This window comes from Struthio camelus, chromosome Z (assembly GCF_040807025.1).
Source record: "Struthio camelus isolate bStrCam1 chromosome Z, bStrCam1.hap1, whole genome shotgun sequence".
Taxonomy (NCBI): Eukaryota; Metazoa; Chordata; class Aves; order Struthioniformes; family Struthionidae; genus Struthio; species Struthio camelus.
The window spans coordinates 30282888-30427066 of record NC_090982.1 but is presented as its reverse complement, the minus strand read 5'-3'; the positions used below and the strand labels follow the sequence as shown (position 1 = coordinate 30427066).

The window sequence follows — 144179 nt, the reverse complement described above, 5'->3', positions numbered from 1 at the left end:
GTACCCATGGTACAATGGCTCTGGAAATGGTACACTTCAAAGCCTATTAGTCATTAAAGAAATGCTTGTTGTGGGAGCTAGCGTAAGAATATGAAAGAAAACCAGAGGTCTTTGCAATTTTTACCATTTTCTGCTCGTGGTACGAAGAGCAAGTGCTTTGATTGCACTGACATAACACCTGTTTATGTAGGCACACTAAAAATAAGTAGAACCCTACCAAAACGAAAGACAGTGCTGTGAATATGGTTCTCCTCCACAGAGGAAGGGGAAGAGGAAAGCACACATGGTAAGTATTAGTCAAGGCTGCTTAATGCACAGCTGAAGGTAATTCAAATATCCAATGATGAGAAAGGTATAAGAGCTAAGTGCGGAAGTGGTAGGCCATTTATCCAGCTATGCTGACTATTCCAGAAGCTATGTTTCTTCCCTTCAGCTATGATTGCACACCAGTGCATTGCAATGGGTAGGATGAAACATAATTCATGGAAGTCTGATAAAGGAGTAGGTAATGAATGTGCTTTTGTAGTGAAACACTGATGGGGTGGGCCTGCATGGTACAAGGTGACATGGAGAGATACTATAGCTGGAACTGCATCGAAGCAGTATAGCCACTTCACTGCAGTATGGTCTGTGGCTGTACTAGTGCCTTGTGTGGCACTGCGGTGATGCAACACAGCTTTGAATGCAGTGCAGGTTCTCCTTGCCTAACTTATTAGCTGAGGCTTCTCAGACACCACAGAAGTATGACTTTTTGCCTATTTGAAAGTTATAGAAACAGTATTTCTTTTTCTGTTTTGCTCTATACTTTTTTGTCCAGACTCCAATCACTCAGTTTGGAGATTTCCTACAAACTAAACTGCCTATTGTGTCTGAACTGTATGCTTACCAAAGCTGTAATATATACATTTGGGGGCAGGGCACCTGACTTTTCTATAAGCCTCCATATGAAATTACCATGGTATAAAACCCAACAACAATCTAATGTTCTATAGTAGTCAGAATAAATTTTTTTAATTAAAGCATATGGAAAGATTTGGAAAACAGGCTATCTGCAGAATGGAATACCAGGGTTTGTTGATGGTTTTAGCTATAAAAATATAGCACCAGCAAAGTAGAAAACTTCCTCCTCCCAAGGTTACCAAGTATGCAGTTTCCAAGAGAAAACACTGTAATTATGCAATGAGTAATTGAAATCTAAACTCAAAGCAAGTGCCTCTGTTTATATCAGAAATTGTAGTGAATTGTACTTAGGACTATTAAAGCCAAAGTAACTGAGAGAACTGTGAACTGAGTCGCTGCTTATCACATATTTTTCTCCAGGTCAGCCTTGAACGTCCAGAGCACTATGCCGAGTTAGATTACGTTTTCTTCTTTATTAGCTGTACTTCTATAAATAAGGTCAGTGAGTTTTGTTACTAGATGTGAACTCTGAACTGAGGTATGTAGCTGATAAGCATGATGATCCCTGTCTTTGAGGCCTGCTAATGATACAGCGTGTAGCTAGTCGAATGCCTGGGTAGTTATCTAAGTTCTGTAGGTCAGAATTTCTTAAAGGTGTTAGGTGCCTAAAGATGTAATAGACAAATTAAAGCAAAGGGGATTGTGCGTTCCTCGACATGACGCTTGTGATGAGATTCCTTTGTACAAATCTAGATTTCTATATATGAGCTGGCTTTCTAGGCTTTCTTGATGGTCAGTGCAGAGAGGCCGTTCTAGGCTGTCATTCCTCTTGCTCTAAGACAAATTTATGTAGTAGCTCAGATGAATCATGTTCTAGAAGTGCCTATTTCTCTCTGCTGACCATGAAAGGTTCCTAGGTAGGACATAGGTGTCCACACTGCAGGCAGTCTAGGTGGACTGAATCTCACCCTTGGTGCCTGTTTGCATGTCTTGGGGTACAGAAACCTCTACAAATCTTCCCACTGGCTTTACGGCTTGTTTTCACTGAGCTGGCTCTTTGTGGAGTTAGTAAAAATTATCTACCCTCCAGCTTCCCCATTCAGATTACTTAGTGTTTATCAAACATTTCCAGGTCATGACTTTGATGATCTGTTTCAGTAGAGTGAAATTCGAGGTTTTAGAATTGTTAGACCAACCTGTAAACACATTCTTGACATGAAACAGTGCAAAAATCATTCTTTTGTAGCAGACTGCTGCCACTCAAATGTAGATAGAAACACTGTGTTAGTTTAAAAACAAACGAACAACAAAAAAAAACCACCTCCCCAAATGAAAGCCACAAATTGGAAAAGCAGTCTATAAAATAAAAATGTATCGTGTTTTATCTGTTTTTGAAATATGGCCAAACTAAACCATTAAATGGGGATCTTATTGAACAAAGTCTGCAGAATTCAACCACGAAGCCACTACACCAAGAACATTGGGCCAAGTGAAATATATCACGATTAGTTATGCTCAGCAAAATCTGTAAATCAAAGAACTGTTCTTCGTGCTTAGAACACTTCCTGATGTCAAGGAAAATACGCATTAGTTTGCTTAGTTATGGGGAAGTCTTTTGGTGTCACTATCCAAAAAAAGGTCCAAAATCAAGATAGAAAAAAAGAAAAGTCAGGGAATTCTTCATTCAGGTGAGGAATCTGTAGATTTTAGTGTGTGTATTTGCAAGAGCCAACGTACTCGTGAGATGAAGCGTTACTGCAGTGGACCCATAATTTTGTTTCTGCTGAACTAGCCTATGTTTCTATGAACTAGGCAGGGATGCAGGAATTACAAGCAGTAGGAACGACTTTTTCTTTTGTGTGTGTATGTATATATATGTGTGTGTGTGTATAATGTATATATGCATGTGTGTTTGTGTATATATACATATAGATGGATATATGTGTATTTATGTGCAAGGTTGAGGAGGCTTAAGGTTGAGAAGAGTCAAGTAATTTTCACCGTTGCATGACCTACAACAGAAGTATGCTTTTTAAAAGACATAGAGATTTTGCTTTTTCTCCAATACAAATATGTGTGACTGAGGGTATAAGACAACTATTTAAAAGTATAACATGGAAACAGTTAAATGGCAGAATATATAATGCATTCAGACAATTTCACTCCGTAATAAATATACCCAATTGCATTGCTTTTATCAGCAATCTTTGCTATGTGTCATACCATGTGCTTCACACAAAAGGACTCTGTTTTTCTTTAGTACATTCCAGTTTCTTTGCATCTTCAACCCTACAAAGGTCTTATTCAGAATACTACTTTGCAATACATTGGACTTTATCAGTCTGGTTCAAGAATTTCTGCCACTTACTTAACTGAGATGAATAAAAGAATATATTACATTAAGTGCTTTCCCTGGACTGCTTCAGAAACATATTAAGACAGTATCATCATTATCCTCATTTGGAGAGGAAACACATCTCATTATTCACCTCCTTGTAAAATTGCTATTACTGGCAGTTAGATGACTGACCTCCCTACCAAAGCGAGGTGTTAAAATGGTGAACAGATTAGCTGAAAGTGACTTGTAATAGACAGCCTGTGTTTAATATAATCCTCTTCAGAAAGCTATTTGCTGTTTTAGCAGCAGTAATCAAAGCTACAATGTCAGGTGGGGTTCTTGATCATCTGTCCATGGTTTTATGTATCATCACAGGTGCAATAACAAACTGATAATTAAATAGGATCAGTGCTATGTCAAACAAAGGGGGTTTCATTGGCCATTTAATGGGGAAAAATGCCAAAACAGCCTAACATATGCTTTCTTTTTATGTGCTTGTCTAAATATGTAGAAATCACATACTTCATGGGTGATTACATTTTCAATTTGGGAAAAAAAAATTAAAAACTGATTGCACTTTTTAAATCAAGGAGCTTGGTTCTGTAACCGGTTCTTCTGAGCTGTTTCTCACAGGAGTATTCGTACTGAACCCAAAAACAATCATAGGCAAGAATCTGGAAGATCAGTCTTTACTGGGTGCATAGTGTTAGTTAGCATGCACAGTACAAAGATCTACTGGTAATATTTAAAAGTCTTCAAAGAGATATAGTGGCCAAAAGAATCTAATTTTTGCAAGAATGTATGAAATAAGGGCAACTACCGTGTTTTATAGATGGTACGACTGACATGCAGGAGATTAAGTCAGTTTGCTCAAGCTAAATTTTGTGGCGGAGCTGTGAACCTTCTGTTATACTTAACCACAGCATTATGAAAAAAGGCTGACTTAGCATTTTTGCAAATGAGAACCTGAAGAAATATAATGGTCAATTTGAGGACTGTCTACCATGTTTTTCTCAGGAAAAGAGACTAAAGGGCTTGCGGAGAACGCTATAATTTCAACACTGGTGCTGGGAACAAAATACCAACAAGAATTTTGAAGGTTTTGGTTTTCTTTGCCTTCATCTTGTCATGAAAAGTAGATATTACGTGAACTTTTATGAACCAAAAAAAAAAAAGAAAAAAGATTATGATCTGATCAGTTAGATTTCCCTACTTATCCATCCATGTGTTTGTGTGTCATGTGTTCATGGTGATTTCTCATCAAATGGACATTTTGATCTGAAAAGCAGAATATTTTCTCAAGAACATGATGATGAAGATTCCATGAAAAACCTGCAGATTCTAAAGGAAATGATGCCCAAGTTTGTCCAGCAAAGATTTGCAAGGAGTGTTTCATCAATGGGATGATGAAGGTTGCTGCTCTTCACTTGCACCTGCTTGCAGCAAACAATGATTTTCTGTAAGGTCTCAGCAGAGTTTACAAAAGTTCTTCAGAGTTTTATTAAGTTTACGCAGCTGTAAGTATATTTCATTATATTTGTAAACCCCATAAACATAATTGCTGTCTTGCAAGCACAGCTTCTGGGATTCATGAACTTAGTTATACTTACAGTTTGGTACAAGATACACAGAACCTTCATGTAAACTAATGCAAATTTTTTTTTTTTTACAAATTTTTTTACAAATAAATACATTTAATTTGAAAATAATCTCTGTAAGTATACCAGACATAGTTAAGTAATGAAGTAAACCAGATAGCTCTTAAAGAGGGTGTATATATAAGACATAATTTACTTGAGTGTCTGTTTCTAGAATACTACAATCTGCAAACCTAACTGATTATTCTGTAATTAATTACTAATTCTATAAGCAAGAGATCATGTTAGATTGTCCATGTTGTATGCTGGATTGCTATGGCCCAGAGAAAATAGCATAGCTGAGGTTAAAAATTTATTTTCTTGTTGCTATTTTGAGGGGAAAAAATTGAAATTTATTTTATTCAGAAAGCAATTAAAATTAATGTTTTCCCTAAAATGCTGAATGTCTATTCTGGCCTCTTAAACTTATCCCTGTCTCCCCTCACATTCTACTGAAGGAAAAATTATCTGGAGAAGTGATTTCCTTTTGTTTGCTACTTCTCAAAAATCAGGAAAGGTAAAGCAATATTGGTGATAAATTAGCATTTCCTGAAGTACACATATACTTTTATTGTCTCTCTGGTAGTTCTAGGCAGCTAGAAAACTAGCAGAAACATCTGGACATGAAAGTATCCCACATTGTGGGGGCTGGGGAACAATTCCAACTAATTCAAACAAGAAGAATTGCATGCATGTTTTCCTGCAAACTTCTATTACTTTGTATTAGGTGGCATTGTGACCCAATTCATCATTTTGTCGTAACTTCACAATCACTAGGCCCCGTATTTTAAACTTTAAACAACTACCTCTTGTATTCCTGAGTGAAGGCAACCATGTGTAAATTAGGCCTCTAAGGGATCCATAGATATTGCATTGTTTAAAAATCGAGTTGTCCCATTATTCCACTGTAATAACTTTCTCTTACTTTAAACATTGTAAATCATTTCCGTTCTTTTACGGTAACTGGAAACGTATGCAATTTTGTGTCTTCATGTCGCATATGTAAACACAGACTAATTGAAATTGCCAACTAATAAGTGTTCCTAATATAATATTTATAAAAACAAGACATTTCATACAAATATTTGGTTGCATATGAGACATGTGAATTAAATATTGCGTTGAATTAAATATAAAGGTACTTTAATTTTATTGCATTAGGGTTAAAATGTCATACTAGATATTGGAGAAGTAAAATAAATTTGCACCGCGAGATTAAGGCACCTATGAATATAAGAACATGAACAATCTTATTATTCCTCCTAGGTCTTATTAACAACTTGTACTGTACAAAAAAAAACCTCTGGATAAGAAACTGCGATATTAGGTAGTTAAGAGGTGAAAAAAATTACATTTTTTCCTGTAAGCATTTCTAAAAATGTCTCTTTCAGTGTATACCTGTTGAATTTAAACTTATATCCAGAGCTTGTACATTCCCGTATATTGCTGTTTACAGTTTCCAAAAGGTGGTGGGTGTGGTTTGGGACTAGTAAATTTGCAGGTTAAAACAAGGATTATCATTTCTTTAGGATCTAAGTTTTCTGTTCTTTAAGCAGTAGGTTTTGGCCGTTCTGCTTCTGAAACAAGGAGCAATGCACTATTGCTATATATATATGTATATTTGTGTGTGTGTATATGTATATTATTGTACCATATATCAACTGAGACAAAGGCAAAGGGAAGATCAGCTCAGTGATGATATATAAGCTCATAAAAATGTAACACCACTGTACTGTTGTTGTACCATATGTTTTGCATGTCTATTAAGAAATGTTTTTGCACTGGAAAACATTGCGCAGCTCAATCACTAAATGGGATGATGCCTTTTTTTAACACTGTACCAGCTGGACTGCTGGTACGTAGCATTACCTATCACTCCATCATTACTTGGCACATCAGAGGATCCTGCTAACGTATGAAATGGTGATGACTGAGGTAGCACAGTGTTAAAGTAATTATGAAAAAAGCTGAAAATGAGCTGCTGCTGATGTTGAAAGTCATGCGTGACTGAAGGCTCTTGCTTAAACCCCCCGTGGTGTCCTGCGAATGGGTTGTGGGGCTTGTGGTGGGTTGCAGGAGGCTTGGGGGTTGCCGGGGCAGATGGCATCTGTCTGGGGGTTTGCAGGGGCCCAGTGCCATGCCAGGCTCCTCTGCACATGCTGCCCATCCCTGACTGCACCTGCCAAGGAAGTGGCAAGGTTGTGGGCAGTCCCTCGTCACGTTCTGAGATGCTATCCTTGGGCAAATTCTCTATATGAGAAGTGTTACTGGCTGCCAGACCACCGAGTAAATCAGCCTTACATCTGCATGGGCTTTAGGGTTGTGTCTGTGTACACGCCATCTTCCCTGGCTCTTCCCTTAATGTGCATCTCCCTTCAAGATGTCGCAATCCGCCAAAAAAATGTAGAGTTGACCATGGTGTCTTGGGGTAACTAATTGGTCAGCATGTGTTTCCAATATGTAGGCTATTGGCTTAGTTAGATTTAATTAACAAGTGTTTATGTCTGTTGTAGGGGACAATGGCTATCTAGTGAAGGTTTATTTATTGGCACCATATGGCAATCTGGCAAATGACTGCCAGAATAACTGGGATGAAGGATTTAAGAGAACTTGTTCAGTTCTGAGAAAGACTTTTGGAATATTAAAAATGATTTTCTGATGTCTTCCTTGTCCAGGCAGTGTCTCTTAGCTCATTTCTTTGAAAATGGATCAGGTGCTCCTTTCAGCACATTTTGATCTAAGTGGGTGAGGGGTCGGAAGAGAAGCTGTCTTAGCAGTAAAGTAAAATAAGCAAAAAAAAAAAACCCAGATGAAACAAGACAGGTGCCAGAAAGTGTAGCTGATAATATTATTAAAAAAAAAAAAATAAGGTGACTAAACCTCCCTGTCCTCATTGTGACTTGTTATGTCTGCCCTAGACTTTACAGTGATGACAAAGCAAGTAGGATCTCCATTTCAAATGACACTGAAATTTAGTATTAAGTTTAGGTAACTAATAAAGGATGTCACACACAGAAATGTATGCTGCTGATGTACTCTATATATCCACAGATGTTAATGCCAGTTTAAAATTTCTCTCTCAAAAATATTTAAAGAAAAAATAAAAATGAATCCAGATACATCCCACATAATAACAGATATTAGTCTAAGTAAATATAGGTTTTACAATATGATGATTCTTAATTGAATTGTCCAGTAAAACTACTGAATGCAAAACAATAGTTTGCCATTAAAGTTAATCTTCTGCTCGTTCTGATGCTGGCTGCATTTCTGCCTGGATTGTAGCTAAGAGCTTTTTGGCAGTTTAACCGTCTCAGAATAAAAATCTATTTTTATTTTATGGATTTATCTTGAATTTTTCTGCAAACAATGGGGGGCAGTCTCCATCAAAGCTCTCTTTTTTTATTATATCTTTGAATCCTTGCTCTCAGGCCTGTATTTGCAAGCCAGCAATAGAAAAAGAGTCATACCAATTTTGGTAGCCCTGTGGCATAAGGCAGCATGCAAACTGAATGTACTGGCTTCTTGGGAAGTTACTTAGCAGAAGGAAATTTCCAGGAACAATTCTTCACTCTAGCTTAATCTTCTCACCGTTGGCCGCATCCCTATTAGGACCGAGGTCACTCTGCACTGTTCCCTTGCTCGCCCCTTGCAGAAAGAGAGAAGCGTCTCCTGGCTGTAAGCAGCTCCCACAGCTCCTCTCCCCTGCGGTCTCCGACCGATGTGGTCTGTCCCGTGTGGCTTTCAAGCACAGGCAGATTTTGGCACTTGGTAGGGTCACCCATGCACAACCCAGCTAGATTGCCCTCCTTTTCGGGAACGTCTATGAGCTTCGGCTCTTAGTAAGTTTCCCCTTACGCATTAAAACCTTGACGTTAGATAAGTTTCCTGATCCCCTAAGGCTGGGCTGGCAGTTCTGTCTTGGCAGAGGGTATACCACTTTGTTCTCTTAGTCTTAAGAGGGAATCTGACCCCCCCTTATAAACCTAAGAAACATAAATAGATTTGTGGGTACACCCAAGTTAGAATAATTGCAATTAAAACTTTGCCCAGCGAGAATCAATCTGTGTGGCTTATCTTATGCCAGTGGCACTTGCAAGTCTATGACCAAGACTCTTCTTGGCTCTAATCTGAATATGATTTAACAAAATGGTGTTCAGTGAGACTGTATCTGCAGATTACATTTAATTATCGATTTGCTCCCCTATACTTTTAGGTTGTCCTTTTTTGTCCCCTTGAACTGTGCTTCTAGAGAGTTACTCTTTGACTTTACTTCCTCAATACAAAATTTTGTAGTTCATCTTTCCTAGCAGGAAAAATAAATCTTCAAGAAGTTCTTTAACAGAAAAGTCTTTGCCCTTTATTGGGTCAATGTCATTTTACACATGAAGAGATGTAGGTGGCATAAACACTTGTCATACTTTAAAGAAATACTTTTAATACTTAAAAAGGTAGTTTGTTTATTGTAGGAGGGAGGAGGTTCATTATTGCTGTTCTGCTGAGTTAGTAGTCAGGTTTGCTTCTCAGCTGTACTCATACAAATATTGCTGTTTCTATGTTTTCTGCTTGGCTACACTGCGTAGCTCCTATACACAAAGAACAGCCTTTACCTGTAGACTTTAACAAAGAACCCAGAGTGTAAAGCAATAACACGTACGGTGAAATATTACCAATAACCAGCAAAAATCCACAGGAGGCGATCAGCCAATACAAATTTTGTGCAAAAAAGTGCTGAATTCTTAAACTGTAAGCGCTTTCCTTTTTATAGAATATAGCGTATGACAGTCCTAGACTAGACAAGCCTCGTACTAGGGCCTACTGCAAAATGAAAACTTGTTAATTTGTTTGCCCTCTCTACATTATTTCTCTACTTTATAATAATTCCACTGAAACTAGAGCAGCTGTTTGAAAAGAGTAGCTTTGCCCAGTGTGAAGAAGGGTAATCAAATCTGACTCAGTATGTCTAATGATAATCTAGTATACTGTTCAGCTATTTCCAAGAGCTAAACATTATCAAATATTGAAAGGTATTTACAAATGATGAATGAGATATAGATGAATTTTAAGGGAATATGTGGTTCAGAGATGTGATAATAGGGCACATATGCCACCACTTTAAAGATTATAGGTTCAAGAATGGACAAAGACAGTCATAGGACAAAAAGTCCTATGTGATTACTTCTGTGAAAGTTTTTTATTCCTATATCATTTACGAAGAGATGTCACAAAACCCGTAAGTCATGGAAATTGCAAGACTGGCTAAAAACGGATGGCATTTCAGTTTCTTGTTCTAAGAAAATGCTATAAAATATTCAGAGGGGGTAACAGCTCACAAAACTAATTTTTGAAATGCTTTTAAGAGGAGAAAGGAGGAACTATTTTCCACTAATTGAAATGCTATTACTTATATGCGGTATGCAGGACACAGTAGATTTAAAAACTATCTCAGTCCTTTCGTTCCTGAGGAGCTAGTGGTTCCTGTGAAGTTTAAAAATTCAGGGCTGATTCAGCCCTAATGCAACCTCATAGAGTGAAATTATACCTCTTACTCCACATTTGATTTTAGTATATACTTGCCTGTTTTGATAAGTATCCCTGCTTCTCGATTGATACCGCAGTCCTAGAAAAAAATAGATAAGAGACACATTAAGAAAGTTAAAGGATATTTTTTGAAGGAGAGTATTTTTGTCATTATCATTGCCATTTGGTCTCCCCAGGCTCCATTATTATTCAAATACTTGAAGAGGCACCATTTTGTACCTAGAAAACGGGGACGTTAGATAAGTTTCCTTATCAAAGTTTAGTTATCTAGAGGCTTATATTAAAATGCGTTTTTAAAATATAATTATAAAAAATAACCTAATATGGCAGTCAGGAACAATTTCACACAGTTTTGTTACAATAGTTTGTTTTGTCAGATGCTATGTGAACTAGAAAAGCAATCTGAAAAGTATTCTTATTTGTATAAGGCTAAGAAACACCTTCTGAGGAATGCTGCTGTGGTTATGAAGCAGTATTTCATCAGAAGATTCAGAAATGGGAGGTGGAACTGCAACTAGGATTTTTTTAAATCTATTTCAAGGAGGGCAAGACAATAGTGAATAATATATATATAAATTCATATTTAAAAGCTATATTACAGCCAGCCATATTAAAGTGAAAATGTTGGTTGTCCAAAAAAGTCAAGAAGCTCCAAGCCAGGTTTCTCATTATAAACATACTGATGTCCTTTTCTCCTTCTGAAATTTATTGAGCATTGTCATTATTTTTAATTGCATAACAAAAACATTGAAAAAAGTCTCCAAACTTAATGGTTGACAGGGAAAAAGTGTATTCCTTCCCATTCCATAACTTGCTGAACTTGCTGAATGTGTGACACAGGTCTTTTAGGTATGCTGAAGTGGCTTCGCCCGGCAAAACTTAAGAGTACGCTCACACAAAAATTTTCTTGAATCCCTGTAGGCAGGAGCTGAAACATTTGCTGAAGGAGTTCTCCAGCTGCTGACACTTAAGTAAAGTAAGGTGCTGTGCTGAGAAAAAACGGAGTGAAATTCTCTGCTTCCTCTCTCTCCCTTTCCATTTAAGATACAGAGACACTTTGCCTTGCTCTATTTTCAAGAGAAAAGGTTTCTATGCTCACTCTGAGGAGTGGGATCAGGACTGTGAGTGGAGGTACTGCCCATGAGACGTGTCCCTCTGCAGCCTGGGGCGCAAGCAGTGGAGAGAGATCACCATGAAGACATTACTGACACGAAACACTCCTACCTCCTAGCTCAGGTTTTCAATATAGTGCTTTCAGGGAACCTAGCCCTTGACAGGTGTTACACAGGTGGTCTGAGCACATAGCACGTTCACCGTGGAGAAAGAGGGGTGGACACCTAAAAATGACACGGTGCAGTGCTCACCACAGAAACTCCCTAATCAACGCATGGGTCAAGGCTGCAGCTCCGACACTCCTCATGGTCTGACCACATCCCTACCCAAGTCAGAGAAGGATAAAACTGCATGACAGAAGGGGTTTAAATATTCCTTCAAGTGAGGCAAGTGTAACTAACAAATATGGAAACGATTTTTTCAACCCGCAAGCCTGTTCAAGTCATTTTTCTTTCTTCAGTCTTCAAAATCCCTGTGATTGTGGCCATCATCTTAAAACCAAGCACAACATTACGCAAAACCAAGATTAATCTTGTCATATTGAAAAATATCCATCTGACTGTCCTGATACAGTATAACAGTGTACTACTTTGAAAAGAAACAGCTCATTTTAATTGTCAACAATTAGTCTCATATGTAGAACTGTTCCTGGGTTTAAAAAGAACTTTAATAGTTGTCACTTTCTCTAAGAAGATCAATGACATTTTTGTATAGGAAAGTAGATGGTGACAGAATTGGAGGGATGTGTGTGTGCAATGAAATCTAAAAATTTGTCCCTCGGTTAAAAACTCTCCTTGCCTGCAGAAAATTGTAAAATACATCTCATGTCTGTCAGAAGTTAAATCCCAGGTGTCAGCTTTCTGCCTCAGAGCAATATTTCCATTTGCCACTCCTCTTCTGAACATGTCACACAGCAAGGCAGGCACTGTTGCTGACATGACCCTGATGCAGTGACATACAAACAAAAATGGAAATTGTGATGTTTAGTCTCCTGCTCGTTGTCTGAATGCCATTATAATGATACTGTTTAGAATGAGTGTTTACTGTTAAAAGTGTGTATTTGCTCTCTATCTGTTGCCTAAGACTATCACCTCATTTTCTTTAATGTGAAGTGACTTTCAAAAGTTGTTTTTAATGCTGGGGAATCAAGACTAAAATTAGGAGACTGCTTCCCTGCTAACCTTTAGTTCAAATCAAAACTAAACAAAAGAAAAATCCCCCTAATTAAATGCATTATTGTAGGCTGAATTATGGAAGAGTACACCTATGCAGACAAGAGGAGTGATAAAAAGAATAAGTTAGCATCCTATTCATCATACGTTTGAGTGCGTAGACGTTGAACTTAAGACACAACACCTGTTACGGTAAAAGCTGGTGTCGAAAGCTAATGACCTTAAGGTGGGCATAGCTTTAGGCTCCATGCAGTTGCTGACAAACTTTGTAAAATCAGCAAAACACAAAGTCGTATAAGACATAAGAATAATTCAGAAACACTTTTCTTCTTTTATTTTTTTCAGTCTAGAAATAAGTCTGCTCTACCATCAAGCTTTTTAAAGCTAATCCGCTAATTAGATGATGAGTACATATTTGCACCCTTTTGTCACTGGACTTCTTAATCCTAGGTCATATAGACCTTAATTGCGTGGCCTACCCAGTTAAAGAGCTTGCCCTGCATTTATTCATTGAATGCATTTCTGAACTGTCCATGACAGCAGATTTCATGAATCTTCTCATGCATTTATTTTGTACAGTTCCTGGGAAAACACTTAGGGAGCACCCACCTTTCCATTTTCTCTTTCTGCATTGCATCTTTTATGGTGACAGACTGCAAAGGAAGTACAGGAACATGAAGTAGAAGAACATGTTTATCTGTTGGAAAAGAAAGCACCTTCCAGGAGAGAGGAGATTTAGTGTTTAATTTCAGATTGTGAGTGTCTGAGGCGGGAAGTGTCTTGTTTTGTGTTTGCGTTGTGCATATCACAAAGTGATCCTAAACCTTGCCAGGGGTCTCTGCAGTAAGGAGTGGTTAATGAGTTTCTGTTAAAGCTGCATACGAGTACAACCATATAAGCATAGATTTTGCAGCATAAAATGGCTATTCATGCCAGCTATCATACACCTGAGAATGCATTTTTTAATACCATTAAGTAATATCCATTTTCAGAAAACAATAGGAGAAGTCAGTAGTTGTAGGAATGTATGTAATGCCGGAAGTATTTTTGCAACCTGTTTGAATTAAAATATGAATTATACCAATTTGAGGCAACTGCAAACCCATTAGAAATGTATTCCATGTAATGGAAATGGCAAATGTGCCAGCAATTATTTCCAAACAGAAGCCAAAAATGAGTTGCAATAGCGAAAATAAAAATTTTTAAAAGAATGAAATTATGAAAGAAAGATTTAAAGTAAATTCAAGGCACATAAGGACTTTTTTAATTACTACATTTGTATTTTAAATTGAATCATCTTAGACTCTCAGAGTCTCTATTTCTTTAAGTATATTGAACTTACTTTAAGGATCAATCAAAACTCAATTGTAATACAGTATAATGAAGTTCCATACTCTAAAAATGATATGCAGAACTGAAAGATGCATGTGGGCATTTTTGTTTGTTTAAGCATTAAATGTGGAATTCTCAAAGCAGACATTTTAATTTTATGATTCCTGTAAGAATATTTTTATGATGTGACACACATGGTAGCAGAGAACTGGACTCAGTGATATAGGTTGTCCCTTTCAGTTCTGTCCACCTATCAATCTTTATCGTTCCCCAAAACTCCAGCAGAAGCTCCTTCTCTTCTCTTCTCTTCTCTTCTCTTCTCTTCTCTTCTCTTCTCTTCTCTTCTCTTCTCTTCTCTTCTCTTCTCTTCTCTTCTCTTCTCTTCTCTTCTCTTCTCTTCTCTTCTCTTCTCTTTTCTCTTCTCTTCTCTTCTCTTCTCTTCTCTTCTCTTCTCTTCTCTTCTCTTCTCTTCTCTTCTCTTCTCTTCTCTTCTCTCTTCTGCTTAATTTGAGGAAAATTTCAGTAAAGCTGTTTAAGGTGGAGGAAGAATAGAGGCAGTGAATAAATGTGTCTTTATTCTTCTTTTCTGGCAGTCTAGTTTGCAGCCTGCCTGATAGTCAGACTTTAGGGAAATGCCATTAGCCATCTGCTTTTGCACAGGGCAGAATATTTTTTGCAGAAGTAAAAGGTTACATAGGTACCAAGAATATAAACAAAGAGATGTTATTACTAATAAAAGCCTTTGAGCAGTAAGGAAGTTAATTCACTTTCTACAAAGGTTTTTAAGGTTTTTTTTTTTTAACGCTGTTTACTCAGAGAAGTGTATTACTGGAAATGAGAGATAGGTAATTGTTTCTTTCAGTCATAAACATGATCTACTGCTTTGTTTCCAAGTGAGTTTCACACACCCTCTAAAAGCTGAACAGCATGTAAGGTGAAATGCAAGACTGGAAAGATAGAAGAGTCAGTTGTTGATTTTAAGCTTAGTGGAGAAGACAATGGGACAATGGAGCCATATGTTGGCATCAGCCATGTACAACACAGTAACATTCGTCATATAAACAAGGGAAACTAAGAGGATTAATAAGATAAATTACACCCTAGTTATCACTACCTGAAAGTATGAAAGAAAACATTCTATTTAAACAGCATGTTAAATGCTCCACAAACAAAGGATATAAGATGATAGTCTAGCTAATAAAAGGGATTCTTACATCTGAGGTACTGATTAAAAAAGAATGAAGTCAATGTTCCCGTTTTTGCATTGCTGTTTATGTGCCTCATTGTCTGCTGATGTAGATGGGCATTTCTCTACTACCTGAGATAGAATCACTTTCCCTGCCCTAATCAAGAATTTGGCCTGGAATTTTCAGGCACTAAACCTCCAAAGAAGCTCTTTTGCAATTTAAATTCATTATGATATCATCTATCAATAGTTGAAATCAGCCGAACTAGGCTATTGGAAAATTTTGTTTGCGTTCTTATCAGTCAAAGTAGCAGTGATACATAATATGGAATGTTAACAGTTGTCCATACTTTGTACAATTAAAGTTTAATCTTTTTTATCTAAATAACTTATCTGTCAGTGTTTGAAAATTACCTTACATGTACTGTGACTACTTTAACCTATTTAAGCCCTGATTCTGCATCACTTAGAGTTAATATAATATTTTTGCATTAACTACAACAGGCATAGGATTAATCCATAAACGAAAATGAATGAATTTTCTTTGCATGGAGGTACCTACAGTCCTGATAAGAGAAATTCCACTGGAAGCCTTCTGCAGAGATTTTGTATGTCATTGACTGCGGGTCAGTAAGATTGAACAGAACATAAATTTAGTTCTCTTTTTTGCATGTTTTGGGAAATATTTTATTGAAAAGATTGACAGATAGCATGCAACAAATTTTTTTCAAGGGAAAGAGGCTTGTGCCTTGAGCTCCGTAGATCAAGGAATCTTAGCCACAGAATGGAAATTCTGTTCTTCACTTAGCTTGAACTGCTGCATGACATTTTGCCCCACCCAGCAGTAATCCTGGACTGCCTGTCTGCCTGGTATCCTTTCAGCCTTACAACATTCAACATGTTCTCACAGAATGTTTTGATTTTGTAGAATCAGCATTTTGAGATGAAAAACTGCTCCCCTGGAAATTTTTCAGTGAGCAATAATGGCAGTAATTCTAATCTCGTAGATCTACCACAAGAAACTGAGGCTATTTTTCTGGAGGTCATATGCCTTAGCACAGGCCTTGTGGCTTTATGCTGCTCCTAAATATTCCTCAGAAGTATGAGCAGTTTCTCCTTTAATTTTTATTTTGATGTTAGACCAGAATTGTTTGTGTTGCATTTGTGCTTTTTGAAGCCTGCCAAGACATTCTTTGCGATTTGTCAGCCCTTTCTGTGCAAACCCTTTCTGAGTTTTCTTAAGGGAGTGTTTCCATCTAAACAGGTAAGGTCTACAGTAGTGGAAGCCCTGTACATCACCTTACCAGGTCAGCAACAGTGACTGATTTTAGGAGTGGAGTTTATGTTTGCATAGCTACCCTTATTAAGAGTCATTGCTTTGAAAATCTTAAAAATCTTAGCAGGGTCTCTGAGGAGACAGGAGACAGGGACGTGCTATGATGACAGCATACTTGCTTGGGATTCTGCAGTTTTGGGGCTACAGGAGTAAGATTCTTCATAGTGGCATCTAGATGTTGCTCTGAGTTCCTTTTGGTTAATAGGTTTATAATATCTGCTATGGTCTTCCAGGATCTTATACATTCCAGTTCTTTACAGGAAAAACCAACTGTTAAAGAAAGAACACAACATAATGAGAAGGTCCCTCCTCTGGTGATGAGAGTCTCAAGAACAAAAGATACATCTAGTGGCATGTGGGAACAAACTGGCATTTTTCACCTGCAAAAGTATATAACTCATCTTTCAATTGTCTTATAGAGAGTATCCATCTGCCATTTTCTGGGTCAGACTGAATGCAGCATGCTGCAAAAGCACGTAGTGTGTTATCTCATAAACACTTTATTTTTTTCTCTTTTTTGTTCCTTCTTTATGTTTCACTGTCTCCCCTCCTATCATAATAAGAAAAATAATGTTTTCAAGTTTAAAACACATGGTTCTTCTTTGCAAATGGAAACCTTGGACAGTACTAAAAAACTGTACAAGTGGTTATGGAAGTACCATTTGTTTCCAAACAAAAGTACCATTTGTTTCCTTTGAAAGGAAATAGGTCTTTCAATGGTCAATGCCACTTCATGGACTGCTGCTCAGCAAAAATTGCGACTTTTCAATGTTAAGAAGTCTTTAGTGGGTGTTTTCACGTATTGACGTTGTCCTTATCAGTGATGCTTGCATTTCACAGAATCACAGAATGGCCAAGGTTGGAAGGGACCTCTGGAGATCATCTAGTCCAACCCCCTGCTCAAGCAGGGTCATCTAGAGCATGTTGCCCAGGGTCGAGTCCAGGCAGGTTTTGAATATCTCCAGGGAAGGAGACTCCACTACCTCTCTGGGCAACCTGTCCCAGTGCTCTGTCACACTCACAAGAAAGAAGTTTTGCCTCATGTTCAGACGGACCTTCCTGAGTTTCAGTTTGTGTCCATTGCCTCTTGTGCTGTCCCTGGGCACCACGGAGAAGAGTCTGACCCCATCCTCTCGACGCCCTTCCTTCAGATGCTTGTACACATCGATGAGATCGCCTCTCAGTCTTCTCTTCTCCAGGCTCAACAGGCCCACCTCCCTCAGCCTTTCTTCATAGGAGAGGTGCTCTAGTCCCCTAATCGTCTTTGTAGCCTTGCACTGGACTGTCTGCACCAGTGCCCTGTCTCTCTTGTACTGGGGAGTCCAGAACTGGACACAGTACTCCAGATGTGGCCTCAGCAGGGCTGTGTAGAGGGGGAGGATCAACTCCCTCGATCTGCTGACAGCACTCTGCCTGATGCACCTCAGGATACCATTGGCCTTCTTGGCCACAAGGGCACATTGCTGGCTCATTCTTAGCTTGTTGTCCAAGCAAGTTAACCAACGGCAGATGGCTCTAGGGAACTTCAAAATTGCTGAAATAATATTACTATTTTTCTTTATGAAAGGTGATCATTTTAAATCAGAATTTTAAATTTTAAGAGCTCTCAACCCCATAACATTGTCAAACCTGCTAGCAGGTATAGTGGAAGATATTATTGAGAAGCAATGATATTGTATTGCAAGACATGGAAACAGAATGTCTCTTCTTTAAAGCAATTTGGATGTATCAGCATTTCTGTAACAAATTGTTGTGTTGCTTATAAAAAGGACCAAAATAGTTGGTTTCTGAAGGAAAGGAAAGTAAATTTAAGGTAATAGCAACAAAATACCAGAAAGTGCAGTCAAGGTCATTGCATACTGAAAACTGTGACTATTTGTTGATCAATCTACTAATTCCAGCTGAGAGTACTACAAAAATCTAGGTCTCAGTTCTGAGGAAATACCATCCATGATTGACAGGGAGGTATTTTTCCCTGTCAGAGAGAGTTAGACTTCCTTAGTGACAGACCAGCTCCTTGCTTTTCTTCACTACGCCTGACTTCTAATGTGAGAAGCTGAATGAAGAGGGACACCTAGTAGAGGTTCAAAATAGTGCCTTGGTAGATGCAGAATTGTAGAATTTAAACATAATCACGTTTGACTTCCACCACATAACAGCAACTCACAACCATTAAGATTCTTATTTAGGAAAGGCTCATCAATTCCTTCGTTCACAGCTTTGAGAAACTTGAGCCAATGCTTGTAAAACAGATAATGTGAAAAGAAGTTCACAATATTAAATAACAGAGGATCTGAACAACATCATAAAGAGAATCACGTTCACACTAAATGAGCTTTATCATTTTAAATGTATATATAGGAATGTCTGTAGACACGTAGACAGTTCATGAGAAACTTAAAATTTATCTGATTTAAAACTTAGATCTATTGTTTTTTCGTACTTCCCATAGCTTTTGTCATATTAACATATTGAAAGATAACTTATAAGGATATATAAACCAGATCATGCACTCACTATAGAAATGTCTGCTTATACTCTGAAAATTGCTGACTTCCCACAAAAGATTGTTTCTCAAGTTCCTTTGGCAAGAGATTGGGAGAAGCTCCACCGGAAGGAAAATATGGCTTAAGCCCACACATTATTAGTGTAGTACGGGGCGGTCAGTGCGACAGACCCGTGTGTCTGCTGATGTGGTTCTTTCCGCTTTCACTTATTGCAGCTCTATTGGATTTAGAGGTGTAAGAGCACAAAGCTGTCAACCTGCTGAGTCCTTCTGAAATCACCAGGCAATTATTGAGGCTGAAAGTTTGATTTGTAGGATTGGAGCCTTGCGAAGTGACCTTTACAGTGTGGACTTGTTTTCAAGAAACGTCAAAGGTCAACATATCTGATCCAAATAGAGGGTCTGAAGATTTTGTGCAGCCACAACTGTACCATGTGACAGAGATGCCTGTACCTCTCTAAGCTGCACTATGAGGTCCTATTGGGAAGGAATTACCCATTAGCCTCCCCCCACCCTATCCTCCCAAATCTAAGCTTTCTCATACTCCACTTTACAGTCCTTTAGGGTCCCAGTGTTGATCTCCTGAGACAAGAAGTTTCTAACAATACTCTTATTTTACAGCCCCTCATTCTACAGCCTGGTTGGCCTCAAATTTCCAAGCTTAACCTTCAAACCTGTCTCCTCCTGTTTATTCTATTTCATGGGAACTGTCTTCCACAGCTCTGATGTCTTTGTTCTTTTGGGTGACATCCTGTTGGTCCTCTGTTTTGCTGATGTTCCTAATTTCTTATAACTCCTCTATAGCAAACCGTGACGCCTTGGACTCTTTCTTCTCTTTATTTGCTTTGTTCCTGTACCTCTGGGTACATCAGCTGTCTTTTACTCTTTCTTCACTTTCATCCTTCCTGATGGCTTGAATTTGTGTCTAAAACCTCAAAACGAGATATTTAAAGGAAACATACAACAACAAAAAAGAGAGGAAAAAAGTGAGGTATCTTTGTGATCGTACCCAGTTATGGACTTGCAACTTTTTAAGATGTAGAAGGAAATTGTGGTAGTGCTGAAGGACCTGCACAGGATCTTTCCACCATAGAAAACAATGTTGTGAAGCTATCAAGTCAAGTTATCTGATAACAGCACCCTGTGTGACATGGAGAGAAGAGAGCCACTGGCAGGGTTCTTGGAAATGGAATGTAAATGTCATTATATTTTGAATAAAAAAGCTTTTCCTCTTGCCATTGGATCTGTTGGCTGTCCTTATATTTTGTGGGAAGATAATGCAGGGCCCATGATGACTGCTGTTGCTCCTCTCTCATGTTGGCATATTACAGTGTTGTGCTGGTATCATTCCAGTAGTTTGCATTTGTTAGTAAGGTGGAATTGCTCTTGTTGTATGCTAGCAACTTTTGTTTGCAGGTAGCAAACAAAAATTTCACGACTTTCACTTTTTTTTCAGTGGAGGCCTGAGGGTGTTCATTGGAAGTGATTTTATTATATATCATTACTACCTAGTCACATTGTTTTCAGTTCTTCAGGCTGGTCATGGTTATTGCAGCTAGTTCCACCTTCAAATGGGGTAAAGCACCTCACACTGACTCCGCAAGGGGGCTTAGTGTACTGCAAACCTCCATCCTAGCTTATATCATAAAAGCTTTTTTCTTGCAAATAAACTCTAAGAATACATGAACCAGCACTGAACTATCCAGTGCGTAACTGGCTCTAAATGAGGTGATGTGGGTGTTCAAAGTGATCTATCTGCAGCTGTGTGGAGCTCTCTGACCACTAATTGCAAGGGAGGTTTAGAATTGCACCTTTTTACTGTATTTTAGCATGCCTACCATTCTGCTTTAAATCTTCTTTTCCGTAACTGCAAGCATAGATCTAGGTATTTTAAAGCTGAATCTTCAACAGGGTTTGTGGAGAGCAGGCTAGTCACAATAGTCTTTGTTTCTTCTCCTGAAAATGGTACCTCTGCATTCATAGAAAAAAAAGATGAAATATACATTACTTATTTTTAGTGTTACTTTCTTAACACTCTTGTCAGTTCTTATAAAGACGAAAGAATAATCAGCTAGGCGAAGCTCAAACTAGGCTCTTTGCAAAATACTCTGAAGAAGTTATTAAAAAAAACTTTTAAAGAAGTACTCATTAATTTAGCCAACATTTTGAATGTATTCTAGTTGCCAAAGATGTAGCCTTAACATTAAATTATATGTGATTTCTTTTTTTAAAAAGGAAAATCAAAAGGGATAAAAACTCACCTTGGTTATATGATTGCTTCCCTTTATTAAACTTCAACACCTACAGATGTTGTACCCAGAATGCTGCTATTTCATTTCCAAATAATAGACTTGAGTTTAGTTGAACTAAAAATAGAGTTCTCTCAGCAGTTAGCAGTAGCTGGACCTGCAGTGCTTATTCAACTCAGAAAAATCCCTAGACACATAGCCAGTGGTATCCTCAGTGAGAGAAACCCCTTCAAACCTTCCAATTCCCATAGATAAAAGGCTGGGCTTACAGCAAGCAGGAAAAGCACTGGGCCCAATCTACTTGCAACTTAAGGATTAATAACTTTTCCTGACTAAATTGTGTTTCTTAAATACCTCTGGCACATGAATATTCAGCAGATTTAAGTAAAAGATAAGTTTTAAGTACTAACACATCAACAAACTCTTTGATCTAGAGAAGCAAAAGCAAAATTTTGAATTAGAATATTTTTCATATAATGAAAAAATGATTTGACTAATTTTTTTCTTGCTTCACAGAAGCATTCTCATTTCCCTTTAAAGTAAACGTATAAGACTTCAAGCGAAACATTTTTTCCAATCCAGAGTTAAAAGAGCAGACAAGAACAAGGTTTCATAATTGAGGCTGTTTTTATCCCTAAACCTGAGGGAATTACCTGGCACGTTTAAAAAAGCCATCTGGTGGTGCTTTTGTGGGACCAGGCCTATATGGCTTTATACATGAAATACCACAGGAATCTCTGTATTGACTGGCTCTAGTGTTCCTCATTTATAAAAGCAGATGCACACACCCCAGTGGAAGTTGCTGGGTTCCCCTGACAGACCGTGGGCTCATACATTTTGTTGCACAGCAGCTGGAGAGCAAAGTGTAACCTCACCAGGCCCAGTGCGTGGTGGCCTTCCAAGAGGCCTCCTCCTCCTCTCAGCAGCAAGAGCATCCGCACATAGGAAATAAGGGAACGGTGCTTGCAACAGAGTAAGTGCTGTCTTATAAAAAGCATCGTGTGTTTTGAAGACAGTATATGAGAGCTTCAAATTAACAGCGGAAGTTTAGACATGCCACCCTTCCCAGGGTGTGCAAACGCGGTGTCGTTCCTCGCTATACTAAAATCTCGGTCTGGTACTGAGTACAGCCACATTGATGCACTTGCCTAGCAGAGCCAGTAGCAACTACACCTAAGCTAGCTGCATAGTCCCATGTGTTACTCTTCCTATTCAGATTAAAGGTGCATCTTTTCCCATGCTCCCCTTTACCTGTACGCAGGAGATGAAGACAAGTACACAGCTTGTTTGTTTTCTATCTGTAAATGCGAAACATCACATCAGCCTTCACAGTATACACTAAAGGACCAGACATATAAACCAGCTAGAATATCCCTTTCATTCGTATACAATCAAATAAGTTTTATAATTTCTTCTATTCTGCAGACATTGATCACATCCAATGGCTTTCCTTCTCCATATTCACAAAACCTCTTTTGATCAGTGTTTCATTTCCTTGTGTGAATATATGCGTATGTATGTGTCTGCCTGTGTGCATGTGCACAGAGAAAGTTGCACAACTCATTTTCTTTTCCTATTAAAAAATTTAAATGTTAAACCCTATAAACATATGGAGTGTGTTGCCTCAAAGAAAGACAAACTGACTTGAAAGGACAGTGCAACAATAAAACTGCGTAAAACATGACTTTGGATCAGTTAATGTGGCGGTACTTTTACAGCTGGGTTTGCATTTAGTGAGTTTAGGTGCTTTAGTGAAAAAAGGGGAAATATACTTTGTTATAATTGAATATAGAAAATACTAGAAAAAAAGAAACCAGTGCTTATACTCTAAGAAGAATGTTTCATAATTTGTTATCATATGAGAAAAAGTTAAGGTTGTATGTGCTACCTAAAATTTCTATATATTGAAAATTCTGTTTAAAGCTAAACCTTAATTTTGTTTTTTAAGCTTTTGGACTTTTAATCAGAGAATTATCTTAAGGGGCTTTCTTCTTCTAAGGTTATAAATAGGCATTTCCATCATTTCATTTAAACTAATATTCTAAGAACTGACTTAGGTATAAAAGCTACCTTAACATGTCTGTTTTCAGCTAGATATACACATTTGAAAACAGATGATCTAAATGAAGGTGGTATTCCTTCAGGCAGGCTGTTTGCATTTATCAACAGTACTCCAATACTTCCAGTGTGTTTTAACACTTTCCCAGGTGTCAGTTGCAGTTTGCCATTTACACTGAGGAACAGAAGGTGTAAAATAGTAAAAGCAGAAGACAACTGCATTCCCTGGAGTTTCTTTCTGACATTCTAATGAAGATATTTTTAAGTATTCTTTATGCATTTTGAATAGTCATTTGGAATACTGCAAGTGACAGCAAAAGAGGTCACTGTAGCTTAACTTTCAACTAATCACTGCGTGAACTGAAAGTTTTACACCTCTGGATCAGGTTCTCTCTTCCCAGCCCTTTGGGCTCATTGAATGCCCTGTCTGTAAACTGAATGTATCAGTTACTACTCCATGCTGTTCCCCAAAGAGATGTGTGTACACACACACACACACACACACACACACACACACTTCTATGTATATACTTACATAAATATGTATATGTACAAGCACTTCCTGATTTCCTTATAAGCATATATCTCTCCGTTTTTGAAAATAGTGAAGAAACACAAAATTATATTCTGTATTGCTCAGGCTCCTTTATCCTATCCATGATTTAGTATGTAGCACACACAGTGCCCTAAAAGTTTGCATCTGTGATCTTGCTTTCTCCATAGCTGGTGTAGACGAAAAAGGGGCATAGTACTTATATTTTTTACCATTAGTTTATGTGTATAGGTTATAAAATTGTCCTTTCCCAGAGAGTTTGGGGGAGTATAACATTCTCACTCTTTCATTCAAGTAACACTTTAAAAGTGATACATTAAAGGTTTATTCATAAGTGAACAACTAATAGCCATATATTAGGTAGAAAATAAGTTGAATCAGAAGCTCAAAGCAATAGAGTCTATCTTCTATAAAAGATTCATCTTTCTAGCTTAGGCTAGTTTTTTGTGTTGTTCTTCCAGTCATTAAGAAAATACCTAAAGAGGCCCAGGACTTCATGTACTGGTTTTGCAAATATTTTCAGTGAAAAAATAATAATACAGCAAAGCAAATATCTAAAGTACCAGTTAGTTAAAAATAAATTAAACTTTATTTTCCACTATCTCATGCTTTTCAAATACTTATTATTCAGATAAATTTGTTCTTTGCTTTTACTGGAGATGTACCGCAGAGTTTCAACTTCTTGCAACCATACAACAATGTACCAGGGGACTGTCAACATAATAAGTTGATTGATTTGAAGATCTCTATTTTTAAAGTTCCACTACGTTCCCATTATAAGTTAAAAATTCTTTGGAATTAAATAAAAAGCTACAAAAAATAAATGATAGAAGGCTATACAGAGAAAGATGTGTTTTTTGAGCTCAACACGTGATGGTAAAATATTTTCTAGTACTGTATGCCAGCTAAACTATATTCTAGGACTTTTCTATGTAAGTAAGTAACAAGTCCCAGATGGTCTTTGCAGACTGAAGAAGAAGGCATTCATGCTGGGCAGCAAAATTATGAAAGACCTTAAAATGAGAAAGCGTGGACAAAGAGGGACAAATATTCCCCACAGTAAAATTCTGCCAATTACACCCAGCAACAGCTTTGCAGTTGCTCAGGTTTTTCTGATGAGTAAGCTCTGCGTGACAGTCCGACTCAGACTGGTGGCACTGGAGGGTTGCCTTTAACTCTCCTTACACATCCCAAGCAGGAAAATTCTCAGTGCAACTTGTGGCGTTCACTTTATTTTGCTAGACTGGGCAGGTACCTGGGGTGAAATCCTCCCCCAGCTGAAGTGAGTAAGCTGTAGCATGAAGAGCAAGAGACCCACGCAGCTGGTGCTCCTGTGCTTAGCCCTGCATCCCAAGCATTGGTGGACTCTCCCTTGCTTTTGGGATTTTGGGCCTTATTTGGGATATTAAACTAGGTAACGCGGTATGTGGGGCAGAGGAAAGGAGAGAAGATTTCTGGCTGCGCTGCAGCGGGGAGCTCACGCTCAAGGGAACCCAGGAGGTGACAGTCACCTCAGTCCTGCCCCCCCCACCTCCCCCTCAGACCTGTTCCCACCAGACGACCTTCTGTGAGGTGTCTCACGGCTTGGGATACAAGTTAGTTGAGAAATGTGGCTCCCACTCCTTTTTGTTTTCAAACACAGTATCAAAATGTGCCAGGCTTTGTTGAGCAATTTGCTTGTGGGAGTTTTGCTCAATTGAGGCTTCAGAATTTGTCTTGTGGTTTGGCTGCCTAGGAGGGTGAGGACCGACCAAGGTTCAGAAATTATTTAAAAACATGTTTGACCTTGTCTGCACCATCTGGCCAGTTCAGCAGGAGCCCTCTGTGAACCACTTAAAGAAAGTTGTTTCAGAGCATGGCTTTTTCTCCTTCCCTGGGTTTAATATTGTCCTGTGACAGACCTAAAGATGAACAATGACCTGTGATTTGTTTTTTCTCCTCAGGTTTATTTATTTTTTCAGTGCAATCCATAGTATAGAAAAGAAAGTGTCCAACCCACTAACTCAGATTGAAGTGTATGATTCCAAAATAAAACTATCTATTTGCTTGCATGGTGAACTGAGACAGATATTCAGGCTGATTGACGAGAAACACAGACAAAAATTAAGCTTATAAGAAAAGGATCTTATGAAAAACAATATGATTTAAAATATTAATTAACTGAATGAAATAGCTCAGCATTTTTAAAGAAGTTGCATAGAAGGAACTGCCCTTCAGTACAGGTAGTACATTTAGCTTGAAAATTAATGGCATTTCCAAATCGTTCTGCAAGACTGCAAAATTTGCCATATAAAATGCATGTAGAATGTATCCCTAAATGCTTAACTACTTCATCCTTTTGTTAGATAGATATTCCCGAGCTTTGTTAAGCCAAAAGTAGAGTTTGGGAAAAAAAAAAAAAAGGTGTACTGTCTGTAATATTATGAAGCAATAGATTGTTTTTAAAAATAGGTGCCCAACTTCACAGAACCTCATTAATAATGGTCTATGCAACTGATAGCTTTCTATAAATCCCCAAATACTATTCCTGTCTTTTAAGGACATTTCACTTGTAGATGTGAAGAGCACTGATAAAAGTATATTTGGATTGCACCAGCTTCAGAAGACTAATCATGTATCTGTTTCATTTGAGTGAGAGACATTAATTTAAAGGCAAAATACTGGCATTACTGTTATCTGTCCATACAGACAACACTTAATTCAATATATAATTATGCCTAAAGGTGTATATGCACATCTGTGTGCATCGTACTGCTTACTCTGCTTTTTATGGTTTGTGCTGGTGACATTTGCAGTCTATTTTATCTCAAAATGAATGAATAGTTGTATAGAAAGATTTCACTTATATAAGCCAGTCTACCTCCAAAGTACCATCTAATGCCAATTTTAGGGCATAGATTTTCTCTTGAGCTATGTTCCAGCACCGGATAGAACCAAGCATTTCTCCTGCATGGATGCAACTTGACTCAGACAACTAAGTACTGGGACATGCATAAGGACATTAAAAGACAGTAAAGCCACAGCAGAAAATGTGAGTGTCTGGATATAAATTATCTCAGTACCAACTGGACAACGCTATATATATCCTATATATATTGAATTTATAATGAAAATTATGAATATGTGTACATTTCTGTTGATTTTGAGATCTGGTGGGTGGATGATAAATCATGTTTTCAAACCACACACATACACACACACAAAACCCTCACAAAACCCCTCAAAGGAATGCAGTATACAACATCCCATCTATATGGTACTGATTAGGTCTGTATTATGATGCAAAAATGTCTCCCTTTCAATCTCCTGGGCTGCTCTTTCCTCAGCCACCAATATTAATCTTAACTCTTCACCATGCTCTGCAATTGATAAATATTCAGATATTTGGAGTAATGATACATGGTTACCCCAGTGTCTGTGTAAGCACATCAGATGCAGTTTTCTGAGGTAGGAGGTTTATTGGTGGCTGAGAGCCAGTAAAATATAAGTGTAATTGCAAGGGGTGGACCTATTTTTCCACTTCTTTATATGAATTTTATACTAGGTAATACCACTGATTACCAGAGCAGCAGTATGTCAGAAGAGACAACAGGGATCGGTAGTTGCAAGACATGTATTTTTGTAGAATGCTTCATCTGAGCATCCATTTGAGCACTGAGTGGAGGATTCATATTAGTGATAGTTCTAAGCGTATGCCAAGCTATGAGATTTACGATTTCATATTTTGGGGAAAGGTCAGAGCTGTTGTCAGGTATTAGCTGTTCAAGATACAAGCGGAGACACCTGGACTGGAAGTAGCAGAAGAGTAGTAAGTTCAGAGTTCTGTTTTTTATACTGTGAGAAAAGTAATTCTGTCTTAACAATCTTGTGTCAAGTTCAATACTGTTTTTCTGAGGAAATTTCTAGATTTGTTAAGAAACGCATCAGGTTGATTGGTACTGAAATATTCCCTTCCCATATAGTTTCTTTGCCCAGCCCCAGTTCCCCTCCCCATCACTATCCCCATCCAGTGACTTCTTTCTTATAATCTCTCCACTTCACACTGGATCCTAAAAGACATATTGGTAAATTCATTGCCTGAAATACACGAGAGCCCAGAGCTTTTATGGCATGGGGAAAGCTGGAAACAGAGCTCATGCCTCTGTGCCACCAGCACTGGAAGAGCATCTCGGCAGATGTTGCAGTGGTAGCATGCCAGCGCATTACAGCATCAGCATCATGAAGAGACAGCAGGACAGCACAATCTGCTCTCATCTTGCCTCCACCAGACTGAAATCTGAGGTCTGGAGCAGAAGGTTGGTGTGAGAGCAGCTCAGATGGGGTTTATAACCTCAGTGTAGACAAGAACTGAAATTCTGAAGAGTGAGGACAGAAGTTTTAGAGAAACCGCTGCCAAACTTGAGCCAACTTCCAATTGAATCTAATTCCTGTTGTCTGACAGGGAGGCATGATTTCGCACACAATATTTCTGCATCGCATCTGTACTTAAATGATTCCTCAAGGCTGTTGCTTTTGTGCACGGGAGAACAGATATGAGGGTAAGGGAGAGGGCTCCATGTACCTCTGCAGCTGGAAACAGTTGGTGTTTTCCTCTCTGAAATGCCAGCACACCTGGAGCCATCTCTGCTTGTCTCAGATAATCCTTTTCTTTGTAAGGTGAAACTTCCTTTCTCAAAACTATCAGTATATTATCTCTTCCTTGCAAGATCTCCCATGAGCTTTTGTTGTCTCATCAATCCGCCCAGTTTGCTAAGAGCATGTTAAGGGCAGTCGCTGTGAATTTTGACACGAAAGGAAATACTGTTTTTTTAATTTTTGAAAATAAAAAAGAAAAAAAAAGCAGACTACTAGTGACAGCAGAAGTAAGTCACTTATTCACTGATCTTTATGAATAGTTCTGTCAGTTAGTCTTAGTAAGAGTTGGTTCTGTTACAGTAAATAAGCAAATAATTTCATCTGTGTTCAACAGGTTTGGAAACAATCTGCATCCGACATTGCTCCAGAGCGCGTGCGGTTGGAAAGTTTGCAATTCTAAGGGCTGGTGAGCTAATGGAGGCCACAGAAAAATGACCGAAACAAAGGAAAATATCAGAAAAGAGCCATTTAGGAATGTAATTTTATGTATGAAGAGAATGGAGAATTAAGCTGTCCTATGAGGAGCTGTCGTGTCGAACTGCATAATGAATGTGATTGTTCATTTTCCAATGAGTCACAGACTTTGGTTTTCCCTGTTGACAGATAAGCTTGGGCTAATATAGCTGGGGTGACTTAAGGGGTGACCCGTTCTGCTCCCTTCTCCCCGCAGCTAACCCGCCCAGCCCTCTGCTAGGAATGGACAGCTTGCTTGCCAGAGTTTGCAGATGGGGACAGACGTATTCCCGAGCTTCAACCCGTTTGTGGCAAAGTCTGACTTCTTAACATACAAATACTTTCACTAGCAGTGGAGCTGAGGGCAGGCACAATTCCTTTCTGCTTTCTTTTCTTCAGGGTGGTTGGCTGGATTTGGATAGATCCCAGGGTATGGTCGCAACCCAGTAGGTCCTGTGAGACTCACTTGTGCCTGTCAGTACTTAAATAAGAGTCTACACAAAATCCTAATTACGGATTTGGTGCCGTTATATCAAATTCCCACAATAACCACAAAATATTTTTATCTCTACTATGAAGTGAAGATAAAAGGTAGAAGAATAACATGCGTCTCAGTGATATTTCCCCAGTGGATTTTAGTCTGCGGATCTCCGTTGATCTGTAGGCTATTTCTAAGATGTTAATGACAGGTTACAGTGAAAAAATGAAATTAACCTTCTATCAGTATCACAAGTCAACATATATGGAACTAAAATAGGCTGGAAAAATTTTAGGAATTGGCAAGTCAAAGAAAAGGTGTTGTCCCGCCATTAGTCCACTAGAGTGGTTAACTGTGTTTCTGTGACATCCACGCCTTTTAGATACTTCCCAAAATAGAGGGTACAACCCAGTCCTCTGCACATTTTTAGAGCTTCATTTGTAAAAACACATGTGTTTTACATATGTATGTCACACACAACCTATGCATGCAAAGTATGGCCCTGATCCGGTGAAGAAGGCTTAGACACAGAGATGCCCTTTCTCATGCAAGTATTCTCGTTGACTTCAAAGGGACTCTTTCCGTAAGTGGACTTAGTCGTGTGTGTGATGACAGGATCAGGGAGCTGGTATGAGCATGTGTTCCTGCTTACTGTACAACACTGGCACACACTGCTCCTTTTGCTGTGGTCTCCTTTGGTAGAGACCTCACTCTGCAGCAGGTTAAAGCATGGTATACTGACAGGTGGTCTTTATTAAAAAGGTCATTGACATTGTCAAGCATCTTTTGAGAGGTGACATTGCACCTAGAGGGTTATCAGGCTGGAGCCACGAAGTCTAAAACAATTTCTCCGACAATATAGTAAACAGGTAATATCTCTGACCCCTTTTCAGACTTAAGTTAAGCATAAAAGACTGAAGTTCTCCTGTGCCTCTTCCCTGCCCCCTGCCATTCACGTATTCACTTCCCCCAAGCTTTGTCTCTAAGCACTCTGCAAAGCAGTGAAGTTATGAAAGAGCTCCTTTAATTATAAGTACTAGAGTAATGAATTCAAGTACACTCATTTATCATAGAGGGCTTCCCCATCTGTCTCTAAAGTATGCTCAAAAATGCTGTGTATTTAATAACATTAAGGTTGAGAATTTTCCACATTTTAGTTTCAAACACTCCATTTCGGTTAGCTTTTTGTAAGATTGTACTACTGTATTTTGACTGAAAGATCAGATAGCTGTGCGTGCGTGCGCGCGCGCGTGTGTGTGTGTGTGTGTGTGTGTGTGTGTGTGTGTGTGTGTGTGTGTGTGTGTGTGTGTGTGTGTGGTCTCTTCCTAATTTATTTGCACTTCAGCCCATTGGGATCAAGCTGCAATCCCTGTAGGCAAAGGAAGATTAGGGAAAGCCACTGACTGTTTTTTCCCAGACACAGAAGGGAAAGCAACTTCTCAAGTACTGCAAGTTTTTCTGGCCACTGTACAAATTGTTCCCGAGTATGGAGAGTTTCCAAAAGACCTAATTAGCAACTCGCTGCAAACATTTCTTTGCATTAGCTAATGATCCGGCTACACTTGTAAGCAAACAGTACCAACATATCTAATCAATGCAGAAAAACCAACAGAATGCCTATTAAACATCTGGATGTAATTTTCTAGTTAGACTTAGAACAAAATGAAAACATATGCAGATTTCTTTGATCTATGCCTCAGCAAAGCAATTGTCGATAAAAAAAACATACTGGCGAGTCAATGTGTCATTTTCATAAAGCCTGGTCATTTCTCTTCAGATGTTCCCAGTTTAATTTTGTTGGTTTCATACAATCTCTAATTTTACCATATTGTGCGAAACCACAAGAGATTCTTTGGATCTGATCTTATTTTGAGGTTTTACTGCTGCACGATCTGCTACTGATTTTTTTTCCAAGTTCAACTCAGGGAATTTTTAAGGGTGAAAGAATGGGGGAAGTGAATACAGACATGACGGTAAAGCGACTTACTGCAACTTTTTGAACATTCTTGCCTACAAGGAAAGCTACTAATTAAAAATAAATCAAATTACAAAGAGGATATGCAATGGCTATTAGCCAAAAGATAGTGAATAATTAGAAATGTAATTGCTTTACCCTGCTCAGATCATTTGCACTTCATAAATAAATAAATATTTTTAAAAGTGATATTGTTTTGCATGCACTTATAATAATTTTCATTCTCACAGCTTTACAGGTAGTTCACTACTGTACCACATGCACTGTATGTCTGAGATACTTTTTTTCTCTATTCCACTTGTGCTGCCCTACCATTAAAAAAAACAAAAATAAAGCAACTGCCCAACCCCACACATGCACATACATATACAGCATTTTTAAACAGTTTCTGAGCTGAAAATCCAATGATCCCTTTAAAAGCATAAAATCTATTGAATCTTGTAATTGCTTCCTCCACCAATTTTCTCTCACTACATAGGTAGTAGAACAGTGAGCTAAAATATAAACTTCCTATGTTCTTTCTCCCCTGCATCGGCAAAGTCTTAGTGATTAACATCATCAGCGTTTTTATTATATGTGCTAGTCTGTGGGAAGTTTAAAAATATTACTTGTAAGTAGTAATGTTAACAGTAGAGGAAAAAATATAAACGTTATGGTAAACTAAACATCATACAATACTTCAGTTCCCTAAAGAATGGATGCTACATATGAAACCCTTTCAGTATACTCAGACTAGACTTTGGACCCAGTCCTGCTTTTCCCCCCCTCAAAGCTCTAACTGCTTACAGTGTGAATTTTGAGTTTGCAGTCAACCCAGGATTAGGCCCTCTGCTTTTTGAGGTAAGGACTTTACCTTAAAATGCTTATAGCGAAAAAATAGATTTAAAATAGCAGAGTAGAACTGATGATTAATCAGAATGGTTTTGGGGGGCGGGGGTTAATACTGAAAGCAATCTGTTTTTATTGTATTTTAAAAACAGAAGAATGGTTTAAACACAATTATTTGTAATTCAGTTTGAGAATTGTGTAGTGTAATTACAGTATTATGGCATAACAATCTGGTGTAAAATATTACCTTGAGTTGAATGCAGCTCTTTACAACATGCTTAGCCAAATTTTGGCCCATGTTTCGCTGGTATAAATATTGAGTAATGCAATGGAATGAGGAGGTTGTTTTCTGGCATTAATCCAGATGCACACCTATCTAACAAAAAGGAATTTTTTGTCCTCCAGTTGTCCAGTGATGGTGAACTATAAATTAGCTAGATATCAGGAAGTATTGGTTATTATTGGTATCACGTAATATTGTATGCTAGTTGCTGTCATTTGGAAACAAAATCAGTGTACTTGATTCTACTACTGCTTTTACAGGTTTTATGTCTTGATTATGATAGAGAAGATTCAAAAATGCCCTTAAGTGTCTGATTCCACAATCTAGGTAGGTTGAAAGCACTTGTTAGAAGAAATTAGGAAAGCAGAGCTTTTCTGTTTCTGTTAAAACATGCCTTGGACATTCTAATGATGACAAATAGAGATTACAAGACATTTCAACTTTCATGTAGGTGAGCAATTTAAAAAACAGCTTTTGTTTGTGTTCCAAAACATAGTGTTGTTTTAATGTCATATCTGTTAATATCTCATTAACAACTTGCACCAGCAGGTTAAGCATAGTACAGCCAAAGTTAGGTAAGTGTTACGTTATTACAGACTCCATAGCTACTAGGTACACACACAAAGTACATAATAATAGCTTGCATTTTTATGGCATCTTTCATCTGAAGATCTAAGTGCTTTATAAGCATTAATTAATTAAGCTTTCTAATGCCATGCACAGAGCAGTGAGTTGACTTGCCCGAGATAACACGGGAGGAGCTGGGAACAGAATGCAAGATTTTTAGCTCTACTTTGTACCTGGAACACCAGACAAGTTTACCTTCGTGTCCCAGAGCCACAAGCTAACAACACAGGTATTTAGACTACCACCTTAACAATGAGCGAAAAAGAGAAGTCCTCATTTATTCATGTTTACATATTCACAAATATGTATGCACATATATGTACATACAGAAGCACACACATACATATGTATAGGTACACACACACATATACACATATGTGTAACATGCGTGCTCACACACACGCTCACATATGCAGGCATGCATTTATCTGCATTCAGTTTCAAAACTCTGTAGTGTGGGAATGAAGTCCAGACTTCTTTGCAGAAGAATGAGGAAGTTTCTTCTTCTATTTCCTTTGGTCATTTAAATGTAAAACTAGAAATCATGTAGTATGGAAATTAGCGATCTGAATGAGTAAAGCTGTATCTTGCTATTGCAATATATCAAATTTCCTATCAAATTTTAAACATAATCTGCTCTTTCTTTAAAAAGCACGATGAAGCTTAATACAATTCTAAATAAGTATGTCTAATAAACATTAATAGGGAATGATAAGAAAACGTGTATTATAAAATTACCGTTTTTATGTTTAAAAGATGTGCTATGACATTGTAAGACCTCTGTCGAGGTAGAACACAGCTGTACTAACAGCATAAATATGCCTTCCGGCATTAATTGCGAAGGTAGCGGTATCTGATACTTTATCATTTAATTCTGACTATGAATGAATATGATGGCTGTTAATCGGGGCTACGTTTTGAAGTTTATTTCCCACTGCAAGCTGTGTCGCCATTTGTCATCTCAGTAGTCACACGCGGAGCCCATGGAATTTGTTTGACCCTCATCTGCTTCAAGTGGGGCTATAAACCATCTCTGACAGCAAAGCTCCAGACAGCTTTGCTCTAGTGGGCCCCTCTTATTAAAAAAAGCCAGTTTTCCCCAAAGGACGGCTTCAGTCCGAGCACAGGGTCAGGGCAACCGGCGCTGCACTGCGGCTTTCTGCAGCGCTGTCGGCCAGCCGGACGTGGCGCGCCCAGGGGCCGCGCAGCGCCCCACGCGCGGGGCGAAGCCGGCCGACAGCGCGACGCGCCCCAACCCACGCGCGGCACCGAGGGGCCTCCCCAGCAGCTGCGGCACCTGCCGAGACGCGCCGCGGCGCGCGGTCCGGCACCGCTCCCCACGCAGCCTTCCCCACGGTCCGACAAAAAAAGCGGCCTTCTGGCCCGGAATCGCCACGGCGGGGCGGTTAACATCACGGGCGCCGCGCTTCGGGGGAAGTTAAATAAATAGATAAGTAAATAAAGCGCGTGTAAGCCGCGGCCTTCACCGGCAAAGCACCGCGCCGCGCCGGGAAAGCCAGGGGGCGGCCAGGGTGCCGCCGCGCCGCGCCGCTCCGCGGGCGCGGGACGGGGGCAGCGCGGGAGCAGCGCGCAGGCCCCGCGCAGCCCGGCGGGCGGGCGGGCTCGCGCCCCGCGCCCGCCCCGCGCCCCGCCCCGCGCCCCGCCCCGGCAGCCCGCCCTCCCGCGGCCCCACGTTACTTTGATTGACAGCTCAGCCTCTCCACTCTCCTTCCCACCGACCTTCCCCTCCTCCCCGCCGCTCGCAGCGCTCCGCGCCTTCCCATTGGCCCGCTCGGAGGGGGTCCTGCCGCTCCGCCACCAACGCTTTCCAGCGAAAGGCGAGGAGGCGGTGGGACTGGAGACTCACTGCTATTGGTCGACGCGGCCGGGCGCATCACCGCACCACGTTGGTACCGGGGCAGGCGATTGGGCGGCGGTCCCCACAGCTCGGCGGCGGGGGCGGGGCCGGGCGGCTGGTTAGCTCGAGGAGTGTGAAACCGCGTGTTAATGTAAGCGGCGCGGGCGAGCACGGCGCGTCCCGCCCGGCCAGGGCCGCGCAGCCCGTCCCGCGGAGCCCGCCGCCCCCGCGCCTCGGCGCGGCTCGCCTCGCCCGGCCCGGCCCGGCGGGGAGGGCGCAAGGACGCCGGTTGCCTTCCCGCCCGCCCGCCCGCCCGCCCGCTTTGGTCTGGATTTCTCGGCCGAGGACGCCGGAGAGAACTTTATTCCGGGGCGGCCGAGGGAGCGCGGAGGAGGAGGAGGAGGAGGAGGAGGAGGAGGAGGAGGAGGAGGAGGAGGATGCCGCCGTCGCGATGCTTCTTGCTTGGGGGGCTCTGGTGAGACTCTCGCTTCCCCGATGTGCGCCCGGCCGGAGGAGGCTGCAGCTGCGCCGTTGCACAGAGGAGCTTCCCGACTGATTTAGCCCCTATACGGACGCTTTTATCTTTTTCTCTTCCCCCCCCCGCTCCTTCTTCCCAACGGGGCGGCTTGGCCGATCGGGCCCGTAGGCGTTTTGGGGGGGGGTTTGTTTTTCTTTTGTCCTAGGGATCTCTTGGCAACTAACGGAGGAGCGCGCTGCGTGTGTGGTTCCCCCTCCTCTGCGCTCCTGCCTGTCGTGCATGTGCTACTGGAGCTGCTCCGAGCCGGGCAGGCTGTGTAGAGCTCTCCGCCTCCCTCCTTCCTCCCGTGTTCGTCGCTCGCTCGCTGTCGTGCCGATGACCTGGCCCCTCCGCCGGCACCTGGGAGCAGCGCAGCCCCGCCTGGAGACTTCTCGCCGCCCCGCCGCCGGCGTGCCGCGGTCCCGCCGCTGACACCGCGTCCCGCTTCCTGCGCCTGGATTTTCCCCTCTTGGCACGGGGAGAGGAGTCGCCTCCGCCCGGGGTTTCCGCTGTTACCATCGCATCGGCAACTCGCGAGCCTCCGACGGGGATTATTTACACCGGCGGCGGCGCCCACCCACCGCGGCCCGGCCCGGCCCGGCCCGGGCGCCGCCTGAGGGCTGGAGCGGCGCGGAAGGAGCGCGGAGCTGCCCGTGACTGTCCCGAGCGCGGCTCGGCTGCCGGCCGCCGGCCCCCCCCGAGACAACAGCGACAAAGGAGGCTGCGGCCGCGGGATGTCCCTGCGGCGGGGGCTCTGAGCGGCGCCGCCCGCCCGCTCCCTCCGTCCTCCTGCCGCCCCCCGCGGAGGGGGGGGGGCGAACCTACCCCCCGCCCCCCCACCCGCGCCGTTTCCCTGTGGGCTCTGAAGTTGGGGCAGGGTGGGGGGGGCCCGCCGCCAGAATTGAGCTGCGGAGGAGCCCGGCGGCGGCCAGAGCCATGTTCCCCCAGAGCCGGCATCCCGTAAGTACGGCACCGGGCGGGCCCGGGCCCCGGCGGCGGCGGTGGGCGGTGGGCGCCCGCCCGACTTGCTCCGCGGCTCGGGGAGAGCGGCTCCGCCCGCGCGGCGGCGGCCGCCGGGGCAGGGGAGGGGCCAGCGCCCCCTCTCCCCTTCCCCCCCCCCTTTTTTTTTTTTTGTTGTTTCATACGCAACTTATTTGCTGGGGAAACGGCGGCGGTGTCAACCTTGCCGTCGGGCCGCTCCCCGCCGCAGTCGGCGCCCGGGCCGGGCCGTGCCCCCTGGGCGGGGAGGAGCCGCCCCGCCCCGCCGCCGGGAGATGGCGGCGAGTGCGGGTGGGCCGGGGCCGCCCGGGGCGGCGGGCGGCGCTGCTGGCCCTCGGCCCCGCAGGCGAGGGGCGGGCAGGTGGGCGACAAGTGCGCGGCGCTGGGGCGGCGGCGGCGGCTCCGTCGCGGGGTGCCGGCCGCCTCGCTTTTGTCTCACCACCGTGCCCCTCTCTCTCGCCCGCGCCCGCCGCAGACGCCGCACCAGGCTGCGGGTCAGCCCTTCAAATTCACCATCCCGGAGTCGCTGGACCGCATCAAGGAGGAGTTCCAGTTCCTCCAGGCGCAGTACCACAGGTGAGCGCCGCGGGCGGCCCGGGAGGGGGGTCCCGCTGCCCGGCCGGCTGCCGGCGGCGCGGGGCTGTACTGAACCGCCGCGTCCAGGCGGTGGCGCGCGGCGCAGCGCGGCCGTTGGCCGGCCGTTAGCCGACCGTTGGCCGGTCGGTGCGGGCCGGCGGCCGGGCCTGGCCGCCGCTGCCGGTAGTCGCCGGCCGGTGCTGTATGAGGCGGCGCTGGGAGAGCCGGGGCTGTGGCTAGGGTTTCGGCGGAGAGCCGGAAGTTCAGTAGGAGGCAGTGTAATCTTGAGGATAGAGCCGAGGGGGACCGTGCTGACTTGCTGCTTGGGCACCTGTGAAATGGTGGTAATGCCGGAGCTGAAGTCGCTCAGAACTTGTATACGATTAAAAAAAAAAAAAGAGATTAGGACACCCTACGTCGAGGGTTTTCTAAACTGCTTTTGGGAGGAGACCAGCTCTAATTCTGTGGCACAGGCCATTCAGGGGACTAATTCTCATGTTTGCTCTTCTTTGTGTGTGGTGTTAATGCGAAGAATAATAAAATCCCAGCATGCGGTGCTTAACCGAGAAACGTTGTAATAGCAGCAAGTATCGGAGTGCTTCCGCCGAGTTAACATGAGTCGACTGAAGTCATGACATTCACTTTAGATTGCTGCGCTGTCCTTCGGACACTCGTGTTGCGAGTGTTTGTGCTTGTTGCCGAAGTCCCTACCTCAGCGTGTTTAGGATATGGGTGCTGCTTGTTGCATACATAGGGCATTTGGCGTTTTGGGGAGAATCTCTTCCTCACAAAATTTGTATTTATGTGCCTCTGCAAGTTGTAGACGAGAGTGAAGTCTCTGCAAGTTTCCGTGTTGGAATTCCCTTGGCTCTGATTAGATTCCGTGTTTCCCCCTACGACACCATAGTCTGAGTCTTATCTATAACTGTTGGCTTGACTAAGCCATTTATTACTTTAAAAATGTAGTGTAAACTGTGAACATTTGTTATTGTAAGTGAAAGATCCTGGCTTACACATTAGCTGCTCCACAGGTTACTTACTAGTGTCATAAAAAAAAATCAGCAGTTTGTTTGAAGAACAAAGGGAACATTGAAGCTTTTCCCCTCAATGACAGTAGTTAGAATTACAAGGCTGTGAGTGATGCGAAATACAAATTCCAAATACAGCTTTTCATTTACGAAAACAAAAATAGAAGACTTACTGGCAAGGATGGCCGAAGCTATTGATTTTCAAGTTGTGGACAAGCTAGCATAAAGTGAAGATTACTTGAGGGTGAAAATTGTAGATATGCCCAAATTGCAATATGAGTTAGCTATAACTTATTAAATGTCAAACAGATATTTTTATTTTACTACTGACAAGAACTTTAGAGAAATTTAGATAATATCATAGCTTGAGTTTGTTGTGCTTCATCCAACTCTTTGTCAGAGCATGAAGATTGCCTGCGTTGTTTTAAGGAAAGTTTGGTCTTGTCTCCTGAATGCTGTTATATGCCTTTTAAGCTGCCTGTTCAGCTTTTGTATTTAAAGGATAAACCAAGTTTCTCTCTGTTTGCATGTTAGTTTATGAGTTTTTCTTAATGAGCTTTTTCTGTCAAAATATGAATAAGGCGGGTAGATGTCAAAACAAATGACATAACACTTACATGTAAGTGTGATCTATTTTGTAGCCTTAAATTGGAATGTGAGAAACTGGCAAGTGAAAAGACAGAAATGCAGAGGCACTATGTGATGGTAAGTAAGTTTGTTTTTTTTATTTCTGTAAATATTTTCTAATACAATTGTTAGCCAGCATGAGGAAGTAACATATGTTTCTTAATTTGCAGTATTATGAAATGTCATATGGATTAAACATTGAAATGCACAAACAGGTAAGGCATTTCATTTTCTAAACCATAAATCTGTAGTCCAGTGTATTTAACTGTAGCTTTTTTATTTATATTTGAATGACAGTATTATATGTCTGAAAGAATGGACTGATTGATAGCTGTGCTTAGTACACCTTTGCTTGCCTACTGTTAAATCAGATATGCTTTAGATTGAGCAACAGTGCTTTCTTGATGTTAGTTCTGCTTTATATGGGTTTATTGTGTCGTTGGCCGAGCCTTTAATATGTAGAACCAGGCTTATGTGTGTATAGCGTATGTTGTGATAGTTGCTCGAATTCTTACCATTTAAAGGTATGAAAAGATTAGTGACTTGTAAAGCTCTGGTTATGACTGAGTTTGCAAGTTCCCATAAAATTCACACTTATGGCCGCTATAATGGTGAATAAAAAGATTATTGAACTGGAACAAGACACTAAGGACCTCGTAAGAGAAGAAAAGCTAAATGATTGCTCAGCCCAGAGGACCCTCAATTGAGTAGTCATTGTCTGCCAAAGAAAGCATTAATGGCAGGGTGTAAGTATTCTGTAGATATGCTGACATTCACTTTTTTCATCAAGATGCTGGTACAATAAGTCTTTCAGAAATCGATGGCCTCTTAAAAAAATTATCATTAGATGAAGTTGCACAGTTGGACACATTTCAAAGTGCAACAATACAATTCTTTCTTGATGTATATGTGCTATTTCATCTAAAACTCTTGTTTCATTAAATTAAAGAGCATGGCTGACCGGCTAGGGCACAGCGAAGAAATTGATTAGTTCAGGCTTCAGATCTTCAGTATATTCAAAGACTTTCATTAAGCAAGCGACTTGCAGACGTGAATTTTGCTGTTGTAACTCTGAACTCTTTGTTGTTGTTTTTTTTTTCCCCCCCTCCCCTAAAAATCTGTATTTGCTAAGGTGATGTTATAATTCCGTGATAGTTTTGTCTGGCCTTTTGTTTTTAGAGATGCAGTTGTTTAAATGCATAATAGTGAAAAAAGCAGAAATATTATGATGATTATATTGCTTTAAAGTAACGCACCGGGAAGGTAGATAGAACAACCGGAGTAGTGCTTGACTCAGTTCTGTACTGTAGCTGCTGTAGTTTCTTTTATCTTCTGTTTCAGAAGAATGCGGATTTTCTGTGAGCTAACTTTTTCAGGCTGAGATCTTGGGGGGCGAGATGCTTGTATGTGGTGTTTTTTGCTTTGTTTTTTTTCTCCTTCCCTCCTCCTAAACAACTTTAAAGCAGACTGCAGCTTACGAGGAAGGCAACATCTCTGTGGGAGCCTTTTTTGGTGCAAAGTGAATGTGTTGTTATTTTCATAAGCTCTTTGAAGAGAACATGTGACCTCCCTAAAGTTAATTCTTGGTACATTTATGGTAAAATCAATTAAGCCCATGAGATGAAGGAGTGTCAGAACTGAAGTTTCCACTTTGACCTTAACATCTGTGTATTGCAAGTGTTTAATGTTCTGTATGCTTGGCAACTATAATTATATATCCAGTATGCAGTGATAACGTAGAGGCTTTTGTGATAAGATTTCTGACAGAGCGTCATACCTGTCTTGGCACTGGTTGGGGAGAATAGAGAACGCTAACTCTGTGTATGCTGTTAAGAAGCACTTAAGAAAAAACATTAAATGGATAAACTTCCCTGGATATGAGTCCTAGGTACTATGCTTTTACATGTTAAGTAAGTCTAGTTTCTGATGAAAGTGCCACCTTCATATTAAAGAATCTTGATTTAAATGCCTGCTATGGCAAATAGTTGCATTACAATTGCATTACAATAGGAGGGCTTAGATTAAAGGAAACAAAAAAACCCAGTGACGTTCTTTCGAATTTCCAGTGCAAACGATAAGTTCTGAGGAGGCATTTGGCAGATAGTAATCATAATTCTTATTAAAACTGGTGACGTCTAGCCCCAAGGGAGTAACCAGGCTCAAATTGATGCTTTTTACTGGCTGATCACCAGCATGGCCTAAGTGCTCATTATGTTGTAGAGAGGGCCTTTGGAGCTCTCATTACGTTTGACAGGAATTCTCTCTGGGGGGAAACTGGGCATTAGCTAGACTCCTGACAGGCTGAAATTATTCCTGCTTTATGGCTTATAACCAAATGCTAGCAAGGCACCGTCAGGGGACACGAAAAATTGTCATTTCTGACAACATCTTTGTTACTGAAAAATGCAGTGATGGGGAAACTTTCCACTGAACAACTTTAATGTTCTTAAGACTTGCCTCCTGTGTGGATGCAACACTTGCTCAGTGTGAAACCTTTTGAGTGGCTGGCCTGCTGTTTTTAAAAACAAAAAATTACACTGCAGCTATGTTACTTTATGCAGTGTGCTGTATGGATCACTGTTAAAGTAGAGTCACTTGGATAAAATGATGTAATTGTAGTTTGCCTGCTCATGAAAGGGTTCATTTCTTGTGCTGATACAGTTCCCTTTGCATTTAATTTGGCAATCTATTATAATTTGGCTGAAATAAAGTTAGTTAAGGCTTGAATGCTGCTATAAACAGACTTAATTGAAGTGAATTTTCCCTACACAAAGAGCTATGTTACAGAGCTTTCCACTTGAATATGTTGCATTTAAGTCAAGAAATGGCTGTGCTAAGGCTTCCTTCACAACTTTAAATTTGCCACTTTGGAATGTTCAGTTGCATAAATCCAGATACTCTTGCTGCATTCACCCTACTGGCTGAACAGTGGTCAGGGAATAAATAATCTTTTTGGCATATTTATGGCATATTTAAGAATTTCAAAGGTTAGTTCTACAGAGAATATTACATGTGCATTGTTTGTTTTCAGATGTTTGCTTTTATAAACCTGAATAGTTGATGAGTAATGTTTGCATATCTGAAATGGAAATGAGCACCTGAGAATGTTTAGGATAGGTACATGTGATTCAGATACCATTTTCCTATGCATCAAGAAATCATAATGAGTAGGGGCATTTTGTGTGGTTTTAAGTTCCCCTTTTGTGTTATTCTGTCCCAGTCCGATTTTCCCATTGTGAAGCTGTGGCTAGCAAAGCAGTTGCAACAACTGCTCCTGCAAAGATGTGGAGTCTGTTGGATGTTAAAAATCCTACTGTACTAAAGGATTGCTGCCCTTGGCTATTAGGGCAGTTCCTCTTTATTTTCGCCAACAATGTTTGTCGTCTTCTGTCATGAGTCAGAAGATAAGACTTCCTGTATGTTTAATGCCCAGATTGTTTAGGTGCAAGATTAGCATTTGTTCAGTGGCAGGCAGCCAAAGAAAGAAAAATTTATCATTGCTGAACCAACTGACAGACTATATGAGCTACTACGGTATTTGTTTCTGCTATCCTAAAAGTGGCAGGTGGGTCTCCTTCTCTTTGGGCAGATTATTATGATCTTTGTGACCTGCCTCGAGGCAAACCTGTCGTTCAGTACCCTGCCTCCTGTAGAAAGTGCTAAAATACAAGCTCCTGAACTGTATTATGATAACGAATTGTACAAGAGTTGGAACGTTTTTGTTTGGACCATTTTATCAAATGGTGTCTAGCGCTCTATGGGCAAGGCCTAAATTTTCTACTGGTATCTCATTGGAACATCAGTGTCCAGGAGAGTGGGTTAAATAGAAAGGAATTAAGAAGCTTAGTTAGCTCTCTACAGCTCCCTAATAGGATAGCAGTATTGTTGAAAGGGATTTAAAGATTTTTTTTTTGGTCTTTTTTCTACTTGCTTTTTAATTATTGCAATGAAAACCTTCATGAATTCTAAAGGTTTTGATGCTGCCAAATGAGTGTTTCAAGAGGCTAATGTTAGAGTTGGCTCTTGCTGTAAGGCATGCAGAACCAGTTTTTTTTATTTAAAAGGGCAAATGCCAAGATTAGTTGGGATGTAATGTCTTCTCTCAAAAATTGTATTTACTGTACAAATACTGGATTTCTAAGTGAGTACAGTTAGATCAATAATACTGCTGTTTCGGCCACAAATACAGTTACCAGTTTGAGCAAGGAGGGAAGACCAGAGTAATGAGTTCAACTTTCTCAGTTTTTGAGTTACATTTAAGTCTGAGATTAACGTCGTTAGGGAGTTATCTTACAGATTTTCAGGCACTACGGGAAATACCTCTCCATGTAGCTTTTAGATAATCACATTACCAGATAGTATCTATTATATCAGGTTTTGGATTTACTTTATATACAACGTAATCGAAAAAAGTGCATCACAGTATATTGTGTGTACATTAAATACCACACGATCATCTTGCATCATAGATGTGATTTGCCACATTTCAGGTAACCGTGGTGGTGGGAGTGCATTCCTACTACCTATGCTGTCAGACTTCACTTGCATAGATGGAACTTAACATTGGCAATAGTCTGTATGGATGTACTTCCTTTACGGACTAGTTTGAGAGGCAAAAAGGTTTGCTTATGTCTTTTAGGACTGGGAGAGACATAAGTGAGAAGGAGGACATTTCATGAACACGGAGTGTTTCTTTGACAACAGGTCTCAGGAAAAACTTAGTGTTCTCTTTTGCTAGTTGTAACAGCAAATCAAAGCTGAAAGGCTGAGCATCTGAATCACCTTTTCCCCCCTGCCCTGCTCCAGCAGTGAAGTAGGTGTAGTAAGGGGATAAAAATGCTTTATACCTCTTGTGCAAAAATAGAAAATAGGATCTTCCAGGTTTGTTGGTAGGTGGCCACTGACATGTAGTGAAAGCCTTCAAAAAATCTTAGGTTAAGTGGCGCTTATGGAGCGACTGTACGGTATGAAACTGTTATTTTAGAAGTAATAGCTTTAAGTAGAGCTGCTAACGTCATCTTTCTACTGAATGTAAGATTTGGAAATATCTAATGACAATTATGTCAATAAATGTTACTGTTTGCATCTTTTGTGTCACGCTTCTTAGTTGGTCTTTGGATGTAGCTGTTTGAGCTGTAGTAGTTGCTCACATACTTCCTTTCAGAAAAGGAGAACTAACAGTTGATAGGGAGAATTTTTTTTATCTTTCAAGATGTGTGCATCGAAACAGCTAGTTTAATAAACACATCCTTAAGAGTATTCCTTGGCTATGGCTTTTAAAGTACCTAAATGCAAGTGCTTCCATGTTCAGTCTGATTTGGAAAACTGTGGTTGAGTATCAGTTTTCCATCTTTAATATTTTGTGGAGGTCTGTTTATATCACATCACCTGTTATCTGTGGGCAACATGTTCCAGTGCTTCACTTGTTGAGAAGAACTTTTTCCTTAACTGATTAGGATTTTCCTTGCTGCACTGATGACTATCTTCTTTCTTCTGTGCACCTTGAAGAGGAATGTTGCTCCATCTTCTCCGTAATAAATTGTTTGGTCGTTGAAGACAACAATAAGATCCTCCTCAGCCATCACCAGCCCCCCCACCCCCAGCTTTCTCTTCTTGAGACTGAACAAATCTGACTTCTTCCTGGTGCGTTGCGTGCTCTAGCTCCCTGATATCTTAGTGGCATCACTTAGTCACTCATTCCAGTTTGTCAGCATCTTCCTCTTACTGTGAAGCCCAAAACTGGGTGCAGTACCTGTGGGATCTTGAGTGTTAAAGGTGGGGGGAACAGCTGTTTCTCTGAACCAGCTGGCTGCACTCGTACTGTTACCTCCTAGGATGAGGTTAGCATCGTCCCAAGGTTGTGATGCTGCTGCATGTTCCATTTGTCCTCCAGGACCCCCTGCGCTCTCTTTTGCAAAACTGATTTTTAGCGTGTTATTCTTCTGGCTCCTCTGTCTGTGCTGTTGCAAGGAGTGGGTCTCCTAGGGGCAGAACCAGCAAGGCCTTTGTGCTGTCTCTGTCAAGGACGACCTTGGCAAGGAGCTTCACAGATCTAACATGCAGTGTGTGTGTTTTTGTTAAAGAGGCTGATTTTGTTTACTTTGAACCTGATTTTCATTATCTTTTGCCCCTAATTCTCAGAGGAGACAAGTAAACACCTGATGTCTAGCTGCCTTCTCTGTGCACTCAAAGTTTTATAGGCCTCTGTAATATCCCATCTATGTTGACTGTTTGGGCAGTCCCAGCCTACACAGTTTCTAAAGTACAACTTATTCCATAGCTTTACTCATCAACTTTGCTTCTCCCTAAACCTCTTTCATTTGCAACATAGCCTTTTTGAAATGAGGGACCTAGAACTACCTGCAGTTCTCTGGGTATGGGTGAAGCAGATATTTATGTAATGGTATAAATGGTGTAATGCTGTTTTCTTGGTTTTTTTTTTCTTTGCTCCTTTAGTAAGCAATATCTGTGTGTGTGCATGTGTAGGTTTTTTTTTTCTGCCACCGAACGCTGAACTGCTAGAGTCATCTTTCATGTTTCCGAGATCTTGCTCTTGAGTGAAACTAGAAGCCCTCATTTTACACTAAGGCTAGTAGTGGATATTCCCCATGTGTGTAACTTTACATCTGTCTATACAGAATTTTTTTCATTGCCCATTTATTCTTGTAAAGTCCTTCTGTGATTTTTTTTTTTCAGTCAGTTATTGTTGTTGCTTCGAATTCTTTGGAGAACACACTTTTTAAATACTGTTTACTCTTTTCCTGGCTGCACTGCTGAACATATTCATACAACAGGTTGTAATACAGGCATCTCTGCCACTCTACTGTAGACCGCCCTTGGACAGTTTACCTCTGCCCCGATTTGTAATTTTTGGCCATTATTTATCCATATATGGCATAGTGCTGGTAGTGATTGAAGAGCAAACTTGCTTGGTAAAATTGAATTTATTCTTTATTGAACTCTAGTTTAAGTCTGACTACTTAAAAAAAAAAAAAATGTGTGTATATATTTCCTGAGTGGTCTTTTCAGAAAAAAGACCTAATGGTGAAGTTCTTGTTTGCTTCTGTCTTCTTACTTAAAAAGCAACCTTCTCTGTTGCTCTGTCAAGATTCCTGCAGCCAGGAAAAGAGTATTGAACTCTCTTGTTTGGCACTATAAAAATAATTTGTTGATGGGCAAATAGAATAAAAAATTTTATAGCATTATTTCATAGAGTAGTATTTTTTGAAGTTAACTATTGGGGCTTATGTTAGTTAGCAAGCCTAGTTCTTAAGGGAAAAAAAAAACATGTTATCTAGCATGGGGAGAATGATTTAGGAAAAAATATTAGTTGGGTAGGTTTCACTGAACTTTTTATAATGGATAATAGTATTCTGCAGGTAATGATAAACTGAGCAGTATTTAAGAAACCTCTGATCTCTAGTTGAGGGATCAGCTGAGTTACTCAGCCTTTCTTAAACATTTTTCAGAAGTGTGAACAGTTAGCACAAATAACTAAACTGCAAATGAAAGTTCTTAGGTGTGTTGGGTGGGTTACATATAGGGGCTGCTATATTATGTAGCAGCAAAACAGAAAATTGAGGTTAATGTGTGTTCTGAGTGGATTTTTGGTTGTTATATTTTAAAACCCTAGCAGCATAGAATTGGTGGTGGTGGGGGTTAATCTTGTTGCGTCGTCTTCCTGAAGCTTTTTGATGTCTGGGTAAACAGTTCATCAAAGCAACTTACTTGTAAGGTGACCAGTCAGTGTATTGACAGGAACAGACACAATAGAAAACTGCATTAGGAGGCAAGCCGTTGGGATTTGCAGTAAATATATTACAGAACACAAGTGAATTGCCGATACTGCTTGTTTAGCAGTTTGCAAGGGCAATGGCAGTATGGATTTTTGAATTAGAAGGGAAGGACTGTTCTTTCTCTGTGCTGGAACATCTAGTTGATGGCTGAGGAGAAAATTGATTTAGGGAACAAAACGCTGCTGCGTCTGCTTGTGCCGATTTAAAGGCTTAATGGATTAGCAGGTGAAAACAAAAAGGTAGCTTTCAGTTTTGGAGAAGGGGAGCAGAATGGGTATACTTGTTTAGCTGCATCTTGATCAGGTATTAAGTCTATGAGGAAACCTGCTTTCGTTAGGTCAAGATAAGGAAAGGACATCCAAAGCAGTATACCTTTTATAGTCTGTGGAAGTCTACTTACTTGTGGAATTGTTTTTAAGTATTGTGAAAACCCCAAATTGCTGCGGTCTGTGCTTCCTTGTATGATGATCTCAACCTTTTTAAAAGTGAAGGCTTGAATTAAATACCACAATTTCTTGGGAAAAATAACTTAATTCAAAGATCATTCTTTTGTGGTGTTGCCACAATGATTTCCATTTACAACAAAGTTAAAAAAAATTCAAACATTAATTTATTGCTGTCCTTCTTTGGCATATGTGGGTTTGGGTGTAAGGTGGTTCTGAATCTTTATTTTTTTAAACTATTTTGTGCTGCTAGCCATTACTTTGCAGACAGCTAGCTGTCTGTGGCCTCCACATGATGGACATAAATCTCCAGTTAAGCAAATTCTTCAATTAAAAAGAGCTTTTAACTCTTCTATTTCAGTTTAGGGCTGCAAGCTGAATTGTAGAATTGCAGGGATAAAAAGGATGAGTGTCATTCCTGACAGAGTACTTGTCCAGTCTCTTAAAGATTTAACAATAGTGGTGACCTGCAGACTGTCTTGATGAAGTGTTCAAGTGCTTTTCTGTCCTTATTATTGAAATATTTCCTTAATAATAGCCTGGATCTAGTCTGCTAAAAGTTCAGCTTCTTCCTCCTTATTTTGCTCAATGTGCATAGGGAGACCAGATCATTCCCTTTCTTTCCAGAAGCCTTTTATGTACCTCTACAGTCTAATGATCCTTCTCTGAGCGTTGCCCAGGTGAGGTACAGTGCCCAAAATGAGTGCAGTCTTCCAGTGGTAGAGGCATCCCCATACTGAATAGCACAGAAAGTTTACTTACCATATGACTCAATGTGGTAGCCTTTTTTGCAGTAGCGTACCATTAACTTATGTTTAATTTCTGATCCACTGTGGCTGAAATATTCTTTCCTGATCTGTTTCCTCATGCATTGTTTATGTTCCTGTTTAGTGTGCTGTGATACCTTATGCCTGTTTATCCTCTTTTTTCTCTTCTTCCCATTCTGTGAAGAGTGAGTTGTGAATCTGTCTTCTAGCACATTTAGTCTTTCTCAGCTTGAAGCTCTCTACAAATTAGTAAGCATGAAATATCTTCACTTATCCTGATTCTTAAAGAAAATATTGACAAATATCGGGCCTGTCATCCGTACAGAACTTGCTCATTCTTCTAAAAGAGAAGAATGTATCCATTGGAGGTTTAATCATCAACAGGTTTTGTGCTTGTTCTCATGAAGTTTTAGCTAGGCTGTGTTATTTCGGTTGTTCCTACAAATGTCACAAATGTCAAATTTTGAAGACATTAATATCATCTGCTTCTCCTCTTAGCCATAAAGGCTTGTCAGAATCTGCATTAGTCTGATGTTTTTTATTCTTGAAAAACCCTTGTAAGCTGTAACTTATCTCTGTTTCACCTCACAGTTTACAGATATGGGCCCTTTTCGTTTTCCAAACTTCAGGAATAGTAATCAAGCTGGAGTATCTCAGCTCCTTCATTTGTTTTTGTGTCTTTATTAGACATTATGCTTTCATAGTTTTCTATCCGCCTGTTGGTTTTAGGTCTGCAAGGTGGGTCCACTAACTGCTCAGATTTCACTAGTGTGCTTTTTTTACCCTTAATGAAGTTCATTGGGCCTAGTCAATTTGAAAACATTAACTTGAACGTTCTCTAATCTGTTCCTTTCCTGTCTCAGCAGCTACAAATTACTAGTTACATAAGGTCAATGTATTAATTATTTGGTTGCTAATGATTCTTGTGTAGTTAAGATATACTCAAAAAGAATAGCTTGTCTTTTTGACTGTACCTCTTCTGTAAGTAAAGGGATCAAGCCCTTTTTTGTTTTTCTTCCTACTATTTCACCCCGTAGAGCACTTAGTTAACCTTTGCTGTCATTTACTTGTGGCACATAATTTTGTAACTATGTGCTTGTGCTGTATGTATTTGTACTTCCTCACCTGACCTAGTTTCTACTTACTTCTTGTATGCTCCCCTCTTTGTGTGAGGTCAATTAAAAGTTTGGAGTTAAGTTTCTTGGTACAATTCCATCCCTCCCCTTTCCTCTATCCCCCCTTCTTCTCTTCTCAGATGGATTATCTCTCATCTTAATCTCACAGTCAATATTGCTTCCTAAACAAACTTTCAACTCTCCATAATGCCTCTGTCTTACCCCTCAGGAACAGATCCTATAAAGCCGAACTTTGCCGTTCTTAGTTTATAGGCATTTGTCTTCCTGAAGTATAGCTTTATTTTTATTCCTTTCTGTCCCAACGATTGTAAACCATACAGTGATTGGCGGTTCTGCCTGGACGGTTTTAAACAGTTCTTCTCTATTAGAACCTAATCTAGAGGGTATTTTTACTAGTTTACTCTGAGAGTGGAAGAAAGTTATTTGGGACAACAGATGTGTTCCCAAGATTTTGAATGGGTTTCCAAGCCTTTTGCCTATGTTGAAAAAATCCCCATTATTTTTTACCTCCCCTCCAAGTTCTGTGTGCAGGATAATTCTGCTAGTTGCTAACAAAAGACTTTAACGTGTCTTCCTAAGTTGTTGTTCATTAGCCGGTCACCTAATAGCACCGAGAGCTCCCCTGCCTGCTGCTTAATTACCCCTGGTCTAATACAAGTCTAATTACCCCTGTATTCTGGATCTTAATGTGAGCACTACGTGTTTGAGGTTATATACCACAGCTTTTTAGTGTGTAATTAAGTATTACTTGAATGCTGTAGGTTTTGGTCATGTGATGTTGCAGTAATGTAAGAAGACACTTTGTGTGGACTACAGTTATTGATGTAGAAATAGGTCCTCAGGACTGCTGCTTTTAAGGGTCAGTGCTGACATCTTCCAGCTGTTAAAGGAAAGTTGTCAATTTGGGCATTGTTATGAACACCTTTTAAGGCCTTCAGTTGTTTTGCTGTGATATGGCAAGTTTTTGAAACTGAGTTGTGAACATGTATTGTAAAGTATTACGAAGAGAAGTATTGTAGAAGTGTGAAGTTAGATTTAAAATACATAAATCCATGTGGCATACCTGGCAAATTCAGTTCAACTTTGTAACTTTTTGTGAAGTGCTAGTGAATGTGGTGTATTAATTTCTTTTCCCCTTCCCCTCCCAGAATTTCAGTCCCGTGTCTTGAAGTGTGGTTTGTCTTGGGTTTTGTCACATTGCATGCTTACGGTTCTATCCAGGTATAAATTCTACCACTATTATAACCTTATGTGAGTGTTAATAAGGAATACATTCTGACTGGGAGTTTCATTATTGTCTTGAGTACTGTAAAAGTATGTGCTTGGTCTGAGGAACTTTTAAGCTCTAATTTTTGGAAGCTGAGTAACTCTAGGCATTTCTCCAGCTATGCAACAACTCTGGCTTTCTAATGCCTTCCCAGTGAAGTGGCTCAGTGTGGCAGGTGATGCAAGGATGTATACAGACATTTGAATGTGGCTTTTGGAAAAGAAAATAAGTAGGAAATGGTTTTGAAATATGTCGTAAACCAAACAAGGCTAATAGAACCCCTTTCTGACAGGGGCACAGTAGGTACAGGTGTGCTGCTTTTTATGATGGATAATTTTAGAGACATGGTTTCTTCTAGAGTTTCTTCTAGAGTTCTTGGTTTCTTGCCACCCTAAGTGTGGCAAGTGAGGGTGTAGTTTTGTGGAAAGAGGATATCTCATCTCATAGCTCACTGCTGCCAGAAAATCTCTGCTCCCAGCTGAGTGCTCCTGGTGTTTCCTTTTAGCGGCTCTCCTACCTGATAGATGCCTTCTGTGAGCCTTATTTAACTCGCTAATCTGGTAGTTCCCTAATGTGGCCCTTCTACCTCCTTTGGTATTGTTTTCTGCTCGACTGGTGAGTGGAGGTGTTGGGCAAGTCCCAAAAGTCTCCCGGCAGTGATGTGAAGTGATAGATGTATGCCTCCAGAAATAAATTCAGTTCAACTTGGTAGCTTTTTGTGGAGTGCTAGTGACTGAAATGAGCCTAGGATTTGCTCAGCATTTCATGGAATCTAAATAGAAGTGGGATCTGGAGATGGAGGGGGAGTATATGGGGAAAATAACTTGGAAGTAAAATATAGCTCTGCTGCCTGGCTCGGATGTTCAAACATTTCTGTGTGTATTGAAGGTTAGTCATGCAAAGAAAACATTGGAACTAAAATACTGATTAATAGAGCTTTTGTAGCTTTCTATGAGCGCTCAAGCAAGATTGGGAAGATGTGATAACTGTCCTGTTTAGCCCACTTTGAGAAGAGTATTGACACTAAAGATGTGTGAAAGGAGCTCTTTAGCATCCTGACAACAGCTTCATTCTTGCCAGTTGGCTTGTGTTCAACAGCATTTACAGCTGCAAATGGGATGGGCAGTTGTTTACAGAGGTTGGTTGAGTGCTATGTAGCAGCTTGCTTTAATACAGAGAATTGAAATTAGACGTCTGAAATGTATCCAGTCACTGCACTTTGTAGCTGAATGAAGTCCAAACCCATGGTAGACATTTGATAAGTGTAGCTGCAGATTTGTACATCATATGTAGCTTATGCTTAAATAACATGACCTTACTGTAATTTAAACTTACATAAAGAGACTTCAGAGAAATGTAGCTTGGGTAATGAAATAAAAATATTAATTGCACTCCAGAAATTATCTAGTGTTCTGTGTCTTTGTCACTTGGAGGTTTTGTTCTGCTAACGTTTCTGTTGCTCCTTCCTCTCCCCACCCCTGTCTGCAATATGTTGGTGTTTTGGGGTTTTCTTTGTAGCTAAAGATTTTTCACGTCAGCTTTCTGGAGTTCTAATATCATCCTTTTGTGGGTGGCTGACCTTGTGATTAAAGCATGCAGTGCAAATGTGAGGCAGAGGGAAAGCTGTATTTGTTAATTATATGTCATGTTAAACTGACAGTTTATGCCCAAAATACAGGGATTGTTCCAGTTACTGAAATGAGTGCTACTCTTTGCTGCTTGACAGGTTGAATTCCAACTCTCTGTTGAGAATAAACCTTCCCACTCCCTCCTATTGGTGAGAATGTTAGTAATGACAGTGTTTATAATTTAAAATGTAGTTTGAAGGCCAGCTTCCACAGTTTGTCGCATACTGGTTAATATGGCTGTAAAGAGGAGATGAATGTGGCTACTTCTCTGAGTCTATTACTCAAGAGGCCTGTAAATTTGATTGGCTGTTACAATTCCAGCAGAATCATTTGATTTGAGAGCAATAGAAAGATAAGATATCCAATTACCCAAATGATTTGCAGGGTTAGCCAACGTTGTCATGGAGACACGAGTTGGAACAAATTAAATTTTAAGCAATAAAATAATCTTAAAGCACGTCTGGGAACAAGAAAATTTGGCAGTGGCACTTACCTGAATTGAATCTTAGCTTGACACGCTGTTGTTTGACATTGATATACTATAGGGGCTTAAACTTTTAAGCGGCATGTTGCCTCTATTTTTTTCTTCTTACAGCTGTTGCCAAAACATTGTAGTGTGTTAGTTTTAAATAAAAGACCATTAATAATAATATATGCTTATCTCTGTGCTCAGTGTGGATTCAATAACTCACAAACAGCAAAGTTCATAGAATGCTAGCCTTAATCATTTGAGGCTTTTGAATATTTAAGTTTTGAGATTTAATTATACCTGCCCCCCAATTGTTAGCAGCAAAACTTTTTGTAAGTGCTTGAGTCTTTCTCTAGCACAGTTCTAGAAAGCGTGCAGAGAGCTAAGCGCTGTGGAATGCCTCTGTTTTCTGCATGCTCTATAAATATATATGCTTTTTTGCTGTTTTTTGAAGATCTCAATCACAGCAAGAATAAAGGCTTCACTGTTTAACTGTACTGCTTATTTCAGCAGTTCTGCTGGAAAATGAAAATACAAAGTTTAACTGATGAAGACTAAAATAGGCACACCCAGTTTCTTGCCCAGGATTTGTTAAATGTAATATTTAACTGACTTCTGGTTTGTGACAGGGATTTAAAAACGGTTAAACATGTCCCATAAATAGGTCTTTTAGCTGCATGTCTGTTAGACAGATGGAGATGAAAATTGGTCTGAGGTCAAGCCATTTGCAGTATTCTTACAGCCTTCGATTTTCCTCTCATCCTCACCACAGAACATGTCAAATGATTCAGTAATGACCAAAAGTGCAATACTGACCTTTACTCCCTAGCGGATTACTATGTTACATGGTATAAATGGCAGGAAGTGCATTTGGTTTATCCAAAAGGATATCCAGTGTTGTACTTGGCTTTCCATGTGTTGAAAGTGTAAGTGGAGGCAGAGTACTTTAGAACTACCTTTTAAAGCTTTTGTAAATACGATGTGATGAACTTTTTTTTTTTTGGTGCAGTAAGGGCTATTTCTCTGATTTTTCTCTTTAAAGGGATGAATTAAGATGTTTTTTCAGTACCTTAAGTGTTTATGTTGCATAAATTCTATGTCATGTTTGTTCCTACTACAGTAGTACTTGAGTATTTTCCCCCTTTTGTAGTGTTTCCTATTTTTTTTAAAGAAGTATATAAGTAATAAAAAACCCTCACCCCCCAAAACCGTTAAAACAGCATGATCCTGTATATCAAAGTGGCTTATAGAACTAGTAGCTGTAGAAAGGATTTAGAAGAGAGGTTTAAGGATTACAAAAATAGTGAGATTCTGCATGAATACGCTGTCTGATGTTGCTGGATTATCCTGTGGACAAAATGATTTTCATGGAAACAGTATGAAACTTTGCATACAAAGGTTTTGTCTTACCAGCTTTCAGCCAGACAGAATACTTCCCTCATCTTTTTATATGTATTACCAATTGCACAACTTAACATCTGGGGAGTCTTCAGGTATAGCGTAGAAACAAAGCTAATTTCTATAAACATGTAGGATTCTGTACTCTTAAGTAAATATTGCTTCTACAATTCCAGTTGTAGCTGAAATTTTTAACTGAAACATTGTTTTTTCTTGTTTTTGTTCTTTTAGTCATGCTACTCCTTGGCTGTGTTCTTCCAAAGCTAATGACAAATGCGATTCTCAAAATTAACTTAAAATAATCAAAGTAAATAAAAATGTAATAAGTGAGAGAAATCTGTCCTGAAGAAGTGACCACAGAATGCTTTCAAATATTGATCCAATGTTGTGACATAGGGAGTGCAATTTGCAAGTGGGTTAGAATAGGTACCCTCTCTAACTAGATCTTCCCCATAGGGTTCCACAGTCATTTTTGCTGAGCATTGTTTTATAAAGGTAGGCCTAGACAGTTCTAAGGAATTTCAACACTGATAACACAAGAGTTATCATAAAACAAATAACTGTTGCAATAGTATGTTTTGTATAATTTAACTTTTACTTTAGATTAATTCAGGTAGTTATTGATTTCTTGCTGTCAGGGTTGCTTATGCCATAACTGAACTCACTGCTGTGACAAAAACTGTAGGTACTGATTGGAGGGTGGGAGGGAAGTGTTAAAACCCTTCAAGCTGAAGGTTAATGGACTAGTTCTCATGGAAGAAGGCAACCTTCCTCTAAGAGTTGCTCCCTCATGCTTGGGCTTCCAGCATCAATGGTAAAATATACATGGGTAGTAGGTGTGGTGAGAAGTGTAATTAAAGTTTGAGTACTTGTGTTATATCTTCGTTACAATACAAAAATCAATAGTTGCCTATGAAATCATGTTGATTTAAGTACAAGTTCTTATATCATGCTTTGGAAAGTACAGGCTGTCCTAAGGCAAAGTGATCGGGAATAGACTACTGTGAAGGAAAATGCTGTACTATTTAACAAAGCACAGAAAGAAGTTACAAGTGTATGTACAAACTCTTTCTTAACGGCTCAATAGAATGACTTTTGTAAGTGAATCTTATATTTAGGAACTGGTCTGGCTGCTTTATTTTTGTCATTATGTTAAGAATTCACTTTAGCAGAAGATAGATTCAAGTACAAACACTTGAGTTTGGCGAAGGTTAGGTCAAAACATTTAAGTTGTTAATTAGAAGGAATGAAGGCAAAAATTACACAAATGAAGACACAAGCTGTCGGCTCAACTTCATCTTACAAAATACAGCTGAATTCCTTCATGTTAATTTTTAATGATGCTTCAAAAAGGAGGGTAGCACTTCAGTCAGGGGCCTGACAAGCTTGTCGTTTGCTAATAAATGTAAAGACAATGACTGCAGCAGCAAGAACCAGTGAATGAAGTAGTTTTATCATTCTGTGATAGGCCCCACACTCAAGTCCTCTATTAAAAATGAATGTATTCAAGAGGCTCTGCATTAAGAACACAAACAATTAAGGGCACTTGAGATGCTCTGCTAAGAGCTGCTATAGAGCTACAAGGGCTTTCATGAGAGATGCAGTCTTCTGCAGCCTGCTTTACCAGGGAGCTGGAGAGCATAGGCAATTAGTTGTGTTTGTCTCTACTCAAGCAGCCTTCTGCGGAATTCTTTGTTTACTCATTCTTCTGACTGGCCTACATGTCTGAAGATCAGTAGTTAGATAATAGCTTTGTTAAGTCGGAGGACATCTGGAAGTAACTGAGATTTTTGCGGGGGGGCGGGCTACCAAACACATAAGCCCTAAATCTGGAAATAGTGTATTCTAAACCAAGCTCTCTTAGACTCCTTCAAGAAATTTTTACTTTCAAGAATGAAACTCTCTCACTCACTTCTAGAAGAATTGTCATGGCAGTTTTTCCGTGGTGGAGGCTGAATAATGTTTTAGTTACACTAATCCTCTCTATATCTAAATTTAAGATGTTCACCACTTGTACATGGATGAAGAACATCCCTGCTTCAATTCCTTCCCAAACTCTTAAATGAAAAATTAACATGGTAAAGGAGAGACTATCATTAATCCTGAAATCTAGCCCCATTAATAGCATTCTCTTCAAATTTTATATGGTAGTGTGTATGTGAACTGAAACCTTTAGGAATGGGCAAGAAGTGCAGGAGGGTTGAGAAGTGAAGCACCTATGTAATTCCTACTAAGCCTCTGGTCTTGAAAATCCAAGGTTTGTCACATGATCTGAGAATTCCTACAATGTCTGGGTATAGAAGAATGTTGTTGTAGATTTAGTCTGTGTTCAGATCTCTTATTTTTCATGTATTTAAAAGATGGGTGCAACTCATCAGTTGTAACTGTGTGCTAGGTATTTCAGTGAAATGAATTTCAGGGAGTGTATTAAACACAATGTTATTGGTTAGAATGTGCATGCAAAATAGGAGATTTGAGTGCTCTAGCAGTGTTTGTGGATGAGAAATAGTACAATTATGGGATGGCTTACATGGAAGGCTGCCTTTAGCTGTAACTTTTCAGGGTTGATCTTTGTTCTGAAGAGATTTCACCTTCCAAGGTGGAAGTGCATTGTCTTTTGAGCAGCTGAATTTGTATTTAAAGTTATCATGAAGTTTGCTTTTTTTCAGTACTGAAAACAACCTCTTGCAACTTCTGACAGGAGAGATTAGGTGAAATATGTATCAGTACCTAACCTTAGAAACTCATTCGAGGAAAAAAATAAATTTCCGAACATGTTTATGAATGAGAATACTTCCTAAATATTTAAGGACAGCAGATGGAGATGTATGAAATCTCAGAGTGGGTAAATAATTTTAAAAAATATACTTAATTGTGGATTGGAAAGAGCGCTGGTCGACAAACTGCCTTTTAAATATAAGCAGACTTTTGTTGTGCAGTACAGAATAGTCTCTTCAGTTTTCTTCCTTAAGGTGCACTTGTAACAGCAGCAAGGAATCCAAAAATAAACTTTTTTACTTATGATATGTACATATAAGTTTGTTGGAACCACAGATGAGTAGTGGGATGCTGCTTGTATATGATAAGCAGTGATGCACTACTTCAGTAAAGCCAAATGCAGAGGGATAGCTTTTTCCAGCTCTGATGTGAGGGCAGGTATTCTGCTACTGAGACAATTGCTGTAAAAGTAAATATTCTGGGAAAAGGGGGAAAGTTGATTATGCCCTCTGCCTGGTTCAGTGTTCAGCTTTTCAATGTACAGAGAGAACGTCTGCTGAGTATTGGAATGAATAGCAATGGCAAGAGCAGCTCTTCAGATGGGTATTTTAGTTCTTGCACCTGTTCTAAGAGCACCTCATCTGTGCTTTGTGTATAATCGTTTTTCTGTTAGCACTAGAAAGAAAGAATTAGGAATAGCCTAATGTTACCTGTCATACATACTTTGAAAATAAGGGAAGAGTGATGAATTATCATACCTTCACTTTTTCTGCCCCTAATTTCTTATCCTTTTTAGTAGGGTTTTTGTAAAAAAGAAATAATAATTAAAAATCTGTTGGCCCTCCAGTGGGGCTGATCATTAGTATGTAATGGTATGTTCTCTTGTCTTACTGCAAGCTGTTTTGTATGCTATGTTATTGCAATGAAGTTCAGATATATTTGGGACCTGTTTGGAAAAACAGTAACGTAGACAAGTTGCATGTTTTAAAAACAGTTCAGAATAAATTCTTTCACAGCTATCATAAGGATACTTATGTATCAGGATTGCTGAATAGGGAGGTTCTTGTTTAGGCTATAGAGACTGAAACAACTTTTCAGTGGAAACAGTTGAGTGTTTTTTCCTTTTTCCTTTTATCATCAGCTATCATTCTTTCTGGCTTCTATCCTGAAAACAAAGCCAATCTCATCCATCTAGGACAGTGAATTTGTTGGAAGCCAAGTATCTTCTCTCCAATTATACTATCTTTCTATAGCTGATACACCTGCTATCTGTATCCAAAAAGCAATATATGTGGGGAAAAAGCCTTTTGAGTAGGTTCTTACAATTGCCTAGGGGTCCTTAAGTTAATGTACACTGAAAGTACCAGCAGATTTCCTTGTAGTTAAGTAGTTAATATAACTTCCCAGTGCTATCTTTGCTAGTAGCTTACGTAACACTAGTACAAAAGGCTATGCTTAGAATGATGGATATTTTTATGGTCACAGGCCAAACAAAATGGGAACAAACCAAAGCTGCTTAGTGTCGAGTATTGTGTGAGATGGCAGATCTTTACATCACGAGAAAGATACCTGTGCCTGCCCCTGCCTTGTGTGGGGAAGAAAGGCTGCTAGAAAGCAAGTGCCTCTCCGTTGCCCTTAGAGAAGGAGTGTTTTTGTCCTGGGAAGAATTCATCTCAGACATGAAGGGGAGATTCTTGTCTCTGCAAGACTTGAGTGTTGATATCTGGTGGAAGCTGATGCACCCCACATGACCAAAGTCAGTTACTTGACAAAGAGATGGTGTGTTGCAAGTCTCAGTGCCGTCAGATACTACTGCTATTATTTCTGAGGTGGGGAAGGAGGTGTTAAAGCTAGTCTGCTGTATTTAGACCCCAAATCACTTGTCTCCTGAGAGAGAAAAGCCGAATGTGGCTTTTGTTTCCTAATTACTGCTTGACAGACGTGTAAAGATCAGCACATACAAAAAAATCTGTTCCTAAGAAATATGGGATGAGGGGAGGGTTTGAGGAAAGGCTTAGCAGATGAATTGACAATGGTTTCATCTAACTTCTTAAACTTTAATCTTTGTTTGGGTTGTGGAATTTTGTTTCGGGGAAAGCCTAGCAGTTCTCAACAGTGATTGCTTATTTGCTGTATCTTTTAAAAAACAAAGCAAAATCTGACTTAATGATATGACAGAGCATGGCAAGAACTATCCGGAGTATCAGGGATACAGGCTGGGTTCAAATCTAGATAGTAATTTTGATTTTGTGCGACTGTGTTATAATGACTGCAGGAGATCTTTTTAAGAGAAAACTACAGGGGTTGTGAAAATACCTTTTTGTAGGAGTTGAAGTTCGATGTGCTTTTGAAGTCCTCTTTAAGACTTGAGCGTTAATTATGATAGCAGTTCTGAACAACTGGCAGACGTGTAGGTCTCAAACTGTAAACCTTAAATATTGTCGTTAGCTGGCCTTACTGTGTCCCAACAAAAACCCTATTCTCAGGTCTATGTTGAAGATGGAGAACCAAGAGTGGGAGATAGATAAAGCTGATAAAAAGTAGACCTCAAACGTTTTATCCTGCTGTGCTCTCTGTCACTTTCAGTGAGTGATTGTTCCTCTACTGGTTTTTAGGTTTATTGTTCTTTTGTTACCCGTGGTTTCACTAATTTGTTAGTGTTGACTATCACATTTCCTGATCTGGTTCTTTTTCTTTTCCTATCTGCATTATTTTAATTCTCTCAATATGGATGCCTTAGAAATCTGTATCTATTGTCTCCATTCTGCCTCATTTCTGTTTTGGTATTTCTTTTGTATTCCTGATTACTTTTTTTGCTGTCGGCAAAACTAATTTTGCCTTTTAATTCATCTCTTTCTTACTGTCTCTTTCGTCTCTGTGTTCAGGGTACTGGCAGTTTTTTCTCCACATTCATGATTATGCTTATGTCCTTTCCTTCTCTCCCCCCCCCCCATTTTTTTTTCCTTCCATCCTGTTTGTTGTTTTCTACTTATTTGCAGTACTTCCTTGGCAAACCTTCTGTCTTTTGTCTTTAAATGCCTCTTCTAAGAATCCTTCATACTACATCTTGTTTTCAGCCCTCTGTTACGTGTGCTGTTTGTCTCCTTTTGTTGATATATTTGTTTTAATTTTTGCAAGGTAGCTAATCTGTTTTCTAGACTGTAAAGCCAGATACAAGTTTATAGATGTAAAACAGATTGTAAAAGACATTTTCTTCTATGCCTATCACCTTCATGTTTTGCTGGTTAATAGTTTGAGTATTAACAAATCTACCCTTTTAAAGGTTTTATCTTGGATTTAATGGATTTCAGAAAATGCTTTACTTGTTAACGAGCTAGGTACAAGGACCAGATTTGTGCTTAAATGTGTATACAGATTAGGTACTTGAGACATGGCAGATGTCCTAAAGTAGCTAACTAAATCTTTGTCCTGATCTAGGCCTGTATACTAACTGTTTATATTTGCAGTAGTATGAAAACACAGATTGATTTTTTTCTTGTTGTCTCCAGTGTGTGGACTTAATATGATCCTGTAGACAAGCTGATAAATGGGAACAAGCCTAAAACACAGTTTTAATCAAAATATTTACTTTTTTCTATAGACAGAAATCGCCAAGAGATTGAATACAATTTGTGCACAAGTCATCCCATTTTTGTCTCAGGAAGTAAGTAAAACTGTTCAGCTGTTAAACTGCAATTATATTGCTTTTCTGTTTGCAAATTAACTATTTTTAAGATGTTAATTTTATCACGATGCACAAGTGTAAGGAACATCTGTTATAGCTAAAGTGTGCAAACCCCCTGCTAATTTGGTCTAACAAATCTGAGTTCAAACTAGTGACAACGGCTAGGCCTCATTCATCCTCTGAGGAGAGGGGGAGTCCATAAAATATTATCAATGTAACAAAATGCTTTCACTTCTAATTGTGATAATTGCTTATCTGGCATTCAATTGTCAAATGTAAATGCAGTGAAATAAGAACACTGGTCTTGTCTACACAACTCATATCAAATTTTGATGTAGAAGGTGAGCTCAGATGCAAAACCATGTTCAAGGTTACAAACCTGCATAAAAGATCTAATCTGAATAACTATGATTGTAGCATATTGTAGGCAGCTGCTGTTACGTTTTGAAGCCTGTTATTTTGGATATGCCTTTTCAAACTCTGCAGTTTGCAAAGAGCATTTGTAATTCTTCCTGAGATTGGTGAACCACTTAGTCTTCCTGTTTGAAATTTCAGTAGGTTTTTCTGTGTGCCCGCACAATATTTAAATGTTAAAATTGACACTAATTTGAAGTTGACATTATCGTCCTGTCAACTCAATTAGAGACGGATGATTCATTTGTCAGAAAATTAATACTGAAGTGGCATGGGTAAAGAGGTGAGCTGACTGCCTACAGGGTTCTCATTTGCTTTTGATGAGGTGAGAAATAGAACACTATTGCTTCTTACCTGCATAGGAGGTGTCCTGTAATAGATAGCCTGGACTTTTTCAGAGAAACTGATTGTTTTGATATTTGTGGTCCTGTTTTTATTTTAGTATAATTTGGTGCAGTCAATACTTTAACACAAATTCCCCTTCACACACACCCCTTCTTATTTTAATAGCATCAGCAGCAAGTGGCCCAAGCTGTAGAACGTGCCAAACAAGTGACCATGGCTGAACTGAATGCCATCATCGGGGTACGTGGCCTTCCGGGTCTACCTCCTACAGTGTGTATAACCTGCTTTCATACCTTACTGCTTTGCTATTTTTAAAATAAGCTTAATGTTTTGATATCTAATACTGTTTTGATGCCTAATGCTGCTCAAATGTGTTTGACTTGGTTGCACAGATTTTTAGTAGGGGTTAACTTAAATACCAGTTTCCTGTTTCAGAATGTTCCTTTGTGCAACGATGTAACGCACAGCAGAACTTTCACTGTAAGAAAGATAAACAAGCAACTGTCCTAATCATTATTTGTAGGTATTCTCTGTCAGTTGATCTAGCTACCTTTACCTCATGCCTTTTGTGACAGTTGAGTTCTTGGAGCCTGCACAACTACTCATTCTCCTTTCTTTCTTGTGAGTCTTTCATGAATTTTAAAATAGCGAGCGAATGAAAAGAAACTTCACTTGCTTTTGAAGTAGTATTAATTATCTGACACAATGTTCTAATAGCCTTTCACCAAGTTTGTGCTTCTAAATATGCTGAAATAAGTTAATACTACTTGTGATTGACAACCAGTCACCAGCAAGTCATTTGTTTTGTATTAATGAACTTTGTGAACCACACATTCCTTCCACTGCATGAGTTCATTACCCTCCCGCCACTAAGTCTAGAGTATTTCACATGTTTTCTGCCCTTCCACACTAAGTGAAAGAAGTAGCTGGAACAAGAAGCCGTCCTTTCTGATTTTATTCATATGTGAGCGCCTTGAGCGGATTCAAATTACTCATTTATCAATTTATGTTAATTGCTTGTGAGAAGATGCCCTGCTGGTCTTTATAGTTCCCTCAGACACTTTGTAATGATAATTAGACATGCTGCTGTACGGATTAACAGTGCCATAGTCCAATGACATCTACAGACAATGGAACCAGTTAATCCATCTGTGCTTAAAATTGCATCCCAACTGGAGATGGAGAGAAGAAGAAAAAAAAAAAAACCCAAAACCATAAGAGCGAGGGAGGATTAAAAGAATGAGCCTCAGCTTGAAAACTCTCCTTTCATCAGTTTCTCAATTGCAGATCTGCAGTCGGTTTGCCTGTGGTAAGCTATTGGCAGTCAATTAGGTGAAATAAACTGGGAGGGTGACCTTCATTTCCTTTTAATAGCTTTTTCCTCCCTGCAATTGGGAGCTTCAGTGGATTTTCAGCTTAAATTTTATTCAAGCTGCTTTATTACACTTGACAGATTAGCTTTGCATAAACATACCCCCCCCTTCAAATTTGATCTGTTTTTTCTCTTTATATCAAATTTTGACTGTTACTTAGTTGATTTGTTAATCATACTTTAAAAACCCACACAGTTACATCTGTATCTGTCACAATCTTCTCTGATTTGCTTGTGTAATGAATTACTTCATTTCAGAGATCAAATCAAGTACTCATACAGCACATGTACATGTGATATTTGATTAGCAAAGATTAAAGGACTGTACTTTTTTAATGGATGATTTCTTTGGGACAAATCTGAAATGAAAAACCATATTTAATGGACTAGTCTTAGAGAATATGTCATGTAGTACAAAGAAATATGTATTAAAATATATTTAAAAATATTCTTTTTAGGATAGCAAAATTTGATTTGCCAAAGTTGTTACGGTAGCATTGTCCTGAGTAAGTCGTTCAGCTTTTCAAGTCACACAGTACCGTCTTTTAAAGGCAATAAGATCTACAAGTCCCACATGCAGTTATGACTTTTTTTGTAGGAAAGCTGTTTGAAAGCAGGAATAGAAACCTAAATTTTTTTTTCATTTTCAAATTACCTGAGGTCCTCCAGAAGAGATACGTCCATATGTCTTTTGAAAGACTTCTTAACAATGCAATACAAATCCAAAACTGAATGAGAAAGTGAACACAGGGGGCATTAATGTTCTTTGGCCGTGTAGATGCATGTGTGTGCATAATACTAAAATTACATGTATGTCACAGTGATCTTTGATCAATGATTACCGTGTGCTGCACAATAAGTTTCATGCTCTGACATGTCCTTGATTTTGTTTGAAAGGGATTATGTGCATCCCGGAAAATCTGAATAGCATAAAATTGGGTTGACAGTTCAGTGGACCCTTTGCTCCCCTTCAGTGAATGTGCAGTGTGTTGAGTCCTCTCCCCAGAGGGGAGGAGACATCAGTAGCCTGTCTGTTCCTACAAGCAGCAGCTGCACTGAAAGTAAGCACAGCCCAGTTTGATAGCAGCTGTCAGTATTGTTCAGGGATCCGACTTAGTGTAAAGAACAATGGAAGGGCCATGCTCTTAAAGTGCAGTGTCTTTCAAGACAAGAAAAGAAATAGTAATTTACCAGGTTAGACATCTATTATGAGCACGAAAGATCATGAAACCTCTTTGCAGAATGCAGATAGGTTGGAGCAATCTGTAATAGTGGAAGATGCAATCAAATAGCGTCTGGCAGCACGCTACTAAAGGTAATCCATGTATAGTAAATTTGAGGAGAAGAATAACTTTTTTCTAGCCAGTGTTCATTCAGATACTTTGTCCTAACTAGATGAAATCTGTATTTTTTTGGTGTTTCTGTTTAAGCACTGACTTTTTCCTCCTTCCTTTATCTTTAGGGGCCATTGTTCCCTAACACTTCTTGATTCAAAAGTTTCCTAATTGGCTTGATAGACTTAGTGCAAAACAGCAATTCCTGTTGCTGTTGGGCCGTATGTGAATTCTGGAAGGAAACAAAGACTTTAATTAGTGGAAACAATTGTTTAAAATAGAAAATATTTTTGAATCTTCTTTATTTTATTGTTCTATTATTTCTAGTTGAAAAAGTGAAAGTTTATCAGACTTAAAACTGTGAGGATAGAGACTTGCAGAATATGGATCTCATGGGACTGTGAGGTATTTCGAGAATTTACCTACCATCTCTAAAGCTGGCTTTTGCAGTCAGTGTATACTATGCATGTAAAGAGGAGAGAGAATGAGTAAATTGACATGCTCAATAGTATTTTCAGAAAAGGAAGTAATATAGTTGTCCTCGGTGAGGTTGTAAGCAGCGCTAATCCTTTGTGTTGGTTAAAACTTCTCATACTGCAGGAAAGAAATGTGGATGATGATTAGCTGTTGACAGCTGTATCTCTGGCCTTATTGTTCCTGCATGTTTTTGAGGGCTTTTACATGTCACCCATTGGGTAGCAGTGTGGCTAAACAACATGCATGTCACTTTTTTTAATGGCATCTTTCAATATGTGTGTTAAATATGAATGAGGTAGTAGGTTTACTAGATACTTAAATAATAAACAAAGTAAAATCCTTTGACCATAAAAGATAGGTGCATCTGTTAATTCCTTGGCACTGCATCGTGTTGCAGCTGCAGGCAGAGCCTGCATTTGGGGCTAAGGGAGAATACAGATCATAGTATGACAAGATTAAGTAGATTATCATGGTCTAACTTGAAGAAGTGGTTTAGGGGGAGGTGTGGGTGGGTGTGGGTTTCGTTTGTTTATTTTTTGTTTGATTAAACAGCAGGCTGAAAAATCAAAGGTACTCTTCCTAGCATGAACTTTGAGTAAGGGACAGTTATTGGTCTCTCCAGATGTCAGCTATGCAATTTTATAAAGTTTCTTTACTTTGAAATTAATAAACGAGGCAGTCTTGTAAGTAGAACATGCAAGTATCTGAAAAAAAAAACGTGAGCAGCAAGCTGGAATCTTTTTTAGCACTGCATTTTAGGTAGTGCATTGCTGAGTACTGAGGTAAGTCTTATTTTACCTTTTGAGGGGAGTTGTTACTGTTTCTGTGAAATGCATCTTTTTGGATTGACAGTACTCTTGAGACGGATTGAGCTGTAGGCCTCCAAGAGGGCTCTCTACTGTTGCATGTGGTGATTGGCTAAGGGATTAGCAAAATGTGGGATTACTTTTTTTTCTCTCCTTGACTGTGTTTGCCAGCTATCTATGGGATTGTAGTGTGTGAAGCTTAAGAGGATGAGGTTAACCTCTTGAGGGTTTATTCTTATGAGTGTGTAGTTAATCCTTGGAAAGCCTATAAATAACTAGGCTGTATGTTTCATTATAAAATAAAAATACAGCCTAGAACAGAAATGAATGCAGAACTTAGTGCAAGGGAAGAGCTAAGCAGCTGTAGCATTACTTTAGATCCTCCTCAGCAGTGATCTGCATTATGTGCCAAGTGAAGTAATGTGGGGGAAGGAAGGAGAAATGGATTAATCCTTCTCAATAAATGAAATTGAATGAGCACAAGATGCTGTCCTCACTTTTAGCATATAAATTTGGTAAGCTCAAATATGAATTTATTAAACTCCTACAGTAGGAATTTTTTAAGTGAGGAAATTTCCTGGCTGCTCCCCCTCCTCTTAATACATACAAACCTTAATTACAAGCAGGGATTCTGTCACGTTAGGTGACACTCTAGCTTTAAGACTTGTAAGCTATTTTTTTAATACAGGTGGTGAGTGGGGATGGTATTTGTCAGCATGACAGTTGATATTCCCAAAATGCTTATCCTCAAACTGTGGTCAGATTTCCTTTTGTCAGTGCCACACAGTTTTGAGGAAACAAACATAAGATAGTTTAATAGATGCTTATTGGTAGTTTGTCCTACTCAAAACAGAGTGCCTAGGAGGAGAGGTGCGAAATAGGAATGAATAGGCAATGGAGACATAGCTACATAAACACTCGTATGCACACACTTTTTTAATATATATATGTATATATTTCCCCTTCTCCTTCCTGTAGCGATAGGAAAATGAAGAACCTTGAAGCAGCAGTAGAGAAGGTGGTGATGGTGTCTAAATGTAACCGAGTTGCAGGTCAGGCTCCCCTTAACTTGCAGATTTTGTTATGTCAGTAAATAGAAGAAGCTGCATCTTAGACCTTATAAAAAAAAAAAAATCTACAAGATTTTTAGGAGGATTTCTCTTGTAGGTTTAATGTTTAGGCTTGTTTAGGTGGAGCAGCAAACAAGATCAGAAAAGTCAATGGAGAATGAGGTTCAGGAAGAGGTAGGCAGATATAAGCAAGGGAGATTGATGTGCTGGAGATGGTTCCCTCTCTTTGAACTTGCATCCAAATGAGTTTAATCCAACAGGTTACTTTGGAAGGAATAATTTCAGTGAAGTAGAAAAGGCCAAAGTCAGATCAAAATGCTGGAAGAGTAGGGTTCCAGGCAGGGATTAAGGAAAACATATTTAGTGAGCCTTAATAAAGAGAACATGGAATGGGCACTGGAAAGGCAGAATGACGGTTAAGGATGTGTTCTACTTTTGAGGATGCTTGAGACTGAGGAGAGTTCACATAAGTAAAAATTGTAGGCACAGAGGGTAGGTTTTCTGGTCCCAGAACAGAGGACTACTTCCTCTAGAGAGTAATTTAAAGCACCTCTCTTGATTAAGATGTGTAGGCAGAATAGCTTTCCATGTTTGAGGATGGTTTTTGTGAATGTTTCCCACATTCCTCCTAAGTTAGCAAGAAAGTAAGGGGAGACAGACTTGAAGAGATGTGTACCTACTGCTATCTTACTAATACCTGCTTTGCATTTACATGCAAAGTGAGGTAAGTGGGAGAATTCAAGTGGAGGATTTCACCTGAGTAGGTGAACAGTCGATAGGCTGTGACTACTAACTGATGTGAACTTCAGTGCTTCCCTTAAAAGAAGTCTGAAATGTGGTGGAATGGGAGGAGCAAGGAGTAAGACAGAAAGAATGAATCAGCTGGCTGAGACGTAAGAGAATCTCAGATGAGACCACACATGACATGAAATCAAATGCAGAGTTAATTGAGCAAGGAAGATGCCAAGCATAGTCATGAAGTTATCCTGAAATATGAGCAGGAACAGAGAAAGCAAATGTTGAGGATGTACACGTTGATCGGTGTAGAGCTGTAGGTTCGTCTCCTTGACAGTAGGATGTAGGTGCAAAGAATATATGAAGCATACAGATGGGAAGGGAATGAGGAAAGAGTTTCGAAGCAAACACTGTGATGATACTGAGGTGATACAAATCTTAGTGTGGTGGTGGGAGGAAGGATGAATTATTGGATTAAAGTATACAGACTGGGTGATTGATGAAGATGGAGTCAGTGGGAGTATGGTGCTGCAGAAGAGCTGGAGGAAGATACAGGTAGAAGTACTAGAAGACTATTGAAGACTGGAAAGGTGCGTAAGAACAGCAACTCACTACAGTCTGCTCAGAGGAAGAGTGAGGCGGACGGTAAAGATAGGGGCCTGCATAAGAGGACTGGAAGAAAAGGGAGAGAAGCTTGCTTCTGTCATTCTTACACAGAGCGAGAATAGTATGGGGCATGTAGGATAACTTTAAGAAATCCTAGAAGGCAAGGCAAAGAGGCGGTTTGTACAGCAGTTTGCTGTGCCTTATTAGACAGAGAAAGGATTTGCATATGCTACTGCAGTATTCCTGGTATCTGGTAACTGTGCTTCCTTCTCCTCTCTCCCCTTCCTTCCCCCCAGGATACTTGCTGAACTGTTAAGGTCACTGTCCTTTATAGCAATTAAATTTCTGAAAATAAACAGTACTGTTCTCAAAGGTGCTGGCTAACGATAGCTCTTAAAATCAAACATGGTCATAAGCAATAGCACTGAGATAGCAAAAGCAGTGATTTAGCAAAAATGGATTGCTCTAATGCACGTTCAAAGGTGATAGATATTTGGGAGAAGGAAGTCACTGCAGAATTTACAGGGAACTTCCAAAAAGCCTGTGTGGCTTGAAACAATAAACAAAAAATGAAGATAATACATTTTTCAGGATTGTCATGTTTTCGTTCTTTTGCAAGCTCTGAAATGTGTTTGCAGTAGCAACTGGGACAAAAGGGTTTAATATAAATGGTGATGGGCATCATTTAAACTACTGCATTTGAATTAACTTTTGGAGATTCATTCACCAAAAAGCCTTTCTACTCTATCATTGCTGTCTTCATCTTCAACAAGATTTGAATTTCTGGAGTATGAAGGAGTCTGGAAGGGAAATAAATTAAGGGAAAGAAATTAATTTTTAAGGTAATCATAAATCAGTAATAAAAACAAAAAACATACCAAACCCCAAAAAACCCCACAAGAGTAATGCCTCTAAGTCATTTTCAAATTGGTACATGCTTGAACTGGTTGTTTTTGGCTGTGTGGAAGCAGGAACATGCTTTTGAAGTGTGTTTAGATGGTAGCAGCATACCAACGGTAGCAAAAAAGCCAAATATGCAGATTTTGAGTTAGAAGGTGAGTAATACCAGGAACTTAAAGTTACTCAGAAAAGCTTAATATATGCTGGCAAATTGTGCAAACTAGAAGCAATGTGTGCTGACAGCTTCATTCTAGAGACTTAAGTCTTGCATCTTAATCTTCAGAAGCAGCAATATGTACTTGTCTAAAATGAAAAAGAGCTTTGTGCTTTAAGTGGCTTGTACTGACAGTGGTCAGAGAATATAACTGGTTCCAGAAAACCAGCTTTTGTCTAGTCTGGACCAAGAGACAGAGAATTTAAGGTCTTCTGTTGTGGTTTTTAGACTGTGCTTTTGAATTTGTTACTTTCCTTTAGAGTTTGGGGAGTACTTTGGTGAAGACATGTTTTCCTACACAAGGAACATTTTTTTTTTTTTCCTTTTCTCTGCCTCTATCCCTCTACCCCCTTCTGCTCTGTGGCATCTGTCCTTTGTGAAGGCTTTACTGGTTCCTCCCTTTTTGCAGTGTTTGTTTCTTCCAGTGCTGACTTCAGTCTTGCTCTGTTATCCCATAATTATTCAAAATTTCACTTAAGGGGAAAAAGTACCACTATTAATACAAGAAGCGTCCCGCCTAGATCTTTCTGTTCTATGGCTTGTTTCCATTTCCTTTTTTGCTGTAAACTGTTTGAGAGGAGGACTGTTGTAAGTCAAGCCTATGCTGCACACCTCTAAAAGAATAGCTGTTAGTGAAAACACTGTGTTTACACACACACATACACATGCATGCACACGTATGTATATATGTATAAAATATATAGTTATGCTAGCAAATGTTTCTTCTATTTATGGAACCAGCTTAAATTGTGTGACTGTTACGCTGCTGGGATAGCTGCAGATATAAGCAATAGTCATAGTTCAGTGGATCTGTGTTTAGTGTAAGCTACCAAGTTTTAGCTTGGCTTACAGTGCCTGAAAGCATGGAGGAGGGAAGAAAAGGCCTCTCTTCTGTTGGCAAAAGCCCTTGTGTGGATGCAGCTACACCAGTGGAGTGCTAATGCACCTTAGGGAGAAGATATCAGTTGACTGGAAGAATTTCATCTGCTGGCAGTATCCCCCATCCTCACCTCAGGGCTCTACTGGCATGGAACAAACTGCAGAGGCTCCACAGTGTAGCTAGGCTTCTGGTGTAGATCAGCTCTTGCAACAGTGCCAGTCATACTGGCAATGCTATGTAATTGTTCCCTCTGTGTTAATGGGATGTTAAAATTCTTACCATTTAAAAATTATCACTAAACTTTTGTTAAATAGTTAATTGCTGATCATTTTAGCAGAAAAACAACTAATGTGCTTATTCATTGGGTGTGGTGACAAATTCATTTGGGTGAGGTCACCCACATCTGTCATTACTGTTTACAACAATGATCTTTTTGAAGAGCCCTGAAGTGTAATATCTCTTTATCTTTCTAATTCTGATGCCTGGGCTTGCCCTCCAGAATGCCCGAAGGAAAGGCAGAAAAGCCTTACTGTTTAAAGTGAGACAGAAAGGCACAGCAAAAGCAAAAATTAGAAAAGCTACTCAGCATAGAATTCAAGAAAAAGTGTTTTTCCCACTTGTGGTCTGCAGTCTTTAACGATGTTGCAGGAATTAAGCAATGGTTAGTAAGCTACTCTTTGAAAATCTTTTTACGTTTGCTTATTGCATTATGCTGGGGAGCACTGAATGCAGATTTGGAAGTTATGTAGATATTAAGCTAAGTTAACATTTTAAAATGGAATCTTATGACTGCAGAAGAGTACTGTGTGTATTTGTAGGTAGGCCGGTACTGACTCAAGAAATTAAATTGATAACAACCCAAGCCTTTCTCTGAAAGATTCTGAAAGAATCTGAAGAATCTGAAAGAATCTGAAATCTGAAAGATTTCATTTTTCTTATAAATGTCTGAATTAATCATGAAATACAGAACATAATCAGAAAAGTCATGCTGAAGAATATATTTGGTACTCATACATCTTGCATAAAGATTTTAAAGAGCTCTCGAAAAAAGTATTCCAGTTATGGAAAACTGAATTTAAGGTTTTTACTAGAGAATTGTAGGTCAATATAACTTTGACCCTATTGACAACGACACTCTTATCTTCTACAGGTTCACTGGAAGCAATCCATGTACCCTAGTGGTTTATTGGCCCACAGTTAAACATCTAATGCCCTCTTCCTGTGTTCTAATTTTTTGTGCAGTATTTTATTCTCCTAAAGTAAACTCCTGATCAATAGAGTACATTTTGTTTCATAGGAGTTAATGTGGCAGCTTCATGCCTATCTAAGTCAAACTGCAACCAGTTTTTGTTTCCATTTATCAAAAGAATAAACTTTAGCATTATAGAAAAAGTGTATGGGGGCATTCATGCTTCTAAGTGTTCATGCTAACCTTTCTTTAGTGAGATTAAAGAATGTATTGTAATCTCTAAGGGGGGCAGAAGAGGAGGGACAGGGAGGACCCCAGAACTGGCCAGATTTAGTGAAACAGGTATACATCAATGTAAAAGTATAGGTAAGGCACCAGTGCATGAGGCGCTCTTTTTAATCTTCGTGAGCCAGTTGAAATCAACATTGTTTTTCTTATTTTGAGTTTTCTTGAGAACAGAGAAAGAAACAGGATCTCTGTGGGATTCTGTTCCAGGAGTCAGGATAGTTGAGAAGTCTGAAGAGGAGAGGAAAAAACAAATCAGTGAGGAAGGAATCACAGGAAGTAGAAAAGGAGTTGAAGAAAGCAAAACAGAAATGACTCTAATCCAGAATCATGTGCTTCATGACCCTTTGGAGTAGTTGGGACATGCTGAGGGTCTTGTGTTCTAATTTTTGGTAGATAAAAGTGATAAAAGGGGGCTTAGTTCACTAGTTCTGTCTTTTTCACTGCTCTATATTGGCAGAGCCCTGAAATAAAGCTTCAGCCATATTTCACTTATCTTAGAAATGAAGCTAAATTTGTGAGGACCGAGCTCTTTGGTGTTTAGGGAGGAGTAAGCTGCCTTTTATCCTAGTATACCATCAGTTTTTCAATTAACATTTGAGGCAATTTAAACAACCCCTTTCCACTTTAACCAGAAAGAAAAAAGTGCAGTTGAGATTATTAGTGTGGTTTGAGTTGTTTGAACAAGTGAAGGCAGGAGCTGTGAAAATGTGAAGAGCCTTCTGTTCAGAAATTGCTCTGTTAGTAGTATATTAAATCAAATTCCCTTAGTAGAAAATAATAACAAAAAACAAACTTACCTTAAGTTTTTCATCTTCCTTCTGAATTTGATATCTGTTTCCTGACATCAGTTATCTCCACAGTAAGAAGTTTGATTCCTGTAGGAGTGCAAAATAAATGGCAACACCCAAAGACGGTATCTCTACACATCTGTCTTTAATAAAGCATGAAAAAGGAACAGTTTTTTTTTTCCCATGAGATAGGCCTTTAAATAATTGTTGCACATAAATTGCATAGATATGAAACTTGTACGCTTTGGATAATTTCTGCCATTACTGTCCTCCTGTAGAGTTAAAACTCCTTAGTAGATGACATTTTTTTGGTAATATATAAATGGAAGAGACTTGCTGAAGACACTGTTTCTTTGTTCTGAAGAGACATTCTCTTCCTGCACCCAAGGCACCGTGGCTTGTTCATATAATGGATAGTTTTCAAATAACTTTTACAAAGCTACAAAGGCTCCATTCTCAGCTCACTAGCCAGAGATGCAATAGTGGGCACTTTCAACTTTGTTTACTAGGATATAATATGGCTTCCTATCTGTCAGAGTAAAAGCTGAGCCTTTAAAAGAAGAGGAAGTAAGGAAAGCCAATGAACCAAAACAAACACAGATGTTTCAAAGAAATTAGGTAGAAAATTCAGCAAGGAAAGTAGTAGCTGACTTTCATTTTTCTAAAATGCATTTAAACAAGGAGAAACTGGTAGGCAATACAAAGACAAACGGACAAACACACAGCTTAGTTTTGCAGTTATCTGCTATGGTACTGAAGAACCCTGGTTCGAATAGGTCAGAAGGAGATGTCTTGCAGGGACTGCTGACGCACTTTGCAATTAGTGAGTCTGATAGTGATAGTATCAAGGGGAAGAGGGGAGGAAAAAAAACCATATCCTGCAGAAATGAAGAAGTACAACTTTTCCTGCTGAAGCAAAATCAGAAGGTAAAGTAGTGCAGTGTTGCCTCTGTGTGCAAGGATACAAGTCTGTCTTTATGTATGTAAGGAAGAATAAGTGCATTCTTGATGGAGCTTACGTGTCATCCTCTGAAGCGTTATCTGTGGCCGAAGCACTTTTTTAAAAGACAGCTACTGAAAACTTAAATGGGACTATTAGCTAATAGCTTAGAGCCTAATGAATTTATTCTGGCTAGATTTGACTGTTGATAAATGTGTAGGGTGTAGGCAGGGTTTGTTTTGTTTTGCTTTTTTCCCAAAGTGGAGGGAGGAGACTGAATCTGGAAGAAATGTGATCTTGGGTTATTCTCTTTTGGGGAAGGTTAAAACTGCAGTATTGTTTTTAAGAATCTGCCTAAATGAGGGTAGAGGCTGTTGTTCGGTCAAGGAGCTGTGCATATTGAAGTAATTGCCCCCATCTTGAAGCTGAATAGGTGATGCTGGTCTCTGCTGTTTTGGTATTTGGAAGTATCAAGGTTGGTCAAGAGTTGTAAGGAATTCATTGGCTGTAAATATTTGACTCTAATTAGCAGAAGGGAGGGAGAATTAAGGAAGCAAATGAAAAATCTGCCCTTGGCAAGGGCAATGAAATTGAACGCAGTAATAAGTGTATTGGGGTGTGTATGTGTGTTTTGTCTTTCTGTTTGCTTGCTTGTCACAGAGTCATGTTTCTTCAGTTATACAGAAGCTGGCATGAACTGTTGTCTTTTCCTTTTTTTTAAAGTCTCTAAATGACTCTTGTCCTCAGTAAATATTTTTTCAAACCTTCACTGAGGTGGGGGAATCTGTTCCTAACAGCACTGGAAATAGCACTAGTAATGATTTTTGAATATCTTTCTCCCTTCAGCTGTTTCATTAGCACTTTAAGACTGGAGAAGACAATTCTTGTAGTTTGGGATCAAGCGTAACATTTTCCACTGTTAGTGTGCAACCACATCTGCATTTGAATTCAGAACTGTCAGTGCAGACAGCTGAATTTGCCCTTCCCTTTCTCGCTTTGCAAATTTGAAGAACTTATGTTTTTGTAGCACAATGGTGGATGAATTGGAAATATGTTTAAAATCGATGCTGTGGTTCATTATCTCAGTGCAGTTGCTTATGTATGCATCATTGCACATTTCTCCACCTTCCCACTTCCCTCTGGAACTGGACACAGCCCTTGCTCTGCAAGTAATGATAGTAATTGGTAGTAAGACAGACCTGTTACTCATCCTTTTCTGAGCACATTTCTTATGGCAGGTGTCTACTTTTTAATTAAGTGCTAATGAACATGCCTGGCGGACCATGATACTGCTGCCAACTTCTTCAGTTTTATATCTCACTGCTGCTGAGCTCTTAAAAGGTTACAGAGTAGGCATTAGTGTCTTTGAAGTGACAGTAAAGTGATTATATGCATAGCATAATTGTTTCTAGGATCTAATATGGCAAATGTCTAGTTACTAAATACATCTGGTGGGCACTGCTGTTATCCATCTCCTCGGTCTTTAGTTTTTTCCTTTGTGTGCGGCTCTTCCCTATTCTAGAAAGAGAATGAAATATACTTTGAACAATTCTAATTAGTAAATAAAAAGAGAACCCTGGACAGGGTTGTCTTTATAAAGTTTTAGGGAGAACTTGCAGCTTATTATAAATAGGTGGCATATGAATAACAAATCAACATGCCTAAGTCTTAAAGAGCAGCAAGCCTCAGATAATAAACAGTAAACTGCAATATACTTTTATTGGCATAAAAGACCGTGATCAGGTTTTCGGTTTTAAGTCAGTTTAACATAGTTATATATTTAAGCATCTTTGAAGATCATTATTCTCTGTTATTTTTAGTAATGATTTTGCTAAGATTCTAAGGTGTTTCTTATTATGTAGAGCAATGCGTTTTCTCTTATGGCTTTCATATTCTGTTTTGCGTCTTAAACTGAGCATTGTGGGCTTTGCTCCCCAGTATTCATATTCAGTCCTATCAAAGAAACTGGATGTGGCCCTTTTGGTCTTGAACTTTCAGCTTCAGAACCTGTAAGAATTCAGTTGATCTTCCTCTTTTTCTGGGACGTGTGAAATACATTAACTGTAGGCTACAGAGCCAAGGTAACTGTAGGTAACGTGTCTATAGCAGTTTCTTTGTAAAGACTACACTTCTAACGTGTTTGCTAGTTAAACCAGGCAAGAGAGTCATGAAAAAAGTAATCTTCGCAGGCTTCCTGGAGTGATCTGGACAAGAATGAAAACACTTTATTTTTGTTTTCCTGTTTTGACCTTCCCATGCGTGCACTACAAGCAAAGCTAACCTGACCACTTTGTGGAGGAAAGAGAAGGTTTCCCTCTAAGATAGTGATTTGGAGGTGAAACATGACTGTTTGCTCTTAGCCAATTGCACACCACAACTAGGTAATCCAATGTTATAGTGCAGATGGGGACAAGTAAGACCAGGGCTATGATCACAGTGCAGTACTGCTGATGCTTGTTGTCTGATGGCTAGAGTGCAGGTGACTGGCTTCAGTGACTTTGACCAAGTGGATAGTAACGACGAAGATGCCACCCCTCTGGAAGAACTGGCCAAGAAATCATGTTGTCACATAGTAGTTTCCAGCACGTTTTCTGAAACCAAAGTCTTGATAAAATCTGTGAGAAGGGAGAGGCCTCCTTTTTGTTCTTTAGAGGCTGGATCAAAAAAAAAAAAAAAAAACAGTTCTGTCAAACTTCTTAGTGCTCCTCCTGAAGCAGCAAGGTGTTCAAAACGAAGTTTCAGTGGCAATAGCTGCTTGATCTGATCTTGATTTTGTAGAAATTCGCTTACCGCGTTAAATGTTTTAGATTTAAAAAAAAAAAATTCTTAATACTTTCTTCAAAATATTAGTTTCTGTGTCTGTGTAAAAACAGATACTTAAAAATAAAAAAATACTACTTTCTTACATTGCTTTTGAAAGATATTTAAGCTTCTATTAAGAGTTAGCAAGAATAGTGATGAGAACACGTTATTTCCTGTTTTGAAGACTAGTGATGCTTTTTATGCTGCACATGAGAAGGAACTGCTAAAACTTGATGTGAGAAGCCAAAGCTTAGGTAAACTCATCACTGTGTAAAGTTGTCTGGGGAGTGTATGGCAAATTAAGATTTGCCCTCTTATATGAAAAATAAAAGATGACTGCTTTACAGTAGGGGGCAGTTGAAAAGCGAACGCTTAGCAGATGCAGTCCAGAATTCTTCAGTGTCAGTCACTTGTACCTAGAGGATTTCGTAAACAGCTCAAAGCCTATTTTGTGGTGGGGTATAAGAAATGAAAGTATAGGAGTACAGTAGTTAGCTAAATAATAAATTGTCATCAGTATGCTAGTAGATATTATACTGCTATTACTTTAAAGACTTTTTATTTCTATAGAAGATGATGAAATATTTTGGATCAGTTTCAGTATTTTAGAATAATTTGTGAAATATCATGAGATTCAGTCTAGGTATTGGTATGATTTTGGTAACTCTCAGTAGTCCAGGATTAACTTTGCCTGCTCTTACAGTGCACTGGCCTTCAGTGGGTCAGACTTGCCTTGTTTTGTTGTATTCCTTCCAAGTTTCTTCCCTCTCACCTGGCAATTTTGAGAACAGAAGCCTAGTACCACATTATCACTTAATGGAGGAAATGTGGAAGAGTACCTTTGAAAATAGCTGTTTATGAAGTAGATATGTGTATCTACCTGGACATGGCTGCTATAGTTAATCCTTTCTTGTACAGTGGCTCTAGATATGTCAACTTCAGATCAGATACAGTTTTGCTTTCTTAACTATTGAAAGGAAGCTTTTTAAAGTTGATCTCTGCCTTGGACACTTCCTCAGAGGGCTTTGCTCAGAGTCTGAGCTTCCTTTTCCTCTGGTGTCTAGCTGAGATCATCCTATTCAGCTATTTGCTTGTCTCAGTCTTCGCTTTGGTCTTTTCTCATGATGCGTACGTTCAGCAGATGGGTGGTAGAGCGTGGCCAAGGGGAAAGGCATGTTCTGTCTTGCATTCGCGTGCCCAGTGGACCAGGCACAAAACAGTGGCAAGAGGCAGAAAATCTGTTTTCGTGTAGCCTCTTAAAGGACACCTATGTCCAAGCCAAAGATCATTTTAGAGCATAATCTTCTGAAGAGTCTAAGACATCTATGCTGAGCACATAGGACAAATTAGGTGGAGAGCTGAACCTGGAAAATATTCATAAAAGGAAAATGTTAATAAAACCATAACAGCATTAATTAGAATCTAATACCTAATATTTATACTTTGGGAAAGTCATTCCATTTTAAGGAACCTTCTTCCAAAATTACTTGAAAGTTAGTTTGTCAGTTTGGTTAATGTTTTATGTCCACTCATAATGGAATTGATCTTGTGAGCTGCCTTTGAAACAGGAGATGTTTTAGTTCATTAATGCCGTATTCCTTGTGGGGAGTTCCATGAGCTCGCTGACTCTATCTGGAATATCTGTATTCTAAGCCCAGATTTGGTTCCTAAATTGGGTTCGTGAATAGTTTTTGGTTTTTTTTTTTCCCAAAAGCTTAGCTAGAATAAAATCTGTGTTTAACTACACCAATTAAATATTAAATGGAGCAGTGTCTTTTAGATGTTCTTTAATATTCAAAATAGAAGCAAACCTGCTGTTTCCAAATGGAGTGTAGCGCGAACATTTCAGTCTTGCTAGTAATGATCAGTCTTATCAAGCATGTTTTTTCCCCTCTTAGGAATTCTGCTGATGCTGTTTGTCACTGGTAAAGTTGTGACAGGATATGGCTGCTCGAAACAGTTTACTGTAGTAAAAACTTTTTCAGGCTGCAGAACGAGTGTCAGGCTAGTCTTTATCTGGTTTGTGGGACATGAGGGCAGTCTTCCACAGGCATCGTTTCCTTAGCTAGTATAGCGCAGGATATATAACGTGGGATAAAGAAGGAAGGAGCTAGGTTTAAAAACAAATAAAGTAATGTTTAAAAAAAGAAGTTGATTCTCAATAACTAATCAGACTTCTTCTCCCTTTTCCTTCCCAAACTATGTGCTACACACTGTTCTTCTGGGGATGATGATGCCACTGGGAACAGCAGCAGCAGTTGCAGGCTCAACATCTCTCCCACGGCCATGGACCTCCAGTGCCTCTAACACCACATCCATCAGGACTTCAGCCTCCTGGAATCCCTCCGCTTGGAAGCAGTGCTGGCCTTCTTGCCCTTTCTAGTGCTTTGGGTGGGCAGTCTCACTTGGCAATAAAAGATGACAAGAAGCATCACGATGCAGAACACCACAGAGGTGAGAGGCATGGCAGGCCTGATTAGGACATTGTCAGATTTGCGCATTGCTGCAAATTGTGTGCAACTATAAAGAAATCAAGTTATATAGAATGAGAACAAACTGTTGGCAAACTTAAAAATGTCTGCATTTATACCACTGAAGCAAAATTCAGCTTGGAAATTTTCAGTATTTGAAATGGGGGATCACCAGGTGTCTCCCGCTCTGCAGTTTGCAGGGCGTTTTGACATCCTGGTAAATGCTTAGTGTAACACCAGTGGCCTGCAACATGTTGTGGAAAACTGTTATACTGCATACCTGGGTAATTTTTTCAAAGAAAGTAATGCTGTTAAATGGGTGGGTGGGAAGGTAGGGGGAATGAAAAGTTAAATTTTTGAAGTGAATGTGTTCAAACAAAAGGTTTAGATAATTGCATCTGTTACCTTAGTTTCATAAGCTTAAATTCTAGTACACAATTAAATATTGGGCAAAATTGCACTTGACTAATTTTTGAAAAGAAAATAACTTATTCTGTCATGACATAAAACTAGGCTTTGTGTATGGTTAAACTGTAAATCATGTTTACAAAATACTGTAATTTTCAGGAAATCACTGTATTAGGAATGTGCAATGACTTATATAAATAAAAGCCATTTTAAAACTGTTCGCGGCTTGTGTTCTAATTTTTTTCCCCCCTTTTTTATTTCTGTTCTTGCCTCTGTGTCTGAACGGGCATGTCTGTGCATTTCTTGGTTACTACGGGAGCAGACAGAGAGCCGGGCACAGTAAGTACCAATACTCCCGCTAACATTTCCACTTCTACATTATGTGATAAGCAGAACTTGCACTGTTTGTCTTTTTTTATTTTCCTTTTAGTCTAATTTCATGATAATAAACATATATTTTCTATTAAGGTAACTCTTGGTTTATGTAGAATACTAGCAAATTTTCTGGGTGGAGAGCTTGTATGAATCTAATAGATTTGTTTGAGCAGAGTGGTTTTGGGGACCCTTGAACTTTAATTAGACTTGGCTGCTTTAAAAAAATGCTGCAAGTCGAACAGAACTTTGTGACCCCAATGCAAAGTTTGTAACATTCATAGCTGGAGTTAAGACGTTTCCTTTAGGACATTCAGAAATTAAAGCTGCAGAACAGGTGAGAAATTTGAAATTCATATGTTAGGACTATGAACAGATTTTTGGCTCCAGCAGTTTCTCTAACAAAAGAGAAGTCATACAAATGTCTTTGTTGCTTAATTTATGCTTTAGTTGTAACTACCCTAGAAATACTTTTTCTCTACATTGAATCTGTAATAGAATTGATCTGAGAACAGTCTTATTCAAAAATCAGCTAAAGAACTACTTTATTATAGTTTTTTGTACTGTTATGTTTTGAGTGATATTACCATATTAACCTGCGGGGAATGGCCATGTGCAACTTTTACTTCATTTTAAATAACAAAACAAATTCTGCTTGCTGATGCAATAGGTAAATTTGATCTTTCATTTGTTTCTTGATTAGAAAAGAGAGGAAATAACTTACTAATTGATAACTTTATGGTACTAAACTTTTGTTTTTATTGCTTGTAAATGTTAGTTGTTTTGGTACTGGGCTCGAGAATTACTTCATTGGAAACTGCATTTTTGAGGCAATCTTTCTTTCTGAATTACAAAGCAAGAAGCATTCATTTCAGCTTGCTTAATGTGGCAGTGTTATTAATGTCAGTGTAACTGTGGAAGTAATTTAAAGCTGTATTTCTCTGAAGCCTCAGAGTTATAAGCACATTTGTCCTTGATTGGTGTTGGCCAAGAGGAATCTCGGCAGCTTCCTCAGGAGCTGAGGAAGGAGGTTTGCACTGTATGTGTGTGATGGCTTTGTTTTCCGGGTGGGTTGGTTGGTTATTTCCTGTCCCTCCTCCCCCACTAGGACTGTCTATAGTTTGCTGAAAAAATTTCATGAGAGAACTTTTTTGAAAAGAATTAGGCATGGTGCACTCACCCTACTTCCCTCCCAGTTTGTCTTGATTAGCAATTGCATAAAGCGTGTTTGAGTTAAAAATTCACATGCTCAGAATGATGATGTTGTAAAATTCAGAGTGTGAATTTCAGATGTCCATCAAAGAAAACAGCTAAGTATAGCTCTTGCCTATAAAGGGAAGACTGTCAAAATTTAAACCCACCTTCTGTGTGTTGTGGGCATTTGCAATATCACTTACTTAGCTTACTGTATATGTTCAATTGTATTTAATTAAAGGTATATCAAATTGTCACTGCAGTTGCTTTTGTCCCTATATGTGTGACTCATGCTTGCTTGGGTATTATCTGTAGTAGGTGTGATATAACCAGCTTTTTATGTTGGATTTCTGCAGAGGATCCTTTGAACAATCTGAGACTTTATTTCATAGTAGAAATTTGGCCGTAGGGATATGTGACCTAGAAGTGAGTCCAGGTTACTACACTACTGTGGTTATAAGTCCTTTCTGGTCTGAATGCAGAATAATATTTTATAGTTAAATTGAACTGTAATTGCTGAATACAGGTGAACTGAAGCAGGAGGCTACTCATTTGTTTAAATACTTAGTTAAATAGAATCTTGGTTTTAATGATAGTGGTATCTTTCGTGAAAGAAGCATGCATAAAAATTGACAATGAAGTGAATTTCAAATTAGTGGCCAGAATGGTCGGTTGGAAATGATTTGATCTTTGGACTTTTCTATTTCTCTATCTTTAATAGCTTCCTTTTTAATTTAAAGTATATCTTAAGGATAATACCGAATCAATCACAAGTATACAAAGTGTACCAGCAGGACTGTTTAATTATTATGTATTGTTCTAACCGAGCGGTAGGTTCTCATTTTGCGAATTACTGTATAATATCTGAGTCATCAAGATAAGATGAATTTGGTTTTGGGAGCTGCATGTTAAGTATAATGGTGCTGCCAGAAATCCTGACAGAGATGTGCTTTGATCATCTAAGACACCAAAGCCCATGCTGCTAGTTATCTAAAGTGACTGTGATGTCTAATATTACTGTGCAGAACAATATGATTTCCATCAAAGATGTTTGGTGCAACGTTCTGCTATCCTCAGTAGGAGCTGATAGCTTAAATCTGCAAGCTTGAAAGACTGCTATTTAGTGTTTAGAGGTTTGACTTTAAATTGTTTTTAACGTAACATTGAGTTAAAGTATGTTTTGGCCTCTTTTAAAATGAGATCTGGTTTTGGTCTCTTTAAAGTCACTTTAGGTAAATATGCAGTCAAGAGTCCTTATCATATATTTTGAAATATTTCCATAATGCAGTGAAACTCATGTATTCATAACTGAATATAAAATAGAATATAAAGTTATGTAAGAAATTTCATTATTGTTCTTGATTGTGTGATCAGTGTACATTTAAATGCAGGAAAAGTATGTAAAATGGCAAAGGCTAATTTTTTTATACTGTTTCCTTTATTTTTTAACCTATCTTTTTACTTACTGAAACATGAAGTTCTTCATAAATGCATATTTATGAAATACTTGTATGGCATTTCACTCAGTAGTAGAATGTTTCACACATGAAATGCTGAAGTTGTTTGGTCAAAATGAAAGTGTAGGACTGCGTGGAGAATGGCAGGTGGTTTTTGGCTGATGTAACTCCAACTATCCAAAATTGAGCCACGTTATTGTGGGAATGCAGCCATTCCTACTATTGTGACACAGTTTGGCTATAGGTAATTAAGTCCAGCAAAGCGAGCAAGTTTTTCAAGTGAACTTTAATGAAGTTTTAGAAGACATCAGTGCGAGTCAGCCTTCTCCACATTTTTCTCTGGAGAGCATAATGGCAACATCTGTCAGACTCATCTCAGGTATTCATTTATCACTTGTCCTCCACTGTTCTAGTATCCTGCCTGGACAGCATAGAAATGCAAATGTTGTCAAGTGCTCTATTGTATCAATAATAATTTGTAGACAGTGAATTCTAACCTTTTTGTGTGCTTGAGATTCACATTGAGGCTGCTGTTTGTCTTTGTCTTCCTGAAAAATATTGAGCTTATTTTCTAAGACTTAGGAAGTGCTCATAAACTTTGAAAGAAGTCTGTTTCTGCCTGGGTTGTTTTGTGTAAATGTTGCCATTGTTTTGTAAAGCAGATACTCTTTTCTTTACAGCAGAAAAATATTCTGTATCTTCAGGTCTCCATCCCGTTCTTCCCTTCCAGTCTTGAGGGCAGGGGGCATGCACAACTGAATCAGTTTTTTTGTTGATAATGTATGCAGGCTGTTTTTGAAAGTTTTACATTTTAACTCTTTTAAATGGGTGGAGGGAAGCTACAAAACAAGTTACATGAAAGCTTAGAGTACTTTTTCAGTGTAACACATGTATGCTTCTTGGTCTTTGTCGAGAAAGTAGGTTTTCTGTGTTATGGCTTCTAACTAAGAAACTTGAATTACTTAAATCACTCATGCCTTTTATTTTTTACTGGATAGATTTTTGCTTATTTTTATTTTATACAACTTGAAAATAAGTTAAATTTTGTAGTCTCTGAATGCAAGCAATGAACTGGCTTCGGCAGGAGTTAAGCATGCAGAAGAGTGCGTGGGATGCTGTCTTATAGTTTAGCTTGTAACTGATACAAAGCAGCATGAGTTGGTGGCTGGTGCCAAAAGCTGCATAATAAAGGGTGAGAGGATTGAAGTGGTCCAGCTTAGGTATTTATGAATAATTTCTGACCCCTATTTTGACAAACATTAGCTGGAAAATACTGAATTCAAAAGAAGTCTTATTTATTCTATGTTAATATCCTTGGAATATTGAATCAAGAAGGAAGGTGATTCAAATCCAATTAAACTTCTAGATTTTTCATGTTCATAATATAAATATACTAGTCTAAAAATATCTTACAGTAGAGGTAGAAAAAGAGGGAGCAATTGGTAGTTTTCCATCACCAATCATTTAAAACAAAAACAATTCACTTTATAGGTGAATTCTTGGTTTGCTGTTTTATGTGGTGTTTGTTTTGCACAAAGCGTATTCAGCAGAGGAAGGTTATTGATTCTGGAGTCAAATAATTCTTCCATTGGGTACAATCTTTTTATGCTTTGCTGCGGGGATGTCTAGCCCCTCCTACAACCTGTACTGTCTTTATATGATTGTGAGTCCTGACCGTGAGCAGCTGGACTGCTAGTATCTGCTAATTTGGTTGTATGTCATAGACCTGATTCTGTTTTGCCTACTCAGCAAAGGATTGTATTTGTTCCTGGGTGCGTATGGATATCTGTAGATAGTACTGGTGCTTGATGTAGCAGCTCAGCTCCAATATGGTAATCACATGACCGGAACAGCCCTACTTGACAATACAGTCAAGTGCAAGTTGAGTCAGCTGTCATAACTGGCTGTAATGGCCAGTGGTTGCACTTGATTTAGATGTACCCTGCATCAGTGAATGGCTGAGCACAGAGCAGGTTTAAGTGTGTATGTTTGGGGGTAGAGAGGGAGGGAGGGATAGGGGGGAACGCAGCACTAGAAACGTCTTAATTGGAATCAGGTATAGTTGAACCACGACAGTAGATGTGATGTAAATTTTGTTATTTAATTGCTGTAGTGATCAGCATAAAGTTAATTGTCAGTACTGTATGTGCTAGTAATTGTGAGTACTATATGTGCTGTACTGCATTATAACTGGGGCTAAATGAGGTATTGTGGGCTTCCAGCCTCTACTTCTGGCATGCATACTTGTGGTTTGGAAATAGTCCCTCAGGGGAATCAGCGTGGCAGCGAAAGAAGTGTATTTGAATAATGTGCGTTATATTTCTTTTAGGGAACCTGTCTTCTCTCTGTACATTCATGACTAAGTTTTCCTTTTATATTTGCTGCTGGTGGTTTCAGTGTTTGAATTCTATTGTCAGCAAAGTCACTTTGAGATCTGGAGTTGCATGTTATATAGCCTTTATGCAGTCTGGTAACACTGACGGGAAGTAATGCTACATTAAGCTTTTTTCTTCTTTCAAGACTTATGTGAAGATGGGGATTCATGTGAATAAATAAGTTTGAATCATTGGAGGAAAAATAAAACACTTACTTAAAATGAATTTTAATTATTCTGATCTGAGATGTGTGGTCTGCAGATGTATTGGTAATCCCTAATAAATCAGGTTCTTAGTGTAAAAGCAAGGATTGTCCTCAGTTATGAGTCTAATCTGTTGAAAGTAAGACAAAACAAAAACTGGTGTCATGCAGTTTCTCTTGAGGAAGTTAACTATATTTTTATATGTACAATTTTTTGCAACTTTCAGACTAATTTGCTGATATCAAAGGTGTCAGTCCCAACTGAAAGTACTGGTTGTACTAGAACTACTCACAGTTAATATACTCACAACTTCATATCATTGAATGAAATCTTAAACAATTCATTATTTCAATTACAATAGTAGTTCACAGAAGCAAGTTATTTTTAATCAAAAATTTTACTTTATCTCCTTTTGGTCACAGTTTTAAAAACTTCCTTTTAGTCCTCAAATAGATACTGGTTTTGTTTGTTTAATTATTGAGTTTAATGGTGCATTTTGCCCAAGTAACAATGGTTATTTTCAACTATCAGCATAGCTATTGTGAAGTAAATTGTTCCATAATAGCTCTTAGTATGGATACTGTGATTCCAAAGAAGTGTACCTTAAGCAGATTTGATAAGTTAAAGAAAAGCTGTGTTATTCCAGTGTAAATGTAATTCCAGTGTAAATTCCAGTGTTCGTGGAGGAGATGTTGCAGAATAGGCTTGTCAGGAGTTTTCATAATATTTATATGATAGGTCAGCCCTCAGGCTTTTGAGGAAAAATCAGACCAAAGAATCTTTATTTGGCATTTGGAAGATCCTATGATCTATAGAAATTATAGAACGTGTTGCAGATGCTCTTAAGTCTTGGGTATTGCTGGTCATTCAGTCCTCAGAAGAAAGGCATTCATCCCAAAGACTATTTCATATTCTTGCTTTTTAACTGTAGGTAATGACATTTAGGTATATGACATAGGTATTTTAGAGGTAATAAATTAGTACTGCAGGAACTGATTGTGTGTTAGTGTTCACCTGCTAGTTGTTTTATGTAAATCGGGTCTGAGTTTTGAATGTTTAGCTATCCTTCTCAGTATTACAATTCTAGCCATCAAATTATACAGAATGTGGTTGGCGTTACCTAGGTAGGCACGTTTACTCTTATCTGGGCCTTTGCATGAAAGGAACATAACATTAAAAAAAAAAAAAAAAAAACACCAAAAAACTCGGTTCTTGCTAATTACATGTACTTTATGCCAAAGTTTGCAAGCTGCTCCCTACACCTTTGTGTAATGACTTCAAATAGCAGGGTTGCTAAATTCTTCCCAGCTGCTGTCGCCCTTGCCCCTTGTCACTTAATTTCAGCAAGTTAAAGAGAAACATATTTATTCACTTTACTACATTGACTTTATTTTATTCTTATTTCAGCAGAGAAATAGTCTTTGTATGATTTTTGTAAAGGGAAATTTTAACGACTTTTATTTAAAAAAAAAAAAAAAAAGCATTTGCAGTATTCATGTCTGTGGTCAAGTTTAAATTGTCAGCATACTTTTTTAACATATTCTCCTGCTATAGACATTATGGATTCAATATAAAAATAAGTATCAAGATCTGTCCTTAGAAATAGGTTTGAGTATTTCCAAAACACTGAATCACTGAGCTTGTGCATTTGGGAGGAGATGAAGGGTTACATTCAGACTGTATTTATTGAGGCAGTTAGTTCAGTGATCCAACAAGCTCACCTTTTAGCTACAAAACATTGTGGTAAAGACATTATTTTGAGCTTCTTTATACTGAATTTCATTAGACCCTCCTATATGCTTTATGTAAGCCGCTTGGCATTTGTTTAGCTTGGATAGTCATGAATAAAAGAGCTTAGAGTTGGCTTTAAAGTGCAGCTTCTTGAGGTAGGAAAAAGAGGATTCAGATTACCTTATGTACCCTGTTTTGTTTCTCTTCTCCTTGGGACTGAACACTAGTGTTTGAGTGCTTCAAAACTATCGTACAGTCCCCAGGTTTTAAAGGGGGAGCCATTCAGTGCGTAGTTCACTGGCTATTAGTATTTCTTCATTGTATGTTAAGAGTAAGTATCTCTCTGGCTCCTACGTAGGCATGAATATTTGCTTTGTGGCTTATGTGTATACTATAGCATATATGTTGGTATTAGACTTTCCTCCTGTGAAATATACATGTGCACATGTAAATATGCATTTGGTATTTATATGAGCACGTTCTTATTTATGTAAGCATGTACTTGGCTTTTAGAAACTAGCCTTACCAGGTCTTTGTAAACGGTTTTTTTTTTTCTTCCTCAACTCATTCAGCATTTTGTTCACAGCATTAACACATCACTGAACAAATTGCTCTCTTGCATATGGTAATCCTGCACTTAAAAGAGCTCATTGTAACATGTTTTAATACTTTGGCTGGAAGGGAGATGGGAATGCAGTCATGTCAAATTGTCATGTGACTGAAAAATATCTAAAATGCCTTTCTCTTTGGGTCAACAGTTTGTACTTAGCATATCTGAATGAAAGTAGCCCATGTAGTTTGAAGAAAAGATTAATCGTTGCTCTCTTGGCCTCAGTTTTTCAGACCAGGTCTGATTAAACAAGGTTTTAGCCTTAATTTCACACTAGTGGTGAATGTTTTGTTGGTAGTAAAGATGCTTGATCTTTATTTGCAGTGAATTTGTGGAAGGCATCCAGTTGAGTGTACCACAGCTAATAAATGAGTACTGGATAACCTTATTCAGTGTGTACTTGTTATTTAAGAGTTAAAGGGCATATTGCCATGTTTCTCCATTCCTGCAGATACAGACATACTAAAGCCTTGTTTGTTTATGATGTTCTGCAAGTAAGCAATCAGATTGTATTTATTAAATGTCTTTGATTATACAGGGTCTGAAAAAAAAAAAAAAAATTCTTCCCTGCTCATGAATAAACAGAAAGTCTCCTTCTAAACAATAGATGCAGTCGAATTAAGTAGTTAAATAGATGGTGACTGACAAGTGAAATAAACTTTGGGTAAGTTGAGAAATGAAAAGCCAAGCTTCCTCTTTAGAATCCATGAGGCTGTACATGTTTGCCTAGAGGAATTTGAGCTGAATTAAATGGAATGAAATGCTATGTAGGTATCACATTTCTAAAGCATCTATCACATCCAGTTTAAGTTTTTAGGCATATACGAAGGAATCTTGAAAGGAATTGTTTTGATTGACCTTGTTTTTTGTCTTTACAGAGTAATTCTCTATTGGTCCCGGACAGCCTGCGAAGCACAGATAAACGCAGGAATGGGCCTGAATATACAAATGACATCAAAAAGAGAAAAATGGATGATAAGGATTCCAGCCACTATGTAAGCAAATCCACGTCAAAGAAATGTTTAATTTGTTTGTGGATACTGTTATGTGTATGAGGAGTGAAAGAGCTGTGAAGAACAAGGCAATAGGTTTCATATGGCTGATACATGAATATACATGCCAGAGAAACCATTATTTATATTGTGGAAAGAGCAATGACTCAATAGTTCTGACTCTTGCCAAGTTATACTCATCAACAGGCAAGAAGAAGCCGGGGGTAACTGGCTGAGGAGTACTCCTGAGGAGTAACAGGAGTAACTGTTTTTGATTCACAAGTGTTCTAGGATCCATTTCTAAGTTTCAGGAAAAGATCCTTTCTGGGCTGCTGTAAAACCTGCTACTGTACTGCAAGTTTGTTGGAGATGGGAGTTTTTTATTGATTGTGCAGGGGGAGGTGGAGTTAGTAGACTTCCAGTACTATTACCATGTTGAGTAATAATGACCACGGCAAATTGCATGTGTTTTGAGGGCTGTACCAGCTTCCTGAAGTTTTGCTTTTTGTTGATACGGTAGTTTCAGTAGAAAGCAAACTAAAGCATAAAAAGTACAGTTTGTTCTGCACGTTTACTAGTGTTACTTATCTCTCAGTTTCAAAGAGGCACTTCAGTAGAACAGTGGACCACATGAACCTCACAGACAGCCTTCAACTTCAAGTCTGAATGCTCAGAATAATGCTCAAATAACAGGATGATACTTGAACAGGCCTTAGAATAGGGCTGAATTGAAAGGGTACTGAGAAGTAGAACTTAGAAATCTAACAAATGCAGTTATTCTTTGACATAGTATTAATGTGGTTTGAAATGGCTGCTTTAAATGACTTTAATCACTAATTACTTGCTAGTTACTGAAACCCAAGGGAAAACGAGGTGTTACTATATTTAATCAATATCTGGCAGTAAATTTCTCTTCCACTTGGACCCAGGATATCCCTGGGCAGGAAGGCCTGCTGTCAGTAACGCTTGAGCAGTGGAGCCATTGACAGCAGATTAGGTTACTTTCCCCTTTCCGCACATTGTGGTGCTGTATTACTGTTGCACCTTTGAGTCTTATTTCCTCCACTTTTTTAATAACCTCACTTTTGATTACGGAAGGGTCTAGCAAACTTCCCCATGCTACTCCCTCAGCTTTAAGGCCTTGAAATTCTAGGGTTATTTTTCATTTTAAATAGTTAAAGTTTAAGCATACTCAAGCTACATTAAATCTTGCTTGCTTTTTTTCCCACCTCTCCTGGAAAGGAATGGAAGGGATCATGCATTGTAGAAACAAGTTTTTAGTTTTTTCTTAAACCGTGTTTTACATGTGCAGTTTGTGAGTTGTTTTCCTGAGATGCATTTCATGGGTAAAGACACCAACAAAATAAAGAATTGAGCAAAACAAAACTATATGAAAGTTTCAGATTTATTCTGATCTGGAGCAAGTTTCTTTTTTTAAAGGTTCCTTAACTTCAAGCTGCAAACATATGGAGTTGCTGATTGCCAATTTTCTTAGACGTGGCCCTTGTAGGGACAAGGAGGAGCCACTTTTCTTAAAAGGGGAATAAATGAGCGGTAGGAATTCTTGATTGACAAATAAGAGAGTAAATTCACGATTTTCCTTTTTGACTTCTGATTCAAATTTTGATGCGACTCAGGTAGTTTCAACCTGTAAGTTTGTTTAGCTATAGGAGAATCTTCTCATATACATAACTATAGGAGGTGCCTTTAACAACCCCAGTAATTTCTACTTTGCAGCATGAGAAGATCAGCTGAGTGCATTTAATCATTGCTTGGTAACTATTTTTACCTTCTTCAAGGGCAGTATTTCTGGTGAACATGTGTCCCACCCCCTATTGGGATGAGGCAGGTCTCCCACATGCTCAGATATGTTCTAACCTATTCTTGCCTTCTGTGTGCTTCGTACTCTTCAAGCGGTGGCAATACCTGGGGCTGAAGCTTTCTTATTCCTTCTCCTGTTGCACCTTTTGGATGGGCAGCTTCCTGAGTGACAAACAGAGCCACCATTCTGTCTCCAGTGGCACTCTTCGGGCCCTCCTATGCTTACAGTATTTCTTAAAAGCACTATTTAGCTGATAAAGCAAAAAGGAATGGGTGAAACCACCTGCTCTTTTAACGCTTATGTCCTAGAGTTAAAGGAAGGAACTAATGTTTTCTTTTCTGGCTGCCAGAGTTAAGCGTGATACTTTGAAAGCATTGTTGATTAATCCAAGACATGGGGACAATCTGGGCAGTCTTTTGCATGTCTGACTTGTTTTCCTAGAAACTTTTAAACTACAAATACAGTTCTTTGAAAAGTCTAACCTTCCCGTGGGGAATTTTGTTTTGTCATTCTCCTGATTTTTCTGTCAAGTCTCCCCGCTGGTTGAGCCACCATGGTGCATGCTGGAAATCACTGGACCATGGTTTATCATGCATGTCCAATGAGGAATCCCAGCCCATTTTGGAGATAGGGAGCAGAAGGCACTTGAGTAACAGCTTCCGTGAGGAACTAGGACAGCCCAAGTGAGCAGAGGTTAAAGTGATATTGAGTCAAAATTCAGCATGACAAGCCACAATAAAACTTTTCAGTTTGAGAATGTGAAAGTATTTGGTTTTGCTAGGCAGAAGTGTTGAAGTTTCTTGGCATTTCTGGACTTCTTGCTTCCCCAGACCTTTCTATTTTCAAAGCTTTCCTTCCTGGGGAAGGAGAAGAATTGTCCTATGACTTTGGGTGAGTTGATTCATAAACCAAATGTCAATTTAGTGGTGTTTTGAGACACACATTTTTTCAGGTACACACATTAAGCAATAATTCTCATAAGATTAAATAGCAGAAGAATGGAGTTAATTTCTTTTTTAATAAACAGTGTTATCACTACTATGAAGGTAATAAGGAGATTTTTTCAGACCATCTCTGACTGATGGGGAGACTGGCACTAAACTAGTCCTACCTCATTTAGGTTTTATTGTAAAAGCACTAGAAAGGTGTTGCGTTCCTGTTTTCATCTTGTTTGCCCTGTCGCTAATAAGTAAAGAAAGGATCTTTGCTTTTTGTTTAAAAAAACAACAAAATGTCTGAGTAGATGCCTAGTCTTTCTCTCTAGGCTCTTAATGTATGAATTGAAATGAACAATGTATTTGTTTATTTTTAATAGGACAGTGATGGGGACAAGAGTGACGATAACTTGGTTGTAGATGTATCCAATGAGGTAACTTTTTCATTTTTGTAGTCTTAACGTTTACCCAAACATTAAAGGAAAAGTACATTTAGTTAGATGAACAAAACGCTCTATGTGGATATATCAAAATATTCACACTTTCTCCTTTCTTGTTAATACCACAGTTACTACATCCTCTTCCTTGCTTTATCTGGTTGGCCCCTCTGTTTTTCCTGCTGCTGCTTTATCCATGTCTGTTCTCTCAGCAGTCATGTTCTAACATTTCACAGCTGTTCTGTAGTGGGGAGAGTTGTGGTGAGATGCAGGTGGAGGGCTGGTTTTTAAACTACTGTTGTCAAATGAAAAGGAAAGACAATATTTGACCTTGTAGTTATTAGCAGTAGTATTAATGATACTTTTGGCGGCTTTAAAATTGCAAATATTTTAACTTCCTCCTTTAAAGACCGCTTTTGCCACAAATGCCTAAACTATCCTAAATTCTGTTTGAAAAGTTTTCCCAAATCATAGCCACTTCAAACAGCAGTGTGCGTTTCTTTTTTTTTCCTCTCTCCAGAATAGAAGTTCGGCAGTGGCATCAAGGTGAAGGAACTGGCCTTCCCCTTCATCTTTTATGTCATACAACCAAAAAATTCAGGAAGCCTGAGTATGCCTGAACAGAGTCTTATGCTCTTTAAAAAGCACGGGTACAGAAGCTGACAGAGAGGAAGTGTCTAGCAGCTCCAACTGCCCAAATGATGTCAGCCAAGTAGAAAAATGGGTATCCAACTAGAGATTTTAGTGACGATCTTAGAAATCCTGGTTATAATGATACTGCTCAATAATCAGTCAGTAGACTTACTGCCCTCTTGTGAGGGCTTGCTCTCTCCCTGCTGCTATTATGAGTAGAAAGAGCGTAGAGAACCTGCAGAGCTTTGATGGCTTTGTAGCTTGCTGGGTAGGCTATTTCAGGATAAAGTAAAAGCAGAGAGTGCCTCTAGAAGAGAAGTTGATAGTCACCTGAGAGGTGATTTCAGTTTTTCCTGAAGATGCAAGTAGTGATGCAACTACAGTTGGTACGGAAAGAAATAGCTGATAAATATAATGGCATATAAAGCATGTGTCTCTCACTTCCTCTGGAGGTAGAGATGAGGAAAGCGTGTATTGCCTGGGCGAGATTATTACTGAAATGATTGTTGTTCACTAGCAGTAGGTGGAGGACATGGAAACAGGGTAAACTTATTATTATTACTCTTGGTCTATCTTGCTCTTATTGCTTGTCACGCACACTTTCTTTAGATTGTACTTATGTTTACTTCAACAGCAAGCGCTATGCTTAGAAAGAGTTTGCAGTTACACGTAATCTAAAATAAATCCAGCTGGCTTACTAAATGAACTGATTTATGTCTACACTAAACTAATGAAGGGTTTTAAGCCTTTTTGCATAGACTTCATTTGAACTTACTGCTTGCGTAGTCCCTTCGTTTGAACTTACTGCTTGAATTCTTCTAAGATCCTCTCCCTCCTTCTCCTCGACTCCTTAGTGCTGTTTGTGTGACATCCTGAAACACGGTTTTATGCTGTTCTTCCTTTCGCGTTGTTTAGGACCCATCCTCCCCACGAGCAAGTCCTGCTCATTCACCACGTGAAAATGGTATAGATAAAAACCGCCTGCTGAAGAAGGATGCCTCTAGCAGTCCAGCATCTACAGCCTCTTCAGGAAGTTCCACTTCCTTGAAATCCAAAGAAATTAGTTTGGTGGGTGTTACAAGCAGTCTGTAGTCCACAGAAATGTTCTTTTTGCATGTAAAGTCTACTTCAGCAACAATTTTTGGAAGAAAGCATATGATTTTAAATATCTGAAGCTGAAATAGATTACTGTTCTTCCCAATCTTTACAAGTTTGTTCAGCCTTCCTCCTCAGCTTCAGGCCAGTTTCTTATATTTCTTACATTTATGCCAAAAAAGTCGCAAATTCATTATGTAATACACGAGATTTGCCTAAGCATTGCTTTGTTTTGGAGCAATAACTTAGGCGTTAATTCCTCAATAGATCTGCACGCAGCCACTAAATAGTTCTCCAGGCTACTCTTACATTCTTCTAAATAAACTGTTACTATTTGGAAATTTTATTTCTGCAGTATCATTAATTTGATCAGATTCTCTGTAACCCTTAAAAGTATCACAATTTTTTTTATATCATCAGCTATGGTGGTACTTTGCTTTTGTAGTTAATCTGTTGTGCCCAGTAATGTTTGGGACAATAGTGATTTCAAACTGAAATAAATTGATGTTGCGTACAGTATTGTCCTGAAGAAAAATTAGCTCATGAGTGTGTTTTTCGTGCCAATGGAAGAAGGAAAAAAAACTTTCTACATCTCTGTGCTTATTTTAATTCTGGCAATAATAGAAAAGGTCAGCGTTTCTCTCTTGCAAGTTGATCCTGTCAACATTGCATGGATTTATGAAAATTGGCTGAGGGAGTAAGTAGTAGGTGCCCAGCATCCCAGCTGCTATTGTGATAAATTGTGTAATATGGCCTGGATTAAAAATAATACTCATTTAATTTGTTTAATGATACTAGCATGAAAAAGCCAGCACGCCTGTTCTGAAATCCAGCACACCAACTCCTCGAAGTGATGTGCCAACCCCGGGCACTAGCGCAACTCCAGGACTTCGTCCAGGCCTTGGCAAGCCTCCGACAATGGACCCTTTGGTTAACCAAGCTGGTAACGCGTTACCTCTTGTGTTTTTATGGCTACAGCATTAATCTTTTTTACATATGTAATTCTGTGTTAATGTTAAGTGTATTGCTTTATTCTTGATATTAAGAGAAAGCTTGATGAGAAGCAGATGTTTAGATGGTCAAGAATTCAAATATCTTTGTCTTATGTTCTTCTTTTGTTTACTTTTTTCTCTATCTTTTTTGCAAATAATCCAGAGATTGTATGTAATATAGAAAGACCTCTCAGAAGTTTCTGGTGCTTATTCTGAATGCGGTCTCTTCTCCAGTCTTTGTCTGGGACTACTAATATTTACTACAGCGTAAATCTTGACAAATGCAAGATGAAGTTTACTTTTGCTGTTCAGGCTGGTACGGTGCAGTTGCTTCAGACATGAGCTGTGTAAAGCATGTCTGTCAGCTTTACTGCTTAATTTGGCAAAGGAACAATTAATGAAAAGAAGGAAATATTACAGAGGTGGAAATAGGGAATGCTGGTAGAGATTGTTAGAAGTAATCAGTAAGTTCAGACTTCAGTAGGTCTTATTTACACTGAATAGAAAGAGTTGATGGTGATGAAATATGGCAATGTTTCTTGGCAGTGTACGTAGAAGGGGGAAGGTTAGGTACTGTAGAAAAAAGGACTATTTTCCTCTTTGTGCAGCAAAACAAAAATAAAATTGTTTGATTTCATTCCTCTGCAGCTGCAGGTTTGCGGACACCTTTGGCAGTGCCTGGACCATACCCTGCTCCGTTTGGAATGGTACCTCATGCTGGCATGAATGGAGAGCTGACCAGTCCGGGGGCAGCCTATGCCAGTCTGCACAATATGTCCCCCCAGATGAGTGCTGCTGCAGCTGCAGCTGCTGTGGTTGCTTATGGAAGATCTCCTATGGTAGGCCATACGTTGCTTGCAGTCTTAATCTTGTGGGTTGTGGTTCACTGAGAAGAGCTACATGCTTCATTTAACATTGTCAAATTCCCAAGTTATAACAACACCAGAAGCTTGACTGCCTCACTGTGTGTTTCACTTTGCTGCATGCCTGGAGAAACAAATTTATATCTTGAAAACAAAGAATCTCAGTGTATTTATGTATGTCTCCCTTTTTGTTAACCTTCATCAGTGCCTTGGATCATTAATAAATGGCTAACTATTTATTTATGCTTTAAATGAAAAGGTAGTCTTCATAGCTACAAAGCACTTCTTTAGTGCTCTGAACATCTGTTTTCCTCTTACTGAATCAGATTTGTGTGCTGTAGAGATGTCCCCAATTAATCCTGAAGCACATAGAAGTCTTTTTATCTACTTTTGCCTTTATTTATTTATTTTTTTTAACTGAAATCAGTGTGAGAAGTTGATTAGTACGTGTCTTGAAGCTCTATGATAAGGTATGTTAAGAGTAGCCCTTGTTATTATTGAGGGTGTAATAAGTAAATGGAGCATGGTAGTTATTGCTGCTATTGAGCAGAATAACCTGAGCAGAATAGCCTGATTCTGCAAGCGAGCTTGATGGCAGCTTTATGCATGCACAGACTTATCTATTTGTGAATTTGTAAGATTGTGTCGTCATCTTTGTTATTGTAGGGTAAGACTGCTTTTTCTAACTGGAAAACAGGGCTTTTATTCGAAAAAGTAGAAGTTCTAGATAGCATATGCTTTTCTTAAAGCAATAAGAAATGTAACTCGAGTATACTGTATCAGAAGAAAAAATACGTATATTTAATCCAGAACTCTTGTTTGGATTATTTGATGAACATATTTATTCAGATATAAGTTTAATGGAATTGCAGCAAGTGAGGAGAGACTATATAATATGTTCAACTTGTAGATGGATTTGTGTGTACCCTGCAGTGTAGCTCAGTGAAAGATCTGTTAGCTGATATGCCCACACAGCGGCGTGCAGTATGATATGGAGATTCTAGCTGGGGCCTGAAGCCACTTTTGAGCGCTGTGCTGTGTCTGAATGGGTAAGCGCTAGCTGTCACAAGAGCTGAAGAGCCCTGATTTGGCCACATGCCAACACAACGAGGCCTTCAATGGAGAAGCTACCTTAGTGCTAGTGCAAGGATCTTTGTGTTATGCTTTACTGTATAGTGTGTATGCTTGATATACGTTACTGATTTTCTGTTTGGATATGAATACTTCTATCAGAAGTAAATGTAGGGAAATCTCTTGTTTTTAATACTCCTCCCCAAGAAACAACATCTGCTTCTCTAATATTGTGATCAATTTTTTTCTTTTTGTTTAAATTCATAGCATTTTGAGGGTGAAGAAAAGGGGACTTGTTAAATGAGAAATTTCAAGTGTGAGGTTAATTGATTTTTTTTCATTGTCAGGTTGGGTTTGATCCTCCTCCTCACATGAGAGTACCTGGAATCCCTCCAAATCTAGCAGGGATTCCTGGGGGAAAACCGTAAGTAACCCTTAACACTTACCTTGGTAATGTCTGCAACATTTAGAGAGCATAAAATTATCTCGTGTGAGTGAACAAGAATTCCAAAGGAAGTAGTGTCTCGATTGTTCCCAAGAGATTGCTTTAGGCTTCTCCTGATAAAGAATGTAGCATGTAAATTATCAACTGGTAGTTGTCATCTCCTGAAGCAGGTGTGTGTTACTTATTTCTAGAGAAAAGCTGTCAAAGGTATGTGTTTTTGTTTTTTGTTTTTTTGTTTTTTGTAAACCTCTTCCTTTTTAGAGGAGACTAAGGGAACTGTAAACTAGTAGAGAGTGGTGAAATGGGTAACATAGGACAGACTGAAAGTAAAATTCATACTATAGTGAGCATAAATGTGTAACGCAAATTCACAGACTCCTTGTCTGGCAGCTGTTCTAACAGGCCTGAGAGTCTGAAACTGTTGATCACAGTGGGTATCTGAAGCAGTTACTTTGGCAGCAGATGCACACCTTGCATAGCAGAGCAAGCACTTAAAAACATTGTGGAAGTATGCAGCTGGAGAGGAAAAGGATAAGAAAACAGTTGTGCAATGGGTAGTGCGTAAACGTAAGATGGCTTTCACAGCAGTTTCTTTTTGTTGAAAGACTTTGAAAGGGTGCTTGAATAAATTGCTTATGTGTTGCTAAGGCTTACTGATGTTAAAAGTAAAATACTTTCACCAAAACAGTGTATGTCGAAGTCTTCTATAATTTGGCTATGGTAAACTGAGACCAAGTATACCCATATGCGGTGGAGTCATGAGGATGGATGACCTCTTAAATCTGAGGGTGTGGGTTTTTTTGTTTGTTTGTGTTTGTGGAGCTTTTGTTTTGTTTGTATTTCTGGACAGCTAGTCTACACAGATGTAAGTAGAACATACTTTGTAAATTAAGCTAATCTGTTCCTTTAGGGAGGGAAGGGCAGAGAGGATTATAGCAGCTTTGGACAATCCTTTAGAATCTGTTCTTTGTCTCTTCATGCTTGACATCCAGTCTTTTCTTCTCTTTCAACAGGAAGTAACAGGAATGTAGGTTTTTCTCAACCTAGGTACATAGAAAATTTTGAAACCCACTAATGTTTTGTGCTTCCTATGTGCGATTTTCCTGGTACATACTGTCTTCTATGCCAAACCATCATGAGGCTTTTCTGAAGCCTTCCTGTATGATTTCACTTAGCATTTTGACGCTTCAGAAAAATTCAGGAACTTACTTATAAGATGCTGTGTAAGTTTATAAGAAACACTTAATGTGATGAAAGTTGCAGGCGCACAGAGATTTCTGTGTATCTGCTTTTTGACCTCCCATTGATACCTAGCGTTAAGTTACAATGTCAATCATTCCAGCATCTTGAAAAGTGTACACCAGATTACAGGCTATAAAACATGTATTTTTTCTTACTCTTTTTTTGTATACCAGTAAGAAAGCAGCAGGCTTCTCAGGCTTCTTACATTAGAAAAGCCATCCTAAATGTGTTTTCATTGTTACTCAGCATGCTTCTGGAAACAGACTTAGCTATCTGTTGGCAGTGTGAGAAGCCTGTTAAATTTGAATTTACTTGAAGAAAAGCTGGTGGTATGTTGGGATTACTGAAGTGAAGGGTCTGCCAGTTGGTGTTATGTATCAGATGGTGATGTGTTTAAATTTAGTACAGTAAGGAACGTGCTTTGTCCTGAAAACAAGTTCTCTTTATTAAGGGCCAAACACCTTCTTGCTGACTTAAGAAGAATTTAGCCTCCTTTATGCAAAATATTTTTGGAAATCTAAAAGTAAAAAATTGCAGTCATGGAATTTTTGAAGCAGTGTATTTAAAAACATTCAATAATTTTTATTTCTTAGTAATCCCAGCAATATTATATTTTAAAAGCTATGAAAACCTATTTTTGTTCAGTCAGAACACCACTGAGGAAGGAGGCTAGGTTGTAGCTGTTGCACTATTCCAGGCACAAAAACAATGCTTCTTATATGGTTATATTTTTTATTCTGATATTTCGTATCTGATTTGGTCTGTTTTGTTTATGTAATCTCTTCAGCATTTTATTCATAGATACTTTGATGCATACCTACGCTCCACTTGATTTGATGTATTTAGTAATATGTTCCATAGTCACATTAATTTGACTCAGTCTTTTTCCTCTGAAGCAACTTCTTTGCTTGCCTTTGCTTAAGTGAGATAAATCTAAAATTCTGGAAGCTGAACTGTTACCTTTCTGGTGACTGTTTAAGAGTCATCTATTGTTTTAGTTCTGTTTGACTGCAATTACCTGCAGCATCTTTGCAAGTATCTCATATTCACATTAGGAAAGTCTCTTAGTCATATGTCTTGTATCTCTTAAAGTCAGGCAGACTAAAGGGGAATTCTTCCCCCACCCCGAATTTGCATTGTCCTAGAAACCAGTTAAGGTGCTGCATTGAATTTTTTAGAAATGAGCAGTGGAGTTTTAGTTTGAGTCTTGTTACAGGTGGTACGGAGAGAAGTTTTCAGATTAAACTATTGAATCCTCTGCCGTAAGCCTGCTGATTGCTGCACGTTATTATCAGTAGTTTTGTTTGGGCTGTTTTTTTCACTCAGCTTTGCTTCCAAGAAAACATTAAATTCCCCTTTCCAAAGAAATGGCATTTCTGATAGCGTACAGTTTTCTTTAACCCATATATATTCCAAGTTGAGTAAATGACTAGATTGTTAGAAAAATTAGTAGCCTCATGGGCCTGCTCTTGCTTGTTTATGCACTCTTATCAAGGGAATTTTGTCTGAAAAGCTTGTCTGTCACTTACTTTGTTTTGCAACTTGACTGAATGTAGGTCTTATCACCATCTTTTTATGTTTCTGAATGTTAACCTGATGACTCTGCTCTCTTCAGAGTCTAACCTTGTTAGCAGTGATACAGAGGGAGATGGGCAACCGTGTAGCAGTTTAGAAAGCTGAAGTATCTTTACCAATTTCTTGTTTATACAAATGAGCTAGTCTTGGCATTTAATAACAGTTTTTATTTATTTGTGGTTTTTAGCATTTTCTCTGAGGCTATTTAGGGTTTTTATATTACTTGGATACCTTTGTGTACACATAACCTAGTTGTCTTTTCTGTCTTCAGTTGCTGTTAATGCCTGTTGCCATTTGACTCAGCACTTCTTGGCTATCGCTAACTTTTTTCATTCTTCTAATGGTATGTTTGGCTTCATATTTCAGGTCATAGGCAGCACTGTTTTGAAGAAGCTATGTGATTTTATACTTGTTTTCTCTCAACTATTATTCAGTAATTACTTCAGTGGACAGGGACTTGGTATATGGGTGTATGAACGTGCATAAAATATATTTTAATATTTTGTTTTGCAATTGCTTGCTGCCAGTGGGTTATTTGTTTCTTAGCAGTTCTTCTGTGTTTTTTTTCCCCAAATTGTCTTGAGTCATCCCCTAGTCAGTAATTCTTTTATCTTTGAAATCAGTACTATTTTTGGACATGATCATGTGGTCTCTGAGTTTTGCCCTCTGTCCTTTTTTTCACTTCAATATGTTTAACAGTACGCTGAACTATGAATTCTTGGTGTGGTGCTATACTCATGTTTTTTGCTCTGTATAGCCTTTCTAGTGAAGTAGTTATTTAGCTTTTACTCTTCTGCAGATGCTAAAGTAATGTTCTTGTGGATTTCTCCGTGGTGTGAACCACAACCTCCAATAGTTGGATGGTGCACTGAATATGGATATTCCAGTTTAGTGGTGAGATCTGTACCCACTGTTGAGCCTCTTTGGTCTCTTAAATTATGCGGTAACAGTAGTAATGAGGACAGACGTATTTTTCTGGTTTTTCAACACTGTGGTTTTTTTGAAGCATTGGGTATTGTTACAGACAGACATCAGAGTCAAATTAAAACATTTCAGAAATAAATTCTAAGCTGACTTTTTGCTGTGTTCAAATAGCATTACTTTTCAGAAAGGAATACTGTACAGTTTTGGAATTGTGAAATAGATTGCTTAAGACAAAAAATTAAAAGATTTCAATTCTCTTGATCTTTGTTTAGTGAATGCATAGCAAGGAAAATTTTAAAGGAAGACTAATTGTGTTGTATTTTAGAATAGCAGGTTGTCTCCTCCCTCCCATCCAATAGAATCCATTTATGAAGTTAAAAGCATTTATTAGTCCTATATGAATACCTTGATCACTAACTGTTGACATTTTGTCCTATCTGGTGAAATACCTTACTCAGATATTCAAAGATACTCAATGTTTGTTGTGATGATTGTAACTAAAAATAAACTGGTGTACAAAAAATGCTGACAGTAAAATGCAGTCATCAACAGAAAGAACTGTCTGCTTTTTATGTTTTGCAGTTGGAGTATTTTTGCGCTAGTTTAGGAATTTTTTTTGAATTTGGAGGTATGAAGTGGAAGCTGGGGGATTTTTTGATTGTTTTGGTGGCATGGTACTTTAAGAACTGCATATGTTATATCAGTCTGAATACTCAGAGGAGCTAAGAGGTAAGTAGTTTAGTCAGTTTGCCATATTATTGAGGAATAAATTCATGTGGAAGACTGTTCTGTTAAAAATCTCCTTGAAGAGGAGAAGGCTATTCTAGAGTCTCCTCAGAGGTAGGAGCATGTGAATTTTTGAATTTTTGAATTGGAAAGTCAAAATTATCAAATTTAAACTGGTGAAGAGTTGCTTTTTAGTCTTACAAACGGTTTGTTTAGGCTTACAGCCTCCTAGGTTGTAATAGGAACTCTGTAGGTTGAACTCTGTAGGTTCTCAACTGCTTCCTGGACATAGAAGGAAAAGAAAAAATCTTTGGATACAATAGAGCAGAAAGAGAATGGATCATAAAGCCTGCCCCTTTTTCAGAGGGGATGTAATCATAGGCGACAGTGTACTGTTTCTCAAAATCTGGCCTAGATAAGAGACACACAAATTTCTTGTAACTGTTCTGTTCTGGTCTAAACTTGCTTATGTTTTATTCTTAACACAAGTACAGTTCTTGGGCTTTATTTAAATATTCTCATACTATATGGTTAGTTACTAGTGTAAACATAGTCATTGGCTAATATCTACTTAGCGTTTCATCTTAGCTTATAACAACATTGAATAAGAACTCTTTTCCTTTAATTGCTGTGTTTGTTAACCCAACATGAGGAAGAATTCTCTTAATATATTAGAAATCATTTCACCAGAGGTGGAAAATCATGGAACCCAGTCATCTCTCTCTTAGTGACAGAGTGCAGTGGACAGAAACATAGTTTTTGGCATAAGCTGTCAGTTCTACAAGATCCTCTTAAAAGGACAAAAATACACTTAGAGTTCTGCAGTGTTACGGAATTCAAATGTGCATAGCAGTTTGAGGAGGGAGGCTGTGAGGTCAAGGGATGCCTGATGAGAAATGTTCAAGTTAAGTTTTTTTGAGTTCTCTAGAGCCTAACTAAATTTAACTAAATATTGACCCCTTTAGGGTTAAGCAACCAAAAATGCACATCAATTTGAAGGATTTGAAACTGAATATCTTCAGTGCATTAAAAATTGAGTCATTTCCCAATTGTGTATGCGCACCTTGATACACTTAGGTGTGGTCCTGGAAACAGTTCTCCTCAGAAGTCGAGGAGTAGGCACCCTGACATGGTGTCATGATAGAGAGGTAGCCTAGAGCAAGAGAGCTGTGGAGCTGCAAATAGTCTTTTGCACTGCTCCACTAGTACTGTGTTCTTATGAAGATGGGAGCTGTCCTTATTTAGGAAGTGTCACCATGGCAAATGATACAAGCCTTTTTCAAAGAAAAAGGTGCCATTAAAGAAAAGTTAGACACGTTAACAGTGGTTGTATTCGGTTGACGTGCCACTTACCTTCAAGCAAACAGGAGCATGTAATTTTTTGTGTGCTTATGTTGGTAGGGGAATTTGGCAATGAGTTGCCATTTCTTTGTACAGTGAATTGCTGATAAACCTTCACTGTAGCAAAAGCTATCTTGACTTGTGCAAAACTATGGCTGATCTGTTTGGCCTTCAAATTCAGTCGTCCAGAGTGCTGACTAATCTTGGAAGGAAATGCCTGATGGTGATGGCAAAACTGAAAGCAGTAATATGGTGTATATAACCACACTTTGAATGTGACATACCTGATGGCAGACTTATACGTGCTTAAAATACATTAGGTCGAATCATTGGCATTCCAGAGCAGAAAAGTCCTCATAATGCTAAAGCATACATGAAGCACTTGAAAAATATTTGTCTTCCTCCAACCCCAGCCCAGCCAAGAACTGAGAAGCTACACATGTGTATGCAGAGAAACATTTCAAAACACCAGATTTCTTAAAATATTGTGAATTGAAAAGTACCTTTAAGGTATAACCTTCAGTAATGTGTTTTAAAAAAAAAAAAAAAAAGTTCAGGTAGATTATTCATCTTAAACATGATGGGAAAATTGCTCAATTCTTGCTTAATTGTTTTTCTTCTGCCAGTAATTTTTAAAAACATGGACAGACTTCAAAGTTGCCTGGTTCTGTATACTGTTATTGCTAACAAATATTCTGCAGCTGGCTTTAATCTGTAGTCTAGGATGGGGTGGTGCTTTCCAGCCTCTTAAATGCAATGACTTTGTAGTTGAATTCTGTACCAGGACCTGTGCAGTTGTTCAGCCTTGAGCAGTCTTGTTGCCACTCCTGCTTCCTTTCCCATCCCTTGTCCCATCTGTTTAATAAATAACTACTTTGAGACAGTTTTATCTCCACTCTTCCTCACAAAAGTGGTACAGAGTTCTGGTGTAGCCTTTATCATTGCTATAATTCTCTAGCAATTTTGTATATTTAAAAGGAAAGTGCCCCATGGGAAGAAATACATCTGATACACTGTGCAGATAGTATGGTCATAGGGGAGTGAACTTTGTGCTTCCTTTCTTATCTTGCATTTTCCATTCCTTTTATTTGTCATCTTTCACGCTTGCTTATCCTCCATTTCTGTGTACTCTGAGCATGTCTTCAGTTCACATGTCCAACTATGAAACAGGAATGATGTGCAGGAATTGCATGTGCAGGCACTCTTCCTTTCTTCTCTCTGTTTATGACTTTTCATCTCTAGCAGTGACTTTTCATCTCTAGCTTTTTTCTCCTCTAATGAGATAACAGTGATATTGCATACTGCAACTGTTTCCCTGCTCTTTTCTTCTGTATGAAGGAACAGTAGAGTAAGTCCTTTTTAAAGGGGCATCTTGTATGCTGCTCTGCTCCTGGGCATATCGAATTAGAAAGGACCCCAAGTGTATATTATGATAGTTACTACAAATCTGGGCCTCTTGTTCTGTTCTTCTAAAATGTGCAATATTTTGGAACGTGCAATAAAATACTTTAAAAATACTCATTCAGAACGGAGAATGAAGTTGAACTGTCTACTATTCGGTCTGGGGGAGACTGCAATGCTAGATTTTTAACTTGAGTAACAAGGACTGAGGATTTATGGGGATGGTATGCTCGGAAGAGAAAGGACAGTTCTGAACCCAGGAATATATTAGAAAAATAAAGTCTCGCTAGGGAAAGGGTGTCTCAGTGGTAAAAGGAGAACCCATATCTCACAATCCTTATTCACTTTGGTTTCTTGGAGAATAGTATAAAAATGACAAGAATGTCTAAAAACGTGAACTCTGTATGCGCTTAAAAAGGCAAAAAAACCCTCACCATTGTAACCAGCAGCAGCCTTTTTGCAGTAGTATTTTCATTAATTAAAAACTCTATACCTGAAACCTTCATTAGTTGCTGTTTGTACCCTGGTCCTTAAGTAAAGCTGACTTCAGACATCACAGTGAATGCAAAGAAATGTCATGTATAAATTTTATCCCCAAGGAGGAGTGCTCACTTCATTTATTTACTATTGTTATTTTATTTAGTGCTGGTATTCACCTCCTTAACCCCCTCAGTTTTCATATACTTAAAATCACACAGTGAATACAAATAAGAGATATTACACAAGTGCCAGAAGTACCTGGGAAACTGAGCCTTTCAACTTTTCCAAAATACTTATTCAAGAAAACAATTAAGAAAAGGTGGTATCAGTCTTCTGATAAACATGCAGAGTACGCCTTTCATGTTTTCAGTTTAAAGTGCTAGTTCCCAACTCGAAAGACATGCATGTGAGCACAGGTAGTACTGATGTTATAGATGAGGTGTAGAAATAGAGCACAAGTTTAATTTTAGCACCACAGCTAGTTCTACTGCAGAGCAATGCATGCAAGTCCCATGGAAGAAGTCTGCAAATGTAGTGACTGGTCAGGGATTGGGCCTGCACTACTTGGCGCTGTAGCTTTGATTTTTATGTGAAAAAAGATTGGTAAAGAGAGCAAGTGCAAAATAACTGTATTTTTTCATGCATTTTAGCAGTGTAACTGATTGGTGTTTCATTTCTTTTCTTTTCCTCTCCATTCCTTCTTTCCCCCTGGAAGAGCATACTCCTTTCACGTTACTGCAGATGGTCAAATGCAGCCTGTACCTTTCCCTCCTGATGCCCTCATCGGTCCAGGGATCCCTCGCCATGCCCGTCAGATCAACACTCTGAACCATGGGGAAGTCGTGTGTGCAGTGACCATCAGTAACCCCACGAGACATGTGTACACGGGTGGGAAAGGGTGCGTCAAAGTCTGGGATATCAGCCAGCCTGGCAACAAGAGCCCTGTCTCTCAGCTGGACTGCCTGGTAAGTGAACAGAAACTTATGCACAAGGGTAACTTCTCCTTGGAGACTCAATAAGGAAATAGCTATCCTTGTCTGGATTTTATTCGCAGTGCAAGGAAATAATAGGCAGCTCTGTTTCCTGCTTTAGCTGCCCTTTTTTTCTTTTTACTAAACAGGTGGTGTTAAAATGGAAGAATCCTGGTTTGTTTAGGGATAAATATTGTCAGCAGGAGTCAAGTAATGTATTAGATAGGACTTCTGAGCAAACAATGTACCTGACTCTGTGTGTGTGTGTGTTTCTTGTTTTGTTTTGTTTTTTCCCTAGTCGTGTTCTTGGTTTTCCTACTGCATGAGTTTAAAAGGACTATAGCCAGGCTTATACAGAGCTACACAGAACATTCAAAGGTGTTTAACTCATGCCATAAGTGACTTTTTTAAGGAGCAAGCAACCATATAATGAAATAATATGACAGGGTAGCAAGGTCACTTTAAGTTTTGCTACACTTTTGTTGCTGTTTTGAATATTAAGCATTTTATTTGTTTGTTTTTCACCTGCTGTACTGGTTACCAAACAGAGTGGAGCTGAGTAGTCTAGTTAGCTGAGAATTTTATGTACTGATTCTCAATGAAAGGTTCTTCTGGCCGCAGAACCAGTGCAGGCGTTTGGAAAGATGCCAATAAGTGAAATGTTAACTGAGAAGACTTAATGTCATAAAGTTCAGCAATATCTATTCTAAATGAAAAAATACTGGTTTAAGTACTGATCAAAATAAATGTTTTTCTAAGCCTTTCTTTACTGTTGTCCCCGTGTTAACTATCTAGGAGTAAAAGTATGACTGAATACGTGTTCCGTTTTGCATCAGGTATTTCTCTGGATGCACTAGTACTAGCTGCCACCTTTAAAGTTAAGAAGCTGTGTAGCTTCCAGTGACTCAGCCAGCATTTCTACCACACAGCTTACTGTTCCTTTGGAGTAATAAGAAAAAGTAATATGTAGCGTTGACTTCATATAGTGTTTTTTGTTTTGAGTTACAGATCTTATTCTTCTGTGTTCTAAAGAACTCTTCTGTATTAATTTGGCAGCTCATATGGAGAAATTGACATCCAGTGCACTTATGGAATCAAGCCTGTAATGAGTGAAGGCTGACACTTTTCCCATCTTTAAATCCCTGTAGTACTTCTCAGTCAGCCATTGTATCACAAATGTGAAATCATTAATATGAATATGATAAGCATCACGCTGAACAATAAAGGACCAGTATAAATCCAAGTTAAGATGACTAAGACTATAAAATGTTCGATATTTTTGCCTAAAAATTGGGAATGCAAAATTATGTTTAAAGGAAAACCTCGAAACCTCAAAGGCATGAGATTTGAACTAATTTTTCATAAATTATTTTTTAAATGCCAGAATGAGAGTTCATTTGCTTTTTCGGAAATATTCCTATGGTGTTGGTGATATTAGCTGAAGGAGTGCACTTGCACAAATACAAGCTTACTTTGGCTCTGTCTCTGTGTTGAGATGGAAGAATTGCTATTCATGAGGTTCAAAACAGAGTAGACTGTGGCAATATGAATCTGTAGTTGAATTTCTGCAGCTGCAGTCTCTGGTTAGTGATGAGATGTGGACGTTTGAAACCCTTTAGGGTCTGCTAGTTTATTTTCTGTACTTTGGTACTGGAAAAATAGTCTCCTATTTAAAATTTAGATGCAGTCAGAATCATATCAGTGATGATTATTTGCAGACATGTGTTATCGTAACAGAGGTGACTTGTGTTGTACAGAACAGAGATAACTACATCCGCTCTTGTAAATTGCTGCCTGATGGATGCACCCTCATAGTTGGTGGGGAAGCCAGCACATTATCAATATGGGACCTTGCAGCACCAACTCCTCGTATAAAAGCAGAGCTTACATCTTCAGCCCCTGCCTGCTATGCTTTGGCTATCAGCCCTGACTCCAAGGTGTGCTTTTCCTGCTGTAGTGATGGGAACATTGCAGTGTGGGATCTGCACAATCAGACATTGGTCAGGTGAGTCATTACTTGTTTACAGAATACTTTAATAAAAGTTACTCTTTGGACAGCTAGATAAATATTTATCTCCTTGTATAATGGTTTGTCACAGCAAAGTAAATAGCATTTCTTATCCAAAGAATGCAGTTTGAACCAGAGTTAGGTAGAAACCGGCTTTAGTAGCTTCCCCCTAGTCCTACACTATCTTCCAGGTCGTAAAAGGCTGTTCTGTAATCTATTGAAATCGGTGTAGGAATTGGTAGGAAACTGAGGGTTTGGATTCTTGTCCTGTCTTAAGCCTTGTTCAATAAGAAAGAGTTTGCAATAGTTATTTAGTGATGATAAATAATAAGCCACACAAAAGTGATTGGAAGTGTAGATTCCTCCGGTTCTTTAGGAAAGCATAAAGGACTGATGTTTTGTTATTCATGAGAAAGGTATTTGAGGTTTTTGGGGGAATGTGATCTGTAAAACCTTCAGAATGGGTTGCAGAGAGTGTGATCAATGTCTAGCGTTAAGATTATTTTTGCAATCTCTTTGCTTAAACCTTTGATTAGCAAATATCTTAGACAATTAAAGTGTCTGGCAGGGCAATATTCAGCATTACTGCTATGACTGATAAAGACGGATAGGGCTATGTGTGAAGTGGCTTGTAGCAACTAGTTCTAAAAGATGAAAGATAACTAAAAGATAAATTTTGGTTTATGCTTACCGAAGTTGTGGTAGTGTAGAACAGTCTGAGAAAGGAAGGCCTAAATTGGAAAAGGCTGTGATTTTTAGAAAGTTTTGAATATATAGACTGGAGAAGTTGCTTCGCCTGCTGTATTTCAGCTGGATTTCCTGTATATCAATAATTTCGCTAAGTTTATGCAGTGAGATTCATATTGATGTGCATGCAGATTTGACTTTCTCTTAAAACTTTTAGGTCCGTGAATAAGATTTTTGGTATATAATATCTTCAGTTTGCTGTATTTGTGCGTAGTCTTGGTAAAGGTGAATTCTTTCTAAGTCTCTGATGGTCTTCAATTAATGTTACAAGTTACTTTGTACTCTTTCAAGTGTTTGCTGTAAGGGTTCCTGCCACTTGCTTGCTGATCTTGCTAATTGATAACGTGGAATTTTCAGACCAGTGCTACAAAACAAAATGTGCTGTGTGACCTTTCTGTGGCAGCTCTTGGTGATTCATACCCTTCATTCCCAAGCTAGTTATCTTTTCTCCCCCCTCCCTCTACCTATGACATTGAGGCACAGGACTTTCCTAAAGCTAATTGCTGATGAAAAATGCAGGATCCTCAGAAGTTTTCTGCCACAGGATTAAAGAAAACTTGAGTTGACCTTTTCATTTCTGAAAGCAGGGAATTCCTAATGAGAAGATTTTAAAACAAAATGCGCTTTTCAGTTACTTTGTGATCTCCAGCCACAGAGAACGTAACTTTGCTGACCCAGCAGTGCTTGCACTCAACTATCTGGATCCCTTCCTATTAATGTTTCTGCCAGCTATTTATCATCTTGAGTTACAGCTAAAGAAAAATCCAGAAGCTGTTTTCAGCAGCTGGGGGAGTTTTGTTCCCTGAGCACTTGTTTTGTTTTAATCCAAGTTGTTCACTAGTGCTTTCAAGTACAGTTAGTGTACTTTAGGGTTTTTACAAGCTCTCTTGTTTTTCAGGACCTGATGGGAAATGTTGAGTCTGTCTAGCTAGCTGTGATGCAATTCACTTCTAGCACCTGGAACATGTTTTCGTAATATTGTTGTATTTCATGCCCAATCAGAGGGAGAGGCCGATTCTTCCCCATCAGCAGACACAGAAGAGATGACACACACATAAGAGAGTCCAAAACTAACACTACAGCAGTGTTTACCTTGGGCTCTGACAGGAAATCATTATTCAATCTGGTTTGTTTTATCAGGCAATTCCAGGGCCACACAGATGGAGCCAGCTGTATTGACATTTCTAATGATGGTACCAAGCTCTGGACAGGCGGTTTGGACAACACTGTCAGATCCTGGGACTTGAGAGAGGGGAGACAGCTACAACAGCATGACTTCACGTCACAGGTAACTGGATTTTCCTACAACTTGAGGGGAAAAGAAAAAATATTTAAGATGAGAACTGAGCACAGTACAACTGGGAAATTGTTCCTTCTGTTTGTTTTGGTTGTGCGCACCACAATATTTTGGAGCTTTCATATATTTGGCTTCCAGAACAATATGATAGCCTGAGTGACACTACTCTCTTTCCTTAGCTTTTCTTAAGTTAAGAGGTAAAAATAACAAAGAGGTTATTTAATTACCTGAATTCTGAACAACAGTTTTGCTATTGCGCTATGTGAATTTTATTTGGTCCTTCTCTTTCTCCCTCCCCCAATTCATTTAACTGTTGTAAGGGAAAAAAAAAGTGTAACTATTTAATTTTCACAGATATTTTCCCTTGGTTATTGTCCTACTGGTGAATGGCTAGCTGTGGGAATGGAGAGTAGCAATGTAGAAGTGCTACATGTAAATAAACCAGACAAATATCAACTGCACCTTCATGAGAGCTGTGTATTGTCACTCAAGTTTGCTTACTGTGGTAAGTTGCCCCAAAGGTAAGCCTGGAAATCAGTGCTCTCATTCCAACTTTGCTAGTTATTACATATTAATAACTCATTTGATAGTCAAAACTTATGTAATAACTGTTTCTTAATTTACAAATAAATACCCATCTGCTTTATAAATAAAAACACTCATCTACAAATGACCATCTGTTTATTTTAAGGCTGCTGTGAGGTTGAGTTGTATGTAAAAAGCTATTTCCACTTAAAGAGTATGGGGATTTTTCAGCATATAACAGACTGCAGCAACATCAGGTACTCGCATTAATTGTGAGCAAGAATATGTTGATTAGTGGCAAGAGCTTTGTATAGTGGTAATTAGCTAACTAACAGATCTCATAGATGTGAGTTGAAAACCTAAAATCTGTCAGATGTCTATTTCATGTGTTTTCATAATCCCTCTGTTTTGTATTCTAGGTAAATGGTTTGTGAGTACTGGGAAAGATAACCTTCTTAATGCATGGAGAACTCCTTATGGAGCCAGTATCTTCCAGGTAAGGATGATGGTGCTTTTTAAGAAAAATGTAGAATATCGAGAGTCCATCCCTTCATCTGTCTGGTTACCTAAAATGAGATGCTGAGATGAGGTTAACAAACTTTTTTTTTAATGTAATATATTTCTATTTTTCTTCTAGTCCAAAGAATCTTCATCAGTGCTTAGCTGTGACATCTCTGTGGATGATAAATACATAGTCACTGGCTCTGGAGACAAAAAGGCTACGGTCTATGAAGTTATCTACTGAAAAATTTGATGGGGATGTAACTTTTAGAAGTTGAACTGGGCCAAAATTGTTCTTAATTGTAGAAGTAGAAAGGTTTTGCCTTTTAAAAAGGAACGAAAGTATTGGGGTTCCAGACCTTGCCATGAAACTACTCTGATTATTCAAAATAGAAGGCAACATCCAGCAACTAAATATTGGCTACGTGGACCAAACAGAACCCAGAGGCAAGGTGGACAGATGTAGCCTAGATTTTTTGACATAGTTTTTAAAAACTGAGTCTACTGAACAATGTTGGAGCCTGTTATTTTTCTCTTTCTCTGTGACCTCATGCAAATTGTTCTCAATGCCTGAATATGTGGGATTACCTTTCTGTTCCTTGCAGTCCAACTTGCATTCTGTCCTGTGTAGAGCAGTGGTGTCTCTCAGATGAACTTGTTTCCTGCTTTTGCATCTTGTGATATGTTTTTGTATTTTGTTGAAGGTCAAACATTTGTATAAATTGTAAATATATTTAGTTTATTACAGTAAAGGCTTTAGTACCAACAACCAGTCTTTATTTCCCCCTGCTTATTAAGTGATCTATTTAAAAACCTTTTGGGGATGTACCTTTTTATAAGCAAGAACAAACAGTGTGTATAGTTTGAAAATGGTGTCATATTCTTTATAGCTCTCCCTAGATTTCCATGTTGTAAGTCATAGTAGTCAATTGACATATTAGGGTATCAAATCTGGTAGATACTGTCTTGTGCTACAGAAAAAAGACAATTTTGTACTAATTTTAGTGTAAATATAAAAATTGAACATTTCATAAAGTTGTGCAGTTTATAAGTTTACTCTGATGTCCAGTATATATTTTGTTTGGTAGATACAATAGTATGTGCCTAATCATAATTCGTTTGCTCATCTCTCAAGAAGAGATGATTTTTCCCTCACACCCTTGCAACTGAACAGTATTCATGCAGGACTACATCTCAGCTAAGTACATCAGAGGTTTTATTCATTAATAGACGATTCCTATGATTAAACAAAGCTAGGTAAGTTATGTTCTTCATGTTTTGGAGAGGCTAATCAGTAGTTAATGACCATTTCCTTTCTAATGCCCTTTCTACACGTAGGTACTTGGGTAAATTTAACTAAATCACTAGCAGTGTGAGTTTTACAGAGGATCATTTAAACAATATTAAGTACTTGCGTGACTGCTCCCATTCAGAAGTGAATTAACCTAAACGACATTAAATTCGCTTCTTAATTTCTTGTGAGAATATTGACAAAGGAGCTTTTGCTTTTTAACTAATCCACTGTACAAATTAATTAGATTTAATTTTACTGTATCCCAATGTAGACAGACCTATAGGCTCTATGAATTCATATTGAGCAGTGTTGAGTCCTTTATCCTATGGCAACAGTGTGGGACATCTCTGAAGAGCTAATGAGCAGACAGCAAAATTAGAAGCTTGCAAATCAAGTTCTCTTGATGTAATCAAGAGAAGTGGATGGGGAGAGAGTATGTGCATTTATTCTAGCCATGTTTTTTCAAATTAATGGGTTCTACCACAGTGTGCTAGACAAACATAGTTATTGTACTAGTGGGGGCCATACATTTCCTAGATTCTGAAACTGAAGTAGAATTTTTGTTGCTAATGGAGAGTACAGCTGCACGGAAGGGAATCTTTGAACAAACAGTTTAGATGACACAAACTGGCAGAGAGATTAAGACTTATCTGTGAAGAGCTGCTTTGTCATTTCCTTTAGCGTTTGACAGTCAGCCACATCCCTGATCTTTCAAAGGCATATAACCAGGAAGAAGCCAATGTGACTGACAAATTCACTGACTAGCTACAGAATTTCCCAATTGGAGGCAGACTTTCTCTGTTTTTCAGTCTGAAGAAATACTAGTTTTCTTTTCGATTTACATGACTTTTCTAGAGAAACCATTTTATAGCACTCTAGAATTGTAGTAGCCTATGTATATATATATATATATAATTTTGCATTTGGAATGTAGAGTGTTGACCATTCTGGATGATCTGGTTTCATAGACTTTGACATAGCGTCTGTCCATATGTATCTATACCTTTATTGCTGCATATTGTGCATTAGTATGAAAAGGATATACAGCATGGGTGATGAGCATGTTTCTTCCTCAAGCAGTGAGGCAAAAGGCAGAAGCATCTGTCTTTTCAGAAGAAATAATCACGTTTGCTACATTGAAATATTGTAAAGTGTTATGCCATTTTGAAAGGAAGATTTTGAAAATGTATGTGCTAGATTACTTAATTTTTAGGCTGTCGCTGTTTTCATATTGAAGGATATTCCGTACATATGACCATACTGTCAATGATCACTGACTTTGCTTAACAGCACTGGCAAAGTCCGAGAGAAGCATTTGCTGTAGTTTGAGACATGTGGATTTGTTTCAAGCTGCATCCTCCTTAGCTTTTATTTTATAGGTGTTCTTTTGCCTTTCCTAAAAATGTGATGTTGGAGGAATCAATAAACAAATATTTGCACATACTTATATAACTTTTGAAAAAGTACATATGTATAGTTCCACAGTAAACTGCACCATAGCGGTTGTTAATAACTAAGACCAAATTCTTAGTAATCAAGGGAGTTCAATACGATTGTGTCAAGAAAAATCACGAAATATTTTCATCTATCTTTTCCTCTTGTATCCATCCTATTTTATAGGATGGAAAACTCATTAGCTTTTAGATTGTGCAGCAAATCTGAGTAGCTATGGAACTGGACATTCTTTATGCCTGTGAATAAATTTAATTAGACATGTACAATATCTATTTCTTAGTTGTAATCAAAAAATTACTCTCCTGACTTCCCCACACCCAGGGATCTATTTTAAGCTTTAGTTTTGAAAACTTCGGGACTGATCATATAACAGTCCTCTCAATTTCTGGTTTCACGTGTTCTGCTCTTTATGGTTTGTGAATTTTTTTTTTTTTGTCGAATGGTAAAACATACTCCACCAGCAGCTGCGTTTTTTAATGATGACATGATGAGCTTCATTTGGTAAAATCTTGGCATGACTGTCGATACATGTTATCTACAAGATTTAAAACTGGAAGCCTTAATTTTTTTAAAGTTTTTTCTAGTTGTCTGTAAAGTAGCAGGAGGAAATAATTGCACATTGAATGAAGAAACAGCCCAAACCAGACCAGCAATAGCAGAAAAGGCATTGGAAAAAATACATGGGAAAAAGAGTGAAGCAGTAACTACAGGGTAGCTGCTAATTATTTTCTATCGATTTAATTATAATTCTAACAGATGCCTTTAGCCAATTTCTGGGGCAGTTGGTCTTTGTTTGCTAGGTGGCCTTCTGTATTCAGAATTGTTTCAATGCCACTCTGCAAACTCTAATGCCAGACAGAAGCAGGGAGTCCTTACAAATGATACATTGAATGTCAGTGCAAACAATAACTGATGGATAGGAGATTTGTGATATTATCAAGTACACTGCACAAAATCCTTTGCCAGTTCAAATATATGTTTTATATATGTATACTAGGCATATCATGATTTATGCACAATTGATTTATAAAAGGTTATTATTCTATACAATGCACTTTTCAGTGTCACAGTACATATTTTTGATTATAATTCAAAGCAGAGGTCCATCCCCACAAACCACTAGTCCTTAACAGAAAAACATTTTCACCTACGTTAATTCTTCTAGACCCTTTTCACATTTCAAAAGCTTTCCTTTTTAAAGGGAAGGGGGAGCACCAAAAGGAATAGGAAGTTCATGGGCTGTTACAATAATTGTTTTTCATAGTATAAACATCAAAGTGGAATCTACCATTTAGTCACATGTATACTTTTAATGTATAAAATACTGACCATGATGTTTCTGTCACATGTTTGCATTAGTGATGCAGGTAGAGTTTTCAAAAGCATTCAAGTTATTTAGGTAACTTAAACCCAGATTGACAGTTTAAGGGTGGCGGGGGGAATCTTTCCCGGAAAAACTGCCCTGTGTAGTCATGATCATGCTGTCTAGTTGAAGGAATCTTTCATATTTTCAGTGTATTGATACAATTTTGAATAGAAGGGGAAATACAGCTATTGTAGTGATTAGGAAAGGCAGGTTTGAATACAGGCTAAGAGCAGCGCTGAATCCAGTACTCACACTCCTGATGATTGACCAATTTGCCATTTCACCAGAGAGGAATGCCTTGAGCTGTACTGTCCCTTTGAAGGAAATGGAGCTTTTTTTCTGGACCACAGGCACATAACAAAATGTAAAAATGCAGGTCTATACAAGGCTTCTTGAGTCATGGTGCCCTGCTGGAGATGGGTCTTTTTTTTTTCCACAGAATCAGAGAGCTGAAGCAGCTCTGTGGGGCATCTGATGAACACCAGAATGGAAGGAAGGCTTGATGGCAGAGGATAATGAGCTGGGGGAGGAGGGATAGTGGTGACATCCCTTTTTAGTGCTAGTGTAACTTGTAATCCAGAAAACTCACTTGGAATGAGATCCCATTGTGCAGATTCGCCCCTTTCTATTACTCTATCCCATAAGGTTGTCCAGATGTTTCTATATGGTAATCCAAGGACAGCTGAGCTGTGAATCAGAATTGGAAGTGGGCATCTCCTTGGCATTCATAAGTAGTAATCTGTAATCACATGAGGAAAGAATTAAATCACAGCTAGTTCTCAACATTTCCCACTAACTTTTTTTTTTGTAGCTTGAGCTCAAATTTCCAGCAATTGATAAATCCTATTTTGAGCAACGTGCTCCCAGATGTCCCATTGAAGCTTTAGTGCAGCAAGGTAAATTTTGCTAAGGAAACCAGCTATGTAGGGTGCTTTAAAAGCTGCCTTGTGGATCTAGTTTACTGACCTTTCTGAGGAGCTGACTCAGAATTTCTGTTGAGCTATATGGGAGAACTCAAACACTCATTTAAAGGGTACATACCTTCTCTAAAACATAGCAGAATCAGTGCTATGAACATACTTTAATCAAATATGGGGGGTTACCTCTTTGTTGATTAAGTTCAGCATTTTTTATTATATATAACTTAAAACTATAAATTGAATATAACAGTAAAACACAAAAGGAGATACAAAGAATGAGCAAGGAGTACTCTGTTTTCAGAGGGCAGAATGTTCCTAAAGATGCTGCATCTTGAAAGAAAATCTATTGCTTTTATGATGCGTTAGTTCTTGAGAGCTGGATTTGTGTTTACTTCGAGCTAAAGTGCTATTCTCAAGAAAGTGAATAGCGAAAATTTGATGTTAGTTATTCTTGGGACTTCCTTTACAAATCTGAGGCCTCCCCCCCCTTTTTTTTTTTCCTTATTTCCAGTACCCCTAGCCCCCTCCTGGAAGCTGAAAATCAGGCTATTCCCTTTCTGGCTCATGCATCAGTAAAAAGAACGATAGCAAGTCTGGTGGTGATATGTGGGCTACAGGACAAATCTAGTTGTGTCTTCTAGCAGATAGCTGCATAGATCGTATCAACCAATCTATGTTGTAATAATTTTCCTTACTGAAGCAAGCACCCAAGGATAAGATAGCATCGTTGTTCCTTACTCATACTTTTATTATTTGTGGAATGGCTGGACAGTGTAGGTGACTCACCATAGAAAAACTCTGTGGTGGCTCCTGAGGTAAAATGTCAGTTTGAGGTTGTTCTTCTCTTTAACATTTCAAATGCAGTTTTGCCTGCAGTGAGGTTACGTTAAGTAATAAAAAAGACAGTGCAAGGAGCACTAGACAGTAGCTATTGCGCAGAGCTTGGCAAGTATCGCCTTTGTTACGCTCGCAGTACAAAGGTATGGTATCTCTCAACCTCTTTTCTGTCTCTGCTTTCTACCAACAATGAGTAAGAAACAGAGATAACTCATAGTCTGGAGATTAAGTAATCAACATACTGTTATCTTTATTCCTTTCATATACTCTGTCATTAGCACAGAGAATGGAGATGATAGCTTGTAAATGAAAATGATAAACACTGGTATTCTTTCAAGGACTGATGTTAATGGTAATTTAGAAGAGTTAACAAGTAGACTGAAAAGGTCATGAATGGAAATTAACCTGTTGCATTGGAAAACTAAGAAATCGCTTGTTACTAACCTGGTAGTGAGCCTAATTTGTTTAAAATAAAATCCATCTGTTCATTTCACACTCCTTGTTCCACTTCCTTGCAGCAGTCCACAGTGGATTACTCCATTACTTAAAAATTGGCTGCAATTATGATAAGCTAATAACTCTTATTTTGTGGTTTGCTATAGCAGGATATTTTGGAGAACAACCAAGCTTCCCTTTATTCGTGAGAATAATCTATCTATTGTTATTTTTTTGCAGTTGGACCTGAGTATTTTCTTAATTAGGTTTCATGTAAACATATCATTTGATTGCTTTACAAATTCTAAATATTTTTGAGGGTTGTTGAATCAGCCAAACCCTGCTGCTAAATACGTTAATGACCTGAGTGTGAGTTTGGTATTTGCCTAGCGTGCTGTGCGTGCCACAGAGCTTCAGGCTCAATGATCCAGTTTTCTTGGCCACATTAACTTTACTTTCAGCAACAGGTTTGCTGTTCATACAGTGGCCAGTTTACTACTCTGCTTGCCTGTATCTCTCCGTGAGTATGTGTCGATCCTCTAGGGATGTTTTAATGCATTGTACATATATCCTATTTCTGCCTTTCCCTGTCTTTCTGATTGTTAATTATGTGAGGTGCGTATTTCCGACAGCAGTTGAGGGAATATTTGCTGCTCTAGGATATAGTTGAGTTTTTGGATGTGCACTTTGAGAAGTTTGTTACAGACTTGTATGAAGAAATCATTAATTTTTATTTGTTAAATTTGAGATTCTCGTGTCCTGGTAATCTTTTGCATTTTATCAGTCAATCTGTTTAGGGAAAGAATTTTTCTGGGTTTTGCACGATTCTGATTAACTTATTTGATTTGTTTATCTAGGTGCTCTTCTCTGCTGAAGTGCAAGTTATTGACCTGGTACTCTACTTATCATTTTCCCTGCTTGTGCAGTAGTGTTATGGAGCTGCAACTTATTCAACTTATTAAAAAACAGAAATATGAAATGAGGATATTAATGGCAAGTGTTTTAAGGGTTTGAGGGTTTCAAAATGCATGCTAGAATATTTCAAGACTTTGTTCACTGTAATTTTACATTTTTTCATTACTTAAGTAATTAAAAAAAATCCTTAGGGTTGAATTATAGTAAAACTTTATACATCTCAGTACTCTGCACAAACTAATTTTCTCTCCCAGTGGACAGCATTAATTTAGATTGACTTTTTTTACTCTACCTAATTTATTCTTATTGGAGGAAAGGGAGGAGAAATATTAACCTTGCAAATTCTGCTAGTTATCATAATTTCATGAATATTGTTGGTTGTTTTAATAATCTCCCTGCCTTCAGAAACTCATTCTTTCATATTTTGGAGGAAAACAAATCTAGATATAGAGGGTACTGTAATAAAATGTGTTTACAGTATTTATCCCCTGGGTTTCCTATAACAAATGGGAAATGCAGCGTTTAGATTTAGCTGCTGCCATAGTTGACAGTGGTGCATGTGTTTGAATTATTGAGGGGTATCAGTTTTAAATCAATTTCTATTCAAGTAGATCTGGTGATGCATTCTTAGATCTTTGTTAGTTTTACTAACTCTCTAAATCATTTTAAATCTGAAAGTTAAATGCTTTGGTTGTACGGATGCTTTTGAACTCATTGTAGACCACTCAGTTTCGCTTTTTAAGTTTCGGGTACTGCTAGGGTAGAGAGAGACCTTATCAGAGATACTTGGCTTTTTCATGCTCTAATTTTGTACTGTGTATGTTCAGTGACATTTTTTACTGCCATAGGTGCATGCACTTTAGAGAGTTTGTTTAAATGATTTTATTGTTTGCCCTGTGTGATACATGTGAATTTAGCTAACAGTCAGTCCCTTTACGAAGGCATCTGCTTTACACCTTGATAGGTATGAAGGTAACCAAAAATATTACTGTATGCTTAACGGTGAGATTGTATATTTTGCTGAGTGTGAACAACATTTAGCAAAACTTGTCTATTTAAAATACAGTTAAACCAGTAATTGTACGTGATCCATTTTTAACTGTAGTTTCTAGAAAAAGTGCTACAAAGTGATATGTAGGGATAACAAATTCAGAAGGAAAAGCATATGAAATTCAGATAGCAGCTTGAATGATTTGCTGTTAGCATGGGGCCCAATAACACTACAAAGCTATAAACTCTGTCTTTCTAGATTGCCCAGTTAGGTGGCAGAGATGCAATTTGTCTTTTCTGAAGCCGCCTGCTGCTTGCTAGCTCCATCTCCTGTCACAGCCTATTAGCTCCCCAAGAAAATTGGTGGGAAATTGCCTGCAGATTGTCGGAAATTGCATCTCCAGGCCCTGGAAAAAATGTAGGATAGCACAACACTGACCCTCCCAGAGCAGCTATTAATACAGCAAAAGCTGACCTTTGGCTTGGAGTGAAACGACTTTGCTATTTGCTGAATAGAGACTGTATTATGTGTGGCAGAAGGAGGGTACAACTTATTATCCTAGCTATGCTTGTAGTCATCCTGCTCCAGGAAGCTTAAATATTAGTGATAGGTTTTGCTGTCCTGCCCCCCCCCCTTCCCTTTTTGAAGATGGGAGAAAAGATGTTACAAGCTCATTAAGAAATTTCATTGTAAAGATAGGCAAAACCCACTGTGTATTGGAATGATGTTGGTACTTGTGCAATTCAAAGGTTTAATGACAAAACTGAATGAGAATTTATGAAGCTAATCTCAGAGACACCTACAATGGCCTCTGCTTGGCCTAGGCAGCCCAAGTTAGAGTAGGAGCAGCTTTGTGGCTGGTTTGTTTTATGCCATTGGTTTATATCTCAAATAGCTATTTGACTTCTGGGTTAGGATAACAAGATGGAGCTGATTTATACCATAACTACTGAGTGTGGAAGTCATAGGATAAAGGCTCGTTCTGATAGTTTTTAGTATGAAATTCTGTTTGGCTAAGAAACTCACCGCTATCTGATTTAAACAAATTTGCATGTGTTCCTTGTAATGTGATAGGTAATGAGTTTCCGTCCTCTGTCATTTCTGCTAGCTTTTTAATCTTACACGTTAGCTCTGTTTTATAGGGCCTTTCAATAATGGAGTCGACTTCTCCGTGACCCCTGCAGGAGGTGGCATGCAGAATCAGTTTGTGACACAAAAAGTAAATGCCAACTTTCTCTTTGAACTGGCGGTTGCACTTTGCTGGTTGGAAGCCTACTGAGGGAGCTGCCTGCATGAACATTGATCAGGAGCAGTGAAAGGGGTGGGGGAGGGTGGCAGGAGGAGAAAGCCATTTTGCAATCAAGAGCATTGCTTTTTCCAAACTCAGCTGGTTGGTAGCTGGTGGCTGCCTGGGGATGGAGTGAAGTCAGTCTGCTCATTTCCTATTCCATTAGTGTCCAGTGATGTAAAAGAGCTGAAACAGGTTGTTAACAGTCACACAGCTGATTTGGGAAAGGCAGCAAGGACAATAGGCCAGAGGAGCTGAGAGTAGGGCAGCACGATGCAAAAGGTGCAGCTGGTAGCACTGCAGCTGAGAAGGGTGGAGGGAACGGTGTGTTAAAGGGCTCCCTGGGCACCTACTTTGCCTTCTTATCATCCTGCGTGCACAGGTGTGTCAACTAGAGATGCTAGTCTGCTAAAGCATTACCTATCTGAATTAATTAATTTGAGCACCTTTTATGGAAGTTGTGCAGATGGTATTTGGTGTTGTGTCTTTTCTTTTAATGCAAAAATACAAGAACAAAATAGCTATGTTGTTTGAGCCTTTATCCTAAACTTACAATAGTTGTTCATCCAAGGTATTACGTACTGGTTACATTCTCAAAATATACCTTACCATTTAGGAAGAAATGTGAGGGGATTTTTTTTTTATGTAGTGCAGTACCTATATTGGAAAGAGCAAAGAGGATTCAAATGAGGGTCTGCAAATCTGCCCTGGCTAATCACTGACGTTGCTTTCCCTTGTAACAAACAAACAAACAAAATCGCATGATACAGTGTCCAGAAATTCAATTCTCCTGCCTGATGGGATTATGAATGCTGTTACCTGCCTGCTTACCCTGGCTTTAATGAGGCCGAGACCATTTTTCTACACAGGATGAGGAGTAAGAAATCGTTCTTGTGTGAAAAGCAGCAGCTTCTTGTCAGAAATTCAGCATTGCAAGCTCTTGCTCTGTAATGGAAAGAACAAAAATTCAGACCAGGCTGCAAGAGATTTGGAGTGCACTGAATGCTCCTCTGGATAGCTGGATGGTTTAAGTGAGGGTTGGGGGGGAAAAAACAGCTCAGACAAACCGATCATCAGCCAGCACTTAATGAATGGAAAAGTTGCACAGGCCCTAAGTGGCATCTCTCATGCTGTAACAGCTTATGCAGCCCTAGAGAAAGGCCTGACACTTTGGCTGGGCTTGCTTTGTTGTCTGTGATTAGTTCAAAGAGAGTTCATTGTAAATCTAAGCTCTGGTTAGTCTGTATTTGGCCAGGCCAGCTTTTTTCCACATTACTTAAGTACAGCCAATGAGGAAATTGGAGAAACAAAAGCCAACTTCTTTAATCAGCCTGATTCAATTTTTCTGAATGGTGCCGTCCTTCACAACACTTCTTACATACCATAATAGGAAAATGCAGCTTTTTTTGGCCAAACTTTGTTAAAATTCCCAATATTCCAAATGTCATAAAATGGTTCTAATTTACCTGCAGTATTCTGTTGAATATCAACGTTTTGCTGGCATCATTTTTTCCTAGCCCCGGCAAATTTTGTTTGAACTATGAGTAGCTTATTGTACCCAGGATTGTGTTTGCTGTCATTCATTGAAACAATCTAGGATTATTTTCATGCTCCCCATTAAAGGGGTCCACTGCCTCTTTAATTTAAGAAATAGTTAACGTGAGCGTTTCTTGGCCTGCCAAAGCACCCTTCCTTGGGCACTGTCCATTTTGGTTATTCCAGTCGGGAACACACCAACCCAGAAGAGCTGTTTCGTCTTCAAAACCGTCTGTTATGAGACAAATATGCGGTAGAATTTGGTGGAGAACGAAGGCTTGTTCTTCCACGAAATACTCCAAAGCTATTCTTTATACTCTCATAATGAAATTGCTTTTTGGTGGTAAGGAGGCTGTAAGCAGGGCCCTTCCTAGAGCAATCTGCGCTGGGCAGGGAGCAGACAGCCAGGTTTCACAAGGGGAGATGAAGCGCAAAGCCTCCCCTTTGAGCAAGTTTTTCTCCCCAGCGCTTGCAGATGTGGTGGGAGCCAGGTGACGCCCCTCTGCCCTCAGCAAGGATGGGGCTGGCAGGCGCTCAACATGCCCACGTGCTCCAGGGGGTGTCCCCGAAATCCTGTGTCGGGGGCCACTTGCCAGAGAGGCCAGTGGCCGGACAGAGAAGGAGCCAGCAGCGGCCAGGTTCCCGTTTGCAGAGGACATGGAGGGGCGTTAAGAGACAGATTGTGCGGGCAGCAGTGGGGACGTAACACTGGAAAGGTAAGCCCAGCCTTTCTCCTCGATAGAGGAGGACCGGATGGGTTTGTACTTTTGTGTCATCTAACCAAAAGCAGCAGTGAAGCCAGGAGGCGACGCTGTTGGCCGTTCTGAATTTTTCTCTGTGCTCTCAGGGAAAAAAAAGCAGCAGAAGAGCAAATGTCCAAGCAAATGTTTATCTATCTGTTTGATAAGTTCTGGAGAAATTGTCTTATCCAACCAGATGATGGCTAACCATGGTGGTTAAAGTGCAGTGTGCTTTTGGCAGAGACCTATAAATTCAAACTGTGAGCCAGTTCTACTGCAAATCGGCTATATGAAGGCTATACGGTTACATGGGCTGTATGGTTAGAGGTCCTCCTCCCCGTTCTCAGGAAGGCAACCTATAAGGAGTTCTGCCTTCAGGTTCAGGAAGGGAAAAGTCAAAAATTCTAGGAAAAAAAAACTAGAAAAAACTGAAAATTCCCCATTCAGATATGTTGATGAGTAACTCTTGATCAGTTGTGCTGGAGATTTGGAACCTGGATGAAGTTATAGGGCAGGAAATGAATGAGGAGCAGCCTCTGTCTTTTACAGAGGAACCTTTACAGAGCTTCCTTTTATGAGGACATATAACTTTGGAAACTGGAAGGTCTTAAACCCTCAGGTCTGCTTTGTTCAGTGGGGGAAAACTGCAAACTTTTGGATATCTTGCTGCTCTGATCAGAGTTGAATAAGGATGTTAGGTCCTGGCATCAATAGCTTATATTTTGGAACTAGTGTAGGCCAGTGTCACAAACTGCTGGATGTTCTATTGTGTTTTCCTTCAAAAAACCATAGGCAGTCCTACTGCAAATTTTTTGCTCCATGTGTGCTGCAGACTTACAAATAATACATAAAATTAGAGGTACTGCTCACTGGAAAAGAAAATGGTTGCTTTTCTACGACTGGCACTATAGATATTCTTAAAAGTGGGTTTTCTATTTGTGTGGGTTCTATTAATCTCGTATATAGTGTGGGAATCATCTTCTGTCAGGAGCAGAGCAGTGTTCTGCTGCGTTGCTTTGAAACGTTCCACAATATGTGCTGTAGCAAGTGTCTTCCCCACAACAGCACTACTTTAAAGTCTGAGGCTTATCATAGCAATTTCCCATGCTTTCATCCAAAGCCTGAAAATATGCCTCAAGCAAGACACTCAATCAAAAGTAAAAAGTTGCCGGTTATTTGACTGTCTCTGCAGCTCCTTGGGAAGTAGCTTGCTGCTACACCAGTGTGAAGAAACTCATGTTACAAAAGCAAAATGAAAGAAAACAGAAATTAAACAATAAGAACAGTTTCAGCTCTGAGCAATTGTCTGAGTATCCCACAGCAATCAAGTTTTTCCATCTAGAAAAGGAGCTTTAATTTGATCTTACTTTCACTGATTTATTTGCTGTTGCAGTTTTCAGCTTTTTAAAGGAAGAGTTTCCTTTTAAAATATGTGCTCTGTCTCTAGTCAGATATGGGAAGGATTTGAAAGGCCTGCTTAACATCTGTAACTCTTCTACTGTTCTTTTCCTTGATTTTTGTTTGTTTTGGGATAGCACACAAGCACAATACCCATCCTGCTTAGGACTCTTAAGCAGTCCTAAGAAACCACACGCAGTGTGATGAGGAGGTTGGGCTGCTAGACTGTTCAGTATGAATAAATAGTCAGAATTGACCTCTTTAAATGAAACCAGTTAGAGATGGTATTAAATCCCAACCTATTGGGCTTTGGGAGCTCAGGAAGGCATCTTACTGTACTGGAAGAAGGAGCAATTTTGTTATTTGTGACAGCTATGCGATCAATATCACATTGTGAAATCAATATGTGCTTGATTTCCTGCTGGGGGTGGAGGGAAATTATCTTATAATGACCAATTCAAGCATCCACTGGGAAATATGTTGGAAAAAATAATGAACTGTAAGAAAGCCTTTCTTTTATGGTACCATATCTATCTGCTCTTGCAAAGGCAGAATGACACATGCACATCCACCATACTTCTCCTCAGTTTTACATATATACCAGCCTTTGCTAATATCTGGTTAATATCTGGCCACTTCTCTTGCATTTGCCCTGTAATGCTGCTCCATCCGTTCAGTACGGGCTTGTAACTTCATATCCTCTTGTTCTTACTTCCTAGCCTCTATTCATGACGACTTCAGTAAAACCAAGGAGGAAACATAACTCCCTATGTTGAACTTTATCATAAATTGCTGCTGGCCTCCTGTTCTCTCCTTTTTTCACAAAGGAAGTTCTTAACAAAATTAATTTAGCTTGGAAAGTCTCAGACTTCAGGGACTGGCAGCCTGCCTGTCATAGAAAAAAATTTAGGTTGGAAGAGACCTCTGCATATCATCTGGTGTAACATCTGCTTGAACAGGGCCAAGTTCAAAATTAAGCTGGGTTGCTTAGGGCCTATCCAGCTGAATTTTGAATAACTGTAAGAACAGCAATTCCATAGCATTTTCTGGACAACCAGTTTCAGTGTCTAATCATTCTCATTATGATTTATATATTTATTATATCCAGCTGGAGTAAGGATTGTTGCCCCTTCTTCTTTGGCTGCCCAGTCCTGATGACTGTGCACAGTTCTGATGGATAGAAATAGTTTGAGAGGAAGGAATGGTTTGTGGGGTGATCTTCCTCCCGAGGCCTCTCTTCTCTTCGGCAAGAGAAACTATCCTCTTCCTCCTCTTCATTCTTCCACTCATAATTCTTGCTCAGTTTTTATTATGTGTTTCTTACCTACTGGGGTGGGTCAAGTGGTAATTTGCATTTGCTAATGATGGCAAGGTATATCACCTGCCATCAAGAGTGGTAGGAGACAAATGGGATAAGGAGGAGGGGGAGAATCTAGATGGGAAAGGAGAAACATCAATGAAGGTGATAACCAGCTGGGGTGAGAGGAGCTGGAAAAGACAACTTTATGCAGGGAGAAAGTAAATGGTAATTTTAACTCCTCCGTGGGTATGACTCAGTCTTGAGTGGGCTGTAAAATCACATCATGTTTTTCCCCATACGTTACATGAAGAAGGAATTTATAACTTAACAATACCACTATGGTTTCCACCCTTGAGAACTGTTTAAGCTCTGCCGTATAAATCATTCCCTCCCATGCAGTAGCTGCGATGGCTTCTTACTGTCTGCAAGCATGGTATGTGCATACAGCGGTGACTGTGTGGGGAAAGACCTATTCTTAGGTGAGCTGCAAAAGCACTAGAGAGCTGTTACATGCTTTACTGTGTCCAAGGTGTCCTAACTGCTCTTTGGATAACCTGACCAGTGAAAGGAATATGGTATACACTGGGATGAGCCTGGTTAATGACAGTGATGCAAAAACATCAGTCTAAAAGGACAGCTCTCCTTACGTGACCATCCTCTATTGGACAGACTTACTGGGAAGGAACAGGAAGGGCTCTCCGTGTGTGCGTCCTGACATGGCGTGATGGGCCAAGAAGATCCTGAGAGAGCTTCCCTTCTCCCATTCCAGATTCAGCCACTTGCGGCTCCAGTCCTTTTAAAAGCCTTACTGTGTTACCGTCCAGGTAGCCACTGTGTATTCCACTATGGTATTGAGTTGCAGAAATTGCATTTATTCGTTATCAATTGTGACGCAAAATTCCTGTGAGGTAGAAACCCTGTTTTTCCAGTGTAATGGCTATATACAGAAAACAGTGTGTGTATATTGCCAGGAAGATTAAACAAGGCCACCAGATGAAATGCAGCACATAATGTGGCTTGTAGACACAGCTGAACAAATTGCTCCAGAAGCTTTAAGGGTCACTGCGGTGTAAACATAAAATAGGGGTGACCTATGCTGCGTTCTCAAGACATAATAAATACATTCTTCATGCTGCTGCTTACCCTCTGCTGAGTCAGGTATTTTAAAACACTGTAGGATTCCTTCCCTAGGCAAAAACTTGAGCCTTAACTTCCTATATTTAAAACAGGATTTCTTTTTGTTATCCTTGAAAAGTTGCATTTAAGTGTGTTTGGACCTTCAAAGTCTTTCTGTAGTACAGTGTAAGTGTCTGTCTGCAAAATTCCTGCTTTTGGCAGCTGGCAAATCCAGCTACTAGTTCCAGGAAGCAAAATTAAATGATCTTTAGACAGTTGGGCCTAACCTGGAATGGCTAAGTTGTGCATAATTTTCAGTTAAGTGAAGAGCAGGTACGTTATGCTGAAAGAAGACCTAAGCTACTTCTGTAGCTGTGGAACCTTGTTTTTCCCCCTCAGCACTTCTGATGCGTTTTCTGTGCGTTTTCATTTATTGACTTCTGTGTGTTTTTGCTTTTAATTAAAAAAATGGAGCTTTTCTGTCCCTCCTTTCAGCTGAGTAGGACTGAAAGAAAGAACATGTGTATGTCTTGAGGAAAGGGAAGAAGGCGTAAGGAATTCGGATAACTTGCTATTCTGCTTTCCTAGGAGCTGATGAATAACATTGCTCATATAAGCAGGTACTTGAGTCTTGTTTTTTATTCTTCTTGGTGTAAAGCACTCATTTTTAGACACTAACTGGTCTGATATATTGACTTGGCTGTCTGTACAGGCTACTTTCTAAACATATGTTGTGGCATCAAGAAAAAAAAGATTAATAGTAGTAGCTATCTTAAGCAAAGGAAAATACAAAATGAGCCTTTCTTTGACTGTCATTTATCATTATGATTACCATTTGACTTCCTGGGTCTGGATCAGGTACCTGCAGGCTTTCAAAAGAGCCGTGGAGCCTAGCACAGGTTACTGCTGTGCCAAATATGATGTTGCTAGACGTATACACGGGACTGAAGGAAGAAAAATATCCAGCAATCTGCTGTAACTTAATCCAGATGGTCAAGTTTATGTTTTCTTTAAAATGCAAACTGTCTCCAGTGAATTCATTAGAACCATATTGTAGCTTTCTTTTCTAGTATAATTTTAGTGGCTAGGTTAAAAAGCCTGGAACTGCCAAACTAATCTTGAGCGCCTGATCATTTTCTCTGAGGGATTAAAACCCCAAAACTGTTGAACAGTTTATTTTTAATTGAAACAGTTATAGCCCAGTGTAATTTTGGCTTATACTATCTAGAGATAGCTAATATGCTGCTTTTGTCTGGGAATGATCTAGATGTTTGAATAATATGGAATTGCAGTGGTAATGCATTCAACTAGGGCACCTGCCTCACCCATGTCATGCATAGCTTGCTTACAGAATTAGAAACTTTCGTTCGAGGATGTGCTAGAATTCTATCTACCCATGTTTCCAGACTGCTTTGTTCTGTGTCCCTTTTGTTACTGTGAATTGTGGGGGTTTTCTTCATTCATTTTAAGGATTTGCCAAGAGTACGTAAAACTTGGGACAGGTGGTCTTACACATTTAACTGAAGTAGGTTAAAGCTGAAGCAATTTGGGAATCCTAATAATACATTTTTGTAGAAATTAATTTTAGTATAATTGGACCCCTAAACTCTAATACCAACCACTAACAGTGCTGAAAATTCTCTCTGAGTAAAAACCAACCAAACACAAAGCCACCAGTGCTTTACACACAGATATTTCATGCAACAGCACTAACTGTAATTTACTGTTCCTTTCTGATAGTGAATTTACTGATAACTCAGGAAATCAAATTTCTAACAAAACAGAACAAGCATAGGCTGGACAATAATAGGATGCCCACTGACTCCTCTGTAAAGGGACAGTGTTGATTTTTAAATCTGAGGAAAGAACAGGGTAGAAAATATAGTGGTGGGTATAATCTTTTGCCAATTTTTTAATAAAACTAGCTTTCGTCCCTCTGTTATGTAAAAGATGTAACAGTTTCCTCCATTTGCAATGAGAAGAGCTCCTCCGGCAGGCAGTTCTCAGCATCTAGGAGGAACCTATCCCTTTCCTGCATTTCTTTTGGGAGTTTAGTATCTAAGATGGTTGCTTACAGTAAATAGTTTGACTCTTTTGTGGATGAACAGAGAGAGGTAATGAAATGAATAAGCCAACTGATGTTGTCAAATGCAGCATGACAAGGAACTGAAAGAAATAGATTGTTTAACTGTATACCTTGATCTTTGTTTAGTTATGAGCAAGTAATTCTAGAGAGGGGCACCACGTTTGAATTGACTATGTCCTCTGAACTGCCTGATTGGAATCCTAGTCCATTGACAAAACACTGAATAAACATGTGTAAAGTAGAAATCTTAAAGTTGCCATTTGCTCACTTTGCATAGGTTGGGTTCTGACAAAAGCTGTTTGGGGGCCAAATCGCTTCCCCCTTTCGAAACATGGCAAGTGCAGCAGCTGTATAACGTGTCCGCTTTGAAGGTGTCTGTCAATCTAATTCAGACTCTTTGGTTATTGGCCACTGTCTGCTGTTTTTTCACACTGAATGCTCTTGAATATACCAGGTGCAAAGTTGCGGTGCCCCATATGCATCATAATAGTCATGCAGCAGAGCATCATCTCAAGATTGTTCACAGCCCAATAACAGGCCAAAGCCAGGTGTATTTCTGTTGCGGAGCCACATTATGTGGTGGTTGGAATACAGCTGGAAAATAAAAGCACATTACTACCCAGGACCACATCAACCATCTGTTATGTATACGGGACCACAACAGAGCGTCAAAGATCAAAGAGGGAACAGATTATGAGTGGGACAGCAGAACTGCAGTAATACCAAACGTATTAGAAGAGCGAGTATGCTTGTATTTGTTACCAAATGCATTTGGTCATTTTAAGCCACAATATATCCATTTCTTAAAACACTTAGAGTTCTACAGTGAATTTAGGCTTAAATATGCAGAGGCTAGTGTTTAGTGTTATTGGACAGTGAGAAGCAATTAGCCATAGCAGTGTAAACGCAGTTTTTACTGTAACTAGTTCAATGGTGTCTGTTTATTTCTCTAAGGTGTTACCATCAGTATTAGGGCAGCATTGGAAGAGGGACCGTTAGCCTCCACTTGTGGAAACAAGCAAGCAAAAAGACAACCTACTCCAAAGACCACAGGATCTGCTTTAGAAAGGGTAAACTAAATAAGGTGGGAAGAGTTGGGGCAGGTTAAGCATACGTTAGCTCTTTGAGAGCTTACTTATAAGAAATCAAAATATATAGGAATAGCTCCTCTGTAACACAATGGAAATGGGCGCTGGTACATGCCAGATGCTTGTATTTGTTTATGGTGTATCAAAATGGTGAGCTAGGAACATGCATGCAAGAGCTGGTGCAAGAGAGTGTTGCTGATAGGTAGCAGGCAGCAAAGCAAAAGGCAGAACAAGTAATTGGGTAGTGATATCCCTATCTAGCCTGCTTCTGAAAAAGCTTTTCTTGTGCGAGAAATGTAATGATAATTAGAGGATAGAATGAAGATGTTTACAGAATTGTCATTTGTCCCAATATTTTTTCAAGTGTGTTTCATTTGCCCAATGGGTGGAAAGGTCTGAGATGGTGAGCAAGTTCTCTGTGCCAGTAAACAGTGTTTTTAATCGATTGTGTTACATCTGGTGGCTGAGTTAAATAAAAAAAAGTTTGAGGAGTGTGAGGTGGATGCCTAGCTTAAATTGCTGGGGTCATTATAACAAAATGCGCTCCTGGAAGCGTGTGGGATTCAAACACTGGACACCTGAAGGAGAGATGTTCTCCTCTAAGGTTGTGAATAAATGACCTTTTTTTTTCTCTTCGCAATCCTTCCTGTGAGGGGGGGAGGATGGGAGGAGGAGTAGACGAGTTTTCCAAGTTAACAACTTGCTGCGCTGCTGGTGTTGGCAGCAGGGCTTTGGTTTCTATGGGCATGGAATCCTGTTTGAAGATCAACAGCTGATGGGGAGAGATGGGATCCAACTCACCAAGCGGTATACACGTGTCATCAGGTTGGCCAGCCTGGTAAGGAGGGCTTTAAACTAGGAAAGATGGGGGCAGGGGAATGGTATAGTGACAGGGTAGTCAGTAAAACACCACTCAAGTCAGGATGCCTCCAGCGGGTGCAGGCAGCCAGGGGAGACAGCATGGGACATGGCTATGGAGGATCCCTCTTGCACCTCTCCTGAGAAGCCTGGATGCTCAGTTGCCTCTCTGAAATGCCTGTACACCACTGCACGCTATATAGGGAATAAGCAGGAAGAATTAGAGGTCTGTGTGCGGTGACAGGGCCATGATCTTGTTGCAGTTACAGAGCCATGGTGAGATAGCTCACATGACTGCAATGCTGTCATGGATGGCTACGTGCTTTTTAGGAAAGACAGGCCAGGAAGGCGAGGTGGTGGAGTTGCTCTTTATGTGAGAGGGAGCAACTAGAATGTATGGAGCTCTGCCTAGGGGTGGGTGAAGAGCAAGTGGAGAGCCTACGGGTAAGGATTAAAGGGCAGGGTATCATGGGTGACATGGTGGTGGGTGTTTACTACAGGCCACCTGATCAGAAAGAAGTAGACAGTGAGGCCTTCTACTGACAGCTGGAAGTAGCCTCACGATCACAGGCCCTGGTTCTCATGGGGGACTTCAACCACCCTGACATCTGCTGGGAAGAGAGCACAGCTAGGCACAAACAGTCGAAGAGGTTACTGCAGAGCATTCATGATAATTTATTAACACAGGTGGTGGAGGAGCCAATGAGGAGAGGTGCAATGCTAGACCTTGTACTAACAAACAAGGAAGGACTGGTGGGAGATGTGAAGCCTTGGCTGCACTGACCATGGAATGGAGTTCAGTGGTGGGAGATGTGAAGCCTTGGCTGCACTGACCATGGAATGGAGTTCAGGATCGTACGAGGAGGAAACAGGGCAATAAGTAGGATCGCAACCCTGGGCTTTGGGAGAGGAAACTTTGGCCTCTTGAGGGACCTCCTTGGAGGAATCTCCTGGGGGAGGGCCCTAGAAGAAAGGGGGAGCTGGTTAATATTCAAGCATCACTTCCTCCAGGCTCAAGATTAGTGCATCCCTCTGAGTAAGAAGTCCAGCAAAGCGGGCAGGAGAACTGCATGGATGAGCAAGGAACTCCTGGCCAAACTCCACCAGAAGAAGGAAGTCTACAGAATGTGGAAAAGGGGACAGGCCACTTGGGAGGAACATAGGGACGTTGTCAGAGTGTGCAGGGATGTGACAAGGAAGGCTAAGGCCCATTTGGAATTAAATTGGGCAAGGGATGCCAAGGACAACAAGAAGGGCTTCTTCAAATACATCAAGAGCAAAAGGAAGACTAGGGAAAATGTGGGCCCGCTGCTGAATGGGGTGGGTGCCCTGGTGACAAAGGACACAGAGAAGGCAGAGTTGCTGAATGCCGCCTTTGCTTCAGTCTTCACTGCTAAGGCCAGCCCTCAGGAATTGCAGACCCTAGGGACAAGAGGGAAAGTCTGGAGAAAGGAAGACTCTCCCTTGGTCGAGGAGGATCGGGTTAGAGATCATTTGTCCAAACCTGACATCCACAAATCCATGGGCCCTGATGGGATGCACCCACGAGGGCTGAGGGAGCTGGCAGATGTTATTGCTAGGCCACTCTCCATCATCTCGGAAAGGTCCTGGAGATCAGGAGAGGTGCCTGAGGACTGGAAGAAAGCCAATGTCACTTCACTCTTCAAAAAGGACAAGAAGGAGGACTCAGGCAACTCCAGGCCTGTCAGCCTCCCCTCCATCCCTGGAAAGGTGATGGAGCAGCTCATCCTGGAGGTCCTCACTAAGCATCTGGAGGACAAGAAGGTGATGAGGAGTAGTCAGCATGGATTCACCAAAGGGAAATCATGCTTGACCAGTCTGATAGCCTTCTCTGATGGAATGACTGGCTGGATAGATGAGGGCAGAGCAGTGGATGCTGTCTACCCGGTCTTCAGCAAGGCTTCTGACACTGTCTCCCATCACATCCTCCTAGGTAAGCTCAGGAAGTGTGGGTTGGATGAGTGGAGAGTGAGGTGGATTGAGAACTGGCTGGATGGCCGAGCTCAGAGGGTTGTGGTCAGTGGTGCAGAGTTTACTGGGAGGCCTGGAGCTAGCGGTGTCCCCCAGGTGTCAGTGCTCGGTCCAGTCTTGTTCAGCTTATTCATCAGTGACCTGGAGGAAGGCACAGAGTGCACCCTCAGCAAGTTTGCTGATGACATTAAACTGGGAGGAGTGGCTGACACACCAGAGGGCTGTGCTGCCATTCAGAGGGACCTGGACAGGCTGGAGAGCTGGGCGGAGAGGAACCTCCTGAAGGTCAACAAAGGCAACTGCAGGGTCCTGCACCTAGGGAGGAATAACCCTAGGTGGAATAGGAGGAATAACCTAGGAGGAATAACCCTGAGGCACCGGTACAGGCTGGGGGTTGACCTGCTGGAAAGCAGCTCTGCAGAGAAGGACCTGGGAGTGCTGGTGGGCAACAAGTTAAGCGTGAGGCAGCAATGTGCCCTTGTGGCCAGGAAGGCCAGTGGTATCCTGGGGTGCAATAGGCAGAGTGTTGCCAGCAGGTGGAGGGAGGTGATCCTGCCTCTCTCCTCAGCCCTGCTGAGGCCACATCTGGAGTACTGTGTCCAAATCTGGGCTCTCCCGTACAAGAGAGACATGGCACTGCTGCAGAGAGTCCAGCGGAGGCCTCCAAAGATGATGAGGGGACTGGAGCATCTCTCCTATGAAGAAAGGCTGCGAGAGCTGGGCCTGTTGAGCCTGGAGAAGAGAAGACTGAGAGGCGATCTCATCAACGTGTGTTAGTATCTGAAGGGAGGGTGTCGAGAGGATGAGGTCAGACTCTTCTCTGTGGTGCCCAGTGACAGGACAAGAGGCAACAGGCACAAACTGAAACACAGGAAGTTCCATCTGAACATGAGGCAAAACTTCTCTCCTGTGAGGGTGACAGAGCACTGGCACAGGTTGCCCAGAGAGGTAGTGGAGTTTTCTTCGCTGGAGATATTCAAGACCCGCCTGGATGTGATCGTGGAAAATATGCTGCAGAGAACCCTGCTTGAGCAGGGGGTTGGACTAGATGATCTCCAGAGGTCTCTTCCAACCTCAACCATTCTGTGATTCTGTGACCTTCTTAAAACGCACAAAAATGTTGCCACTGACTTCAGTGAGCCTCAGATTTTAGCCATATTTTGAGAGCCATGTTTCTAAAAACCAGGTCGGCCTGACAAAATGGCTGTGCCTAATGTCTGTTCAAAGCCTCTCCGGGGCTGTGTTTCAGGCATGCCTCAGATATTCAGGATTGTGTCTCAGAAGTCTATAAATAGACCTCATGAGAAACATTCTAATTTTATTAGCAATTTTTTTGTTTGTCAGAAATGGAAACTTTCCATGATGATGAAGACCTGAAATGGTTTAAACCCGTCTGATCTCTTGTCAGATCACCACCTAGACTTTTAGTAGTCCTCTTTGCTGGGGAATGCCAGGGCTTGTCATAAAACAAACTGTTTTCCTGCTAGGTGCTATTTCTAATCCCAACAAATCTCCTTTTAATCAAAGTCTTGTTGGATACAAGTTCTGAAAGGCAGTATCTGTTTTGGTGAAAGGTATTTTCTGGTAAAAATAGGACAGTCTTGTTCTAGGAAACCTGTTGCCTTCTCTAACTGGAGGAAGTGTTGGCAAAGAGCAGCTGAGTAAAGGCTGGGCTTATTATATGCCAACAGATGGCCCTGGGCAGTGTAAATGCTTTTTCCCCACTTAATGGTCTTCACTTTTCACTCTGGCTTGATAGCTTGCAACTCTTTTGTGAAACAACAGTATAAGAAAGACTATGATGGCATAGCTAGTGCTTTTCACTTAGAACTGGACCACATACAACTTTATCCTGCTGCCTTTTTCCTCGTCTGCCCAGAAAAAATCTGAATAGCCAGAATTAGTGCTCCTTGAGTACCAGTTCACTTGCCTAGCAATTTTATTCAGAAAACAGATGGTCCAATATGTGAAAGAGGGCTGGTAGGAACCTTTGTGTGAGGTCCTTGGCAGGATAATCTAATTCCAAAGATCTAGGTGGCTGGAATTCCCTCCCCCTCCCCTTGAATACAAATCCTTAAGTGTTAAGTCAGGCAGAAAATGAGTCTAGTCTACATTTATCTTACTGAATGGCAGTCAACTCCTGCCTAATCTTTCAACATATATTTGTTCAATGGATCAACAGATTGTGTAAGCAGCATGACGGACGGGTTTAGAAATGTGTCTGCTTATGTTTGGTTTGTACTGAACCATTGACCATTTTGTTTGTGAATCCATCATAAATTATATCTCCAGGTTACTCAGTGGAAGCGAGGAGGGGAAATACTTTTTCTCACTGCAGTGAAAGGAATCTTACACAGCTTTCAGCCTCTGGAAGGGAAGCTGTATATCATTAGTACTAGTTTTAATGTTGTTTTTCAAAGGCTGGATGGGCCCATTGCTCATTGCAATTGTGCTTCTTACTGAAGATAACAAAAGACAAAAGTCAATGATTGTTATTGTCAAATAAATATGAAATAATTTGGGAACACGGATATTGATAGTGATTGTGGATATTATTTTAGTTGTATTTGAAAAAACTGAGGCCAAGTAACGCCAGGAATATATGTAACATTTGTAATAATGGAAGAGGCTTGCTAGAAGACATTAAAATTTAGTTGTTACTACCTGGAAAAGATTACTAGCTGCAGTAGTCAAAAGCACCAAATAACTAAACTCCCAAAGTAAGAAGGGAACCTGTACGTCCAGATTTGGAGACAGCTTGAAGAACTTATTGCATACCTGTTTATTAAATGGAAAAGCTCTTCATCTTTGTTTTGGTCATCTACTTTCTGCATTTCCTTCTTCTGGTTGAAACATTAAACTGTGCACCTAGGAATATATTTTGCCTGAATGGAGACTTCTTTCTTGAGATAAAACATATTCAAGTACTCTCTGGAGTGGGTGAGCAGTATAGTCTACTGCAAATAAGGCCTGAAGGGTTCTATGTCTTGAGGCAAACTCAAGCCTGGAAGGTGGCATTCCCAACAGCTGGGAAGCCTTTGGAGGTCTTGCAGGACTGATATGTGGACTGTCTCTTATTCACTGAGAGTTTTTGAGATTGAGAGGATGAAATTTTTCATCTGAAAGCTTATACTTCTGTGAAAAGTATGCGCTTTATTTTATTAAAGAAAGCACAGAAAAAAGCTATTTTGGGTAACCAAAGTGCACATAATTACATTTGAAATTGTTTTTGTTTGTCCTTTTCTGGAGAGCAAATTTATAATTTCTCTATGAAAAAATGCTTCCATTTGTGTATGTTAATCTAGCTGAGGGAAAAACAACTGCTTTCTAACCATCTCTAATGGTATTTGAAGAAGCTAGTAAAGAAAAAAGATGCATGAGAAGAAGGAAAGCTATCATAAGAACAGGAAGAAGAAACACTAATGACGAAAGGTTGAGCAGCTTGATTCCTACAGAGCAGGGTTTGGTGCACGGAAAGGAGAATGGAGCTTGTAACTCAGAGAGCAGTTTGACCCTGTGAATATGCAGCCTTTTTCTTTTTTTTTAATCTCTAAGAAAAAAAATAACATCGATCTATGTAAGCATCTACTCAGTATAGTGATTACTTGACTATCTTTTTTGTAACTTTATGTATTGTATTTCTTTTATATGGTTCATAATGCCGACTGAATGTTACCTTCCCTCCTTCTCTGTCTTAAGAAGGCATTGAGGACTTCACAAATTGCTTCTAGAATATAGTATTTTCCAAATATTAGCTCAGGAAATAAGAGGACTGTGAACTGCCATGTGCTTCTGTTTGCCGGAATAAGTAACCATACACAAGATACTGAGTAGTTTTGAGAGGGGAATGTGAATTCTGTTTTGGACCCTGCCATTGACATGAAGTTATGAAAGTCCATTCAAAAGCAAATTATAATATTTTTCACATTATTTTTTGAGTGCTCTGCCCCAAACACCTAGGTTAGGATTTCGTTCCCGCTCCAGCTACTTATAAGCTAGGTTAAATGGCTGAAGCAGCATCAGTCAGGATTTGTAACTGTGCAGTGAGACTTAGGCAGCACAGAGAGTGCTGGATCCCTTCTCCAACCTTAGCAAATATTTAGATATTGCTGAGACTAAAGTGACAGTGCTGTGGCACACTGCGGTGTATGAGATGAAGATATCAGATAGTGCTGCGATCCTCTCTGAGATCAGATGTTCTTCAAGCATGCCAGATATATAAGGTTTCAAAGCTGCTCAATGATGGTTCTCTATGCATGCTATACATATGCTATACATATGCTATATTTGCTACATATGTAGCAAAGAATTTCAGCTCTGGATCTCCAGGTTTGCTAAACAAACATGCTTTCAATAAAAGCTTGCTGTGGAATTTTGTGTGTTCCAGCACTAGCTTTCTGACTAGGATGTTCTGAAATGAACACTTGAAACAGTAGGTGACTTTCGAAAACAGGTTCTGCTCATTTTACCACCTTACCTCTAAACAGGCATAACCTCATTTGCAGTCTTCTGTCCGAAGGATGTTTAAATCTGCCTCTTCTTTTGGTGTACTTAACGTCTCCTTTATCAGTGCTAGAGACTGTATGATTGCTAAAGAAAACTTTGATATGCTTTAGTGAAGGAAGATATAGTACAGAACATCAGACTAGAGTGACTCGCTGAAAGCCAGTTTGGTGGCAGTTGTCTGCTAAGGAAATACATTGCAGTCTAAAATAGTTACTGGCATTTTCATATGGAGCATGTCATAAGTTAGAGTTGTACCTTGTTTTTTCAGGTGTAAATTGGGAAGGTTTCCACAGGTTTCAGCAACAGGACTGGGTTTGAATGGAGACTCAAAATGTGGCATTTGTGTGATAGAGCTGAAAATCAGATCTCGAGAAAAATCAACTGAAATAATATTTTGAAAGAAGAAGGCCCGTTTGTGAAAAATGGGTTCCTGCAGGAAATCTTGTCGAGTTCCCTTTTCCCAGACATCTTATAGCAAGGAGAGCTTGACAGCCGCAACGCAGCACGGCAGCCCCGTTCTTTGGCTGAGATGTTGGGTAAGGTTTGCTGGGAGGCAGTGAGCGCCGTGTTTCGGTGGCTGGGAACTGGCCCCCCCCAAGCAGGCTCGGGCTGGCCGTGTCGTTGTTTGGTCTCTGTCAGCTCTGCCTGCTAAGTGGGAGGTTGCTTACAGTCTTCTCTAATGTGCTTTGTGATATACAGCGAAAACACTATGTGAAAGCTAGGTAGTACTAATCTATGTTGGCAGCTTGTTAAATTGTCATGGTTTCAGTCATACATTTGTATCCACTTTAACATAAGAGAAATGTGACAAGTGCTAATTCCAAACACCCACGTTATTGAAACTGAGAACAGCTTAGCTAAAGCACTTTGAATTTCCTGAGGACAGCTGAGGTCTATACTTGCAGCATCTCAGGCTACTTTTACCTGAAAAATGAAAATGTTACATTAAAGATCTAAGACTAAAAGACAAATGGTTGTTTTTAAAAGGAGTGGAGGGTGTGGGATGTGTGTGCGTGTGTTTGGAAGAACTGCAGACAATTCTCAATCTTTGAAGGGAAGAAAGAAACCAGTAGAGGTGAGAATATCTTACTCTCTCCAAGGGAAGTGAAACAAACTAATGCCAGAGTACCAAAAACTGGACTTTTGTGTAACTTCATCTGTAAGTCACTGCTTTATCTTTTCCGATGAGTTCTGCATCGCGGACAAGAGAAACACCGGCATGAGAAGAATGGTGAACCAGAGAACTGCTCTTCAGCTGATGCTTTGTCACAGAGGGTCCTTTTGTCCAAGAAATAAGTAATGCCCTTTTCTGGCTTGAGTGGGGAGAGCTGAATGTGGCGTAGTGCTGAAAGGTGGCCACGTCAGTGTCCACTGTGACATTTGTTAGGATTTGTAAATCCTGATCAAGAAAAAAAAGGACCACATGGACATGTACTCGTGAGGACTCTGGACAACCTCCGCCCTAGCACCAGGACTGTGCAGAAAATGACATTGCTTTCCCATGACAAATCTGACACTTTCACGCTTTTCCTTCTAAAACAAGAATAATAAACACCTCTAAAAAGATTATGGTGTCTTTTCAATTGCTCTTTCTAGACTTTTCTTATAGTGAAGTTATTTTCCATTAATTGTTAGTCTCTGTGGATATTTAGACATACATAACAGTTTCTGTCTCACAGTTCATAAACAATTCAAAGTTATCCATCTAGAGAAAAAGGACAAAGAAGCAGGGAGAGGAATAATGAAACTTTATCCCATTTACTCACATTTTCACTTAGCCTTGAAATATAGTTTATGCAATATCTAGCTATCTAATCCTTTTCCATTTTTCGTCTTGCTCTTAACCCATTAAAATACCCTAACCAGAGTGTTTCTCTTGAGAGAGAACAGTATTCTCCCTTTATTATTTCATTATTCTTCTGAAGAATTTAATGCAGTCATCCTACAGCATCTTCTGTAGACTTATGGCAACTTTTTCCTAACACTCCAGCTAATTTTTCCTTTAGTTTTTGTTCTTCCTGTGATATATGGTTTCCTTATTGATATTGTAATGAGCTTATCTCCATGAATCACTAGAGATCAGCCAGGTTAAACTGTCAACATAAAAGTCTATCTAACAGTGACGCTATTCACTGCAACAGTGTTTAACTGAACATGTTGCTTTATACAACCCCAGTGTAATAATAGCTAATTACTGCCTTAAAAGAACAGTAAAAAAAAAAATTTGTTCATTTTTGTGGCAGAAAGAATAAATGTAAACTCAGTGGTGGTTCTTTTTTTTTTTTTTTTCCTTCTCCTGTTACTATTTCATAACTAAAACTAACTAAAAACAGTGCAAACTTTTAATACATTTCTGAAACGTTAGTTGTACTGAAACAAAACAAAAAATTGGCCCTTAGAGATATGCATAAAAATGATTTGGAACAAAAAATTGGAAAAGTTTATCTGGATATAGCGTAAGAAGGGAAAGGAGGATTGAAACTTTTGCATTTGCATTATAGTTATTTCAAAATTGTCTGATACTAAGTCATGTGAAATTCTTTTTCATGTCACGTGTTTTCTATTTGTAAGGATGAAAAGGAGGAAGCTTTTTTCTTTGAACAAGATACAACAGCAGGAATCTCCAAGTTAGATCCTATATATCTGGAAAGTGATCCTTCTGGCATCTTTTTGCCATGTTTCTCTGTAGAAACTCTCCAGGATTCAGATTCTGTTTGGTAACTTAACACTGTTTGGATGCTTAAACTTGCTGTTTTGAGTTGGAAAACATAGTATAAGCTGTCATCTGGTTCTTCTAAATGTGGAGATGTCCTACAGGAAGATATTTGTTTATCTTGATGTGTACTGTCAAGAGAAGGAGCAAGAGGTGCGGGAAGTTGAGGCAACAGGAGTAGCCATTAAAAAAGGCCTCAGTCTGTCCTTATATTCTTGCTCAGAAATACTTTTTAAATGCTGGAGCAGTTTGGAAACTTGCCAAAGGGGATGTCTCCAGGGTGATCAAAATCTCTAAGTAAGACTTCCAATAAAAACTGAAAAAAAAATTCATCTGTAGTTCTTTGGTCACTTTTGAAATTTTCTTCCCTTGTAGACAAACTTTTATTTTCAGCTTTGATGTATACAATGCAGTACTTGTTTGTATAATCCCCTGAGGTCTTAGTGTGTAATTAGTCTGCAGTTTTTTCTTAGGCTTAAGGATAAACTTGTTGTATAATATTTTCCTCCTCTTGTTCTGCTATTTACAAATCTGGGAAATGGTCATTAAGCTCAGATAGAAGCCGTGTAACATAACCATCCTGGAAGCTCTCCCATGTATCATCAGAGTTACTGAGGAGACAGACGATGCATGACTGTTTTTTTTCAAGTTGTGGAATTTCAGGTTTTATGACTTCAGCTGTGTACTCTGCTGCTGACTCTGACCTTGAGCGAATGGCTTAATCTCTCTGTGCCTCTGTAAAATGGTAGTAATACTTCTTCATTGCATCAGGGTTGTGACAAAAATGAAGCAGTGTTTGTGGTCAGGTAGTGTAGTGTGGAGTGAAAACTGATCCGATTACATCCTGATTAGCACACAAAAAGTTATTTAGCAGCAGCACAATGGCAGTCCTTGAAAAATGCCCTGTTATGCATGATATATCCAGCTGGATGTATCAGAAGTAACATAGTTGTGAACCCGTGGCTTGCTGTTATTTCGTAAGCCAGTGGGGAAAGGCTGGAGGGGACTGAGGGATGGAGGGAAGTGCTGGAGCAGCTTTTCGGCTGCACAGAAAGGAAAGTCCTGATGAGTCATGTCTAGGCGAGGAAGAAACATGTACATCTCCCTCTCCAAGCTTGCTTTTTTTTTTTTTTGGACTTTATTATAAACTCGTTCTCCCTCCTTTTGGCACTGCTAATGCCCGTTGCAGACATGTGGTCATAAACACCAAAATTATCTTATGACTAAATCTAGCTAGCCCTGGATCTCCTCATCTGCCCACATAGCCCTGCTGGCTGTAAGTCAGCTTGTTGCCAGCTGGCAGCTCTTTCTTATCTCCTTTGAGATGTGCAATGGATGGCAGCAGCAGAACTGAGTAAAGAACTTTTGTGGAAATAGATTGCGAGAACATGTGACTGAGCATCTCTGAGCCTGTGCCACTATGTGTTCAGTGAGGTGACTGCTACCTAAAATGCCCCCCTGATGCTGAAGATACCATTTACGTCTGTTTGGCATTATCAGCTGTAGCCTGGAGAAGGCCTCAAGGGCAAATGCCAACTTTTCCTCAGAAGAGTTGCAGGGAATCAGGTATGCAGCATCACTAGTTAAATGTTGCCTTTTGCTCAGAGCCGAGCTGCTTGAAGGGCCCTTCTGGTCCCCCCTTTCTCTGATGGTGCAAGTGGCATGCCCAGCTCTTCTAGACAAAATCAGCCTGTTCCCTTACACTTGGATGAGATGGGAGGTAACCAGATACCAAATTGCCTGCACATCTGAAGCCTGCTCAGGTCTTGAGCTGCCTTTACCAGCCCTACAGCCTTTAGAGGGAAGAAAAGATCTCCCAGGTGAGATCTACCCCCTACATTAGAACACTTATTTTAAGCCCATTGGATGACCTATGAAAAAATACAAGGAAAGAGCAGTTTGCAGAGAAGCTATTCTTTTTTCATGGTGCTTCTTTTCTCATGATAATGATTTGACTCCTTTAACGGAGGACAAGATGACAGAGGTGGTCAGAAAGTCTGAAATTCTAACTTTCCAGAACTAGAAGTACAAATATCAAAATTTCCTCCAGAGGAGAAAAATAAAGATCTTAGAAAATAACTAAGGGCTTTGCTTGGAAAACTTTGGAATGAAATGGAGTGGGAGAACCTAAGGTCTAAGTTGTCCTCTTGGCCATGGTTCTTGCAAATCTTCAGTTCCTCTAAAGTCTTTGAGTTTTTGGGACCTCTCTGAACGGTTTACACCACGCTTTTGTGCTATGCTGAGTGGTAAGGATGCCCTCAGTCACTACAGGCTATGCAGATCAACCATGCAATCTGCATAATAGGTAATTTGCTATCTTGATCAATAGCTGTGAGAAGACAGAGGGGCTTGAAGACCTGGAGCCCCAAGCCCAAGACCTCCTTCATGGTGGGACTGTGCTAGAGAAGTGAGCTCCTGAGACTTGGGCTCACCAGCAGGCTCTGGGTGATTATTGAGAAGGATTCTGAGGTGAATATCAGTTTTAACAAACTTTCAAGAAAACTTTAAGATCTTATTTTGTTTATGGAATTTTCTGGTTAACCAGAAAACTTATTGGAAAATTCCTCAACTGGCTCTACTGTGTGGAGTTTTGTTTGTTCAGAAATGATTTGAAACAGTGCGAGAACCTGTCTACTCAAAAAACAGATGAAGAAAAATCCTGTGTGTGAACATGAGAGGTGCTAGACTGACCAACAGGCATTTGGCAAGTTATGTTTTTCCAGAGTAAATTAGGTCTGTTCCTGCTATGCAAATTCTGAACAGAATTCGAATTAGAATTAATTACGCATATTTTAAATGCCAGTAATGCACCCTTGAGGAGCCTTAATTTTAGAGAATTAGACCACTCAGCTTTACTTGCCATCCTTATTTACGTATTTTGTCTCAGCTGGAACACCAGAAAATAATTCAGTGGGCTCGTGTTTTTGGATTTGGAAGCGGTGCAGGGAGTTCAGCATTTCTACAGTGTGCTACATATGTACTGAAATCCCCTGGTGGAGACTTCCGAGGGACACAAGGAGGGTGGGGGCTTGGAGGAGAAAGGAGCGTTGCTGAACAGTCTAAAGTATCAAGAAGAGATAATACAACAGAAATGATGTTTACAGACTGCTAAATGCATTTTAAGGGGGAAAAAAAAGGTATTTGTAAATAGTTGGTCATCCCACCATGAAAATTAGAGATAAGACAAGATAATAAGAAAACGCAGTCACATTCCTGTTGCTTTAGAGCTGATTCTGTCCTCTGGGAGATGCGGCAGACTCACCTCTCCCTTTTCCAAAAGCTCACTGAAGGGTTGTGTTCAGCCAGCATGCAATAACTACGCACTAAACTACGCAATAAAAAGATAAGGGCTGTATTCTCCCTCACACCTTTATTATAGCGCTGTATGTTTCTGGAATGGTGTGTTTACTTGCTGATGTGTAGGTTATTGTGTCTGTGCTCAGCAAGAATGATGAAATAAAGTCCACTCTTTCACTCTCAGTTAAATGATGTACTTTGACTCTGAAGGTGAATTAGGTAAGCATTTTAATTGGAGGGAAGTAAAATGGAATGAGAACTTCGCTAGCGTAGTAGTTATTTAGATTTAAAAATTTTCTGTGCAAGCTGAATTGTTAGCAATGCCGTTGTAATTTATAAGCTACATTAAGGAAACTGCTTTTGAGGTGAGGTTGCACATACGGATGTTTGAACTGGGGTAGGTGTTCTTAGCTTATTTACCAAGTTCTTAGCAAGTGCACGTAATAGCAATTTATACTTGGATATGTTGTCTTTTCCAACCTACATTATTCTATGATTCTATAATTTTGTGATATGCTGATTTTATTATAAATGGTCTTTGAATTTATAATCTGGTAGATTTTTTTGGAAAAGGGCCATGGCTATCTGAGGTGACGACTTTCTTTAGTAGGATTTACCAGTGTTTGTGTTTAGTACATCTCATACCAGTTTAATCTAAAGAAACAATCAAGGAGATTGAGGCACAATATACCTTCTGGATTAAGAAAACAAGAGTGAATGTGAGTGATACTGATAGCAGTATTTTTCTGGGTGGAAAAGCAGACCAAAGAATGATGTAGGAGAAAAGAACACAGTCAGACATCTAATAAGTTCATTCATGCTTGCAGAAATTTGTTGTTAAATCCTATAAAGGACATCAGGTGTCATCTTTCTCAAGGCAGCAGAGCTGCCTGAGCATTTCCTATTTCGGAAATTGGATTTTTAATTTTTTTTCTTTCAGTGACTGAAATGTGAATTATTTTGTACCTGAGCTTTCCTTTTGAATGAGCAGGAAATATAAGTACTACATGCCTGTTGCTGATGCTGTAAGAATACAGTTATTTTTTAAAATGTGCAGATCTAGATATTCTCTATTTACACACACAGAGAATTATTTAATATGCAGAAAATAATAGTAAATGCAAAACAAGACTCAAGTAAGCAGTCACATAGAAAAAACAAAAAATCTCTAACTAACCCACCTAACAAAGAGTGCCTCTATAATACCTATTACAAGGAAAGGTAGTTAATGTTGCAGAGGGATGTTTCTGGCTTGGCAGGTGTCTTTACCAGCTTAAGGACAGAAATTTCATCCCTAGTCACTGCTATTGCACTCCTGTCTTGGAGAGCTTGAAGACATAAGATCTCTTAATACACCGAAACACCTAAATTTCAGTTAATGCCTTAAATTCTGTTTTGACCAGGCTTTATGATATATTGTTGTTCTGTCCAGTCTCTCTCTCCCTCTCTCTTATCCTAGGGCAGCTCTCAGCTCTGTAAACTGTCATAATCCTATTGGAGCCAAATACATTTTGGCAATTTACAACTGCTAATCTGCTCATCCTGCCCTTTACTGTTCTGTCCTGCGCTCCTTTAGTTTTTTCTTGCCCTGTGCTCTCTCTGCTCTCCAAGTCTTTCTACTTGCATCCAGTTCAAAGAAATTTTTGTCTGCCTGTGCAGGTTGACTTGAGCCATCAAAGGTGGGCACATGCATAGATATATGAACTTGGAACCTATTTAAATTGCAGTAAAGAAAAAAAATATTATATGGGAATTAAATCTTTAACAATTTCTATGATTAGGTCTCTGGTTTTTTTTTGGATATAGGGAGGAACCCTTCTTTGTGGGGCAAATAAAATTTTGAAATTGGAGCTGGAGAAGTGTTTTGCAAGCAATGGCATTCCCATGTTCCCATACTTATGCAATTAGTAAAGTTCATTTTGTCTCCTGCAAAAGCCTAGAAGAGAGCTGTAGCACATTAGATGTGAAGGCATAACAGTTTAAGCCACTTCTTATCCTTATATCCTTGTGCAGAGCATAATGTACCCTGCGTATATGTGGGCCCAAAGTCTTTGTGTGCTGAAGACTATTAGTAAGGTAGCAGCATTACAAGCTGATTCTCTCATCCTTTTTTCTTTAAATTTCTCATCCCTCCTAATGAGTATAAGAACCAGTATTGCATCTTCTGCCTTCTGAGTTTAGTTTTTTCTTTTGATGTGTGATATAGCATTTTACAGGTGAATAAAAGTCATTCCTCTGGGATTTCACAGCTAGTGGACACAGGAAAACAATTCAGAGCATGCTCTACAAGAAACACCAAAAGCCTTCAGTATAGTGCCGGTAACAACTCTTCATTACTCATACAGCATCTAATATTCTGTTATTTCTCTGCCTACTTATGATGTTTGGATTTCTTTCACCTACGTATAATAAGACCTTGCTAAGAGATTGTCTATGCTGGGTAATGCCTTGTGATATGTTAGTGGCTGTAGAACTGGCTGCAAATAAGAGTTCTTTAAATCTCGAGGTAAGATATTGCTTGTTTTTTTCTCTTCTCTGTAAACATAGGTAGTTAGCAGAAGCTTACTGTACATGGCAAATGTGCATCAGGTCTTCCTGACCTGAGCAACCATGAGGATGATGGCAGGAAACATGTGCTGGCTTCTGTGCATCTCCTGTTCTGCACAGATAATTTTCTTAAACATAAGGTATCAAGACTTCTGAATTATTTTTTGGCTAGGATTTCCAAGCATTTTTGGGCCAGATCTTCAGCTGGTAGGAACCATTATGTATTTCACTGTTTTATTCAGTTTGGAGGTCTAGTCGTGTATCATCATTCTTCCCTCTGATCTTCCTGTTTCTTCACTCTGCAGGTGAATGTCACATTGTCTCACTTGCTGTGGTTATGGCTCATAAGGCCAACACAAGGCCAATTTTTATAAGTACAGTAAAT

At 39.3% G+C, this 144179-nt stretch overlaps 1 protein-coding gene across 4 annotated transcripts; it reads left to right on the top strand.

Moving 5' to 3' along the window:
- The first annotated feature begins 36238 nt into the window (after positions 1-36238).
- On the top strand, positions 36239-110172 carry LOC104152774 (TLE family member 1, transcriptional corepressor). 4 transcript variants are annotated; one of them, XM_068927061.1, is made up of 20 exons: positions 36239-36535; positions 37050-37150; positions 38820-38883; positions 38976-39020; positions 60029-60091; positions 61037-61141; positions 77522-77726; positions 78474-78490; positions 86972-87088; positions 90223-90276; positions 91828-91980; positions 92806-92950; positions 93648-93838; positions 95281-95357; positions 103783-104032; positions 105796-106043; positions 107934-108081; positions 108445-108595; positions 109035-109111; positions 109253-110172. In XM_068927061.1, the coding sequence occupies exons 1-20, from the start codon at positions 36512-36514 to the stop codon at positions 109358-109360; spliced, it is 2343 nt and encodes a 780-aa protein (XP_068783162.1). In that variant the 5' UTR covers positions 36239-36511; the 3' UTR covers positions 109361-110172. The 4 variants fall into 4 exon arrangements, with proteins under 4 accessions (XP_068783162.1, XP_068783161.1, XP_068783159.1 ...); XM_068927060.1 differs by having other exon boundaries at positions 36365-36535; positions 61037-61111; positions 77525-77726; XM_068927058.1 differs by having other exon boundaries at positions 36365-36535; positions 61037-61111.
- The last annotated feature ends 34007 nt before the right edge of the window (positions 110173-144179 follow it).

Excerpts from the sequence above, each read along its gene's own strand:
- LOC104152774 (XM_068927061.1), top strand. The coding sequence starts at position 36,512 with ATGTTCCCCCAGAGCCGGCATCCC. Across the intron at positions 108,082-108,444 it reads AGCATGACTTCACGTCACAG|ATATTTTCCCTTGGTTATTG; the intron begins GTAACTGGATTT and ends TAATTTTCACAG. Across the intron at positions 109,112-109,252 it reads ATGGAGCCAGTATCTTCCAG|TCCAAAGAATCTTCATCAGT; the intron begins GTAAGGATGATG and ends TTTTTCTTCTAG.